At 42.8% G+C, this 127,206-nt stretch overlaps 1 protein-coding gene across 2 annotated transcripts; it reads left to right on the forward strand.

The window, feature by feature from the left end:
- Nucleotides 1–213: 213 nt before the first annotated feature.
- PTPRJ (protein tyrosine phosphatase receptor type J) lies at nucleotides 214–75,818 on the forward strand. Of its 2 annotated transcripts, XM_074884591.1 has the most exons (25): nucleotides 214–342; nucleotides 49,218–49,236; nucleotides 50,186–50,353; nucleotides 51,111–51,377; nucleotides 51,904–52,170; nucleotides 53,804–54,070; nucleotides 54,685–54,951; nucleotides 56,092–56,358; nucleotides 57,563–57,829; nucleotides 58,746–59,012; nucleotides 60,764–61,051; nucleotides 61,306–61,440; nucleotides 64,036–64,246; nucleotides 64,393–64,511; nucleotides 65,091–65,178; nucleotides 66,241–66,282; nucleotides 67,124–67,132; nucleotides 67,223–67,310; nucleotides 68,444–68,534; nucleotides 69,389–69,462; nucleotides 69,616–69,750; nucleotides 70,162–70,281; nucleotides 71,061–71,221; nucleotides 71,714–71,849; nucleotides 72,570–75,818. In XM_074884591.1, the coding sequence occupies exons 1-25, from the start codon at nucleotides 283–285 to the stop codon at nucleotides 72,726–72,728; spliced, it is 3,972 nt and encodes a 1,323-aa protein (XP_074740692.1). In that variant the 5' UTR covers nucleotides 214–282; the 3' UTR covers nucleotides 72,729–75,818. The 2 variants fall into 2 exon arrangements, with proteins under 2 accessions (XP_074740692.1, XP_074740693.1); XM_074884592.1 differs by lacking the exon at nucleotides 67,124–67,132.
- The last annotated feature ends 51,388 nt before the right edge of the window (nucleotides 75,819–127,206 follow it).

Here is a 127,206-nt window from a genome sequence, read left to right on the forward strand (position 1 = left end):
GGCTCGGCCTAGCCTGGCCCGGCCCTCCCCTCCCGCGGGCGGCTGCCCCGCTCGCCTTCCCCCCCCCGCGCAGGGCTTCCCCCGCGGCGCCGCTGCCCGCCTTTCCCGTGAGGGAGCGCTAGAGGGAGCGGCGGGAGGGCGAGGCGCCGCCGCCGCCGCCTGTGAGGGCGGCGAAGGGGTGGGACGCCGGGCGGTGCGGGGCGCGCAGCCCGGCCATGTCTCCGGGGGAGGCGGCGTCGCGCTGAGCGGCCGTGCGCGCAGCGGGGAGCGCTCTCCGCCACCATGAGGCGGCTGCCGCTGCCCCTGCCCTGCCTGCTGCTGCTGCCGCTGCTGCCGGCCGAGGTGAGACCGCGGCGCGGGGGACGGCCCTGGGGGGTGGGGGGCGGCCGCTGGCAGCCGCACCTGCCCCCCCCCCCCCCCCCGCCGGGAGCTGCCCCGGCGGCCGCGCCCGCCGCTCCGCGGGGAGCCGTGCGGCCGGCGGGGCAGGTGTGCGGCCGCGGCTCGGGCTTTGTCCCGCAGCGGCTCCGCCGCTGCCGCCCGGGGAGGGAAGGGGAGGCTGGAGGGTGTGGGGGCAGCTCACCTGGGGCGGGCTGCCGGCGGGATCCCCGGGGCCGCGGCCTCCCTCAGCGCGCTCCGCTGGGGTCCGAGCCCCTCCCGGCCGCAGCGCGGGGGGCCGCCGCTGGCCGGCACCGGCGGGGATGCGGTGGGGTACGACCCGGTGGTTCAGCCGCGTGGCTCCTGTCGGGGCAGGAGGCTGCCCCGGCTGTTCTATGGCGCTGAAAGCTGCCTGAGGTAGAGCGGGGACGGTTCCCGTCTCCCCACCGAGTATTGTAGCCCGCCCTCGCCGTGTCGCTGCTGGTTAATCAGTAACACGTTATTTGCACATCGCCTGTGCTGGTGGTGCACATCTCCCACCGCCTTACAGCCTTCAGGAGCCGTGTGGAGTTTTCACGGGAAAATCCTGCCGTGGTGCGGGGAGTGGAGCCGGCGGTGCAGGGCGCAGGTGAACAGGAGGCCTCTGCCAGCACACCTGTGTTTCAGGCCTCCCTCAGTGCCTGAGTGCGTTGCAGGATGGTCTTCAGAGAACACCTTTCAGTGATGTAAATCAAAATCATCTGCCAGGTGACCCACTCATCTCATGCTGGCATAGAGCTTCACCCCGTGCCCCTCTCGGCTGATAGCTTCCTAATGTTCCTGTAGGAGCGCTTCGTGTCTGCTGCAAAGTCTAATGTTTTGGGGCTTGCTGAACTTTTGCTTCCAGATGTACCTGCTTGGACTCTTTGCCTCAACGGTTTCTGCTACAGAAGCATGAATGTGTGTTGGTACAGACAGGTACTCAGTGATCTGAGGTGACAGTTCTGCCTGGCCTATGTTTTGGTCCCACCCTGAGAGCTGCAAAGCAGAACTATACCACTGCTTAAGATTTTTAATTATTTTTTCCTTACCTTACATTGGCATCAGCTTGTGATTGCAGCCAATGGCTACTGTAAACCTTTGCTTCCTCCTCCTTTTGTGTGTCATTCAGTTTGGGGTACCTTGCAGTGTTCTGTCGTTCTGTATCTGCTGTTGTACGAAACCTAGGTTTAAAAATCTCTTCTGAATAAGAGCTAAGACTGACTTGGGAATCGAAGTACTCCAGTATTTTGAAACAGCTCAGGGCAGGCCTGGATTGTCCTTGGGTATAGCCTTGCAGGCTTACCCAGGCAACAGGAGCCTGATGTGGGCATGTGGCTTGTATTGACTGCTGTTCGTTGAAGCAGAGTAGCCTTTGTGCGAGGATCTGCCAGCCATGACATCTATTGTTTGTAGTTTTTCTTCTCAAGCAGGGTATGAAATCTTGTGACGTAATGATCTACTTGTCCTCTAAGTCTGGCTCTTAATTGGTGTCTATTATGATAGATAATAATAGCAAAAAATTGGACCCTCTCCTCACACGTAGTGGCGTTTATGTAATCATCGTCTTTGGGCCCAGCTGTGCCCCCTCCTGACTTCCTGTGGGACCCTTGAGTAGGTCCTGTCATCCCCTGATAGTGTCAGAGCTCCCATCAACGTGCTACAGGACACAGGTCAGATCTGCAGATTTTGGTATGGCTCATAATTTTAGGTGGGATCTCCCTGGCTCATGGTGTCACAGTCTGAAAATTAAGAAGACTACAATTTTTGGTAGTCTCAGTTATGACTTCAGGTGTACCTGTGAATATGAAGGCTGGTGCAAAGAAGTCTGTTCACCACACCTCTTAACTGATGCTGGTCAGCACCTTGCAGAGTTTTGAACATTAGGAGCACTTGATGGATCTACAGAGAGAGGTGGGGGGAAAGGCCCCTTAGGAGCTTTTTCTGTAGAGAAATAGGACATAAACTGAGTCCTTGCTGACAGTGTGATTCTGCAAATCATCCACTCATTTGAAATCACTAATTTCAGTGTGGCCACTTACGGCAGGTAGGGGCGATAAGTGTGTTGTGTTTATGTAGCCCATTAATGCCAGCAGTAAGGATGCAGAATAAAGCCTTGCTTGGAGGGAATGCTTGCTCTAAGCACAGTAGGTTTGTCAGTTCCAAGTAGTGTTCACGTGGTCTTGCCCTTTAAAAATCAGGATGGTCTCTGGCAGGAAACAGTTTTGCTCTTTGTGGTGGGTTCTTTGCACAGGTTAAGGCAGATGTCAGAGCTGGCCAGTGTCGTTGGTGGTGTAGCATGCGTGGACATAGCCTGGGGCTACCTGGTGAGGTATTTCGATGGTGTAAGAAGATGACAGCAGCTGGCAAGACTGTCAGGCATGTGGCATGAGCTGGCCTTCGTGCATTGCCAGTAAGAACCATTGCCCCTCGTATACAGTCTCCCTGCTGGCCCATGAGGGGAAAGGCAGTGAGTTGGGTGGAAGTGGCTCTCGGTTGGATCTGGCCTCCGCGTTGCCTTTCAGATGACTGTGGGGTTGGTAAGGGGACAGTGCTCCTAACACAGACAGCATTGTCGGCCCGGGCATAGGCAAGGGCTGGGAAGCATCGCGAGCTGTGGAACAGCTGTGTCATGGCAGCTCCTGGGTGGTGTGACAGGCATATGATCTTTCTGTGGTGTCTTTTACTCAAGGATAAGCATCTTTCTTGTTTTTAATGAATTAGAGCATAGTGCGCAAGGTTGGAGTTGTTAAAAAAACAAACCTTGCTGTGTATTTATGGGAGCTAGTGACTTGAGAATGGTCATATTAGTGATATGACAATATAACATCTACTACTCAAGAGCTTCAGTGTTGGTGTGCTTGTTTTGGTGCTTAGAGTTATAAATGCCTTTTATGTGGACCTAATAGCTTGTTCTTACAGCTTATTCCATGTACAAAACTCCTACTGATACGGTATGAGTCGATTATATAGGATTATGGCTTAATTACTGATCTGAATTTCTAACTGAGCAGTTTAAATGAAGCACCATGGTATCTAAAATGTGGGTTTGCCATGCGTGTATGTTGCACGACAGTTAATTTCTACTATATATTGGTCATTGTTAATCATCCTTGTTGATTCTTGTCTTGTACTCTATATTTTAGTTTGTGAAATTATTCTTGGTAATTTTCAGCATATGGAAGAAATAAGTTAAAAGGAAGTACCATTTAACAAAAATATTTTGTAAATACTTTGTGACACAGGTCTATATATTTAGAGCTCTTAAAAAGAATAAAGCTTGAGAAATGTGAGGCTCCCTTGCTGCTACTGTAAATATGCTTTTTGGGGTAAAACCTTTAATGACCACCATTAGGAACACAAGTATGGACATCACTGATCTGGAGACCCGAGCAGGCCTGGACTTAAGGCAGCGTAGGCCAGAAAGGGAAGCTGTGGCTGTGGACTGAGTTTGCTTGTGTCGGAGGAGCTTAGAAATGTCTCATCTGTCAGGACAAGTTATTTTTCTGCGATGGCTGACAGTTGATGCTGAAATGCAAAGGCTTTCATTTTTGTTTAAAACTACAACACAGGTTAATGTCACATGCTGCTTCATGTTCTCTACAAGAGCACACAACACGAAGACCTTCTGCAGTACTCAATAGGTGCTTTGTTTTCAATGTGGTATGGATGTGCATAGTGCTTCCTTAGCTGCATAGCCTGACTGCACATTGCAGCACACTCAGATGGTTTCCAGCACTTTGATTTTTAGTCTCCAGCCAGCAACACACAACAAAATATCTTCTTCTGCATGTTTGAGATCAGAATTCAGCCCCACAGTGGAAATGTTGTCTGTGCAAACAGCCATGCTATTATTAGTACTTCCTCAATTATGTGAGCTACATGCAAGTCTTTGTTGAGGATTTTCATGGCATGTAAATTTTTTTGGTTGGAGTTTCTAAATATGAGAGAGAGAAATTGCTACTGTTTTAAAATCTTTGCTTGCTTATTGTGTAGGGCATAATCCATATAATTTTAATTTACGCATTTCCTCCTTCCTACTAGAATTACAGTGTTTCATAGAGTGAGCATTTCAGCAATGTTAGAGAGTGGTTGGAGACTGGGAATTTGATGTTTGTAGGTATGAAGCCTGTCTCATGTCATTTATTTCGGTTTTTTGCTTGCAAGAAGATTCCCAGTATGAGCAAGGGAGAGAAAAAGCTTTTAAAACAGTCAATGGCTGCACATCTGGTTGTTAGCCTGATGTGACTGCTTTTAGTTGGACTCCAAAATTTGAATGTAAATAACACCTTGAACATAATGAAAGGTCTCTGGAAGTGTAGGAGGAGCTAGTTGAATTTTCTCTAGCAGAGAGGGCGTACTGCTATGTGGGAAGGGGAGAGTGAAAGAGAACCTTGCCTTAAATGGAGCCATCAGTAGGAAATTAACTTTCAGCAGGTGATGACTGTGCAGGGGAGGACTTTAATTGTGGAGAAAAAAGACAACCAAGTGTAGGTGAGCATGTGCTAATAGGAAACGTTAGAAAGCAACTTATGGGGAGAAAAGAGTAATCAGGCATGTGCAGGAAGAGAACAAAACAGATGCACTGCTCTGGAAGGCTGCATCAAGGCTTTTCTCTAAGTGCTTTCCAGCTGTTCCCAAATGTATCTGCACATAAACAGGCCTCCTGGGGCTATTAATCCAAAATTCCAGGAGAAAATCCAAGATTAAATGGGAAAGGTATTTCTGTAATCCAGCAAAGAATGGACACATACATGTGGTCCAGCCGGAGCTGGATTGATAAACTTGTGGCCTCATTTAGTTATCTTCTGTGCCATTCATGGGCGTTCAGTGGAAAAGGCAGGGCCACACAGAGTAATGTCCCTATCTTTCCATAAATGTTGCTGGTATCTGGCATGTCACTGAATGTAGTTAAGGTTATTTTCCTGCCATCACCAGGAAATTGGAAGAATCCCTTGGTATTAGAAACCACACAGTCCAACAGTCATTCTTCTCCCTCTGTGATTTATCTGAGACACCTAGGGCCACCTACGAAAGCCTCTTTCCCCACCTGTAGAAATGTAATGGGAGAAGAGGAAGCTGTGCTTTTAACTGTGTCTTAGAATAGAGGAAATTGCATCTACAGATACAAATGGAGGAAAGAATGATGTTGGCGTCTGCTGTGGTACCAGACCTGTGGGGTCTGTAACTGATCTTGGCTTTATGTGGTGCTTCAAGCTCAGTTGGTATGTGTGGGGAAGAGTGCTAAGGCCTGCGTTTGATGCAAGCCCTGCTTTGGGGAGGAGAAGGGACCACTGGAAGGATTACCTTTAAGCTCTTCTAGCCAATGCCTAGAAATCCCTTTTTGTCCAGTGCTGCACATGTGCTTGTTCTTGGTTTCCCCTTCCTATTCTTCTTGTACCTCCCATTTGTTTGGTACACTTCTGACTTTTCTCATTGTTTTGTATAGTTTTAGCCAAACTAAATGAGTAAAAGAAATATCTAGTATGTCATTGGTAAATTCCTAACACATGCAAAGTCTTTGTTGTGTACTGCATCTGAGGTTCTAGTTTAGGCTTTAGAATGTGGGGTTTTTTAAATGTTGGGTTGGGTGTTTTTTTATTGGAAAGACTTCATGGTTTCTTGGTTGATCGGTTTGGCTTTGTGGTGTGCAGGAGAATGCCATCTACATACTGTAGTACTGTTTTCTGTTTACTGTGCACCATGTGGGCCAGGGATTGAGTATAAGGAATAATTTGTGTGAATTTCACCCCTAATTCCACCACTGAAGGTAAGAAATTTCTGCTTCTGAGACTACAAAATCATAAAGACAAGACTTGAGCATCAAGCCTGCAGCTTTATTGTAAATTACGGTCTGTCTGTTGTAGCTTGGTAAGCAGATGCAGTCTTTTAGCATATCTGTGTTGGAGGCTGTGGGTGTTTGAGAAAGGGTGAGGGGCTCTGTGAGTGGGACTCTTCTGAGCCCGAAGGTGCTGGAGCCCTCTTTCCTATCACAGCCCAGGTGAGAGGAGGGACTTAAGTGCCTGGGAGCTTTTCCTTGTTCGGATTTTGTAGTTTGTATCTAAAACACAGCTGGCTCTGTGATTAGGTGCATTCTCAGATTAATTCCTCACTTCCTTTTGGCAATATTTTGATAGGGTTTTTTGTCTGCCAGCTTGTAAAGAGTTGGGTTGAACCTAGCCTGAATGGGAGTGCTCCCTAAAGAGGGGTTATTTGTGCAAACGGGCTTTGTAGGAGCCCAGTCTGTCCCTGGTCATTGGGTGATTGTAGCTTGACATGTTCTGATGGGTTTAAATGCATATTTAAAAGCTTCTGCTTTTACTAGTCCAGTGGGACTTTTCTTTTTAATAGAGTATATCAAGATGAATCATTCATGGTTTTAGGACATCTTGGTAGATGGGTGGTAAGAAAGGGGACTGTACGTACCTCTATGGAGACTCCTAGCCACAGTTATTATGTTGTCTTGCTCTGTTTGCTGATGGTTCATCTCTGAAGGGTGTTTTCTCACAGGAATGCTGGTGAGTTTTGTTTCTGCATTCCCCATCATGGTGGAGCTTAGACTGAGCTTTCTCGCATTATTTCCTCTTATGCACTTGTATTCTGTTAAGTTAGAACATTTTTAACAAGCTTCCTTGTTTATTTTCTTATATACACACATGAACAGGTCACTGCTGGCAAGTCTGTTTCTACATACCTGCTTTTGAGTCCTCACTTGTAAATTACAATTCCTACTAACTCTGTCCTGGAAATAAAGAGAGCGCCATGCAAAGGGCAGGTGGGTGCTTCAAGAGACAGAAGGGTGCTGCAAAGCAGGGGGCAACAGGCCATGGCCAGAGAAAGGTACAGCTTCGTTTTGGAGCAGGCCAGCCTACATATGCAGCAAAGCATGGGACCATCTGTCATATTACAGACTCTAAAACTTCCTGCTGCCTCCCTCTGGTGCTTGTTGTGCCTGAAGATAAATGGAGGTTGCTTGGTTTTGCTGCCTATCCTCGCCAGGGTTACCTCATGCCCAGAGCAGCTCACCTAACTGATTCCCAGAGCATTCCCTTGAAACTTTGAACTTAATTTTGCCAGATGTCATGATACGGAGGGGCAAAGGGGGAAAATAGTGAGAATTCATATAGTTAGCTTCACCTGGCCACAGCCTGTATCAGCTCAACAACAGATGACTTCTTAGTTACTGTCTGAATTCATAGTAAGAGGGATCACATCTTTGTCTTTATTTGTCTGAACTTGCTCTGCTGCTTGTCTTTGTTCAAGGTGGCCTATGTATTTTGAAGTGGAAAGGGCAGGGAGGATGCTAGAGTGGTAAATATTGTCCAGCTGAAAATAGAAGATGCCTTCACCACTAGTGACATTTGAAACACGAAGAATAGCCCTGATTGGAAGAGGGACCAATTTTCTGTGCTGGCAGGGATTTGGGGCAAGTGACCTCTTTCTGAGCCCAGAATGTAGCTTTGGCTGAGAAAGAGAAGGGCTTCCAGTGTTACCCCCTGGGACGCAGGTGAAAGAAACGCACGTTAGTAGTTTCACTGTAGCAGAAGGTAGTAGTGTGGAACCATCAAAAGAGATTGACTCAGCCTTGCCAGTGGTTTTATTACAATATTAGGCATGCCATGGTTTCAGTGTACTTTTTAAACATTAAAACGTGACTTGTTATGAAAACTAGTGTGAAGGGGAAAAATGGGTGCCTGTGGCTGGCATAAAATTTACATATGAAAAATCGTGTTGTGTTAATAAGGGAGTTTAGGATTTTCCTCCTTTGTGATCATGCTCTGTTGTTTTCTCTGATTCTGCAGGAACTTTATATACTTATAAATGCCTCAACCTGAGGGAGAAGTAAAATGAACAGTGATAAATGGGTAGGGTCCTTTTAGGTCATCAAATTTTGTTTTATTTAATTATTTTTCTCCAGTGAAAGAAGATATGGCAATTCTAATGTCTTGGTGCTACACATATTATAATCACCCATTTATAACCAAATTTGGATTTGGGGAGTTGACAGTTCATGGCTTTCCTGCTTTCTAAATTCTCATGTTCTTTCAGTCTCCTTGCAGGATTAGCCACCTCTAATACTAGGCTTGGAGTTCAATACCAATAAAAATGTACTTGTTCTGGTCAATTCCAATACTATTTTTTTGCAAAGCAGGCTTTGCCTGTTTAACTGAGGCCCTTGATGGTTTCATCTTCTGTGGATTTTTACTTTTTTTGTAAAGGAGAGAAATACAGTACGTGTAGTCACAGTTTCCTTCCCACAATCTTTATAAATGTATATCTTCAACAAAACTGAAAAAAAAAAAAAGCTTGCTTGTTGAAGTTAATTATCTTTGGTTCAGTTTGCATAATTCTTTGAGGGGAATTCACCTCTAGGTTCTAGTTCCGTGCAGCTGGGCGCCAGGGAGAAATAAGCAGCCCAGCTCTGAGGTCAGGATCTGGCCTTCTTAGCTGGCATACTGTTGATGCCACAGACACAGGGCTGGTATTTTAAACCCAGAGTTTTCAATAGATGTTACATCTGACAGCTGAAGAATGGAGACTGACATACTCTCACATGAGATAAAGGGGCAGCGTTAACATCTGCAGAATGAAAATACTTTCTTTTTCTTTTTTCAGTATCTCTCTGCAGTTCAAAACCCTATTTCTGGAAATATTTGTGATGGAAAAAGGGAAGATTTTTGTGAAAGCTTAGTTTGCATTTTTTTCTTAAAGTGACTAATAGACTATCCAGTTTTTCTTTCTAATGAACCTTGTACTACTTTTAAGACTCTTCTTGCAACCAACTGAAAAACGACACTTTATCGGTACTATTAAATTGAACGTGTTCACTTGAATGATCAATGATAAGTGAACTGTATTGCCACATCCATCTTAAAATAATTTAAACTATCTCTAAGTACATGCAAAGCATTGGTAGATATTAGTATTGTGAATGTGTTAACTGAAATCTAATTTTAAGACATAATTATGGGAAAGGACAAAGCTGTAAGATCTGGAATTAGATCTGTTGGCTCTTTGTCCTTTAATCTCCATAACAATGCAGGTAATTGTATGCATATAATAAATCTCAACAATACTCTCCTTTGTCCCTATTAAAGGAAAGAAAACTTTCCTTTGTCTGTAACTTATCAAGGAGTTGCATTTGGAGATGTTAAAATTTCTGGGAGATAGTTACAAATAAAAAATCAAGCCAGCTAACAGAAACAAAAAAAGAAATTTCTTATGTGTTGAATCCATTTGGAAACAGGCATCTTTTCCAGCTTAACAGTTACAGATGAATTATTGTTATAAAGTGTTTAGCTGTTTCTTCGTGAGATAAGACTTTAATGGCCAATGTCCTCCAGCACCATGTCAGTGCGTTTTTATCTCTTTGTTGTCTCTTTCTCCAGCTGTAATGATTTTTCATTATAGCTGAAAGGTAGTTGATTTAAAATATAAATGTCTTAACACAACGTGGGTTTTTTAATGTGGATTTGAGATTATGTAATGAAAGTGTAATTGCTTCTGTGCTTTTATTGTGTGTACCTTGTTTCTCTGTGACATTGTAATTTCTGATCTCTGCTATACACTTGTAGCAAAACATCCACATTAAAGGAGCTGATAATTAGCTCTATATATTCATGAAATTGAAAGCTTAAAATGCTTGAAAAAAGCAGCTATATCCTTAACTAACTTTATAATCATATAACCTTCTTTTTTTAAAAAAATAAATTAAAAATCCCCCCAACCAGACATTATATGCTTTTTATGATTAAAGCATATAATTAGTTTATTGTGCTCTGTATTAAGCTAACTTTCTTTTTCTTTCTTGTCTGCAATATTTTGCGAAGTACTGACACTGCTAGTGAGAGTGCTGAGCTCTAGCCAGCAGCAAATATTTGCAGGTGGATGCAATATCTGGAACAGCCTTAGGCAGTACTCATTTCCCAGTACTACAAGACAGACCTGCAGTATGTGGTTTAACTGGTATTGAACTATTGTCTTCTGACTCAGTCTTCATACTTTTAAATGTATCTGTTCAACTATTTCCTGGTTCAGTAGGCGCAGCATAACACTGCAGGAGGAGTGAGCAGAAGGCCAGAGCTGCTAAGTATTTACTGTAGAGCATACTTGTCCCTCTTCTCCACCCCTGTGATCTTCTGGTAACGGAGCCTAGTTCTCTTTGTTATGAAATTGGTTAGGACTTCATCTAAGAGGTGCAAATAAAATGGTTCTCTTCTAAATTTCTGATAGTTTGAGCAGCCTACAAAAAACTCCCCCACTTTTCTCCTTTTCATTCACTTGCACTGTTTTGTTTTATGACTTGCAGGAGGGGACTGCTGTTTCGCCAGCAGCGGTTCTGGGTGATTCACAGAGCAGCCCCTGCTGCATCCTAGCTAGCTGTACTGTTACCAGACAGAAGGTCATTTCTGATAACCTTCGCTGTGCCCTATAGGTTATGCTTACATGCAAAATTCTGTGCAGTGCATTTATTATTTGGCTTGTAAGCAGTGTGTGCAGTGATTCTTCCTATGAATAAGTTTAAGGCTATTCACGACAGCTGACACAGTTGCTTTTTTTGTTTTGTTTTCCAGCTCCTCTTTGAGGTAAGAAGGATAATAGATTGCAATGCCCAACTCTGCCAAATACCAGTTGCTGCAGCTGATGCCAGTCCCCTGCACTCCTGTTCCTGCAAATTGGCTACCCTAGTTGCTTCTGCTCTCTTCTGAATAGGTTTTTTTTTTTTTTTTGGGGGGGGGGGGGGCGGGGGGAAGGGATGTGAAAAAGACAACGGATATCTCTTATGCAGATGTTTATTCAGAGTAATTGCTACATGCGGTATTTGTCACTACTGTCTTCAGATTGCATCAAAGTTCATTCCAGCTATGTTAATCTGAGACTTGCAGTGAAAACTGTTCAGCTGAACATTTTGTCTCCTCCTGTAGAAATGTGTGGAAAAAATAGGAGATAAGATACTGCCAAACTTTGGTTTCCCTTTTGAGCAAAGGCTTTTTACTTTTTGCTATCCTGAAGTCAGATGTTTGCTGCTCCATCTTCCACGGAGTCTGTAGGACTGAAATCCTGCTAGAGTTTTGAAGATTAAGTTAATGACTGAGAAGTTTTAGGACTTGCGGTAGGTTCTGCTGTCAGGATTTGTCTGAGGACGCAGAAGTTGCTCACCTACTGCCCCTCATATCTTCTCTTCACGCTTTCCTCCCCCTTGTTGCACTAGTTGTGTTTTGTGACCTGGAGATTGTAAATGCCATGGGACATTGTACATTTGTACATGAGTAGTACTAAGGAATCTTGATGGGGTTAGGACCTCTGGCAATGACTTCAAAAAAGAAATCTTTCTTAGTTGCCAGGTGCATGTAGGAAGTCAACATAGTGCCCTACCACATCTGTCTCCACCAGGATTCACTTCTTACAAGCTGTGTCAAAAATGAGAGCTGGAGGAGAAAAAAAGCTTCCCTTGCACAACTTCCTGTATTTTGTGAATACAGTATTCCTTTTTGGTCATGAATGGGTTATAAATCAGACAAAAGCTGGGTTGTGGGGTCTCGCCCCTTTCTTCTTTAAGTGAATTGGCTAATTCTTGGCACATTTGTAGATAGGAAAGGCATTCCTTACATCAGGCACAGATGGGGAAGAGTTTCTTGTGCTGTGAGATAGACATTCACCTCTAGACACAGGGCAGCCTGTGGTAAACCACTCAAGTGCTCAGGAAAAGAGGTTAGGAGCGTGACTGAGGCAGTACAAAACCTTGGCAGGCATTTAGTGGGACAGCAAATTTCATCCTGGATGCTCAGTGTGTCATGGAGCACGTCTGAGTTGTGAAACAGCTACTTAGAGCAAGTGGGGGCAGCAAGAGGGGTAGGGAGCAAACTGTACCTCTGACCCTGTGAAGGGATGGTACGTGGCTGTGCAGATTCTGTTGAGAAAGCAGGGCTAAAGATAACACCTGTTACATTGAAACAGTGTGAAAATCAGTATGCTAGTAAATGTCTGCTTGTAAATGGCTACCGTCAGGCTCCAAACTGTGTGTATTGTACATAACTGAAACAAATGCAGTTGTTGCTTTTGATTGTGCAGCAAATGCTTCTTTTTGCTGAGGAAGAAAACCCACAATTTGTTTCTGACTGTCCCATAGTTCAGTGTCTGGTCTTGTGGACAGTCTGTGGTTTGTATGTATTGGGTGCTGTTTGAAGGACTCTAATTTGAGATGTTCCTATCATTCTTTAATGCAATGAAGGGAGCTAAATGAGAACTGTGTGTGGATACAGCTGAGGAAGACATGGAAAAGCAAGTGTATGAGAGACTGAGTGTGGGGTGTAAGCACTCTTTCATCATGTCCATCTCTATGAAGCCAAAAACAAAGACAAGTTTCTAAAGAAAAGGAAGTAGGTTGTTGGGGAGGGTGATGAGTAAACACAGAATGTACATGAGGAGCAAGACTGCTGCAGCCTATGTAAGTTAACAGTGTGTATCAGCTGCTGAAGCAGTGCCCAAGTATGTGCTGTTTCATTACATAGAGTTGAACTGTATTCATCTCTGAAATAAAACTGACCAGTCTGCCGCCTCCTTTTTAATTAGATCCTGTTGGGATGAGACATCCCTTCCTGAAATGAGAGAAAGGTAAAATTCATCACCCACCCGCCCCAGACCTTTTGCACACTTGACAGCTGTGATAATATGACACTATGCCCTGTAATTTGGATACTCCTTAAAAGTGACAGAAGGCATTTCTAGACTGTTTGTGTTGAACTTGGAGGCTCTTGCTACATGAGGCTACCAGCTGTATGCTGCTTACAGTGAGGTGATGATAATTGGTGTCTGCTGGTGGTCAAAACCATGATCATCTGGGAGCGTAAGGAGGAGTGAGTCTATCTGATTTATCTGCTGCACTACACAGTAGCAAAGTCTCCAGTCTCTATGGTTACTGCTATTGAGGGGAGGATATGAAAGGTGTTATGGTTTGCTTATAGATATACTTCAGGGTATTGCTCCAAGCTCCCTAGCTAAGATTGGGGTTACCTTGCTTGTTGTTGCGAAAATGCATAGGAAGGCAGTCTCTGAAATACCTGAATGTGTGTTATTTTAAGCATGCACATGTGCAAACATACGGTCTGTATTTAGGGAACATTTCTACGGCTGCAAAATCCATCTCTGAAAAGCTAGGAAGTGTTGGAATTAAAGCTGCCCATTTGACTTTAATCTGCCTCTTTCTGAAGGGTGGAGGCAGGGCCCAGAGTACGCACTCTTGTTCCCCTCACCATGTTTAGCTGCCTTTGCTCAGTGCCAGCCCCCTCATCAGAGGGAGCTGTTGGAGAAGCTTCAGCTTGCCCAGATGCATTTTGCAAAGAAGATAAAGGGTGTCCCTGTGCAGCTCCCATGCAGCCTTGCCAAGAAGTGTGTTGCCCCTCTTTGAGTTTGGAGCAGCTTTCAAACTGAGGTGAGAGCCTGCCCAACTGGGTTGTGGGGCCATTGCAGCTGAGCGGGTGCCTGCTAAGGTGACCCACCAATAAGGTGACCCACTGGGTGCTCTGCTTGGGTCCTGTCCTGTAGGATCAACTTCCTGGCTTGACCTTGGACCTCCCTTATTACTACGCAGATGGCTGGTGATCCTAACCCTGGGCTGAGCCTGGGTACCATTCATTGCAGGGCCTGCCGTGCTTGGGTACCATGGCAGTGCACCCCTGGCTGGTAGAGCCTCCACCTCCTGCTATGCTATCCTGCTCAGCTCCCTGCTGCTCTTTCCTTGCCTTCCCATGCACCTTCCTTACATGTGTCTTTCACCTAATTTTTTGCTGTCTGCTTCTCCTTCCACATACAGGATGGTTAAGGTTGCTTACAGAGCATCTTTCAGTGCTTAGTTGTTCTCTGAGTAGCTTTATGCTGCATTCATTCCCCTCTGCTCCAGTTTGCAAAGGCTCCAGTAGGCACAAGTAAATTAGGACTTTTTTATTTTGATATCCCAAGTGTTTTTGATGTATGTAAGTTTTTCCCAGCAATAGCAAAGGCTACCTTAGTGAGGGGAGGACTGAAGGGGTCAGAGGAAGTCCATTTCTTGCCATAAGAAGGAAAAAAAAGTCACTGCGGTGTTTAGTAATGTTATGGCAACATGTTTTCTCTCATTCTCATTTTCTCAATGTTTTAAAGCATTTTGGCTGCAACATTTCATAATTAAGTTAAATATATTTAGCCAGATGCTGGCACGTAGTCTTAAAAAGTTCCCTCCAAATTGAAGCATTTGGGGTAAGTTATGAGCAAATGAAAAGGGGCCTTCTGTTAGGAAACCCTGGGCAATGTCACATTATACCCTGTGCTATTTAAGACTTCTCATTTAACTAGTTGCCCTTGATTTTCAGAGCATCAGTGGCCTTCTCCCGTACATACAAAGCTCTTCTTCCTACTTCTCCCTCTTGTCTTGCTGCAGGTGCTTGTGCCCAGCTGAGCCCTGCAGTTCTGGACGTATAGTGTGCAGGGACATCCTCAGGTTTAGCAGTCACTGTGGCAATCCTTTGGTGAAATCTCTGAGCACACCTGAGAGGGGCTGCCCAGGCAGAGCTGTGCCACCACCTAGTGTCACAACCTTTCCTCCCTAAATTCTTTCTTCTCTGGGACAAATAATCCTGTTATAAATAAAATATGTGAAAGCTCCACCCATTCTGTAAAATCTTTGAGTTTTCTTAATGCGAGTGTGGATGGTCTTGTAGCTATTGACTCATTTCTAAACCAAATGTATCCAGTTTTAAGTCTTCTCTGTATCTTCATAATTGCAATTTGTCAGTAATTTTGACTGCAAACCCTTCCCTAACGGCCCCATCTCTTGCACTGTTCCCTGTTGTTACTATTTTAGAAACGTGGCTGTTTTCATAGTTTAGCATTTTTGCCAATATGAAACTTCAGGGTATGATTTCTCTTTTAAAACATCTATTTCTAAAACTCAGTCCTGTTCTTTATACCTTTCTCTCTCCCCCTTTCCTTTTCTGCCCACACCTCAAGTCAAATTTTGGGTATGTGGGTGGAATGGGTTTTAGTAGTGTGAGGGAAACGGATAGTTACGTGCAGTGATGATGGGGAGGAATAAATGCCTGTGTAGTACAGTGCTAGAATAGTTTTTGTTGCAGAACTTGGATTGTAATTGCACATGGTATATGGTGCAGCTTCCACCCAAATTTTCTGTCATGCCTGTCTTCTTTTTTGCATATACATGTCACAGAATAGTTTGTTTTAATTCGTATTTAGTTTGCCTAGGAGGAGGAGGGTGTTTTAATTGAAAGCAAAAATTCCTGTGAACCATATGCCTCACTCTTCAGTCAGCTCTAATTAAATTTCTTTTTCCTCCCTGATTTCAAGTTGTTTCCCCTTTGTGTGCGTAAGTGAGAATTTATGTGAGAGATCCCCATCGTTGTTGTTATGTCATGGTCCTATTTTATGATCCCATAGTTCCCTCAGTGTTGATCAGACATGTTAGCAAAGGTTGTGATTACAAACACATCCTTTATACGGAGAGAGATTATGGTAGGTTAAATATTACTTCTGTAAGTCCTTCGGTCAGTATTTCAGAGTGATAATGAAGATCAATGCATTGAGCCCTCCGGGAAAGTTTCTGTTCATAAATGTGGAGAAGATGACATTGAGGGTCTGAGATAATGCAGTCAACTGATGACACACAGCTCGGACTTCCTGAATTTCAGTGCTGTTATCTAATTGCAAGAGGATCCTACTCTTGTTTTCTCTTTCTGCTAGAAAGTCATGTTTAATACTAGTCAGCTTTTGTATAACTGTAAGATAATAGGATACTTCAGTAACATTAGCCAGTTCAAGTATATACGCATGTGTGTATATATCTATGTGACTGTGTATACACACACGTGTGTCTGTATTTGTGAATATAGAACAGCAGAGAAGAAATGAGCCTTTAGTGAGAAATAATTTATTTTGGTATTTAGTTTTATTTATTTAGTATCAAGTATTGTTTGAAAGAGTCTAAAAGAAAAGGAACTGTGTGTTGAGATAAGCAGTAGGAGAATTAAAAAAAAAAGACATGTACTTGGCTTAAATGATGTCCAGGCTTACTGTGATATTTTCCAGGCACTAGTATTTTCCTTTTTTATTAAGATTACAAGCAGTTGATTTTCAAGTCTACAAAATAACAAAAAAGAACCACAATATTAATACAAGTAACTGTTCCTGAAATGTGCATTTGAGTGCATTGGTTTACTTGTCCTTTGTGTTTAAAGAGGAGACTTGTTATAGCGGGTTTTAACTTATATGGCTGATTAAGGAACCATTAGCTTGACAAATAACCATGTGATTAATTGCAGGGGAAAAAAAATGGTGAATCTAATAGAGGAGTGCTTGAATGCTTTCACCTTAGGCACTTAGAAGGAATTTTAGCAATAGAACATGCCAGTGTTATTTCAGTGGCTCTTCTGTTTCTGTTAAATTGGTCTGGGCAGGATGTCTTTTCAGAGGCATTTTGTGCACCCACATCTTTGTGATTGGTGGAAAAATCAAGGGCTTCTTCCAGCCCCAGCACCACTAGTGTTGATGTGGCTGCCTGGTAAACAGGGCTGGGGAACTGGTGGGGAAATTGTAGTGGTGTATATTTGCAAGTGTGGGTTTGACGTGGGTGTTTATGAGCTCAGCAGTCCCTTGCTAGGCTGGTGTGTATCCGGTCCAGATCCCTCTCTGGTGTCAAGTTGATGAGTCGCAAATATGTCCCTGTGTGGCGATGGAAGGATGGGATGAGTTGCCTGGAGTTCAGCACCAGCACTGACAATTTTCCTTGCCAAAGCGGAACCTGGTAGCTTGCTTTCCATCCAGCCCATCTGATGGGGAATTCGGGTTTCTCTAATACCCAGGCTCTGCTTGTTTAGGTCCCAGGGGCTACAGCTGGTTATGTGTTGGCTCAACAAGGTGTCATGTGCATTCTGGCATCCAGGAAACTTCTCTGAAGCTTTTGGTCACATATCTCTTTGCTTTGTTATCTGGATGATAGTGCTGTGAACTATCTGCAAGCAAATGGTTCCTGGAGAAAAGAGGGAATTAAAAAAACCAGGATGGGTTTTACGCTTGCAGTCAAGAACGTATTTTCATAGGAAAATACAATCTATGGAAATTTAAGTCACAGTCTGCTACGACATGGTAGAAAATGACTTATCTTGTACTGATAGAGCTCCAAGAGGTTGGTTACAAAGTCTGAATGTCTCCAGATACATAAATAATGTCATATTATGTTATCATGGTCTGGGCATATGTTGCCTTTAAATAGAAAAAATACATAATATTACTTATTTAAAAATCTGTCTTTTCAAAAGGCATGTGCCAAGAAGCAGTGTGCTGGGGAATAAGTTCAGTTGTAACCGGAGGGATTTTTTTTTTATTAGCAGAATTGTTTGTGAATGAGCAATGGAGACAGTGACCTACAGGGTTTACAAGATGTGGGAATCTGCCTGTCTAGCCAGCACTATAAATAAATGAGAGGCTTTTGAAAAATTTTTGTCAACTCAATATACATTATTTTGTTTCGGCAAGTCTCCTTTGCTTCACAAACTCTGTTCTGTGTGTGGTGCTATTTATAAACTGGGGTGGAGGAAGAGTCTTTGGGAGTGGGTGATTCACAGACACAAAATAGGGCGGTAAACAATGTTAACACTGTGGCATAATCTGATAAAATCAGAAACTTGGACAAAGAGTGCAACACTGTTCCTCACTGGGGCTGTTGTGTGGCAGCTTTTTCTCCCTTTCCGCTGACCTTCTCTGACTTGCCAAAAATGCCATCTAGTTTCGTTTTCACGGGCCCGACACTGAGTTAGTTGCCCAGGGTTAACCTAAGAGCAGTGCTACGGCTCGGTCTTCTGCAGGCAGACTCTCATGCCTGACCCATCTGAAGAGTGTGTGTCACTGCTGGTTTTGTGGGATGTGTCAGGGGAGCATCCGAGGGCTTCTTGGTAGCTCAGTGGCTGTCTCATCTGCTCCCTGGCCAGGGGTGGCTGAAGAGAGCTTGTGTTCACAGCCAAAGGTGGATTAATGCTCGTATCACAGGCTGGGAGTTGGAGTGATGAGTTAGGGATATGTGTTCCCTCCCGCTGTTCCTTTTGTGGGCTCTGGCAGAGGAAACGGGATGGAGGATTTAACAAAGTCTCCTGGAGCTTGCCTAAGACTACACTGAGGGACAGAGGGCAGAGCAGACAGGAGCTGTTTTAGTATACTGAAGGGGTATTTTTAGTGTGTGTCCTTCCTGTATAGGTAGAGGTGGCTTAGTTACCTCCAGGAGTAATAGATGTGCTTTCCTTGTACTAAATAAACCACTGACAAAGGCCAGGACTGAAAGAGGAGAAAGCAGAAGGATTATGAAGAGGAAGGATGTAATCGTTAGTGCTTCTATATGGCGTACTTGGAGATGTTATTTGAGCTGAACTTCGAGGCACAGCATACGCTATATGCGTGTACATTGTCTTCGAGGCCGTTAGAGTCTGTTGCAGAGGAAGTAATTTGTCAGGTTTGCCCAAGTACTACATTGCAGAGCTCATCCTAAAACTCGGGACTCATAAGCAGGCTAGTGTATCTACAGAGCCATGGTATGTCCCAGTATGTCCAGCAAATAATAATTGAGTCACGTAGGAGAGGAGTATATGGAGAGATGATGGAAAAGACTGCGGCACAGGAATTAAAGATGAAATTTGCCAGTGCTGGTGGGTGGGGATCCCAAAGTGCTTCCTCCTCAGAAGCCTGTTAGAACAAAATCAGAAATACAGTTCTGAGCATTCAATCCACAATGGAGATGAAAAGCACATAGAGTTTAAAAAAAACCAAAAAGGCAAGCCCAAACAAATAAAAATACACAGGCAAAAGTGTGCACCCATCATAGGCAGGAAAATCCTATCTTTTGCTTTCTCCTATTATGGGAGGGGTTATTGTTTCTTTTTCTAGTAAAAGAATCCTTTTTTAAAAATGTCTGTGGGAAAGGAGAATAGTCTGAATTGAGTCTTTGAGATGTTGTATTACAGAGAGTCACAGAAAATGTACTATGCAAATGACTATCTGCCTTATTAGATGCCTCAATAGAGTTCATTGTCTCAATATTGCTATTATTGGAGATGGATGGACACTACATGATTTTACCATCAAGCTGAAAAACTTCAGTGTTACAGTCTCATTGCTAGGGTAATAACAGTGCACTGACTTAAAGGAGAGAATTGAATTAAGGGGAGTGAAAGGTCCATTGCTCTGTCCATTTTAGTTTGTGTTTTGTAGACTGTGCATCATTTTAGGGGTCACAACAGGGAGGTTTGTGCTTCGTGGTCTTGGTTTTGTTCATCTTTCATTGCTAATAGAAAGAAAGCTCTTTTATGGGAAGAAATTCTCTAGCACCTGCTGTGATTTTGCTTGATTACAGTTGTAGGGATGCTGGCACTGTTAGACAGTGGCGATGCTGGCATTTTTCTCAGGTGGGTGCTGACCCTGTACCAGCTTGGTGTCCTCATGGAGGAGGAGCACCTTCTTTGCTCCCTGCTGTCAGGAGCTCATCACAGTACTGCTCTTCTGTTAGCTGGCTTCTTACCTGTGGGACTGCTCACGGAGTCTCCCCTGAGCTGTCACTAGAGCCGCACATACTGCCTAGGGCAAAATCTAAATCCTGAGAGGTGCTGAAGTCAAAATCTATCTAATGTCAAAGTCTATGCATTTTCATAGTCTCCCTTAAAGCTGCTTCTGAGGTCTTGCTTTGGATGTGGTGGGTTGCATTACAGCCAAGAATACTTACACAGGTCAGGTGCTTGAAACTACAGCTAACTGGTGTTTTGTGTGTTGAGGTTTTTTTTTCCAACCCAGCTTCTCAAGCAGGTGTGTCAGGAGCTTTGCCTGTGAAGTTGTTAGAATGAATGGTCAGCGATACCTGTTTCCTTAGGTTTTATTTTTCCTGAGCATCATTTGATGTATTGTGTTGTATCTGACTACCTTACAGAATGGAAATTTTCAGATAAAACTTTGGCTCAGGACCTGTGTGTTTGCTGTCTCTGTGGCTCCATGGTGATAGTAAGGTTCCATCGTTGAGTTTTCAGCTAGGGTTGGGCTATACTGCTCTTGTCCATGGAAGGATGCATCTCTCCCGAGCAATTTTGGTTCTTCTGAACCTACTGTTTGCTTCATTTGCTTCTTGGTGGAGAGGGGGAAACAACCCAGTTTCTGTCTCTCTTTTGTTGTTTGGTTAATATGTGTAGAAATTAATGAGTAACTAGAAGCAGCACAGGCAAATTAGAAAACAGTAACCTTACTCAGCATTTGCTTTTCTTCCTTGACTTTTCAGTTGTGGATGGGATGGGGAGGGACTATTACTCATTAAACAAGAGAAGTTCTCAACAGCCCCCACCATTTCCCCCCAGATAACCAACTGCCCCCCCTTAGTCCTTGAAAGTACCACCTGTCATGCAGTACTCTCTAATACATACCAAATATACAGAAATAAGATTATTTGGAATTTGGAGGCTTTGTTTTGTGTGCTTCATTGTTCCCCTAATTCTGCGACCTCTTCATGTGTCACCTAACACTTATTTCCAAGGACAGCCCAGCTGACCTCATGGCAGACAACCCTGATGTAAATGACAGTGAGAAGTCACTCGGCTGAAATCACAATTCTGTGATGTGAACTTAGGCACTGCCCTGTCCTTTCGTGTCTCCTCACCAGTGCTAACGGTGGGGCCAATGGCTCCTACCTCTCCTTCTTTTCACCAGAGCTGGATGTGTGCAATTGTAGAGCTGGCTAAATCTGCTCCCCAGTTTTCCTTACAAATATTTATGAAATAAAACCTGAGCTGCAGAGTAAGGCATACTCCACTCTGTCATTCAGCTTGGGGTATGTGCTCTAGCTTTCAGTAGTTCAGTGTTGCTTATGAATGGTTAGTAAACCTTCCTTCCTTTTGGATATATGAATATACACTCAGAAGTTCTTTATTTCACTTTTTCACTTCAGTTTTCCACCCCAGTCTTGAGAGGTTAGTTTAATACAAGTGTGTATATAGATATATGTATATAGACGAGGTAACTCTTGTCTTTGTGTTTTCACAGAAGTTTTGTATCCATCTCAGAACAGTTACAGTTTCTGGAGGGTTAAAAATTGCCACTTGGTGTGGTCTGGGAGTTCTTTTGGGGAAGGTTTAAGCAGTAATTTAGCCTAAAATCCTCTAGCACCTAATCCAGCAGACATTATGAAGTCATAAAGCAGCAGGTCTTCTGATTTTATTTTTTTATAATACTTTTCTACTGCTGTGACCCCTAACATGATGATTACTGAAGTTCTTTGAAAACCAAAACCAACGCCAAAACCTTCTTCTCCTTGAGCTTTTGGCAGCACCTTGGCCAAGTCAGTGTCACGTTTGCTCTGTGTATTCTAGTCATGCTGCATGTGTCAGGCATAAAACAGGGAAGGAAAAAGTACTGTAGGAAGCAGTAAAATATGTCTGGAAACCCAGAAGTCTTCGTAGATTATCAGGAATAAACACAGTAGTTGAAAATATTCTTAACTGATTAAAACAAGAAAAAAAGAATCTAATTAGTAGTGCAGATTTTAAGCTAAAATTCTGTTTATGCCAAGTTCTGTGAATGGAGGGCTGACTTGTATTTTCCCTCTATCGATGGAGAGAATTTAAGAATACGCTGGAAAAAAGATTATAGTAGTATGATTTGTTTGGCAAGTACAGCAACAGAAATTCTGTTTTTATTCTACTGCTCATCAGAGGCTCAGTGTACAAGGTAGTGTATTGTTTTGCATTGAGATTTCTGTCTAATCGTTAAATGCATATGTGGCATTTTGCGTTGCTTGAATATATTCTGTGATTGTACATAATGAGATTCTATTATATGCCAGAAGCACACTTAATACTGGTTCTGCCATTGCATTCATTTTGAACATAGCGACTTTTATGCAGCTTCTCTTTTTCTTGCATGACTTCGTATTTTTTCATTCATTTTTATTAAAATGATAGGGAAAATTTTCTCACTTAAAGCATCTTAGGCATCTTTGACTGGGTGTATACAGGTCAATTACCATTTTATAAAATGGCTCACAAAGCTGTGAAGAGCTCCAGCGTCATTATTTCTCCCGTCCTCTTTTTCTGACTCCCTCATTTGTCTCAGAAGGGCTTTAGTCATTTACTGTGTCCTTCCTCTTAGAATTTATATCTTATTTTCAGCATCACCACCTGCCCTGGGTGAAGTTTCCTCCCTTTCTAATGGAAGACTGGAGGTCTGGTTGTCTAGTGCAGTGAACCCTTACGTCTTTTGGTTGGTTGATGGGAAGTGGAATTGCAGCTTGTGACCACTTAGCTCTTCTGGCTTGTCACTTTCCTGTTCCCTTTCTATGCCAAAGGAAATGAGATTTTTTTTTTTTTTTTTTGGTGGTGCTGCTAGTTTTGCATTTCTGCATATCACTTAATTTTCTCTTTTTGCAAAGCTGGGTTTTCTTTACTTTTTAAGCTTGGTCCATTGAGTCTTAGCAGCTCTCTTGAGTCTCTTTACCAAAGCAGCAGCAGTTTGGAAATGACTTCTAAAACAGGCAAGGGTAAATTATCTCACTTTGTCATTTCTAAATTTTGGACCCTCCATGTGCACCAGAAAAGGTGAATTCCTTGTTTAGCCTTTGCTGGACCATGAAGTATTTATGTCCAGCAAATGCTGTAGATTATCTTTCAAAAATGTGTTGTGGGAAATAGAATTAATGTTTTCCTGTGGGGGGAAAAGGGGATATCCTTTGCAAATGCCAACTACCTGAAAGACCCTACTGTATTACTGTGGTTAGGTTGGAAGGACAATGGGCAGGAGCCAGTTTTGCCAGATGTGTGCACAGTTCTCAGTAGAACGCTGCTGCGGTTGGTGTTTCTAGGTGTTACTGAAGTGTAGATATATGCAATTTGCATGAACACATAAAATAAAGGGTGCTAAATTTCGTCTAGCTTTCTTCAAGTTCTGCTATTTCAAGCTGCTGTGTTTGTCTTCTCTGCTAATACTATTGTGCAGGGGAAGGAGGACAGTTTATTTAAAAACAAGTATTTCATAGCAGTTAATTTGTGCGGTATTTATAGCAATTACTTGAAAAACACATGGTACCTTTTCTGTTGTGGATAAAAACTGTGCTAAGCTCTACTAAGAAGTAGTGCAAGTTATTTAATGAAATATTTTGCATCATGTGGCTCCCAACTGGTTCATTCATTTCACTGGTGCTGGCTGAAAGATGATTTGTTCTTGCTCTGGGAGAATAATCCCTCTGCAAGTGCCTTGTGCCTCTCAGTAATGATAACAGTAAACTAATGTACCTGGACTAGTGAGTGCTTTTGAGAACAGTCTTTCTAAAAGCATATGTTCATGTCCAGAAATGTACACTGTTATGGCGAAAGGGCCTTGATCTGTGTGACTTCTAAAAAAAATCACTTGCCCCTTCTGCACCCTTCAGCTGGGTCACATAGGCAAAAGAAAGGTAAGGTCAGGCAGGCAGGGAATGAGTGGATTGTAGAAATGATGCTTTTGAGATTCCTGGTCAGTAAAGAATATACGTTCATTTTGTAGGCAACTGGTAGAGCTTTCACCCTACAGAAACAGGCAAATTATTCTGTTTACTTACTTTACCTCACTGAAATACTTGTCACCTCTGAAATATCTATTGATGGCGGAAGGTGAATATTTTCCTGCCTCATTTGCCATTGAGATGGATAAGCTCTAGATCTTTTCCTTTATGTTTGCAGGAGGGTTAGCCTTTACGAAACAGTTGAGCCAATCTAATGGCCATCTACTTCCCTGCTGTCATCCAGTGACGTGAGCTGCTCCCTTTCACTCTGCTGGCCCATGTCTGACCCCGTGTTGGGCTGGGTAAGATAGCTAAACTAGCAGAAAGCTATTCCCATCATTCTGGCAATGAAGTTCTCTGCCAAATTAGCTCCTTAAACAAATTCACTGTGCAGTCAGGTGAGTGACTGTGCCTCAGTTAAGGGCAGCCTGAGGAGAGCAGGCATGGCTTGCCCCTTTAAGCAACAACGAAAGTTGGGTAGGGTCAGCAACATTCTGTGATGGTGGTAGTAAAAGCTATATTCATCATATTTTAGTTTCTTATGCAGTGTTGTATCATCCATTTCCATAAACCTAGAATCAAATTCCAATTTCAGAGCTAAATGCCTGAACTATTTTAATAGAGCAAATCAAAGCCCAGCATGATGGTAATGGCAATATGCTGATGATCAATGAGTTTGTTTCAGACTTCAAATTTTTCCTTACACTGGCAAAGACTAGAAGCTCCTTCATGTGTAAAGGTCAGTTTTCCTTTTTAAAATAATTTCTGCACCTGTTTTTTGGAGGAAAAATAGAGACAATGTGGTGGCAATGTTGCACACCTCTAGCAGAAGCAAGTATTTCCTATCAGCTAAAAGAAAATGAACTGACCAGATTTTTCTGGAGACTGTCTGCTACTAGCCATCTGCTCTTTGAGAAAGCAAAGTATTAGTATATGCTTGTGCCTTGTTGAACCCGAGATTAGTGGTAAAGGTTAATTTCCTAATTGTTTAGAAATAACCATCTTTTAATAAAAATGTAGTGTAATCTGGACACTGTTGTCTTAACTTTTACCTTATTCCAATATTTATGCCACTTTTAACATCAGCTTGTCCCCACTAACTTGAGTGGAGTTATTGCTTGTTAATGCTATGTGAAGGCAAAACACTTACTTTGCTAAAGGTCTTGTGTAATTTTTCTGATACATTCAGAGGGTGCAGATGGGCTTTGTTATTTATTTCAGCATGAGCTGGAAAAAAGCCACACATTCAAGTACATCAAAATAGTTTGAATATTAGTATCTCAACACATTTTCTTTTGGGGTAGATACAGGTCATTATGCTAAAACTAATTAAGCTATGGAATCATTAGCATGAGGATGTGATAGATTCTCCAGTACTTGGCACTTTTAAATCAAGCTGTTTTTTCCTTGAACTGATAATTTAGCTAAACCGAAAGGCATAGATTTTGTTCAGAAAGCTTTGCTGAAGGAATTGAGCCATGGGCTTTAAGGCACGTGAAGGTCTGACTTGCATTGTTCCACCTATAATACTTGCAGTGAAGTATTTTGGTGATTTGCAACACAGTGTTGCAACCTTGTGCAGTGTACGTTTTTCTTCAGTTGACTTGTGCCTTGATTGCTTAGCAAAATTTTGAAGGACTGGGATCCTTCAGTATCTTCCTATGCACTTTCCATTCTTCTTGCTGTTAAAAATTGCAGACTGGTTACTTAGAGTTCACAGAGAGGTCAGAACATGGGAATCTACTGGCAAAATCTTTTTTCTTCCTCCTCCAGTTTACATTAGGGAATTAATTTTTGTTTCTTTGTTGTTTATTTTACCCAAAGGCTCTTATCTGTTTCCCCAAACACATTTTATTTCTTTTTAGGCTTAACACTCATGTTGTCTGAGACCTTTATTACACATCTTAACAAAAAAGGTGTTTTTTAGACTTTTCTTGTAGTCCTGCTGGCAAGGAATTATTGCTAGTTAGGAGACCAAGTTCAAAGCCTGTTAGTTTTTACCAGCTAGTAAAAGCTATGAAGCAGGCTGAAGTTCTCTCTCCAGCTCTGACAGTCTTAAGGTACTGTTGCCAGATGTTTTCACGAGTAAATGTTATGTCCATATGGGTCCCTTCCACCTTTCTTTTGTGTTTATCTGTACCTATGAACAAGGGCTCTGTGAAAATGCTGATGTGAAAATGGATAGAAATATTGTAAACGTCATTAAATGTGATTTTTTTGTACCTTTGGGTTTTTCTTTGTGGCAAGAGCATCCATTTGCAGCATGACACCAGTAACTTCTTGAACAAAAGTGGTAGGAAAAACCTGTCTTGGTTGGTGGGAGATGGTTAAAGAGGGATATTAGGTGAGGTGAGGGCTCTTTGTGGTGTAGTTTCCTCTCCCAGGCTGTTGTTGCAGGAGGCTCCTCAGCTGGGACTGGTGGTTGGAGTACCTTGGTCAGAGGGGCCAAGCAGAAGGGATTCTCCTAAGGCTAAGGATTTGAAAGGTCCTTTGACAAAACTTGCCCTGGTCATTTAAGATATTACCTGCTTTGTCTGGCAGGGGCTGAGTTGGTAGCTGAGCTTGGTAACGTTTCAAACTTCTACAGTGAAACTCGCCACTTCTCAGCTTGCCCACATTCTGCACCTCAAACAGTGGCAAGGGAGCAGAGCAGAGGTTTGTAGGGGGCACCATGTGGGTAGGCAGGAATTTGGACCTGGCTGACGGAGCATGAGGCTGTCTGCCACGACAGCGGTTGTAGGAGTGTTACATGTAACTAGGAGTGGGAGGCAAGCTTGCCCCTTGTTTGTCGTCTCCTACAGAGGAAAATGCTTGGTCCATTCACACAGAGCAGACCTCAAAATGCAGACTTTGTCCTTTAAAAAGGACCAAAAATAGTAATCACAGGTTGGAGTGGGAAGAAGAAAGCTAAACAGAAGTTCTTTTCTCCCATTGCCACTTGCCATCTCTTCCCACTTTAAGTGTCCAGCCAAAGCATTACTACTGAGCTGATGCAGAGAAGTACTATATACAGCTGTTCATAATATAAGCAAGCCTTTTTATATGTAGTTGGATGTAGATTACCTATTTTCATCTATTTGAGGTATTGTTGACCATATTTATTTGAGTTTCCACCTGCAAAAAAGTAATCAGAAGTAATCTGTGCCTCATTTCTTTTATGCTTATGAAAGAAAATGTAGAAAAAAAAAAAAAACAGCAAAAATCTCTCTTCTAAATATATGCAGACGGAATGTTTTGATACAGGGAAGTTTACACACAAATCTAATGATGAGGATCAGTTAGTCATACAAACGTTTGGATGTTTACCCAAAACCAGGGAAGCAAACAGCAAACACAGTTCCCAGCTCTGCTGCAGCTCTTTCCTTTATCAAACTCAACTCCTCTTCTTATTTGCTGTTGCCTTATGGTGCTTTGGGAAGAAAGAGATGGCTTGGCATTCCTTGGTGTATTTTGGCAATTCTTCTGCTAAAACTACTGGTGTTCCCCCCCCCTTTTTTTTTCTCCTCTGTCATTGCCCTTCTTAAATTCAAAATTATTTTTGAAGGCTGAACTACCATCCCAACTCTGCAGCAGAAACAATGAAAAAGGGCAAGAACGTGTCTAATGACCCATGAAAGCAATAATCCTGTTAGTTGGTTGGGAAAACAAGTCACATGTCTTTATTTTGAATGTCTGGGGTGATTCAGAAAGCATATGTGATAGGAGAGTCTGTCCAAACAGTTCTTACTGACCTCGTGTATGCATCAACCTGAGCAGCTGATCTGAAAAAATGATGGGGAGCTGCTATCAGATCCATTCTTCAAATATGGTGTCTGGGGGGTTGCAAGAAGTCCCCACAATGTGAAGTGATTAGCCTTCAACTTTTTCATTAACATGAAGTTTTTTTCTTCAGTGTGAAGGTTTTCCCAACGGTTGCGTGTTCAAGAAAGCTCTGCAAGCTCAGTAATAGTTTTACAACTGATGTTTTGCCTGTGTTTATCGCTGATCTCAGAGATTGTCAGGAAAAAACTGAAAATGTAAATGTGCTGTTCCTCATGTCATTAATTTCCATAACTTGTCAAGGTTTAAAGGCTTATTGATTTGTGGTTGCTGATTAGAGTGAACAAACAAGTTTTAAGTTGTTAAATTGTAAGGTCACAGCAATTAGTATACATCGATGTATTTTCAGAGGCTTTTTTAATATTTGCAAAGATAACAAGATTTGCCAGTTTCTGTACCAGCAGCGATAGAAGTCTTGCTTAAATAAACTGAAATAAAATACAATGAAGCCTTTAAAAACAAAGCATGGAAGGAAGGGGCAGCAATTTATTGGCTTATTGTGTTGATGACTGCTAAATACACAAGCACAAAGCAAGGGACTTGAGAGGGCTTAGCTCAGGGTGTAGTTCAAAGTCTTTTCATTCAAGTGTTATGGTGTCCTTAAGGAAAGTGAGTTCTTAGGTCTGGAGGCTGTCTTAGCGACCTTAGTGCTAAGATCCATGCTTTATCTGGTTAAACACTGTTGAAACTGAAAGCTGTTAAAATAGTACTAGGTGGTTTTAATGAAGGTTAACTGGAGTTACTTTGCATAAAGATCTCCATGGCTTCACAGTATCTGGCCACAGTCAGCAGGCCAGTTAAATATATTTTTTTACTTAACTCATATGCTGCTGTGCTTATTTTGAGTAATCGCTTCTTCCTGAAATATAACTGTAATATTTCTTCATGTAATTTTTCACATGTCATGCTTCTGTAAGCAAGTAGATGAGACATGTTCCTAAAAGCAGCTCAGTGGAGCTGTTAAGTGATTTCAAATTGCAGATCTTAAGTAGCTAATTAACAAAAAAAAAAAACATCAAAAAAACCCCAACAAAACCAGTGAAGCTGAGTGGAGTAACACTGGCAACTTGTCTTGCAATCTCTGCGAATCTAATGTACAAATTGCCAAGACACTCAGTAAGTTAGAAACCTGTTGCACTGTTTGTAGCAGCCTTACAAGAACTTTACACTCAGAGCTGTACAATAAATATGGCATCATTTTTAGCACAGGGAAAAGTTTTCCTTTCCATATAAGACTTCGCTGCTTTGTGTGCTCTGTTGTGTTTTGAATAGTATGTGTACTTTAAAGCTTAATCTGTTAAATGGCAGACATTAAAGGGGGGGGAAAAAAACCCCTCCAAATCTTTCATAGATTTCAAAATTGAAAATTATTTGATTTAGACTGTTGCGGAAAGCCACAAAATTAGCAGAGCAAATAAAAAGGAAACAGTGTTGACAGGTTCCTTTTCCTTACCATAATTATTAAAAATACTGGCTTGTAAAAAGGCCTGTGAGTAATGGTTATAAAACACAGCAAGAGAACCTTAACAGTGAAAGAAAATCTTGATCTGTCCTCTTGATTATGTGAAGCTGGTCAGGGACTGAATGGAAAACACTTCTACAATAAGCCTTAAATTATGAGGGAAGTGAGTTGTATTAAAGAATATAGAGCTTTTGAGGGAAGTGAGTTGTATTAAAGAATATAGAGCTTTTGAGGGAAGTGAGTTGTATTAAAGAATATAGAGCTTTTGGGAAGGGAAAAACACAAGCAATACTTGAGTGTGATTAAATCCAGTGTCCCAAAATTAGAGGCACTTTGTTCCTGGTGCAGTCTTCTACATGCAAGTGTTTCATTTTAACTATTGTAAAAAATTTTTGATTTTTTTTTTAAAGAATAAAAACATGTCTAACACTTTCATAATACTGTTGGCCAAAGCCTAGCTTCCTGCTGTGCCTGATTCTTTACTCAGTGCAACAGAAACTTCACTAATTCCCATCAGTTTGCTAAAAAATTGTCTGCCTGTGTGTGTTCAGCACTGCAGTTACTGCCTCCAGTCTCTTGGTTCTCAGCCATCATAAGGAGGATGAAATGTTTCAAATGTGTAATACTTCTAGCTGGTTTTTTTTTAATTATCATCTTCCTTTGCCCCTTGCTCAGAGGGGTAATGTATAGTCGAGGCCCACTGGATCAGGGTTGTTTTCAGGCAGGCTGTTACTTTAAGCCTTCTTATTTCTGCTGTCCAAAGCTGTAACCCTTGAAACCATAGGCTGTGTGATACTAGGCTATATACTGAAAGTAAGGATCAGAGGATGTCCTCTGCAGAGAGATTCCAGAACAGGCCAGTTTAAATGACTCCCACTCTTACTTGTCCCTGAGAAAATCAAACCTTCATGAAGTGCTGCTTTTGTTCCTGTAGCAGAAATGCTGCAGGGAGTTCTGGGGGAATTTTCAATCGTTTCTGAAGAAATATGTACAGTGAATGGTTTTGATGCCTAGTCCAGTACTATCATAGGTGTGTTTTTTCAAGGGACGATATTTGCAGTAGTGGGAGAGGCCAAATTGAGTGTACACTTCCAGATCTTCTTACGCTTGTTGAATCTTGCAGTTCAGCCCACTGGTCATCTTGTGAACATAAGTTAGGATTTAAGTCTCCTTTTACCTGTAAAAGGAACAGTGACTTTTAAAAAATGCACTTCTATCTGCTGAATCCAGGCCTGACATGGACTCGACTGTGTGGGAATCAAAGCCCCCCAGCCGGCCCCCCAGCCACCCTGCTCGTTGCTCTCTCCAGTTCAGAGCCGCTTCTGGCCAACTTCAAAGAATTTACTTCAAAGGTTTTCAGCAGACACAGAACAGCACAGGCTGAGGTGGTAGTTTCCAGCTTCGGCAGAGCTAGCAGAGTCTTGGCTTCTTGGGGAGTCCTGCGCTATTTTCCTGTCATTCAATCAATGCACAGCAAAATGCTAACTGCTTTTGTGGGGGGCATGGAGGCTGGCATTCACCCATCACTTAAACTGTGCAGCAAGAGGGGAACATGCTGGTGAAAGGTAGACATAGCCACCTCTGGCAGAACAAAGGAACTTGAAATTCAGCTATGGAGAGAAATTCCATATTCGTTCCCCATCTCTCCTCAACATAGGGATTGTCTTTAAAAAGAAGTGCAAGGTTTAATCCTGCCCTTAAGCGATTTTTGGTTTTTTTCCTTAGCAATCTTATTACAACTCATCTCATTCTTGTTAGTCCCACAAAGCTCTGGTTCCTCTTCTCAGCTTCCTGAGATCTTCTCGGCAACTTCCTATAACTATAATAACAGTGAGCTCCACAGAGATAGTGTGCATTGCCTGGAAGTTTGCTTTCTTTTTTATTTTGCAATGTGGTTCCTTCTGGGTGTCAAGTGTCTACTTGCACAAGGGGAGACTGCGGCTCCTGCTGACACAATTGCTCTGGAAACCTTGAGCAAGCTGGAGGCTGGGGCAGCCACCTACCTCTTGGGTTGGAGTGAACCCCTCTGCAGTGGGACGGGACCTCAGTCATGCAGAAAGATGTGCTCTGTGCATCTTCCTGCCTTGACATCCTGAAACTCTGTGTATGGGGTTTTTGGGGGGGGGGGGGGGGGGGGAACCCTCCCTTCCCCAAACACCAGTGTGTATGTCCTGTTAGTCACTGTTCTTGATTAAAAGCTGTCATGGATTCAGGAGGAGCCAAATAACAGTGGAGCTAGGAGAGCTGCTGAAAAGTCTCTGTCCATGAAAAATAAAATGGACGTTGGGGGGGAAGCACCTGGTGCAGCATTTTCGTGAGAGGTGCTTGGTGTCCTTCAGAAGTAGATACAGAAATATGTCAAGTGCAAGCCTTACTGCCTTCTCCACATCCCTGTGGTTTTTAATATTAATAGTTTCCTTTAAGACAGTGACCCTGAGATGGGGTGTGGTTTATACTACACACTTGCCAGGCTATTTATATTTTTAGAGCTTTGCTGGGGCTGGGGGAGAACTGTGGGAAAAAAATGCTAAAAGTTGTCATTTTTTCATCCCCGATTATTTTCAAGTAGCTCTTTGTGTATGGAGGAACGAGACATCCCAGTGCCTGCAAAAACTGGAGGTTTGCTGCTTGGACAGAACATTAATCTAGTATCAATAGCAGAAAGGATATTTCAAATACTGATTGTTTTTATTAAAACATCCATGCTTCTCTTATACAAGCAATAAACAGATATATATATATCTAAAATTTTTTTTTCCCCTCTTTGTGCAGTAGCTGTTACTAGAGTGGAAATTGGGAACCAGGACTCTGATCCTGATAAGCACTGAGTGTCCTTCCAGTTAGAGCTGTGAATGTCTGCAGCTCTCCACCCCAGCCTGGCATGTGCCACTGGCTGGGAGTTGTGCACTGGAAGACATTATCAGACAGGAACTTTTGATTCATTTGCGTGCACACACAAGAAGAAAAAAAAAAAAAAAAAAAACAACCAAGCAATTTTGGCTCCCATCGTATCACTGAGATCTTTCATTGTCTCGATCTTGTTTTTAGAAGTCTTGACGCTGACTGGTCATTGAAAAAGCTGTGCCGCAGGGTGGAGGCTTTCCTCTGCTTCTGCCTGGTCTCTTGTGCAAAGCGGCTGCTGATGCACCCGCTTGGGACTGGGAAATGAGGCTGGGGTCCTGCCAGCTTGGCCAGGTGTCAAAGTGGTGGGTGGGAAAAGCAGTTCACAGAAGCTGTTGTATGGGAGAAATGCAAAACTCTGCTCAACCTTAGCAGCTGGCCCCTTTTTTATCTTTACCTACTTACTTTTCATTGTCATCAGGGAGTGTAAATTTGCAGATCAATCATAAAGATGCAAGAGATGGGCAAGCTTGAGTAAATGGGGTAGCATTTTCAGCTGATTGCAAGTTTGTGTCCGAAGCCATAAAGCTGAAATCATCCAGTCTCTTGAGTAATCACTAACAGCATCCCTGCTGGTACATAATTGGGTATAATGCCTCATGAAAGCTGTGTGGATACTGAAAGAATAGTTTTGTGTATGAATGGCCACTTTCTAGGTAAGAAACTACACCTGCAACACAGTATTTTCTCTCTAGTAAAGATCTAATAAAAGGAGCTGTTTGGGCTTAATTCTGAGGCTGGGAATGCTGCAGTGAGAACATCCATTGGAATACAGATTCCCAAAACACCCCAGGCTGGAGAATCTTGCTTTGCTATGCATACATTGACTTGCCTTTACTGGTGTTAATCAGAGCGTTGCATTATGATCTCACTTCATAGAGTTGTCCTGCCCATGACTTTGATTATTTAGATGACTTTTGGGTTTATCTTCTTACTCTTTTTGCCTATAAACAAAACTGGCATTCAGACCCCTTCTTCCCCAGGATATTAATTTCAGTGAATGTATTATAATGTCTCTATCTGATATACAGGCTTGTTGAGTAGCATTTAGTCCCACCCTAAGTAATAGGAAATAATGAATAACGTTCTTACTATTGTGCTCCAACTGCTTTTGAATGAGGGGAATGTACTGAGTGGCCTTTGATAGAGGAACTTAACACTGTTCCCCAAATTACTGCTATTTAGTGGGATTACGCAGAAAGCTAAACAGAAAGGAAAAAGAACAATTTATGCCTGTGGTTTGTACTCTGCTGCCTCCCCACCCCGGTGTGCAAACAGATGCCTTTCCCCAGTGCTTCTTTTTAACATTTATTTATTGTTTTTCTGCTCTCAGGGCTGGTGGCCTCTAGGTGCTAATAAAATGTGAATGTGTCCCGGACTCGCCCTCTCCTAAATCCACGCAGTTCTGCAGTGGCCAGATTTTTCTGGTATAACATAAAAAGAAAAACAAAAGTCTAAAACTTTTTTTTTGCATTTGGTGGCATAGATATGGGAAAACAACTTCCCCCCCTGCCCCCAAAATTTTCAAGGGGAAAAAATTGTGGCAATTCAACAAAGTGTGGGAGTGAGGGGACAGGGGGAAGTCTTATAGAAACACAGAAAACCCCAGTTTGGGTAGTTAATTTGACGTGACGTCATAATTGAGTGGTTTAGCTTGGGCTTCTTGCCTGTGTGGTTTGTGTTTTTAAAACCAAGAGCCACAGGGGAAGGAGTTGGGGGAAGGCAGTGGGAGAGGAGAGCAGCCCATGTTTTTCCCCAGTGGCCTATCTCTGTGTGTCTTTCGTTGAAGCCCCACTCCTTCTCAGGGGTCTCCTTTGCAGTAGGAACGTGTTTCAAGCTCGGCAGTAATTAAGGGTAACTGGGCACACAGTAGAGGACAGGTCTAAGCCACACTGATGGCTCTTGGAGAGGGAGCTGTGGCCCTGCTCTGCACTTTCCCATCGCCTCTGTGGGCCAGTGAGTGGGTGGCCCTGCAGCCAGCTCAGCGTGCCCATCTGAAATGTGAACCTTCATAAAGAAGGATTAGTCTGTTGGCCGGGCAGTGAGGAGATTTCAACCTGAATCTACTGCGTGCCAGCTGAGTGCTGTAACCATTTGGCTATCAGGAACTACTTTCACCGTATTATGGCTGAATGTAGCCCTTTGTTGCTTTGGCTTTTATTCCCCAAGCTCAACATCTGAACGTTTTTGTCATGATCGCAATAGTTCATTTCGATCTCCTGCGTTGGTTTCAATGCAAGTCGGAGGGGGTTGTCCTCGGGTGAACCCTTCTGTAAGTTCAGCCCAAATTCATGAATAGTTTAGTCTTCCCTGAAACTGTGTTTTTTAATGAATAAATGATTCAGCAAGGGGGGGAAAAAAAGGTTCCATCCAGAAAAAGCAATATTAAAATCTGCTAGGCCTGTTTCTCTATTGTTATGTAGTCTTTGAGCTTGTCATGAGCAGTGTGGATCCAGTTCAGCCGATAAGGAAACCTGACTCCCTCAGACAAGTGAGGGCTTTTGGTTTGTTTTGTGGTTTTTTTTTTCATAAGCCTATAGCTTTAAAAAGAGAGCTTTGCACCAAAAGCTGTGGTACTGCAGTAGAAGGAACTAGCTCGCATGGTAACACAAACAAGATATCCAAGAGGCAACATAAACTCTCTATAATAATAGAGGAAACGATTACTCATTTTAAACTCATCCTTATTCAAAGCTGTTCTGGCTCTCAGGCGTCTGTTCAGTGTTTGAAATAAAGGAGGAAGCTCTGGTGCTTTATTGGAAAGGTTGTTTGTGCAGAAGATCAGCTTAGTTGGAAGATGATGTTTTGGTCTATTTTGGGTTGTGTAGCTGTGCAGGCACCATGTTTCTGCGGTGACTGAACCACCATTTGCACCCAGCTTTTCTGACAGTTGCTATAAATACTCTGGTGTGTTCTGTTGATGGAATTGCAATTACATTTATAGTAATGAAATTAATGAAAGAAACCTCACTGACTGCATATTATAGGTGCTAAGACTTGATAGGTACATGAAGTGTTCATATGACATGGGAGAAGTATGTGAAAGAACAATGTAAGAGCTTAAAATGTTATTGTCCTGATTTTTGGTGATGGGGAGGAATCTTCATACAGCATATACTGAAATGGGATAAGAGAGAGATCGGGAAAACTGGCAATATCTTTTGGGATGAAATTCTAGGTAAATCAGAATAAACAGTAGAAAGAATAAAATACTATCCCCTTCTTCAGCTGTTTCACTCTACAGTCTCCAGGGTGGGTAGTTTGAATGTAGGGTACAAAGGACGTTATTTGGATGTGACAGTTTCGATAAACCTGCAGTATAAATGCTTTGAGTGAGAGTTAACACCACCACAAGTGCAATTCATTTTCTTTTATTTAAATATGAAGTTAAACTGTGATAAGTCATATCATCTAAGTTCAGGTTTTGAAAAATTGGCTGGGAAATATTGAGTGGTAGATGTTAGATCAACAAATGTGGAAGTTGTTACCGGAGATTTTCCCAGTTAATTACTGGCTTTTATTGTAGTACTTGTGACTTCCAGTGCAGGATTATCCCTGGGCCTAATGACTGATTGTGCCATCTACTTCTGTCAGTATAAAGGTAATTCTTTTGTGTTCGGCTGCTTCTTGGGTTGTTTTTTGCTGGTGTTGGATTCCTGTCTCCAGAGTAGTAGTGTTTGAATGAAAGTAGGTAACTTCATGTTCTCACAGTCCATAATGAAACATGGTTGGTTGAAGTACAAGCAGTGCAAAAACTCTTTTCTATTTTTTTTTTTTACACCTACAAAACCCTACCTGCTTGCTTCTTATAGGATGCTTTAATCTTGAAATGTTTTCTATAAACATACCCCTGATTTTAGAGCTATCCAATGGTAAGACATTCTAGTTGATGGTTGATTTTTTTGGGTTCTTTTGGTTTATTTTTTGTTTGTTTGCTTGTTTTTTAAAAACCATGATATTGAGAAAGGGGTGATGCTATATCTTCCTTCATATGTGCAACAATGTTGTATATGATCAGAACTCATCTTTTTGGCAGCCTGCATCTGAACTCCCTGGGTAACAGTGCAGGGGCACACACTTGCTGGTCTCTCTTCCATTTTAAAACAAGAAGGAAACCCCCTAGTTATCCAAACACTTTTTTGTTTGTTTGGCTTACTTGTAAGGAATGTGCTTTGGTCAGTGTCTTTGAGAGACAGAGCAGGGGCTGGGCTCTAAATCTTAAAGTCTGGATTTAAAGTGGACTCAACACAGCCTTTGCAACATGCAGTTGCTCTTAGAAAAAGCATAGACATAAAACCTGCTGTATGGTGCAGGGGAGAAAGTGTTATAACAGTGGATTTTAAAAGGTTATGAGTCATGCAGACAGGATATATGAGTAGAAAAGAAAAGGAGAAAAAGTCTTTATAGAGATGTTCAGCCCTTAGGGGTTGTCTAGACATTTGCCTTCATGCCTTTTGGCATCTGGAGACTCATGTGTCCCAATACATGGTATTCCCTTGACAGAAAAAAGTCTGCGGGTACATTTCCATTTTCATAGCTTGAGTCAGGTGATGGATCAGGCATCTTTCTAAACTGGGGCCTTGTCTGCACCAGTATATTCAATCTAATGTGTTCCTCAATCATTTGAAAAGTCTTTCAGCTTTGCGCTGGGCAGTCTGGGTGCAGTGAACAGTGGTCTTTAGTTCGACTTGGCTTGGTATGCCTTCGGTCTCATTTGTATGGGTCTTCTTAGCTGAGTCTTTCATCTTGATAAAACTCTTCCCAGTTAGTGTCTGAAACGCAGCGTGGAGGTTCTGCCTTGCAGACAAGGGATAAAACCGTGCTGGATGTGGATCAAACCCTGCTGGCACCTCTTGCTGATAAGGCAAATTGGTCCAAAGTGCTTTTTCTTCTTAGTTTGTTTTCCACAGTTGAACTGCTGTAATGTAGTTGCTATAAGCAGTGATAAAGCAGTAACTCCTAGAGATGATGAGAGGCTGCCATAGCCAGTGAAGGATGCACACTACTTCTGTAATCACATTTATAAGTTTTACGTTCTTTATTCAAACCTGGTTTTCAGGTAGTTACGTTTGTGTTAGCATTATATAACTCTGTGACATTTTGACTGTCTCTGTAAAACACAGGAGAGGTGCAAAGGAATCCAGTTTGTGAATCACTCTTGGTTTAACCCTTACTGGAAGGTGAGGAAAGAGCATGAGGCCACTAAGGGAGCAGTTCAGGGAAGGCAGTGTGGAAGTCTGCACAACCACATCAATTAAAAGGTACAAGATAACAAGGTTTTAGCAGCTGGAATGCAATTAACTTCCTCTTCACTCTTATCTCTCTCCCCTACCTGCCCATTTCATGCAGGTGAACAGCCACGTGTCAATTACTTATGGCATCTGATACAAGACTTTGACTTCTGACTCAGCACCCTGGTTTCTCATGTATTTTTTTAATGTGCTAAACTTTAAAGACCTAAGAAGATCCCACCCAGCAGTGTGGTGCGGAGCACTTAAGGTTTGCATGACTGCTGTTTCATATTGCTGCTTTACAGGGGGTACTGCTGGCAAGCAGCAGTTTACAGATAGTTACAAATATGTATGTTATCCTCATAATCTGGGGGAAATCTGGCTATTACATGAGCAAATACAGTAAATGACAACATTCTGTGATGTGCACGTAAGATATGATGCAGGCATGGAGGACTTAGTTTTATCTTTGTCTTAATGCTAGTTTAATGTGACTTTAGTATTTGAGTGGGAAGATGAAGCTTTGCTCCATGTGTTCATGGTGAAATGCATCACAGTGAACTGAAGAGTTTCTCCTCTACCCTTCTCCTGCTCCAAACGTACAGACATACTTACGTGGGTTTTCTATTCAAAGCTTTGGTACTTGTCAGTCTTAAACATGCAGATGAGAAAGTTTAGAAGTATATTTTTAACACACCAATCAAAATCTCATTTGTGGCCTAGGTATTTCTCAGGCTGCTTTTCTTAGTTTCTCGCAGGCCTGGTTTCTCGTCTCTCACAATGTTTTAATGCAATACTTGAGCATTATTTTTCATAGCCTTACCTGTATTTTACTTTTTTTTTTAAAGCAAATAAATAATAGTAATGATTGTGCTCTAGCTGGTTTTGGGTATGTCCTTCTTTTCTCCCTGAAAACGATAGAGACGTTTATACTTTGCAATAGCTAAAGTATTAAAAATTAAACACTAAATGTCAGGCCAGAAACAAATGTCTCTGATATGGAAATGTTTTACTACCATTTGTTATTCTCTTGGTTGAAATGCTTTGCTGCCATTCATTGTAGGCATTGTTTCATCTTTTAACATGTGAAATCCATATAAACCTGTATGTATATAAATCTTGTCTTTCTAGACTTCCAAGGCATTTTGTGGTGCTGCAGGGAAACTGTTTCTACAGTTTAACTCCAGGTTAGAAAGCTTCTAGAGAAGTAGTGATATTTTTCAGTTTTCGTGTTTGTGGTTTGTTGAGGACACAGGAGCAAAAGAGAATACATCTAATGTTTCAAAGACATTGAACATATTATCTGCGTGAAATAAAATCAAATCTACTCTCGTGACTTTCAGTTTGAGTCAAAGAATAATTAATTTAAGGAACTATTTAGGTGTTGCTGAAGATGCAATAAGAATGAAGCAGAAGGATGAGGAGTTACAACTGATTCTAGTACCTGCTGCTCTTCTTTCTTCCTGCCATTTTGTATAGAAGTATTAAGAGAGGCTTGTCTAAAATACATTGAGGATATCTTGGGGACATCCTTAGACTTGAGTTTCTAATTGTCCCAAATACACTTTTTAAAAAATAATTTGACTAAATGGGTTAATAACATGGGAAAAACAGAGATACTGATGAAGCCCTTCCCTACCCCCAATCTCTTCTGCAGTGTTGGTGCCTGACTGGTATTAAAAAGGAGTAATATCTCACTTTTTTTGGCCACAGTTGAGGCAATAGTTGCTACTACAGACTCTGCCACAGTGAGATCCTGCCAAAGTGCCTGAAGGATGGTACTGCAGTTGTTGCTGCCCCTTTCTGGTTTTCCATTAGGAGTCGAATGTTGTGGAGGCCTGTATGACAGAATTATTCTTAATAGTGCACCACTACTTCTAATAAACCTTCAAAGTGCTTTTAAAATACTTTGCCTAGGCAATCTGTTAACAGAAGGCAGCCTGTATAAAATGTATATGTGTGCCTTCAGAAAACATAACTTTTATAGAAATTTTCTTTTTAAAATCTTGCGGTTTTAAAATTTGCAAGAACCATCGTCAAGTAGATGGTGAATTTCTGATCGAAATAATTGTACTCCATTGTTAAACTTGCTGTTAGTGGATATTAATTTAGTGGTAATACAACCAGTTTGGATGAAATTGGGTAAATTTAAGGAATGTTTGTCTTTCAATTAATTGCACTTTTTTTAAAGGTTATTTTCAGTAATCTTTTATGAAAACTTTGGATTTGTCTGTTAAGACCATGCAATGGAAGGCGGCATGCTTTTGTATTCTGGTGCTAGAGGTAACAGCAAATCTGTAATTGTATGGAAATAACAAAGGCTATGGGAAGCCATATCAGTGGTATTACTGCGCTAAGCAAGCGATGACCAAAATGTTGTAAAAATTGACTCCTAGTTTTAAAAGCTTCCTCTGTTTTTTTTTTCAAGCGATGTACAAGGCTAAGCAAACACTGCACAGTGATACAATATGCAATTTATTTGAAATGAACATGTTTTGTGACTCATAATAAATAATGTAACTCATCTTCCTATTAAATATAAGAGTTTGAAATGAGCTACTAGCTATTTGATGTGTGTCAGAGCTAAGCCAAACATGCAGATCAGCAGGAACTCCTTCATGTATCTTGGAAGGAGAAAGAAGACATGGATATTATTTTCCTAGAATAAAAAGTTTGCAGCTGGTCAGACTGTACTGTCAATTTGATCTCCAGTTCTGTCCCTGCATCATCCAGCCTTTTTCCACCATAACTTGTCCTCCCAGATGGCCATGAAGTTGACCTTTGATAAACATGTCTATTGACTGGTAAGTGAGAGAGAGCCCATGTTGTTGTCAGTGAATAACTTCTCATGCAGCCTCAATGTATTCATAGAGGCGAGTCTGGTGATGGCGGAGCCAATTCTCATTCCTGTTTCTATTCAGCTCTGTTCAAAGAGGAGGAAAAGCGAGACTCTACCAGAGCCCTAGATGAACTTACTGGAGCTGTACAATGAGATCTTTTGTTCCCTTCCAGGAGTACTACTACATGTTTTGAACGCTTACAGTCCATTTGTCTTTTGCTACAGTTTAAATTCATTAAAGGATTAAATGGGCTGACAGTTGCAGGCAAACCTCAAGGGTGTCCCCAAAGCCCCATGTTGCTGCATGTGAAAACAGCATATGGGAAAACATTGTTTAATCAAATTTTGTGATAATCTGATCCTTGTAGATCAGCCAGATCTCTGACTTATTTTAGAGTTGGAAAAGGTTTAGCACCACGTTTTCTGCTATGAGTCAATTTGCATTTGTTTTGATCAAATGCTACTTTGCTTTTAGGGCCCATCAAAAAATGCAGATTCAATACAGAGCAGCGCAGCTGAAGATGTGAGAAGTAGTAAATAAGTGCCATGAAGAAATTCTAAGGTCCAGCCAGTAATTTACTGTATAAAATTACTTCCTTCGTGACAGGTTTGTGATGCTTGAAGATGCGCTGAGCCTGCCTTAGCCAGCTCGGCATGGTGTCATTAGCTCCCACAGTCTGCATTTGAGCCGACATTTACATCTACATCCACACTTTATGCTCTAGCGTGATCATCCTTAGCCTTGTACTTTCCAGAATATGTCAGCTTTTATGGGAATTTAGGCATATTTCACTGCTGTTAGTCACTCGGGCTGAAGTTTGATGGTTTTATTGGGGCCTCTAGTGGTCTCAAGCCTGCATTACCAAACCAGAGCTGCTGTCTGGGGATGGTGGGGAAGGATTGCTTTCCTCCCTCCCTTTGGGTAGATTTACCCAGCTATAGGGCAAGAGCAGTGCCATACAGATAATTTATTTGGATTCTAGTGGAGCATTTTACGTGGAGTTAGAACTGAACGTGCTGAAGGAGCATAAATAAATGGTAATAAACAGTAACAGAGCGTGAAGGAGGAGATGAAGGTTAGCCTGAGAGGTCTCTGTCGGGCAGTGGTCACAGACTGTTTCTTCCAGCTGCACACCTCATTGCTTTTTAAATTAGGAAGTTTTCAGGACCCTGGTAAGGGCAAAAAGATAAACTGTCCTAAGAAAAGTATAGAAGTAGGGCAAGAAACAACAAGCCCTTCATATACCAGCATCAAGACTGCCACAAAAAAAAAAAAGGATTTTCTGTCTATGAAGACAGTTCTGAGCTCCGTGTGAGCAAGCTGAAGGCTTTCACAGGCCGTGGTTCCCCTGCCCCCAGACAGGGTGTCATAGATCAAGAATTTGGTCTTTACTTTCAATATAAATCATCTTTCTTGATGTTGTATTTGAACTTTTGTATAAGTTTTTAAATCCCTTTACAGCTAGTTTTACTTGGACAACTCTCAAACCAAATCCAGCTCAATGTTGTTCTCCTTGTAAAGGATCTTTTAACACTTTCCTGAGCAAAGACTGTGTAGAGTCAAAAGTGTCCAGCTCAGGCAAGTGAAATCTACTTGTGGTAAGAGAGAAACTTGAGAATCACAGTTGCTCTCAGCTAAGCAGATCTGAAATAGGGCCCTGTCAGGAAATGCCCCTCATTTTCATGACTGTGCTGCAAAGGCCAGGCGGCTGCTGGCTCTGGTGTAGGTTTTCCATGTTGCCTGGGTGGCCAACCCTGCTGATTTGGGGACAGTTAGCATTGTGTCATTGCCACAAGAGTATTTTTTTTTTCCCTTCTTTTTTTTTTTTTTTTTTTTTTCATTGTATCCTCCTTCTTCCAGGGTGTGCCTGAGTAATGACTCAGAGTGAAAAAATAGTGCTGTTAGGCTACAGGCAGGAATGTGCCTTGTTCACATAAAATAAAGGTTGATGCTTAGTTTTGAAAGAAAATGACTGGCAGTGTTAACTGAAAATTCTTATTAAAAGAGGAGGTTTTTTGATTCAGGCATTGCTCATTATACACCCAGCTGCAGTTCCACCGATGTCGGTATGATGTGCAGCTCAAGTAGGACAATTTGGGGTTTAGTAAGTAGTCGTTTTAAATATTACTCATTGCCATTGTCAAATAAGCACACTGTTCTCTTTGTAAACTCCTTCAGCAGGATCATCTCTGAAGAGACATTACATGTAGGACTTAGTGGGTTATGCAAGTAATTTAAACTCATTGAAACTTCTCAGCCTTTCTTTGGGATGAAGTTTTGTGGTTGTTTTCTCAGTTGGAAGATTGCAGGATGCTTGGAGGGGTGCTACTGAACTGTGAGGTTTGGGGGAAATGGAGAAGAACTACTGGGTTGCATGGAAAAGTTTTAGACTGATGTTTGATCTGGAAGCCATTGAAAAGAAGTCTGATGGTGCTTCCTATGGTCCGTGGTGAGCGAGCTATCAGTTGCGATGCAGTCGTGTTTGGTGTCTGGGCCTGTTGTCAGCCCATTTCCTACCAAAATCTGTGCTGCTTGGTCTTAGGTGTTTCTGTTGCTTGTTCGTTTTGTATATGCACAGGTAGGTGAATCACTTCCTTGTACAACACCACAGGAAAACTTCACTGAGAAATTTTTTCTTGAAGGTAGGACTGAGGAAAGAGAGACAGACTAATAGGTGCAGTTCAGATGAGATACATTCTGTGTTTTTCTCTTTATTTTGGATATGTTGCCCAGAAACTCCTGCTCCTAGGCTAGCCATCTGAGAAGCAGATACAGGTAAAACTTGGGGAAAAATCAGGAGAGGAAGAAAGAACTTTCTCCAGTATGTTTCACTATGAATTTTCATTTGGTGTCTCATCTTGGCTTTTCTACAAGGCTTTGTCTTCCACAACATTTTTAGTTCACTGGAGGTGCTGCACAAACCAGAATCTCCTCATCTGTTTTCATAAAAGCCAGTGGAAAAAATGATATTTGGTCCCTCTTAGGAGAAAAGCTTGCTTCAGGGAAGACAGAATTTAGAAATGTCAGGGGTAAAATATAAATACATGCAAAGTGGAAATAGTCTTTCCTCTTTCACATAACTACATAATAGCTCAAAATAGCCTGTGCAGAGTTGTGTATGGCTGTCAACTGCTTTAGGGTTTTGCGTAGCTTCCTCATACAATGTTGTGTCTTAAGAGTGTCCAGCCCTACCCGATTAATAACAAACATCAGCTCATGTTTGTTTTCTTCTGGGTTCTGGATCTCCATCTGGTCCAATGCACTCTCATTAGTGGAGCTGCTCATTTAGGGTTAAAAGAAGAGAAGACTCCGCAGATCTTGCAAAAACTTAGTGCACTACTTCCAAAATTAGAGCTTTTTTCCCCCAGTATAAACCCACTTAAACCAAACATTCTGTGAGATAGTGTTTTGTGGATGGGCTGTGAGTGCCTGCCTAAGATACCAGAGGGAAGACACGTGTTGCTGACACTTGCCACAGCATATTTTCATTTTTTTGTTGGAAGTGAATGTGTCATATTATTGAGATCATCTAGAGTTAATTTGAATACAAAACCCCTGTTGTGGATTACAGTTAAAATGAATTTAGCAGAGTAAATATACACTGGAAAAGGAAAAAAACCAAAACAAAACCCTAAATCCAGAAAGTAATCAATCTTAAATGAAACTATATAACATAATTAAGTGTTAGCTTCTGACTTAGCCTCCTGTTGACTGTTTCCTCCTTCATGTAGTAAGGACCTGATACAGGAGGGCTGAGCATTCACGAATGCTACTGAAATTGGTAACTGAACTGTTAGCATAGCTTGGAGCAAATCTATAGTACACAGGCTTAATCTACATTGTCTTTTTTCTTTTCATACAGTAAGCACAGGGGAAAACACTTGCTTTTCTTGGCTTGGCATATCTTTGATTGCGTATGAATTTCTATGCATTTTACAATAGTAGAATAGGAATTTGTGCTTAGAAGTTTGTCTACTTAAAATGCAGAAAAATGCTTTGCAATTGAAGACAGGACATTTTAGGAAGAAATTAGAAAATAGGGCAAAATATTACACGAGTATATTTAAGCTCATTTTCCAGTGTGATATTTCTTCACCCCAAAACCCAGAAATTTCCAAAGTAAGGCATGTTACTTGAACTAGGTTCATACATATTTAGGCATGTAGTTTTATGCCCCAGTTCAGGTGATCTCATTTTTCTTGCCTGGCACTGTAAGCATACAGACTTCATTAGTTTGGACATAACATGGAAAAGAATGACGTGAAACAGCCCTGAGATGGGTTTCAAGAGACAGAAACATTACATCTTTCCAAACCCCATCCTGACTTCGAGACTGTTATCTCTTTCAGGAAGGTGTCACTCCCTGCTGATTCAGACTTTACATTGCCAGTGAAGTGGGAAGGTGTCCCCAGCTGGAACAGCAGTCAATGCCTTACAAATCCTAGAAAATCAGCAAGTATTGGAAAGCTCTTATCAGTCTGTGGATGCAATACCTGGACAATCCCATTTCCATTATTGTGGGGCTTCCCAGTGATATTCCAGGGTTTAATTTTCACTTACTTTGTGTGACCTTGAATGAAACCTTTCTGTGGGAATGCTTTCTGAATACACCTATGATAAGTATGAAATATCAGAGGTGACAGAGCAGTCTGCAAGTGCCTGAGTTACTGCGTCTTTGCTGGTTAATGTTTGTCAGCTGTGTAGTGATGACTGATAACCGTCAGCAAAGCAAAGCCTGGAGTCTTAAAACCATCCTGATGGTTGCAGTGTGGTGGTTGCCCTGAAGCCCATAGTTATGAATGTGGGACAACTGTGGTAGGTGGGCATAGGAAAAATAAAAGGAGGCAAGACCAGGGTTACTGGGACAGTGATCTTAATTATGCTGTTGCTTTTGTGAAAGGGTATTGAGAAAGAATTTGGAGACCACTGTGATAGCCTAATGGTATTTTTGCGGAGCTCCTCCAAACCTGAGAGGATGGGTGGGTGGAGAAGACAAGATCTGAAGGTACACATATGAAAGATCGTTAGCTTTGAGAGGGGTGTGATTAATTTCCTGGTTTTTTGCATCTGAGTCACAAGGCACACACTGGTGAGCACACAAGAAACAGTAAGCAGCAGCCTCAAGTAGTGTTTTCAGAAAGGATTTGCGGCTAAGGGGTTTTTTTGGTTAGGATTTTTTGGTTTGCTCACTTTGACTGTTTAGCCAGCTTCTTATCCTTGTATTTACATGAACCAAACCACATTGTTTGTTTTGGAAACTGGAGCACCCCAGGCAGGTGGGCTGATGTCAATAAGGGCTTTCCCCTCAGTGCAGGAACCCTAACTTCATTAGAGGGCACAGTTTGGCAGCAGGGCCAAGCTGATCTAAAGTCTTGCAGCCAGCAGAAGGGGAGGGACTGCTGTATTCCCCGTGGCTGACCATCTCCTGTGGCTCCCCTGATGTATGTGTACAGCAGGCACATTTTAAATCCTGCTCCTGAAAATCTCTTCGTCTAAGTCTTATCAAATATCAGTGGAACCTGGGCTTCTGGGTCCCCTCGTATTTTTGAAGGTGTTTTCCTGCAGCACATCTTATTTCTTCCTCGGTAAGATTACCTGTGAGACTAATAATAATAAGTCCTCAATTAGGTGACCCACTGTATACCTGAGGGGGATGGAGCTGAATCCTGCATCTATTACACACCACCAACTCCTGGTCAGTAATAAACTGCACACATAAGGAGCGCCGGACAGACCTTGTGCGGGTGCAGATTAATTATTCGGCTCCTCTGGAGCGTACAGCCTTTGATCGGGCTCTAAGCATGGCTGTGTGACATATGAAAAGATTAATTTGTCATAGCTGATGACAGCGATGAGTTTGTGTATACACATCTCTCCTGTTGTTCAGTTGAAATGTTCGGTGTTCAGCGTTTTGCTGTCTTTTATTTTCTTGGGGAGAGATACTCCACCCCTACCCCAAGTTCGGGTTTTTTTGTTTAAAAAATACCCAACTCTATACATGAATAATACGGATTCGTGTTATTGAAAAGAAAAGCAAAGATAGCAGGGCTCCTGATACATTAGATGCGAACAGAAGGAGAATCAGGTGTTCAGTGCAAATATCCTCTGAAATAATAAACAAATGTTTTGTATAAATAGCATCTCATTAAGTAATAACATAAGGCCAAACGTTTCAGTTCATGGCTTATGTTGAAAAATACAGCACGGAATGACTGAGTCAGGCAGCCTGACGCTTGGGAATGGGATCATTTGTTTTGTGCGGTTTAGGGTTTCAGAAGGAGGCCTGCCTGCTGCTGACAGGATGGTGCTTTTTTTTGAATTTGGTTTGCACATAGGGTTCTGGAAAGTCAGAGGGGTATTGTGAGGGGGTATTGCCAAAGTGTGTGATAAACAAAAGCAAGTAAAGTGATGGGAAGCTGTTCATTCATCATGTGGCAGGAGTTATAGCATAACCTCCCTTTTGTTGTTTGAGCATCAATAACAAAACCTACGCGTGACAGTACAACCAAGTTTGTAGTGGCTTGGTAATAATTTGCTGTTGGATCAGATGGCTGTAGCTGGGGGTAAAACTGGAATCAACATGCTTCTTGTTTGAGCAAGCAGGGAAGAAACAGGGAGATGAGAAGCAAGGGTGCAGGGGACTTGGTAGTGGCATACCTGTTTCTCAGTCATACACTGTTGTTCCTGTTGCTCAGAAAGGATGCTGTGCCTCTGAACTCGAGGAGGGGAAGGAAACGAGAAACTTCATAATCTTAAGGCAGTTTTACAGAAGAGAAAGTAACTGAAGGACAGGTCGTGAATGATGTCAAGCTCTTCTGTCTGTGGGGCTGCAGAAATCACTGTGATTTACACAGTTCTGTGGCGTTTCTTGTTTTTGTTCTTTTTGCTATTTCCCTTTCTTATTAAACATTGCTTTAACATTGCCCTGCTTTTCATGGAATCTCACCTTTTGCTCATCATTCAGCAGCTGTTTCCACATAGCTTAGCACTTCTACCCTGAACACTGCACAGTAGTGTTTTCCTGCCTTAAGAGTGGCTTTTTCTTTTGTAGTTTATTCTTCCTTGGCCACTTCTTTGTGAAAGAATACAGAAGAACTCTTGACCTGAGTGCAGATGAATGTTTCCTCACTTCATAACAACCTTGCAGTTTGGCTGGGCTCTCAAATATTCAGAAAGGTTGAGAAGGAGCCTCACGCTTGTAGGTGGGACGTCTGCATCCCAAGTAATGTCCTGTGTGTGCTGAGTTCTCAGTAGGGCTGTGCTATAGAAGACCAGGTGTTGTTAGTTTTTTGATGCTTACAAGTGCTCTTTTGCCCAAACTCTTGCTGTGGCACCAAGACCATCACAGGCTGGAAGGGGGTCCCTCCACTTGAAGTTTGCTTCTGTTGCACTTCTTGTAAAGCTGGAGGGCTTGCTTCTAGTCAGCTGGCCTGCCTCATCTCTGTGGAGAGTGCTTTTTGTAGTCTCTCATATGGAGAACAAGATTTAACAGTATCTTCTGACTAATTTGGAGAGTGTGTCTGCTTGGGCCTGTGACTGTGATGCAGGGAGTTACTGCTGTGGGAGCTATTTGTGGCAGCAGCACCATGAGAGCTGGGCAGTGAGTGATTTGGGGTTCAAGCATTGCGTTGTGAAATAGCTGCTTCTTTTGAGTTAACTCATGGAATTGCAGAAACATCTGAGAAACTGTCTAAGAAAACGGTGGAAAAAGAAGATGAGACAATTTGAAGTGCTTTAGATAAACGTGTCAACCTCTGCAGTCAGCAGGCTTGGGTGCTTTGTGTGGGTAACGCACCATCTGACATAAAGCTAAGCTGGATTATCTAGGAGCAACACAGTGTAATGTCCAACCAAAAGACTAGCCCTGCTGCAGGTGGTGGTAGAGCCACCATGGTTGGATTCTGCCTCTTCCTGCACCCACCGTGATGCCAAAACCAGACCCAGAGGTGTGTGGGTAGAAACCTCCCAAGCCCGCAAGCCCCCTTCGCACAAGGTGCTGTGGATCTCCAGCCCCCCACTGGGGACCTGCCTGTCCCTGGGACACGGATCTCCGCGTGCTTGCGTTTGCCTTGTCACGTTTAGCTTTGCCAGGTGAATAGTTGTATTTAATCCTTGGTGCAATTGCTGAAGTAATCTGTTTGTTACATGACAAAAGTGGCTGCTGCAGTCGGTTGGTGTCAGCTGGATACCAGAGTCTCAGGAAATCACGGTTTGCCTCTCGAGCTCCTGCAGACCTCAGCCTGGGGCTTTTCACTCTTTTAGGAGCATTTTGTGATGCCACCTGGAGGGAGATGAAGAAAACAATTTACAGGCCAAATTGCACACTAACAGGAAGCGAAATGGCTTATCTGGAAGTAAAAACGTGAAGTTTAAACACTAAAAACATTTTCAAAGCAGAATTCTGGTGTGCTTATCAGTATTGCTAGCAGAGTAGTTTCAGGCTGCAGTTAAATGGCAACTGCTGGTACCTTACGGATATATACACATACATAAACTAGATTCCAGAATATATACCAAGTGCTTTGAACTGTGGCTGTGCTGAGTTTGTTTCAGAAAATGCAAAATATTCTTCTGTGAGAGATTATACAGCAATAGGATGAAAGGAAAAATCTTATGAATAAAAAAGACCTAATTCGCATCACCCATTTTTTGTGGGATGGTGTTGAAGGTGCTAACTAAAGTCTCTTTTGACTAAGATCTTGTAGGTTTTGGTTTTAAGTTCATATGTGTAAAAGAATCAGCATATGTTATGCAAGCTGGTTTTGTGACAAAATAAACTATTTTTTTAAAAAAAGTGGAAACTATCATTTTACCAGCATGTTTGGGTTTTTTTCTCTAATAGTTTGTATACTTTTGGTGTTATTTTTATGTCAGTAGATTTTTAGGTATCTCTTCTGCAGGTTGAAAAGTCTGGATTTTTTTAAACTGATTCCCCGTTCCATGTGTTATTTAAACCAATCCGTATTTTCCTTGAGCTTCTGGTAGTTTTAAAGTTTTAATTTCTATTATTTATTTTTGTTTTCCAGGTCAGATGTACGATTGCCTGTAAGTATCATTCTGTTGCTCACTTTTATTATTTTTTTTAAATATAGCCCTCATTATCTTAATAGCATTAAAAAATGTAAACTTGCTTATTTTAGTGACTGTAATTCCTGCAGTGCATTTAAGGATATTTAAAGATACAAATATGTACTCAGTTTGCAAAGTGTTCTGGTAAAATCAATTACAGATATAATACACTTAGAAAGATTGGAAAATATCCTTAAAGGCAATACAAACCAAACAAACCCCAAAACAAAAAAAAAGACACCTGACCTGATGCTTTAAGGATTTTCTGAAGTGAGCATAGTAACTGCTGTACTTGCCAAGATTACAAGTTTTCATGTGGCGGAAGTTTCCAAAAGTACTTGCAAATGAGTTCTACCTGAATTTCGAACATCAGACTTGCATGAGTCAGCCTTTAAATTTTAGGGCCTAAATCAACTCTCTCCACACTTTTGGCTGTGCTACATCAACTTAATTTTGTTTTCTGTAGGTATACGATGGCTCTTCCTTACTTATGGGAATATGAGAACTTTTTTGCTGATACACTGGGGGAAGAGACAAAATTGCTATGCCAGGTTAAGTAGAGCAGCTAGCTTCTCATGTATTCATGAGGAAAATACACACACAGAATGTGGCTGCAAGTTTGTTCAATTCTTTTCAAACAAAACTGCACTGAAAAAAAGCAGATCATGGTAGCTTTCATCCAAACAATGAGTAGAGTCAGTGAATGACCAAAATAATGTGGCAATCTCTTAATCTAATCCAAATCATGTCACAAAAATTAAAAGTGGTAAAACTAGGAAATGTGCAGTGACAGCTCTAGGAGAACAAACTGGGAAAACAGAATTGACTGTGGTTCTGTGCATGATATTTATAAATGACTATACTTTTGCAAATGGGAAACCCAGAAGTTTTGTGAAGGTACTTAGTGCTTTGTCTTCTCTTTCAGGCACTGAAGATTGCAGCTCAAAAAATGTAACTGTGGAAACAGGAACCAGTAGTAATGATAAATTATCAGTAAACTCTACAAGTGGGACCAAAACCTATGGAGGTGGAAGATGGACCAGGGATGTGTCACTGTCCGACCAGACAATAGGTGGTCAGAATAATGTAACACGTAAGTGATTTGGAATGTGGCTGGGATGTGAATCTTCAGGGTGTTTTGTGCTTTTATACTGTGCTAGCATTTTAAGTCTGAGCTCTAGTCCAGAGTGCAAAGAGCAGTGCAGGGGCGTGAATCCAACTGCTTTACTGGAGTAGCAAATGAGCCAAAGAAATGTATCTGCACAGCTGACTGGGAGTGCAGTTTAACACTGATTGGCATGTGGCCTTGGAATAGTTTTATGACTGTTAGACTTGGGCTCCCTCCCCTGTTTTTATAGCTTTTTAGATTTGTAAAGCTGCAACAATTCAAACATACTGTGACATACAGATTTGAAATATATACGTAACAGTACAGCTGAAGTACCTACCTAGTACAGAGGGTGCTGTATCATGTATGTAGAGGGGAGGCAAGTGAATCTTGCAGCGGGAAGAGCTTTTCTCTTTGGGAGAGCCAGTTTAGGAAAAAAAAAAACCAGGAGGTTGTGTGTTCCAGTCTTTCTCAGCACACTGCATGAAGCTGACAGCTGAGGCAGGATGGTAACCACTGCTGCACCTAGACAGTTTTACTCCTAAAGTAAAACTTGAGTTAGATTGCAGCGCTAGCAAGTGTGCCTTGCAACATACAAGGATGGCTTGATTATTTTCCCAGACTGATTACTGTTTTACAGAGACCTCTCATTTGGGTAGGGTGGGGACAAGAGTGCTTTATGTGTTTGTCAGCAAATATTCCTGCAGGTTAAAAGTTTGGGTTTTTTTCTTGCCTTTCACAGAGCCCATCCCAGTCCTTGATCTCAAGGCAGAATATGTTGGTATGACTTCTGTCAGTTTAACATGGGCGGTGAACGACACTGCTTCGAACTCCTACACGTACAGGATAGAGGTTGTGAGTGGTACCTCTGTTAAGAACCTGACATCCAATGTCACCAAAACTGAAATTACTGAGTTAATCCCTGGGACACTGTATAATTTCACATTATTTGCAGTAGCAAGTGATGATGAGACAGAAGGAGAAGGATCATCCATAAGCCTGTATACAAGTAAGTCACAGTTGCTTGCAGCCCTATTTCTGGTGGACTATTTTTCTGTGCAGCTCAGGGCTCTACCTACTTCTGGGAGGATTGTAATTCAGTACTATTGTGTATAGGCATGATGTTTTAGTCCTGAAGCCTGATCCGGGCTATATGCAAATGATGGGATGTTAGTGTGCAGCAGAAACATAGCCCTGATGGTTTTGTTTTCATTTTAATTATCTATCTTCCCCATCTTCCCCTCCATCCTCATCTCTTTCCACCTCTCTAGATTCCAAAGGGAGGCCCTGTGCTTCTGTTTTGGAGTGTCTAAGGGAGACGAATCCCACTCAGAATGACTTCTCTTCAGTTCTCCCTTAGCTGCTTGTTGACACAAAAGCCTCTGGGAGCATCTGGTGATGTTGTTGGGGTGCTCCTGCACTCTGAACAGTGAGTGAGGGGAAGAGTGAGGCAGTGGTGTGCCTGTGTTTCTTCTGTCCATGTATGTGAGCAGATATTCTTGCAGGTTGACAGATGGATGTCTTGTCTTTCACAGAACCCAGCCCAGTTCTTGATCTCGAGGCAGAATATGTTGGCATGACTTCTGTCAACCTAACATGGGTCGTGAACAACACTGCTTCCAGCTCCTACACGTACAGGATAGAGGTTGAGAGTGGGACCTCTGTTAGGAACCTGACGTCCAATGTCACCAAAGTCAAAATTACTGATTTAATCCCCGGAACCACGTACAAATTCACGGTATTTGCAGTAGCAGATGATGGTCGGACAGAAGGAGAAGGATCATCCATAAGCCTGTATACAGGTAAGTCACAGTTTCTTGCAGCCCTGTTCTGCTGTGTATCTCAGAGCTCTGCCTACCTACATGAGGGCTGAAATACAAAACTGCTATGTATAGATGTGGTATTTTAATCCTGGAGCCTAATCGGGGCTGTCTGCTAAGCATGGGGTCTTAAATGTGTGGAAGAAACGTGTCCCTGCTTTGGGAAAAAAAAAAAATCCACAGAAGTATAAACAGCCAAACAAAACCCACCTTCCTTCCCTTCCAATCCTCATCTCCTCATATGGGAGAACTTCTTGTTCACAGTGTGCTGGGTGAAGAACTGGCTGAAGGGCAGAGCTCCAAGGGTTACAGTGAATGGGGCTACATCTGCCTGGCGACCGGCCACCAGTGGTGTTCCTCAGGGCTCAATTCTAGGGCCAGTGCTGTTCAATATATTTATCAGTGATCTGGATGCAGGAGTTGAATGCACCATTAGCACGTTTGCTGATGACACCAACCTGGGAGGTGCTGTTGACTCTCTTGAGGGACAGGAGGCCTTGCAGAGGGTCTAGATAGATTGGAGCATTGGGCAATGGTCAGTGGCATGAAATGTAACAAGTCCAAATGCCAGATTCTGCACTTAGGACAGAGTAACGCCGGGCACAGTGTAACTTGGGAGAGGGTGGCTGGAGAGCAGCCCTGCAGGAAGGGATCTGGGGGTGCTGGTCAGCAGCAGGCTCACTGTGAGCCAGCAGTGTGCCCTGGCAGCCAGGAGGGCGAAGCACATCCTGGGGTGCATCCAACACAGCATGACCAGCTGGTCACAAGAGGTGACTGTCCCACTGTGTTCAGCATTGGTGTGGCCTCACCTTGAGTACCATGGGCAGTTCTGGGCCCCACAGTTTAAGGATGTGAAGGTCCTTGAATGTGTCCAGAGGAGGCCAGCAAAGCTGGTGACAGGGCTGGAAGGCATGTCCTGTGAGGAGCAGCTGAGGGCTTTGGGGTTGTCTAGGTCGCAGAAAGGGAGGCTGAGGGGCAACCTCATCATTCTCTACAGCTTCCTGAGAAGGGGATGTGGAGAGGAGGGTGCTGATCTCTTCTCCCTGGGATCCAGTGACAGGACACATGGGTAGGGTTCAAAACTGTGTGAGGGGAGATTTATTCTGGACATTAGGAAGCATTTCTTTACTGAGAGGGTGGTCAAACACTGGAACGGGCTTCCTAGAGAGGTGGTCGATGCCCCAAGCCTGTCAGTGTTTAAGAGGTATTTGGATAATGACCTCAATAGGTTTTAACTTGTAGTCAGCCCTGAAGTGATCAGGCAGTTGGACTTAGATGACTGTTGTAGGTCCCTTCCAACTGAAATATTCTAGTCTAGGCTATCTCTTTCCTGCTGACCTTTCTAGATTCCCAAGGGAAGCCCTGGGAGTTCTGTCAGAGTGATGGCCTGTGCTTCTGTTTTGGAGTGTCAAAGTCAAGATGACTTCAGTTCTCCCTTAGCTGCCCATTGACACAAAAGCCTCCGGGAGCATCTGGTGATGTTGTTGGGGTGCTCCTGCACTCTGAACAGTGAGTGAGGGGAAGAGTGAGGCAGTGGTGTGCCTGTGTTTCTTCTGTCCATGTATGTGAGCAGATGTTCTTGCAGGCTGACAGATGGATGTCTTGTCTTTCACAGAACCCAGCCCAGTTCTTGATCTCGAGGCAGAATATGTTGGCATGACTTCTGTCAACTTAACATGGGTGGTGAACAACACTGCTTCCAGCTCCTACACGTACAGGATAGAGGTTGAGAGTGGGACCTCTGTTAGGAACCTGACGTCCAATATCACCAAAGTTGAAATTACAGAGTTAATCCCTGGGACTATGTACAGATTCACGGTATTTGCAGTAGTGGCTGATGGTCGGACAGAAGGAGAAGGATCATCCATAAGCCTGTATACAGGTAAGTCACGGTTGCTCGCACACCTCTTCCTGGTGGTCTGTATTTTGCTGTGCAGCACAGGGCTCTGCCTGTCTGCCCAAAGGTGGAAATAGAATATAAGCCTTACCTGGCCTGTCTACTAAGAATGAGGTGTTAATACACAGAGGAAATATAGCCCCAATTTATTTTTTTTTAAATTTTTTTTTAAAAAAGCACCAATCCCCTCTAACCCCCCTGCCCCAAAAGAGAACGCCCCCAACAACAACAAAACCAAGAAACAACCAATCAACCAAAAAAAACCCCTTCCTTCACCACCATCATCCTCCCTTTCCTGCTCACCTCTCTATATTCCAAAGGGAGCCCTGGGAGCGCAGACGTAGTGCTGACCTGTGCTTCTGTTTTGGAGTGTCTAAGGGAGATGAATCCCACTCAGAATGACTTCTCTTCAGTTCTCCCTTAGCTGCCCATTGACACAAAAGCCTCCGGGAGCATCTGGTGATGTTGTTGGGGTGCTCCTGCACTCTGAACAGTGAGTGAGGGGAAGAGTGAGGCAGTGGTGTGCCTGTGTTTCTTCTGTCCATGTATGTGAGCAGATGTTCTTGCAGGTTGACAGATGGATGTCTTGTCTTTCACAGAGCCCAGCCCAGTTCTTGATCTCGAGGCAGAATATGTTGGCATGACTTCTGTCAACTTAACATGGGTGGTGAACAACACTGCTTCCAGCTCCTACACGTACAGGATAGAGGTTGAGAGTGGTACCTCTGTTAGGAACCTGACGTCCAATGTCACCGAAGTCGAAATTACTGATTTAATCCCTGGGACCATGTACAGATTCACGGTGTTTGCAATAGTGGCTGATGGTCAGATGGAAGGAGAAGGATCATCCATAAACCTGTATACAAGTAAGGAAGTGCTGCCTCTCAGTTTCAAGTAAACATACCATTTGTACCAAATTGCCCTGCTTTTTTTACCTTTGCTTCTAACTTTGTACTGTTTCTCGTTGTGATGCTTTGCTCCAGGTGTCTGTGAGCATGAATGCCAGGCAGTCTTTGTTAAAAGAGAAAAGGACTGAGATGTCTGTGTCTCTGTGTGTGCGTGTGTTGCCTGTTAAGCTGTTATTTCATCAGCTTGGCTGCTCAAGACTATGTAGAGATCCAGCTGCTACAACAACATGACTTTCTCTAGACTTGATGGCTGAACAGGCCCCCTGCAATGCTTTTGGGAGCAGGTTATCACAGCTCATACCAAAGGACATGGTGTTCAGGCATGTGGTTGCCAGGATCACAGAGGCTTTCTGTTCGTGAAGATTTTTTTGAGCTCTTTGCAGAGCCCCTGGCCTGGGGCTCCTGTGGCCTCTGACAGTGCCTAGGGCCACATTATGGAGTGTGATGCCATTTTTGTCAGCTTTGTGCCATGGCACCTTTTTCCAGATCAGAGACACAGATGGGAGGAGATCTTTCTTTTGTGTCTAGCTCAGGGGTGGAAAGGGAACAGGCAACATCCCTACAAAGCAATTAGAAGCACTGTGTCCTGGAGCTGCTACTGAGCAGATGAGTTTGTCTAAGCTGCCTGAGGTCAGTCTTGTCTGCCCAGTGTTAATGGTGGATCAGACTTGCAGACACAGCCCCCCAGAGCGGGTCAGCTGTTGGGCCTGCTCAAGGAGCCCATTTCCTTCTCCTGATGTTGAGGAGAGGCTGGACTGAAGGGGTCAGATTAAGACTTGCAGATGCCATTGAGTTAATGGACCAAGATCACCCTGCACTCTCCTTCCTTCTCTGATTTCCATCTGTTTCTCTGTCTGGAAACCCACTGTGGAAACAGATGATTTTAGCATGTGAAGGGAAATAAAGAGAACATTCCCCAGAACTCCTGTGGCCTTTCCAGAGGTGCCACAGCATGAATGTCTGAAACTGGACGTTGATACTGCAGAAGTGTTGCATGGCTACAAATAACGCTCATTCTGTGTGGAATAGGGAGACATGGCTGTGGCTCTCCTTTCTTTATTTCTCTGTCTTGACAGATTGTTGTCTTCGCTTTCACAGAACCCAGCCCAGTTCTTGATCTCAAAGCAGAATATGTTGGTGTGACTTCTGTCACCTTAACATGGGTGGTGAACAACACTGCTTCCAGCTCCTACACGTACAGGATAGAGGTTGTAAATGGTACTTCTATTAGGAACCTGACGTCCAGTGTCACCAAAATCGAAATTACAGAGTTAATCCCTGGGATGATGTACGATTTCACAGTATTTTCAGTAGCAGCTGATGGTCAGACAGAAGGAGAAGGGGCGTCCATAAGCCTGTATACAGGTAAGTCACAGATTCTTGCAGCCCTGTTTCTGGTGAACTGTATTTTCCGGTGCAGCACAGGGCTCTGCCTACCTGCCTGAGGATTGTAATTTAATACTGTTGTGGGCAGAGGTGATGATTTGATCCTGGAGATGGAGATGACCAATCTGCCAAGCATGAGATGTTAAAGTGCAGAAGAAGCGTTGCCCTGATAGAAAGCTGTTGGTGAAGTTTGTCCTCAAGGCTGGCAACGCAGAGAGGAGATTTTGCCCCAAGGACCTTTCTTTTCTAAATTTGGTAAAGGGGGTTGCGTTCATTTTCAGATTCTTGTTTTAAGGTGCTCCCACACAGAGCGTATTGTGGCAGGGGAACATTTGTGATCTGGGGGCCTGTGGCTGCCATTGGGCTGCCACAGGAGAGTGAGATTGAGGCAGTGCTAGTTCAGGAGAACTGCTTTGGCCATCCAGCACCTTGCTGTGTTGAGTATCAAAAGTCTTGCCACGTGGTGTTGGAGGGACCATTTTGGAGCTGGCCTGCAAGGCTGTAGCCCAGCCTGGTCATTCCACAGGGTGTATTTGAAAGAAAACAGATGCCTGTTCTTGTCATTTGTGTTGTCCTGAAACATACCTGCGTGTGTGCTCATACCTCTCCAGTCGATGCCCAGAAGTATCTCCTGTGCTGCCTGACTGCAATAGCTAGTTGCCCGGTTTTGAAGATGCACAGGGAATAGGGTGCTGGAGAGAGGGTTTTGGGAGATGTTCCCTCTGCTGTGGGAGTGAGTGCAGGGCATGAGGATTGAAGGAGGAGCAGGGTGCCTGGGTCATCACCTCTGTTCCTTTTCAGTGATGTTTGATCTTCCTCACTTTTTGCTGTGCAGAGATGCACCACCATTGTCTTTCCCCACCACTCTTCTCTCCTTCCTGCCCACCTCTCTGCATTGCCAGGGGAAACCATGGGAGTGATGGCACAGTGGTGAGCTGTGCTCCTGATTTTGAATGTGAAAGGAAGATGAATTTTACTTGAGATGCCTCTTTCTCATTTTTCTGTTACCCAGCCATTGATGCAAAAGTCTCCGGGAGCATCTGGTGATGTTGTTGGGGTGCTCCTGCACTCTGAACAGTGAGTGAGGGGAAGAGTGAGGCAGTGGTGTGCCTGTGTTTCTTCTGTCCATGTATGTGAGCAGATGTTCTTGCAGGCTGACAGATGGATGTCTTGTCTTTCACAGAGCCCAGCCCAGTTCTTGATCTCGAGGCAGAATACGTTGGTGTGACTTCTGTCAACTTAACATGGGTGGTGAACAACACTGCTTCCAGCTCCTACACGTACAGGATAGAGGTTGAGAGTGGGACCTCTGTTAGGAACCTGACGTCCCATGTCACCAAAGTTGAAATTACAGAGTTAATCCCTGGGACTATGTACAGATTCACGGTATTTGCAGTAGTGGCTGATGGTCGGACAGAAGGAGAAGGATCATCCATAAGCCTGTATACAAGTAAGTCATGGTTTCTCACACACCTCTTCCTGGTGGTCTGTATTTTGCTGTGCAGCACAGGGCTCTGCCTATCTGCCCAAGGGTGGAAATGCAGTACTGTTGCAGGCAGAAGTGCTGTGCTTTGCCTGCCTGCAGAGATGCTTGCGTGGAAGAGATATAGCCTTCTTTTTAAAAACAAAGTAAAACAAACCCCCTCAAAAACAGCAATTGGTGAAAGTGGTCACCAAGGCCTGTGACGCAGTGAAGGAACTCTTCCTGAGAACCTGCCTCCCTGGCCTGGGAATTGTATGGGCAGTTTTGCTGCCTTCACTTCTTGGAGGATGGGGGCCTCAGACCCTTATTTTAAAGGGCTCCCACACAGAGAGAGTGTGTTGTGCCCGGGGAACTTGTGTGATCTGGGAGCCTGTGGCTGCCATTGGGCTGCAGCAGGAGAGTGAGCTTTAGGCAGTGCTAGCTCAGGAGTAAGCTCAGGGCATGAAGGGTGGTGAATGAGCAGGGTCATCACCTCTGTTCCTCTTCCAGTGATACCTGATGTTCCTTACCTTTTGTTGTGCACAGATACACCACCATCTGCTTTCCCCACCTTCCACTGCAACCTTGTATCTTTCCTGACCACATCTCTGAATTCCCAAGCAAAATCCTGGGAGCACTGGCACAGCAGTAGTGACCTGTGCTTCTGTTTTGGAGTGTCTAAGGGAGATGAATCCCACTCAGAATGACTTCTCTTCGGTTCTCCCTTAGCTGCTCGTTGACACAAAAGCCTCCGGGAGCATCTGGTGATGTTGTTGGGGTGCTCCTGCACTCTGAACAGTGAGTGAGGGGAAGAGTGAGGCAGTGGTGTGCCTGTGTTTCTTCTGTCCATGTATGTGAGCAGATGTTCTTGCAGGTTGACAGATGGATGTCTTGTCTTTCACAGAGCCCAGCCCAGTTCTTGATCTCGAGGCAGAATATGTTGGCATGACTTCTGTCAACTTAACATGGGTGGTGAACAACACTGCTTCCAGCTCCTACACGTACAGGATAGAGGTTGAGAGTGGGACCTCTGTTAGGAACCTGACGTCCAATGTCACCGAAGTCGAAATTACTGATTTAATCCCTGGGACCATGTACAGTTTCACGGTATTTGCAGTAGTGGCTGATGGTCGGACAGAAGGAGAAGGATCATCCATAAGCCTGTATACAGGTAAGTCACGGTTGCTCGCACACCTCTTCCTGGTGGTCTGTATTTTGCTGTGCAGCACAGGGCTCTGCCTGTCTGCCCAAGGGTGGAAATAGAATATTGTTTCAGGCAGAATCACTGCACACGGCCTACCTGCAGTCACTAATGTTAAGGTGTGGAAGGGGGTTCTGTGAGGGGTTTTGTTAACTTCTCCTTGTGGATGAGGCCCTCAGGCCCTTATTTTGAAGGGCTTCCACGGGAGTGCACTGTGCCTGGGGAACTCCCCCCACTGGAGGGGCTCATGGCTGCTTGCTGGGCCATCAGCCACGCTGCTCTGCTCAGCTCATCAGCAAAGAGAAGAAGGGTCGAGGTAGTCTGGTGTTCCTCATGCTAGGCATTGTGACCATTTTTCCCCCTTGTGAATATGTGCTGCTGTGTCCTTTTGTTCGCTTTGTCCACTTGACTGAGGTGAGGTGAATCTACCCCAGAGCTTCTCAGTGGGGTTTCCAGAGGTGCCCCAGGATGAACCCATTAAGAGATCTCTGGTACTGTGAAAGTGCTGCTTGGCTACTTGTAATGCTCAGTCTGTCCAAAATGTGGAAGTGTGGCTGTGCCTCTGCTTTTTCTGTCTGTGTTTGTCAGCAAATACTTGTGAGCGTTGATGGAGTCTCATCTTGACTTTCACAGAGCCCAGCTCTGTTTTCCATATCCGGGTGGAGTATGCTGGTCTCTGATTTTTTTCCCATGGAGCACAGATGATACTTATAACTACACCTGCAGATTAGAGATCCAAAGTCATGGTTCCTCCTCTAGAAACCAGACATCCAGTGTCACCAGAGCTGTTAATATAGACATAAACCCTGGAGCCTTCTGTATTTTCATCGTATTTGTAGAAGTATCTGACAGTGTTACTGAAGGAAAATAAATATTTATGAAATGCAATAGAAATCAGTCCCAGTCACTCACAATCTTTTAACTAAATCTGTTTTTTTTCTGGTACACAATTCTACTTCTCCTTAGTTTCTTAAAATAATATCCCTTTTTAATAACAAAGTAACTTAATCCATGAGCCTTTTACCCCTGTATTTGGAAGTACTAAATACTTCCTTATCGAGAGAGGAAATAAATTTGCTGTGTGTTACAACTGTAGAAGTTAAAGGAGTTTTGGTCTTGAAGGCCAAGTTTTGTAAAACGTTTAGTTTAGAGGGAACTTTCTTCTCAGTGTTACTGCTACATCAGCTTTTAAAATATCTTTTTATAACTGGACGTAAGTTTGCAATTTCTGTATTGTGTGGTATAGAACTCTCACACTAGCTGACATGTTGTAGTTGCTGCTCTTAAGGATGGCTACTGCTGTGCTCTTAATGCACAGAGCTTATATTAGTTTTCTTACTTGTTGGCCACTAATTCACAGTTATACAGGGAGTTAGTGTCAATCTACATAGTACTCTAAAAATGTTCTTAGAGTAGTATGTTCAATTGCTGAACAGTATTTTGAAAACTTTGCTGATCTTGACAGACACTAAACCTAAATTTTCTCAGTAAACCTGTCTGCAGAGGAGTTAGCACAGAAGAGGTCTGTGTACTTAGTGTGCTAAATACTTCTCTTCCTCATAGGGTAGAAAGTCCTTGTAGGCTGTACCTTCGTCTTCTTAACAGTGGAAGGGAATACTGAAGTTTTACAAGCATTTATACGCAGAACTTACAAATAGACAGCTTTTTCTATTTACTATAATACTTGATTTCTTACTCCTCTTTTTTTTATTTTATTTCAGTTCCTGCCTTAGTGAATTCATTTCGGTGTGAACCAGTGGCCAAGCAGTCTTCCCTAATGCTGAAGTGGGAGTGCCCTTCTGGTAACAATTCTGGCTTCAAAATTAAAATAATTAATGATACATGGGAAAAAGAAGAACGGACTCCATCCTGCATGAGAGAAGGCTCAGAGGAAGTCTTCAGAACAGTGTCTTTAGATTATTTCAACACCTATACTGTTACTATTGCAACTCTTTCAAATAGTTCTGAAAGCCCTCCAGTGCAGAAAATATGTAATACGAGCATTACCGGTAAGCATTAAGGTTTGAGAATGAAAGATATTCATAGGACCAAAATATTGACTTCATGATGCAGCATACCAACCTCGATGTGCAGTACATTATCAGCCTACAGATTGTGAATAAAACACTACATTCATACAAAGTCTAATGTAATGCACAATAGATATGCAGTGTATGAACAACATTAGTATTACAGCATTTTCTTGTTTGGAAAACTTTTCTTTATCAGTCATTAAGGTACTAAAAACTATTTCTTTTTATAGACCCGCCTGCTCCAAGCAAAGCACCTTTAGTCAAAGCAGTCAGTCACAGCTCATTGTCTGTTGAATTCTCTGATTTTGAGTCAGTGAATGGACCATTAAAAGCCTATGCAGTAATGATCACAACAGAAGAACAAGGTAAGATGTTACAATATTATCTTGTAGCTGTGTGAAACAATTTATCAGATGACATTACCTTTCAAACTCTAAACAGGTACTAAATAGAGAAAAAGCTGACTCAGTACTTTCATCTTTCAGAAATCATGAAGCAAAAATACCTTGCTCGCTTAAAGTCAGATCACCCCTTTTCAGAAAGCCACTGTTTTCACTCAGCCTTTTCCAGCCTGACTTATACTTGTATATGTTTCGTATGTATTGCCACTGTGCTGTTGTCCTCTTGATTTGCCAGTGATTCCTGCCACAAGGTTGTGTAGTATCCTTTTTTTTTCCCCACAGAATAATTTTCAGAGCTACTAACACAAGCAGCTTTGGAATGTGGGATGGTTTTCCCCCTCCCGTATTAAGCTGGAAGATACCTGCAGTAATATCTTAAAAAAAAAAACCAACAGAATTTTCCTTCGGATTTCACTTAAAACACTTTAGCTGAGAGACATGGGGTGCTGGTGGAAGGCTTGAGTAGCATTGTCAGCATTACATTCTATGGGAGGTTGAACGCCACAGAAAGCTAGAGTGTGGTCTATCAAACTCACATCTTTAAAGCATCAAAACAGAGAGGTGTCTTTAATTGGTGAATGTCTACTGATAAATCATAAAATTAAGGAACCTTCCTTTGCAGTGTAAGTTCTCGTTGAACATCTTTTCATTTCTGCCAGTGCACTGGAGGAATAAAGCAGCTGATGGAAATAGTTTCCCCCAAGAGGGATTTGCCATTCATGCTTATCCTTTGTCTTAACACTGGAAACTCATCTTGCAGCAGTTTGACTGTAGATCTTTATTCTGGGTTTTCTATATAATATATGTCCAAGAAATGCCCGTATATGTATAGTACATCAGTGCAGAAAATCCCTATTTTTCACATGCCTACTCAGCTGCCCCAGAGTTGCTGATTTGAATGACAGTCTTGAAGGCAGCAACAGCTCTGCCTGTACCTTCAGCCAGTCCTGTTTGATGAGATTCAGTGTGGTCTTCTGTGTGGTTTTGATTGCAAGGTATTCAGGAGAGAGGACTTCCAAGATGTTATTGAGAGAAATAAGGAAGGAAGATTGCCTGTATTTATAATACAGAATCTGAGTGCTTTGATAGTAGCAGGAAACCATCCTTACAGCCAAGCATCGCTTCAGCTTTATAGTGTTGAAATAGCATTAATATGCTTGAGATGTGTTTCTCTGTCTTAAAACAGACATCATTACCTTTAGGATAGACAGAGAGGACTTTGTTCAGCTGTGTAAGCAATGGTGTCTAAGGCTGTTTGGCCTAGGGTGATAGGCAAGGCATCCATAAAGAGCTGCAGATACAACCTGGGATGTACATCCTTTTGGAATGGAAACTAGGGACCAGACAGGACATATAACGTGTCTTGGACAGTATTGAACACCTTTTTCTAGGCAACTGAGTTAATTGCAACCTCAACTGCTTTTAATGTAACCAAACTAGTGCTTTGCAAGAGCTGTCTTGCACCCTGTTCCTGCACAGTCACAGTTGCTGAGAGCTTTGCTGTTGGTGACAGTGAGCCACCAGCTCACTACTGGCAGATCAAACCTTGTCTACACAACTGTAAAAAACCTACTAGAGTTTTTCTAGCTTTTGGAGCTCGTGCAAGGCGAGTCCTTTTTAAAGGTGAATTCAATACTTTATCTGTTTTTGGAAGGAGCTCTTAGCTTTGTAAAGGCAGTCAGTAGAGAGCAATGTATGCAAACTTCAGCCAAATGAGCACCATTTTTCTTACCCCCACACCACTTTGAATATTTGCATCAGTTTGCTTGCTCTTGAGTTGTTGGACAACTGGTAATTTGAGCTTGTTTATTACCTCTTAGGTCATCACATGTGCCTCACTGTATAACCTGTCTCAAGTTTCTAGTGTTCATCTTCTAACAACAGAAACTGTAAAGTGGTGCTGTTCTGCAGATGGTGTCCTGTTGGTCACTGTTCAACTGCAGTAGCCCATTCTTCTTAGTCTTCTGTAAGAGAAACTGTTCTGATCACTGTTTTGTCCAATGCTTGTCTCTGTCAAGAAAAGGCAGAAATTAACTCTTTCATGTCTTAGGGTTTAGGTGTGAGACTTCTAAGACACAGCAAGGAGTTATAGGTCAGGATGAGTTTAGTGTCACCCTGAAAGAGGCTTGATGCTGCTTGAGTAGCACAATGTTACCAAGTACCAGTTGAGTTTTTCTACACTGTTTGCATTGTACTCTCTACATATGATAGTTGATAGAGTGTGTATGGAAATAACTGACTTGTCTAGTGAAGGTTGTCCACAAGGATACCAGAATCCACCACTAATGTACCTCTACAGAGAAGCTCCACTATACATGGTAGAAGTGAAACCAAAAGGACATCAAAACAAGTAACACTGGGAAGTAGGGAGGTAGTTCAGTAGATTGTGTTGTAGTAGAAGAGATTTCCGAAATTGTCTGTTGCACTCAGCCTGTCATTTCAGGCAGTATTTATGGAGTAATGACAACTGTGGTTAATGTGACCATCTCAGCCACTGTGCTCATTGATACAAAATCAGTGGATGATATATACCACATATATCCTTGTTTTTTCCTGAAGGTTGTGCATCTTTGAAGTCTAAATTGAACAACACATACAAAGATTTCAAGAAGACGAAGACAGTTACCTATGTAACATATGTCATAAAAACAGAGCAGGCAAAACCGCCTTCTTTTCATTCTCAGAATGGTACAAACATCGTTAATGTAGGCAAGGGAAACACAATGTATGGCTATGAAAATGGACCGCTGATTCCACTTCGTTCATACAGGTATTTATTTCAAGCCACTGTTTGATTTATTTTGCTGCAGTTGAAATCGAAAAGACCATCTAACAAAAAGATTACTGATCTTGCTTAAGACTGTTAAGGCCATGTAATGTACCTGATTTTTTCTTTCCCTTCTCCCTTACCAACAGGGCAAGTGTTGCAGGTTTCACTAATATAACCTTTACTGTGGCCAACATCATTGTGGGGGAAGATAGTTATGTATCATTTTCACCCTGTTCTGAGGCGGTTTTGCTACCCCAGGATCCAGGTATAGTTAATGTCAAATGTAGGACTGGTGGCCGGGCACATACACAGTGTGTGGAGATGCCTTAATTATGGCAAGTTTCATAACAGCAAAACACCAGTTGGTTTCTCAGCGATGGACTGTTTCTTTCTAGCTTTGCAGTGACACTGCTCTGTAAATTCAAACCTTCCTGGTTCTGTGGGTGACCTCTTCTTTCCATGTATGATTTCTCCTGTGGAAGTAAATGCTCTGCTGCCCATGGCATGCTAAAAGGGATTGGATGGCACAGTGAGACTTTGGTACAGAAACTAGGAGCAAAAACCAGCTGATGTTCTAACAGTTCTAGTAAATCAGAAATGAGTGTACTGAAGTGCAAATACTGGTCCTCTGATCCCATTTTTTATTAATTTATCATCCTTGGTTTATTATTCTTAATGAGCTTTCAATACTGGTACTACCAAAGGGCGCAGTAAAGAAAAGACATTTAGTAGTGTGTGGAGTGTGCTCTGTCACTTGTAAGGTTCTCTTGTAGCACGTTGATTGAGTTAGATGATTACCAAAGAGCTAAATCAGTAATGAGTAATACTTGTTGTCTTTTATCAGGTGTTATTGCTGGAGCTGTTATTGGATGCCTTTTAGCTATATTGGCTGTAGTCGCTATAGGGGGTTTCATATTCTGGAGAAGGAGAAGGTAATGTGTGTTCGTTGTTGTATTTGCTGTGATGAGGAACACCAGTATTTCACTTCTGTATCTTTCTCCTAAAAAGGTCTCTTCTTCTGTTTCATACACTTCTATCATGATGCTTTAAAATATATTCTATTAAAAATCTTGTTTGTATGTTACTGATTAGAGTTGATGTATCAAGCTAGTTAAATGACTTTGTTCAACTAATAGTTACAAACTAATGAGTTAAGATTTGTTTTGTTTAGCTCTTCTGAATTCATGCATGCTGATGAAGTAATTCAGTCAGAAGTAAGCAAACATCACAAATTACTGTGCTAAAAGACATGTGTAATTGTATCTTAGATGGTTTTATTTTAAATTATCCATTAATCACTTGATGGCCTGTCATATGAAACTTCCATTCTGGAGTTTCCAGAAGCTGATGAGTTGCCTGGGGTTTGAGCTGGTCTCTCAGTTTCCAATCCTTTCCAAATAATCTGGGATTTAAGAGTTTGCAAAGACTTTTTCATACTTCTGATCACATGGTACATCCTTTCTAAATAGTTAGCTGTAGGGCCCTTAGTCCAGTTTTCTTAGTTTCTGTGATTAACTGCTGTTATTTTTACAACTGTATCCGATAGCGGTGGACAATAATGAGAAGAGCTTCCTTTAAAGCCAGGAACAGTTACTTTCATTCAGCTACCGCTTTCGGTACCACTGACACATCACTGTTGAACACTTACTGTAGGGATTCTGGGAGTAGTAGCAATTCTCCTGAGATGTTAGCTAACGATGCAGATCCCTCCGATGTACTTCTTCCACCAAACTTACATGCTTTATGTTCAGGCATCATACTCTGGTTCCCACAAAAAGAAACAGTCTCATTGCACACCACCATTGAATGAAGGATGAGATATTTTATTCTTACTCCAGGTACAGGGTTTGCCTCAGGAGGGTTTTTTTTGCACAGAATGAGACTTTTAAAAGAAATTGTTCTGAACAGGCACAGGAAATAGCTGTCGTCAGAAATCTCATGTGCATTCCATTAAATTCTACTGTGAACCTATTGTGTTTTCTTTTGCCTTATAGGAAAGATAAAAGAAATACTGAAGTGTCCTTTTCTCCAATTAAGTAAGTCCATATCCTTTCACACATTGTTTTCTGAGCTCAAGTGATATTTGCAAAACTTACTCTGAACCCAGATACTTGTTTTCTGTGCAGTTTTGTATAGAATTTTGCAGTATTAATTCCTCATGGAATTTAAAGACTCCAGCCTGCAGACTAGAAATAATCATATTGATTGAGACTTCTAGAGCTGCCACAGGGATTTGAGTGCTTGCTTCATGAATTACTATTAGACACACAAATGCTCCACATAGTTCTGAAAAACAGGATGTTTGAGTGAAACGTAGGCTTCTGTGCATGTTGAGGAAACAATCCAAATTGTTGGTAAAGTGCACATAGGTAAAACTCTGCGCTGTGGCCTGAATTTTCCTTTGCTTTATGACTACTTTGTGCTGAGCCATTAATTCTGATAATGTTGAGACTGTAAAAGCTGGCCATGGAAGGGCAACCACAATATATTGGAAGTCACAGGCAGTGCAATTGAATCACATTATTGGTTCCTGTACCAATTTTTGTGCTGATGGAACGGCATGGCTGGAGCATCCCATGAAGACCTGTGTAGACTTTGGTAGTTGACATAAAATACACCAGGGAATGGGACCAGTCTGATGGGAGCACCGAAGCGACTGACTGACACCTTCTGTGATACTCTTCTCCTGAAGGATGCACTATTCTCTCCTTGGTTTAACAGATCAGTTAAATGCTGTGCTTGATATCCTGTCCCCTGTAAATGCAGTTTTGTAGCTGCTACTAACAGTCATGCTTTCATTCTTAGATTTACATAGTGAAAAATACAGCTGCATGTGTCTAATCAACCTTTTTTTCTTCCCCCCACCCTCCCCTGAAGAATCAAGAAGTAAGTAAAGCACACTTTCTAACACATTAACTGAATTTATGGTTTATTTACCTAATACCAGTTAACAATACATGCATTTTCTTATTTTAGATCAAAAATGATTAAAGTGGAGAACTTTGAGTCCTACTTTAAGAAGCAGCAAGCTGACTCCAACTGTGGTTTTGCTGAAGAGTATGAGGTATGTACCCTCAGTGGAGAGAGCTCATGACAAATATTTTTGGAAAGGCAAGTTAGCTTTCCTGTGGAGCATACGTGAGGCTTACTGAAGGGGAACAGAGGGGACCTTTATTATAGAGATTATTAAGCCACATGTATAGCCTTCCTTTCCCTGCTTCAGCTCCAAATTTAGTTGAAGTGCATGATAAACACTTTACATCCTGAACTATTATCTCTACCTGTGAGCTTATAGCATGGCCTGCTGGTCAGAGCTCTCACCAGACAGGATCTCCTGAGTCCTTGCCACAGTCACACTACAGTTAGCCTAGGGAAAGCTATTTAACTCCCCTGCACTTTGGTTTTTTCCTCGTTTTTGTTTTTCTACACAGCAAGACAGGTCTCTTGCTGAAATCACTGTTTTCTTTAGTGCGTAGGTGTGATTTGCAAACCACACCTGTGAATAGCTTGAAGGAGCAGTCAGAGAAACAGCAGTTATGATTTGCTTAGTGACCATAAATGTTTTTCTATGAAATGTGCTAAAGCTCAGTTATTATGGTGCAAAAGACAGGAATCAAGTGTCACTAAGGATTCTGTGTTGTCATGTCTGCTGTTAAAGAATCTCCTTTTTTTTTTTTTTTTTTCCCATCTTCTTGAAGCTATTAATTGACTTTCTTCTTCTTTCCAGATCAAATTCTGTCCCTTTGATTGTACTTTGCAGGCTGGTGCTCCGCCTTGCCTTCCTCTCTGATTTTGCTTCCTTCAGTCCTTTCATGATGTACTTGCTCCCTTTCTCCCTGTAATGTCCACAAAGTTTATGCAAAGTAGTTTGCTGCCTTGGGGTCAGAATGAGTGTGCTGTTGATGTCAGTGTCGTGTATTTCAGCAAAACTGTTCCTGGGCTTTTGAAGCCCACCTCTAGGTTTTAAACACACTACTATTCCAAAATTCTGTATTAATCCCTTCTTTATCAGATTTGCCACTGTCACCCTCCCACCCTGTAAAAAGAGTGGGTTTTGTCACCATTTATCCCAGTTGAACATGCCTACTTTTACAGCAAAGGCCAAGAGTGGTTGGAGCATTTGTCTGTTGCCATCATGTGTTTCTGTAAAATTCCTAAACCAGAACCAGGTGCTCATGAACCCTTTTTCTGTTGTAGGAACTCAAGTCTGCTGGTGTTCATCAGCCCAAATTTGCTGCTGAGCTCGCTGAGAATCGGGGAAAAAATAGATACAACAACGTCTTACCATGTGAGTTACTGTCTTTGGTTTTGCATCTTCTACTGGTTGAGTTTTCAGGTGAAAAACCTTGGATTTGGATTTAATAGTACCCAGAGGCTTCAAAGGGGCATTAATGTCATCAATTTTCAAAGGAATGAATTTGGGCTGCTGCTTTCCCAAAATCACTGTGTAAGCAAACCTAAAGAGTTTTCCCTCAAGGGTGTTTTCTAAAGTTCCCAAACTTTCCCTCAAGAAAGTTCCTTAAAGAACTTGCCCTTAAATAATTTTTAATTTTCCATTTGTGAGAAACTTGCAGTCAGTTTGAAAAAAACAGAGGTTAACAGTTAACTACGGACAGGTAGATGTGCAGAGCTGTGAGAACTGTTAAGACTCTGCTGCCAGCTTTGCAGAAGAATGACAAGCCTAAGCCCTGCCAGGCTGTCTGCGGGCACCCCAGCATAGCAGAGTGTAAGAAGGCATTGGAAGGTGAACAGTGACTGGTACTTAGGGATGCTTTGGAGGAAAAACATCAGCTGCAATGGCAGCAGGAGACAAATCACCTATTTTTCTCCAGCAATTAAAACTGTAGTAAATTTTGTGTTGGTTTAAAAATATATAAATATGCAAAACCAAACCATGTTTAAAAAAAAAAAAAAATCTGTGTTGAGTATTCTGAATCTTTATCCTGGCCACCCATTTTTCTGAAGGCTTTCATCATAAAAATTCTAAACTACTGCTATTTATGATTCCTAAAGTTATATTCTTATTCTTAAAATGCACATTGTTCTAAAACACCTTTTATTTAAAACTGTGCATTAGATAATACTATTTTGCTGAAAGGGTCTCGTTCTAAAATTCATGATTTTCCTTTTTTCTTTCTGCAGATGATATTTCTCGTGTTAAACTTTCAGATCAAAGCTCTGCAACTGATGATTATATTAATGCAAACTATATGCCTGTAAGTCACTTCATTAGTTGTAATGAAATGTAATGTGTATTTTTATGATGTAGACTTAACAGCTCGTGCTGATGTTTAAAATTAGCTTTTTATGTCTCATTGATGCACATATGTGTGTATCTACATATATTTATTTTGGTTTTTTGTTCTTAGGGCTATAACTCAAAGAAGGCATTTATTGCTGCACAGGGTCCTTTACCCAATACTATAGAAGACTTCTGGCGCATGATTTGGGAAAAGAATATCTACTCTATTGTTATGTTGACAAAATGTGTTGAACAAGCCCGGGTATGTTTTTATTAAAATTGAACTGTCTCTTGAAGATGGTTGGATCTCTTCTAATTTTGTTGTTACCCTAGTAGGTTGGAGACTGACTCCTTTCTTTTAACAACCATCCACTTACTGGAAGACTGTTTTCTAAATTAAATAAGCCAAATTTTTTTTTTTATTTTTTCCCATTCTGATATCTGCTGACTACCAGAATAGATTGTCTCAGGAGGGTTGTGGAATCGCTGTCTTTAAGGGTGGGTTCTTCTCCCTAAAGAATGGTTTTGGTGGAGCTTCTCCTGCCCTGGGATAGGCCATTGGGAAGGGTGACGTGCTTTGAAGCCCTGCTTCAGGTGGTGTGTTACTTAAAACTAACAGTCCATTGTTTCATTGCTGTGTGTAATGTGTGGAACCTTGTAACTCTCTTCTCAGACAAAATGTGAGCAATACTGGCCAGACAAACAATCCAAGAGCTATGGTGACATTATTGTGACAATGGTCTCAGAGGCTGTCCTTCCAGAATGGACAGTAAGGGACTTCACTGTAGAAAAGGTGCGTGCGTACCCCCTCGGTTGTTAGTGTGTAAATATCTACAGAAGTGGTGTATCATATCACTGTGACTTCACATGTCAAGCAACACTGGAATGACAGAATACAATAATTTCACTAAAACTTAATCAAATTCAGAGTTATCTGAGGGAAGAGGATAAGTGTGGCTTATTTTAACTTGAGGCTTTGAATGCATTCGTCTGCTTTCTGTGAAAAGTCTGATTTAAAACCTTTCACACTATTTACTGGCAACAAGACTCCTGTGATATTTATGTGTACGTGTTTGTTCAGGTGCTCTGGCTTCTCACAAGTGTTTTAATAATCTACCTAGAGGTAGGAATGAGTTGCCAGTAGGGCCCCTCCTGTGGCAGAAACGGATCTGCCAGCAAAACCCAGCCTGTTAATGGGAGTTACCAATTGCCCCTTCAGTGATCCTGCAGCTCGTGCTTCCCCGAGACTTGCACCAGAACTTGTGCTTATACAGATACTTGTAATATCTGCTAGCCTGAACAATTAGCCCCATCTCTGTCAGCAAATGTAATGCAGCAGAGATGATCTTGGAGTAAAGTGGAAAGTAAAAGGAAATTATTTCCAAATATTCTCTACCAGAGTGGAAGGAAGAGGGAACCTGAAATATCATTGATGAAATTACTGCACGGTTTCTAGCAGGCATCTTTAATGAAGCTGAGCTTTGTCCAGTACCTATGGCAGGAAGCCTTACTCTTGCTCGTCTGAAGCCGGTTTCCTTTTTTTTTTTTTTTTGTGTGTGTGTATTCCTCTAGTCCAACACACCAGAGAGCCACTCGGTGCGCCAGTTCCATTTCACCTCCTGGCCAGATCACGGAGTGCCGGAGACAACAGACCTTCTCATCAACTTTAGACACCTTGTTCATGAGTACAGCAGTCAGAATCCAATTGACTCTCCTACTCTGGTGCATTGCAGGTAGGAAGAACACGTTTGTGTTAGACACATTTTTATCTTGTGGTTTTTTTAAGAACAATTCTTTTTCAATGTGATTTTAAAAAAAAAAACTCTCTGCTTAAGAACATGGGCTGTTCACCCTGCCAAATTAAAACCTTTGCCCCATGCTTCAGAAACGTAGCAAAGCTATGTAGGTGGCAAAGTACACAATACAGAATTTCATGAGAATTAGACCATCTTTCTCTCCTAGCCTGGAAAACTTAGCTGAAAAAGTTGTGTCTTCAAGTGCTTTTATCTGTAATCTTGTGCAAGTGCCAGGCTGGGAAGCCCGGAAGCATGTCCTCCCTCCCTTTTGGTGATGGTGAGAACCACCCCTCTGGCCTGCAGAGACTTTGAATGCTGGTGCCACTGAAATAACAAAAGGCATCTTACTGGCTTCACTGGCGCTTCATCGGTCCCCGGTGAGGCGGTGGTTGAGAGAAGGCAGTAACTCTCTTCCCACTGTCATTGCAGTGCTGGTGTCGGCAGGACGGGGACGTTCATCGCCATTGACCGCCTGATTCAGCAGGTTGAAATGGAGAATACGGTGGATGTGTATGGAGTGGTGTACGATCTTCGCATGCACCGACCCTTGATGGTGCAAACTGAGGTAAGGCTGTCTTTCATCCAGCTGCATGTTTTTTCAAATGTGTGCGATAATCCAGGAAGGGTGGACTCAAGATGTAACTACAGAAAGGTAAGATATCAAGGAGCAATGTGAAATTGCTCTTTATATAACTTCCCTCCTTCCTGCCTCATCTACCACAACAGCAGTTGCAGCCAAGGGCTGTAGTACATCCATGCAGTCTCTTTACAGAGTGCTTCGAAGGTAGAACTGGCATTTGCAGCTGGAAAGAATCAAACTCTGAGAAGGATTTTTTTGCAGCTTGTTTTACCCCTATGAGTTTTATCCTTATAGCTGTGAGCCAGAATTATCTTGAGTCAAGTGGTCTCAGTGTGCAGCTTTTGTGTTCTGCAGGAGCACATGAGTCCCTGCTGAAATTATCACTTTGATCCAAAGAGGTGTGTTGGATTAACTCAAGCTGGTTTGAAAAAGGCTGTAAAATCTCCATCATGAGAGTCTTTTAAGAGGGTGTTAGGCATGACAATAAATTTGATCCTAGCGTTTTACGAGGGGTTGATCAGATCACATCATGAGGTCCTTTCCAGCCCTATTTTCTATGAACTATACATACAACTTCTAGAAAATACTCTGTGATAACATTCAGTGCGGTGCATCCAAGCCCCAAAACTTATATTCAGGAGCAGAATTACTTCCAAAATCAGGTATTTTCTAGAAATGTATCACCCTCTGTTTTTCTCCTATCAGGACCAGTACGTCTTCCTAAACCAGTGTGTTATGGATATTATTAGATCCCAGAAAGACAAGAAAACTGATCTTATTTACCAAAACATGACAGCAATGGCAATCTATGAAAATTTCACACCTGGGCCAGGCTTTGGGAAGGCCAATGGCTACCACGCGTAGCCTGGATGGAACACGGTGTCTCCAGGAGGTGTTACCTGCGCAGAGGAAAGGGAGATGTTCTACTCGTCCGGGGTTGTGTGCAGTGTCTCGTGTCTGGCTTCTCCAGGTCTGTCCGCATTCGAAGATGTAATCTACAGGAGGAAAAACACAATGCTGGCAGGAGCTGCAGATTGATATTAAAAAAAACCAAAACAACAAGCAAAACTATTTAAAGTTAACAGAGGAATCTTGCTTTTTCTTGGGAATTTAACAGTACTGATAGGTGAAATAGCATTTGCAGTATGAACGGTGAACTAGAATTTAAATATTAAAATAATAACACAAGCTTTTTATTACAATTTTATATGATTTCATTTACAGACACCAGGCTTGTGGGCTGTTTTAATATATTTAATTATAAGTTTCAGGAACATATTTTATCTACTGTATCTGGTTACTTAGCTAATAGATATGTGCCTCTGTGATTTTTTTTTTTTCCTGTGTTCCTTTTTATTTAAAAAAGGAGTACAAACAGCTCCTTCACGTGGACATTTATACTTGGAAATTGTGCCTTTTCTAGTTGCTACTCTAGAAAAAAAAAACAGCAGAGATTCTATTTTTGTACTGAAACTCTTAATGAGAACACAGATTTTTAAATAAGGCTTATGTCAAACTTAACTGTAGTTGCACTGTTGGCAGGACTCTCCAGAAGTTTGGAGGTGAGCTTTGTTTTTGCATTTCACCACAAATATCCCCTGCCTTAATGTTTCGGTGCCTCTGCTAGAGGAAAAAGGAGTGTGGTCTGTCACTCCAAGCTTTAACTATAGTAAAAAAAACCCGAGCAAGTGAATATGTGAACGTGTGTGCGGGGGTGTGTGTGGGTGTGTATGAAGGACAGAATAGCTCCTCCGTGTTCCTGGCTGATATTCCTGTTTTTATACAATTTATAGTGATTTATTTAAAGGTGCAATATATAATTTACTGAATAATGATCACTCTATTCTAATAGAGTTTTACTCAGGTTGGTGTCTTTTTATCATTGTTGTTGTTTTTCCTCAAATATATAAATCTGTGAAAATGTTGAAACTAAGGTTCCAAGTGTCCAAGCACTCCCAAACAGATTAACTGGCTTTACTGTTTCTACCAAAACAAATTGCACAAAATTCTGCTGTAAAGACCAATTTCTCAGTTGTTTCAGCCATTCAAAACTGAGACACATCTTACCTGCCTGCATCTCATTGATCTAATGTAATTGTTTTATAATTATTTGCAATAGACTGCTGCTGTGTTTTAACTGGTCCTTTTAAAAACAGAACAAGCAGAAAACCCCTAGTTGCTGATTTTACAGCAAGTCAAGGATTAGATTGGATTTATTTTTCTGGTACATAACTGTTAGACTTATGAAGGCATTACCAGTGAAGGACTTCCTAAGTAGCTGGGGGGTGTGTGTTTTTTTTGATCTTTCGATCATTGCACTGGTTGCATTGCAGAGGAGTATGAAGTTTATGAATAATGCTATAGAATAGCTATAAAGTGGTGAAAATCTTATGAAGGTTTAATAACCAGAGTCTCTGGAATTCTGCTGCTTTTTTTGTTTATTTTTTGGGGGGTTTTTTGTTTGTTTTAGCAGAGTTGTCAGAAGAAGCTACAGATACTAGGGGTATGTGTGGCATGACAGTGGAACCTGGCAACCTCACAGAATCCACTGTCAGCCGAAGGAAAATGTAGGAATTCCTGGTGCACAACTGTAACTTTACAGATATCCAGAGGAATTTTTTTACAACCTGGTGTGAAACTGGTGTGCTGTGTGTGAGCAAAACGGGAGGACAAACCACAGTGCACTTCAGCTTTTGGTTTTGTGGGGTTGTTATTTGTAGCAGCCACTTGTGGGTTTTTCAATATTTTTTTCTCTCTTTCTCTGAAATACTTTAAAAAATAAATTAAAAAAACCCCACAAGGTTAATGATCCTGCCCAGCTCCATCCAAACTGGCAGTCCACGTAGTAGATCTCTCACCCGGCATTCTTCCTAAGCTGCTGTCAGATGACAAACAAAGATAAACCACTTGGACCAAACAGAACCATTCCAAAGGAACTGGGAGGGAGGAGAGTCTGCCCCTCACAGGCATGTTATTTTTTTTCCTCTGTTAATCTATTAATTACTGCACATCTGTGCAGAGCACAGAGCCAGTATTCATTATTCCAGGTCTCCCAAGAACTTGCTGCCTTAGGGTGGAGAATGCTGTCTTGCTTCAGAAGGCCCTTGTTTTGTATAGCACAGAAGAGAGGGAGATGAATCTTCTACTCTAGATCATGTGTTTGCATTATATTGCAGCAGAACATCAGAAAACTAGCTAGAATGGCATGTGTTTCTGCTAACCACTGCCCACATACTCTTACAGAAAATAAACGTATCTGTCTCGTTGTTTTGATGTTGGAAGCAGGCGCCAAATTTTCACTTGTGTCATCATCTAACGAGTATTCATTTTTAATACAACTGTATACACGTCTTCCCAAAACTGACTCATTGTGAGAAAAGACCGAAGTTTGAAGTAAATGACCTGCTAATCCCAGGTATAGGTTGAAAAAGTTGGTAAGGCTTAAAATGTTGTAAACATAAAGTTGGCCGTAGTGCCGCTGTGAGTAGGTAGGACATGCCTCCTAGGATCTCTGCAGGAAGAGGAGGATTACAGGTAATGAATGCTCTACTACCTTATGGATCTCTCTTGGTCAAGATGACTTGAATTCCTGCAAAGATCTTTTTCCCTGCCTTCTGATGTTCTCTGTGTTATAATTGCCGAGATCTGTCTCTGGTCAGTGTTTTCTCTCACTGTAGCTTATCTAAATCTATCCCCTTTTCAGGCTGAAAGCTCCACAGTGTGGCAGTTGCATTTCTGTTCTACTCTTTTTTTTTTTTCCCATTTGGGGCCTGCTTAAGAAGGGAAAAGTTGATGTGTTTCAAGTAAGTGACTGTTGAATATCTTGAAATGATGTACAAATTTTATTGTTTTCATATTTGTTGTACAGAAAATTTCAGCACATGTCTGTTTTTAATGGTTTGATTTGTTTTTAAAGATATAAAAATAACAATTAAAAAGCATCATCCTAGAGCACTTTCTGTCTCGTATTTCCTTTCTTGGGGTTTTCTTTTCAGTTCCTTTTGAATAAAATTAATTTGCTAAAATACCCATTTCATTTAAAAGGGCTTTATAATGGATGAGGAAAGTGGGCTTCCATCCTCCAGGGTGGCACTGGAGTTGGATGTGTATTATGGTCACTGGGGCTCCCTGCGAGGGTGTTAATCTGTCATCGAGGCTTGCCTGGCAGGACCAGGGCCCGATGCTAATGTGTCCTGGCAGCTGGTGGTTTCTCCAAATGAAGAGCTTGGTACCAGATCAAGGAACAACAGCTTCATCCAAGGTCAATCAAAATATTTTCACTCACTGAAATTGCCTTGGGGGAGGACCAGCATTTCTAGGACTCATTTACTTTCAGAAAAACAGAAGTGAGGACTTTTTCATCTCTTGAAGGACATGTTCTGTTGTCAGGGGGGATGATAGAAGGGGGTGCTGCAGGAATATCTTAGTAATGTTGTAGCTGGCTTCTTGATTACAGATTGCCTGACTGTAGATGCATATGAAATTATGTCAGTTAAGTCCCCTTCTAAAATTCTTAGTTTCCATTCCTGGCTGCCATCTGAATCACTCCCAAGGAGGATCACATGCCTGGAGGGTGATACTGGCTCTCAGCAACTCTCCAATTCATCACGGGGTGCTGACACGTACTGTAAAAGCTTGTGATCCTCTGTGATAACTCTGCTGTGTTTTCCAAAACAACTGCATGGTGAGATGGGAAGAGCAAAGCATCATTGTCTTGTCATCTTCCCGTGGGAGCATGTGTCAGCCACACGATGGTTGTCTGAGGGCTCTTGGTGAGACTCGTGCTGCACAAGAGAAGTTGTGACAATGAACCTCCCGGTGTAGGACCTGCAGCAGGTGACCACCACTGCTAGGGGCAATCAGCCTCTGGGAGAGAGAATTTAGGAAGAAAATTTCTGCACTTTCTTTTTTCCTTAAATCATATAGGTTTGAAATATTAGAACTTCAGTAAAGCCAACTGTTCTGGCTGCCATTTGGAGTGCTAGTGTGTTCAGGTGGGTAGAGCTGAACCCCTACATCTGGAAATCATGTTCTGTACCTGGTCCTGTCACATATCAGTTTTACTGCCTTTGAGATTAAAGAGATGGAGTCAGAGAGGAAAGGACGTAACGTTTCTGTCCTGTTCTTTGCTCGATAAATGGGATGTAGTCAGAAATACTGCTGCCCTTGCATGCCCTTCCTGGCTGGGTGTTATCAGGCAGCAAATGGAGTTTGAAGATGAACAGATGTGGATGTTCTCATGGAAGAGGGTCAGAAATGGGAGCTTGGAAGTGAAAAACACCTGAAAACTTTGCACACTCTGCTTTTCTCAAGCAAAAAGAAAAGGCTTCTTAGCAATGGGAAAGATGCTAGGTCTTAACAGTTCCTCGGTGATCTCAGTAAAATTTAATTACAAAATGCAGATGCAATCACTTTTGTCCAGGGGGAGAATGAGAGGCAAGCAAAGATCAACAGTTTACTTTCTTCTGAGGTAGGTAGGTACAGTGTTCTCCCACTTCTCATGCCCACCAGAGAAGTCACTGTGCTTCCTTTTTCCAGTTAGTGTGGTGCTGCTTCAGGGAGTCCCTTTCAGCTCTTCACATAAGACCTCGTGTTGTTGAAACCTCTGGCTTTCGATGGTTCCATTTTCAGCACTTTGCAGAAATGTTCATGGACTTGGTGCCAAAGTGTCTCTCTCCAGTGTTGTGCTTCGTTCTATTCTCCTTCCTCTTGGTTTGGGCAAACTCTTTGCCCATGCCAGCCTCCTGCCTGCGAGGGAGGAGGAGGCAAACGAAGCGGAAATCCTGACCTGGAAGCACCAGGAGCAGCTGCTTCCTGCCTGCTCTACTGGCAGAAGGGAAGGAGCCGTTTGTCCACCTCCCAAGAGGGAAAAGCTGGGAGCCCCTCTCAGACTGTTTCTTCAATCTGAAGATTCAGGATCCAGGCTGGTGGTTCTTCATCCCTGTTACTTAGCAGAACTCCATTTATTCATTCAAGTTGCTTTTCCTGGGTTTATTTCATTTAAAATTAATAGACATCTCCTGACAACCAGCACAAAGCTAGCAACCTAGCCCCTCTCACTGAGAAAAGGCAGTCTAGTCTGATCCAAAGCGAGTTACTTTAACTCACATTTTACCTCTAACTTTCCAAGTGACCAGAGAAAAGCCAGATTCCTTGGAACGATGTTCTGGATGTAATGCTAGCGTTTCATGAACAACCCTAGTATATTAATAGTGCTTACACAAAGATTGCTAGGGACAGAGTGCTCTCTCCACACACCATGCTACGTCTCTGCCCTTGTTTCAGTGCAGGGCAGGATGGGCAAGAAGACACGTATCCTCTGTGAGAGATTGCTGGACTCGTTTGTGTTTGGTTTGGTTTTGCCTAGCAATTTTGTGCTGTGGTGCTTCCAGTGTTGGGAATGTACTATCAGAAGGAAAACAGGCTCTGTGATAAAGGCTGATCTAATGTCAGCTCTGACTAAGGTATGTATGTATGTATCTACCTAAAAGGCAACTGCTGTCTCTCCAGAAAGGAAATACAGCCTGTTCATTTCTGCTGTAAGCCTCCAGATGGCACATGATACCGCTGTTCTTTCCAGGGAAAGCTTTTCCTGCCAGGCTGCTCGCTTTTTCATTTCCTTCCCAGGCTCTGATAACCTCTCTCCACTTCATGTGCTGTTTCCCTTCCTTCTCCCCATGCTGCAGGTGCAAAGCCTGTCCCCTCCAGCCCAGCCTAACGTCCCCTCCGGCCCTGGCCCGCATCAGTGGTTAAGCCTAGGCCACCGTGCCTGCATAAGGCTGGCTGCCGGCTCCGCGGGGCCTAGGTACCTCCTGCTCATCTGTAGTCTTGTACACTCGATCTTTTTTCAGAAACTTAAGTTCAGCAATAGCCTGACAATGCCAAATAGTCCTTTGTTTCCTTGGAAAGTGCTCTTAAACTTGAGTCTTAATGATGCCTAGACATTTTCTGATGGTGCATGTAGTCCAAAGTGTAAGGGCTCTGGCTCGGACCAGCCTGGAGCTGGTTTTTCGGCGCTGTCGGCTGTGTGCTCATTTCCCAGCTTATCAGTCTGCTCCACAGATGTTTCCAGCAGCAACGGATTTATAGGATTGCTGAACACAGTGCAGATACATCAATAAAGACAGCAAACAATGGCGTGCTTGCTCATACTGCTCAATATGAATAACAGTTAAAAGGCTCTTTCAGTTAATGGATTTGTTTATGTGTGTGTGTGTAACACTAAACCGTGATTCTTCCATGCTGTTTTTTACATAGGTCCTTAGGGAAGTTTTAAATGCACCTTTTAAAGCATCCGGCAACATCTGCTGCGTTACTTTGGCTTCTTCCATCTCCAGCCTGAAATACAGCATGCAAAGCTCTAGTGATAGATCTATATATTTTTTACAAGCACAGCTATAATGGGGATGGGCGTGTGAGGGAGCTTCAGCAAATGCTCTAAGCTGCAAATGCATCTCCTGAAAGATGTATCTACAACTACCCAGCTGCTTACAAACCCCCTCTGCCTTTGAGCAAGGAATAAATCAAAACTAGAAATAACACTTCACATCCAAACTTCCCGTGCTCGTATATCAGCACTGGTCCCGTGGAAGCTCTGCTCCGAGCAGGGTTGGGCCGGGCTGAGCGGCTCTCGGCTGCTGCCCTGGCCTGAGCCACGCTCCCAGCGCTGAGGGTGACAGGCTGGCTTGGCACGTGCTGGAGGAAAGCCGAGCTCTGGAGGACAGTTACCAAAATACTGAGAAAAATTTCTGAATAATGAGGATCAATCAAACCTTTAAAACCTTTGTAATTTAATAATAAGCCTAAAGGTATTGTTTTTCCTCTGCATGATGATCTTTTAAAATGTGACTGAGATGCCAGCAAAATAGATTTCATAGTGGTAGCTGCAGCAAGACCATCAATATTTTCATTTGTCAAGCTCACTGCCAGCACGTTAGTACCAGTCATGTTATTCCTGTTAAGACGCTTGATGTTGCCACTTGGTATTTTGAAAATGATCTTTTTAGGGTTTTAGAAAGCATTGCCTTTAAAAAATGCCACCAAGCAAAGATTTGAACAGTCCTACAGTACCTGAAAATAATATTTCTGGGGAATTTCTTTCCGTTTTATTTTTTCACCATTTGGACATTTTTTTAAAACAATTTAAAGTAAAGATGAATGTTGACTGTTTCAATCAGGATTTGAGAGTATATTCCATTTTTGTTTCTCTAAAATGTGTTTTGTAGTCAAGGGGACTGAAATACTGAGAAATCCAAAGAAAACACTAGTTTCAGTCATAGGTGGAACATGACCTTATCTCTGCTCCCCTACCCTTGCAAGTCGGATGAGAAAGGGAATGGAGGCATACCCAGAACAAACAGCTTGCACAGGGGCCTTGGCAAACCGTGCTCACTTTTTTTTTTTGAGCAAAATTAAGCACCCAGATAGAAAATGGTGGGACAGAGAACAGGGAATGTGAATATATATGGATGCCAATCAGTAATATCCCTTTAAACTTTCTCCAGATGGTAACCTGAGCGGTCTAGAATTGAAAACAAATTACCCTAACACTGATAGCTCTCCTATAGGTCGATTTGGGTATTGAAATAGGTCAACACACAGAAGACATGTATTTTTGCTACAGTATTCTCTTATCTGATTTATAGATTTGAATTAGGGCCTAATTCTAAGCAGCTGTGGAAAGTACATGCTTTTTCCTGAAGAGCATTGCACTGAGCCATCCATCATGTGTATTTAGGTGCTCAACTTTCCATTTCACAGACAGAAGTTAGATTTTTCTTAAGTTTTTTTTTTTTTCCTCTTGCCAAGTTATTCCAGTGTGATGTAAGCACGCATGGCTGGGTAGGCTGAAATTTTACAAGTCAGTCTGATGTTATTACTGATGTTATTACTGAACCAGAGCCTTAAGGCGCTCTCAAAGTCACTGGCTTTTAATGATATTAAAGTATGTGGAAGTATTATTCTATAGAATATGGTCAATTGGTTCCAGATGAAACATTGTTGTAGTCGCAGTTTATTACAGAAAGTAATCAATATGTTGTAAGTGCTTTTACTAAGTAGAGCTAGAATCTATGTGAAAACACAACCACCAGCACCATGGTCTGCTGAGGCTGCGCTCTCTGTGCTCAGAGAAAACACAACACTGCGACTTTTCCTGGGATTGGATTTTCACTCTGTGAAGATTTCAACTTTCAAGGACTTTGCTATTAAGTTTATTTTGGAAAAAGCACAGTGGCTCCAGAGGAGTCAAGCTGGCTGCTTCCTGGGCTGGGGACAGAGCTGCTGAGGAGGGAAGGAGAGAGTTTGCAATCAGTGATACGACCAGAGGCAGGAGATAAATATAATCAGCAGCTGAGTGAGGCACAAGACAGCAGTGTGAGGAGCATGGTCACCCTAACAAGCAGCATTTGCAGTTATCTACCATTTTCTGGACTTCTTAGATACAAAATTTTTAGGAGACATCTGAAGGCAGTTTTGAAAAAAGTTCAGAAGTAGTTCCTTTCAGTGAAACAGGTGGAGTGGGAATAAAATCAGAAGATTTGTGGGCGATTCTGTGCCTGGACAATGAATGTTGGCATCATTAACAAAGACACAAAGTCATGTATGAAATACCCCAAAAGGGACCAGCAGAATGAATTGCCATCTTCTCCAGCACCTGCGTGGTGGGGCTGAATCGCTTTCCCAGGGGCTGGGGGCAGCAGAACACGCTCTTGCTGTACCAGAGCCAAGGGACTGTGGTGGGGAAAATCTGCATGTTTCGCTGCAGGTGTAAACTGCAAATGTTTGCAGAAGTGAGGCTGTGGTGCCTCTCTTCTTGCTTCACACAACAGACAAGGGGAAAAATAAAGCATTTCCACATAGTTAAATAATTCCATTGCAACGAATATAACGTCTTAATAACCTGGGACTGTACCAGAAACTAGCAGGCAAACAGCAGGGTGAGATTAGCGTGGAGTCTCTCATCAGCCTCCACAGGGAAGGCATCATGCTCCAAGCTGACAGTGGCCTTTTAACTTTGCTGGCATGTAAGGAAAATTCTTACATGCTAATAGTCAAATTATGATTTCCCATGATTGAAAGGCAGGAGCTGCTAAGCATAACGAAGTGAGTTTCCCCTGCTCACTAGGACATCTGCCAGTGCTGTGATCAAATCATGGCTTTCCTTGGCCCACAGTCAGGAGCAAACTGCATATTCTTGATCAAAAGCGCAGTCTGCTTGGGTGGAGATGGTTTAATTATTGGTGACAAATCTGACAAAAGTCCTTTGAAGTGACAGTCTCAGGATGGCTCAGTATTCGCATATGGGAGAATCGATTGACTAATTACAGCAATAAATAACCTCAGCAATGAAACTGAAACATAAGGGGGGGGGGGTCGGAGCTGAGCAAAGTCACAGGCAGCAGGGGTGAGGGTGCCTGGCTAGGGGGGCTTCCCGGTGCTAAAGGCTGTGGGTGGGGGAAGAGACACTTGGGGTAAACCGGTCATCTGAGGACGTGCCTGGCTTTTTTGTTCTGGTTCTTGCTATGCAAAAGCAGCTGAGGGGCCAGCCTAGGAAGTCGCAGTGGACAGAGCAGCATTTCACTGTGGTGCCTTGCAAAGGAGCTGCCAGGGCTCTGTCTCCCTGTCATGGGCCGGTCCCCAGGAACAGCCCAGGGCCCGCCGCGCCGAGCAGAGCCACAGCACAGGAAACCAGGAGATACAATAGTGCTGCAACAGATGGGAAAACCCAAAATAACTCGTTCAGTTAAATGAAATGCCAACTACTCCTAAGTAACTTCACAGCAAAGGCAGAAAGCGAACAGAAAACATGGTGGTGAGTAGGTCTTGCTGCACCTGGGCAAATCCCTCTGCCCTGGAAGCTGACTGGTTTAGTTGCAAGGAGGGGTCTGTGGGCAGCCTGCGTACACCTGCTGTCTCCAGTCCTCCCTGCTCTAAACCAAAACCAGGCAGGCATCCTGAATGCGGCCGCAGGCCTGCTGCCTGCTAACGGGTGTGGGGAGGACTCTTCAAAGGGCGGAAGTTGCAGCACCCAGATGGATTCCCCTTTGGCAGCAGATGAAAGCTGTGTGGTTTCAGAACAAAGAGCTGATTTTTTCACATAGGAAATTAAGAGATCAGCTGAGTAATGTTATGCAAGGTGGAAGGAAAGCCTTAAAAGTTAAAAAAAGCAAATTATACTTGATGCATTTGCTGGTGATGCTGACTGAGGCGTTCTGTGCTAACTAAAGTTGCAATAGAGTGGAGGTGAGGGCGCTGGGCCAGCAGAATGGTGGTGACAACAGATTTATACCTCTTCTACACTGCAGCACATCACTGTTACTAAAAGGAGGAGAAAGGGATTTTTTTTAACACAATTCTATCTGTGGCTGTTTGGAAATGGGGGCTGGAATAAAATGCAAGCAATAGTATCTAGTACTTAAATTACAGAAACCAGTAATAATTTCTTACTTTTCCTCTGTTTGGCTGTGCCTCTGGACTTGCATGCTGGGAACCTGACTCAGAAGGACCAGACTGGCATCAAAGGTTTTCTTCTAAGGAGCCTTTCTTCATGGCTCCCATGCATGATCTTGTTGAGCCCATACTTGAGTTAAAGCAAAATTCCTGTGGCACTGGCAGTTGAGAACAGCTTCTAAGATACTGCCTCACAGAGAAAGCTACTGTGCTGTATGTAATACCTTATTCCATGGGTTTAAACATGAGTGCCCTGAAAACAGTGGACTAAACACAGAGGTGGTACTACTATGAAAGCAAAGATGGATCTGCCAGCCTGAGGGTATGGACCTTGAGATGCAGAGATAAGGAGAAACTCGAGTGTGCTGGAGAGAGTGAAGCTCACAGGGAAATTGTCCATTTTGTGTTGCCCACAAAAACACATACAGTAAATCTAAAGAAGAATAAATAGTGGAGAGACAATCGTAAAGCTAACAGGAGAGAAAAGAACAAGTGCAAGGCTTGTAATTTGATAAATAATAATATGCAGTGGGTTGACCTCAGCTGGCTGGAGACCCCCACCCATCTGCTGTCTCACCCCACCTCCCCAACGGGATGGGGGAAAAAGTAAGATAAAAGAGCTCGTGGGCCAAAATAAAGACAGGCAGACTGCCTACCAATTACCATCATGGGCAAAATGGACACGGCTTGGGCCAATTAAAATAGGTTTGGATAGTGAGAAACAAAGACAAATTAAAACACACACACCTCCACAACTTTTTACCTCAGGCTCAACTTCGCTCCTTCCTTCCCAACTCCTCTGCCCGGGGAGGTGCAGGGGGATGGTGAGGGGGGCTGTTGCCAGCCATAACGGTCCCTCTCCGCCCTCCCTCCTCCTCACACCGTCCCAGGCGGGGGGAGCGGCGATCCCTGCTCCGGCAGTCCGAGCTCCCCCTGCCCCTCCTCTCCCTCCGGCTGGCTGCTGGCAGGGATGTTCCTCACTCCTGGCTGCCCCTGGGCCTTTTCTGGAAACGTCTGTCCAGAGGCGCCACCGGCTTCATGGACAGGCTGGGCGGTGCCCTGTGGGGGGGAACCGGCTGGAACCGGCTGCCCCCTCTCCTCACAGCGGCCGCCCCACAGCTTTGCTGTTGCCAGCACACGCGCACCAACACCCGGCGTGGACCTTCTCCTTGCCACCAAGCTGCCATTAGGTCCAGGCTCCTTGTCCGACCTGGCCGCCACATCCAATCTACCCCGGTCCCTCCATTGCTCAGGAGAGGAGAGGACAGGCATAGCCGTGCAGCTGTCACACAGCCCTGAGGCGGTGCCCGGCCCTTGTGTCACCTGGCAGGTAGGTCTCCCTTCTTCAGATATGTCCCTCCAAATAGAAATGAAGATGTCGCTGAGAGATACAGAGAGTCCATCCCAGGTGAGAGTGCCCTCAGGGCCCTCCGGGGCTGGTGTCAGGCCGGGGTGGGCAGGAGGGGGTGGATGTGGAGGCGGCTCCTCAGGGCCTCCCGCCACTTTGGGGGCTGAGGGGAGGTTGTTTCACACTTCGCATCGGGGTTTCTGGGGCACGCGTTGGTGGCTGCACCACACTTTTTGGGGGTACACCGGGCTCTCCCCAGCCCACAGCACCTGCTCGAGGGGCTGGAGGGTTGTTAAGGAGCCTGCAGGGAGACTGACATTTCCAAGCATCAGCCTCCTGGTCTAACACAGTGCTCCTACGCCTTCCCGAGGTCTGAACCAACCCAGTCAGTAAACAGGCAGGATTTTGGTTTCTCTGGCAGAAGTTAGCAATGCCCAGAGCTGGGCCAGGCTGCAGGCTCACACCTGAGAGCTGGTGGTGATGAAGGGCTTGAGTTGATGAATCATGCTGATTGATGCTTGTGCAAGTGGAAGGGGAAAGGGGGTGAGGGTGGAGGGATTCATGAATAATTAAACACTGAGATGGAGCAACATACATAATGCATGATAAATTAGTCCAAGTGCAGCAGAGGAAGCACGGGTAAAGTTTGTTTCAAAAAGCATAAAATGGGATGTGACAAGGTATTTATGCCAGAACAGCTGTTTGCTAAAATTTTTCATTTATTTATACAGATTTCCTCCCCCTCGCAGTTAGAGGTTCTGCCTAGAGTGGGACAAAAATTGGCAACTGAGCTGGAAAATAAATCTGGTCCCTGCTGGGTCCCAGTCCAGCACGCTCCCCACCTGGGAGATCTCCCGCTTAGTACTAGACTTTCCTACTTGATTAGCTGATGCAATATTTCCCGTGCTGAGAGTGGGCTGGGTCATTTGGGCTGCAGTTTGATTGCAGTTAAGGTGGGTAGGGTAATGCTCGTAATTCCATGGAAACAGAGAGGCCCGTGTTGACTCACTCTAGCCTTTTCTGATCCCAGTTTCCCCAAATGTCTCTTCCTTCCAAACTGTATTTGCTGTTATAACATAAATTATTTATATTTTAAGAGGTTACAGTCATTACAGATGGTAACGAGGCTGCCAACCAGAGGGCATCGACTCTATACTGCAGTGTCAAACTGATTTAACGAGGGGGTGATGTAAATAGAAACCCAGTCCCCTCCTTTTTTTAAACAAACCTGGCAGGTCTGTTTGAATTCGGTGTTCCTGTAAATAACACTAAAGGCCAAAAGCTGCATTATTAGACTTGAAAAATTGCTTCATCTGAATCAAAGTGAGTCTGAGCAACATGGTTTTTTTTTTTTTCCCCACACTTTAAATCACTTAAGGTCTCCTTTCCTGTGTTAATGAATAAGCTAGATATTTGTCATGCTAGATCACAGGACACCAGAAAGTGTTTATTCCAGATAGCTGGTACAGCTACTTTGACACACAAAAAGCCCACCTTTGACAGAGCTGGCTTCATCCCTTTTACTCATCATGGGCTGCAAGTGGAGTAGGATTGGGTGAAGCCACCAGGAGCTGAGCACTGAGCCTTCCCTACCAGCCCTGCACCCTTCACACGAGGGCTTGCCAAAACACCAGTCCTTTGATCTTGTCTCCTTCCAAGCTCTGCCCGCTCCAAACAAGCCTTCCCCTTGAAGCAAGGGCCACTGGATGACATGCCTGCTAACCCACCTGCTCCAGGAGAGGGTCTCTTACTTTTCACAGGTGTAAACAATACACACATAAATAATTTTCTGTTACTCTCTGCAGGCTGCGTTTTTCTACTCTAGGACTGATGCATGCTTTCTGGTGCATACTGGAGTTCTTTGCCTGGGATCGCACTTGGATTTCTTCATGTTTCTGGAGTTCACAGATTAGTACCTTCAAGCAGGGACTGCTTAGACTTGAGGGGGAGGAAAAATAGTCTGATTTTTTCTTATACATGGTCTTCCATCATTCCTTGTTAGAAAGGGTAAAACTATGGAAAGTGACACTGTCCCGCTGTCACCTGTGCCCAAAGTAGGTGTGAAGGCTTGAATATAAAACAGCTGTCCCCACAAAATCAGTATGTTCTCTTTAAACATTGAAGTCATCTGTATATATGAAAATGTAAGTATTAAAAAAAATGCAAATACTGAACCCATAAAATATGCAAACCCAGAAGACTGCTGTTAAAAGGCTGAGACTGCACAGCCCCCTCACTGAGGACACACAGTTCCAGCTGAATATTCGGGTGCTGGAAGGGATGGGCAAGAGGGAAGCAGCTTTTGATCTTGTGTTACTGGGAAGCCCAATGCAGTTTTAACAGCCTTAGCTGTAACTACAAAGATGTGCTTCAGCTCCTTGAAGTGTCATAGGCTTCCTGCACGCTGCCGGGCTCTCCCAGTAGCAAGAAACTACTTTTCCAGAAGTAATGCCTTACTTCACAAAGCCATGTGAAGGACAAATGCACAAAGGAGAATAAAAATGTGCTATGGCTAGGCAAAGCACAAGCATGCTATGGAAACTCCTCAGTGAGCAGATTCAGCAGGTGAGCAGCATTCTGCTTTTTTCTTTTTTTTTGGGGGGGTATGATTTTTTTCCCCTTCAGCTGTTGTAATGACTCACTGATTTGCGTGGCCACTCATGTAATGGTTTTGGAAAAGCTTTGAGCACAGGATTGTGATGATGAAATGCTCTGTCAGCTGTCTCTAATTCAATTAGATTTTTTTTCTTTTTCTCCCTTCTTCCTTCTAGTGCCTTAATCTAGATGGGCCTTACCACTTTAAAAGTAAAGTGGGACACAGGGATGTGAGAAAGAAAAGGAAAATTTCTGAACTCCCTGCCCTGTTCCAAATTAATTAGAGCCAAAACCACCTCAAATATGTGTAGAAAGCAGCTTAGAAAATGCTTTCCATTACTGCATTTAAACACTGAAACTAAAGTTTATGGTGAATGATAAACCAAATCCTGCATTAGCAGCTCTCTGTGCAGTCTGACCACACTCCAAATACATAAGAGGAGAAAATATAAGTATTTACTGGTTTCTGTGCACAGCTTGCAGAATGAATCAACCCAATGCTTGCCAGTGGGATGGGATACCAGCATAGCTGCCTGGCTGACCGATTTTTCTTTTATCAGCTGTATGAAAATTAAGCCTGGAGGCAGGCTGCTGTGGTAGCCTGCTTGGTGTCCCCCTCTTTTGTATGCCACTGGTGTGGGCCCTGGGCTGCTGCTGGCTTTGTGCTCTCCTACTCACTAAGGTAGGGGGGGGTCCTCACTTGCTTGTCATGTTTCCCTTAGTTTCCTTAAGATGACTGCTTCCAGTACATCTATGTCCTGCTCCTCTTTGCAGCCATGACACTGTTTTGCTAAGCTACTACTTGACAAGCCTCCTTCCACAGCACCAAGACCCACTTGGAGGAGCACCCAACATGTAATTGTGTTCAGGGTGGTGTGTGTGCTCCCTGCCCGGCACTGCCATTGAACAGGCAATGTGACAGTGTACAGTGGCTTCAGATGAAACCCCACGTTTTCCAAAGATAGCAGAAGATCCCCAGCTGGAAGAAAAGCCTGTGTGAATTGGCGTGGGTCTATGCCAATTTACATCAAAGGAAAATCCAGATCATAAATGCTTGCACATGCAGCTTTCTAAGATCAGAGTACAAAGTCCAGGCTGTTGAATTCAGTTAGGCTGAGCCCCTGTGCTGTGTGATTTTAGCATACTGTGGCTTTTTAGCCTCTTTTCCAGCTCCTCCAGTGTAACACAGCCTTCAGAGCTCTGGGGGTTACATCTTTGGCTTGTGGTGCTCCAGAGGGCAGTAGTATCAGCATGTAAAGAGAGCAGAGGTAGCGCTGTCTCACATAAATAAGTGAAAATACATCCATATAAAACTAGGAGATTAAAGGCAATGGCACATGAAAGGGAAAAGTTGTCATTATTAATGACAGTCTTGCTGACCCTCTTCTAATACAACTCTTTTTCCTCACTATTTGCTTTTTCATTAAGAAACCCCTCCCTTTTCAAGGTGTGGTGTAGCTTTTTGCAAAGTCTTAACTTTCCGAGGGGTTGTCTGCACTACAGGCAACTTTGTCCTCTAGTACATGTACGTGAGGGTAAGTAATGTTACTGGTGAAGATGGTATGGTATTTGCTTTTCACTTGTGTCAGGAGAGTGAAATAAATGTTGCTGAAAACATGGGCCTTGGCCTGGACTGCCCTCAGGTCTGGTGGCAAGTCAGCTTTGCAGATGAAGCACCTTGGTGCAGAACTTCTGTGGAAATAATTCCAAATAGTTTTTACCTCCTAGAAGTTAGGAGAAGTAAATGCCAACAAGGGAGCAACACCATGTGCAGACACCGCCTGTGCTTTTTCTCTATTAGGATTTCATAGCAAAATGGGTTATCTGCTGTCAAAGTACACATTTTCAGACTGGCGACATATAGGCCTGGTCTTCCTCATAGTGGTAATTTACAAGTAAAGACCACTTAAGGCCTTTCCTGGCCTGCTAACATGCGTAACTGCAACAAATGCCTTGTCATCTTTAGGATTTACTGCAGGTTAGCTAACACATACTAAGACTGACTTTTTTTGGTCTTCCTAGCAAAGGCAAGACCTAAGGTTTCCTGCATGTCCCCGGATGTCAGCCAGCTCCGACTGCACCTCTGTGGAGTCTTGTGGCACGCTGGGATATGTTGCTGCTGCCGTAGGACTGTCAGAGTGAAATCAAGGGTTCTTCCGAACGACAGTGAAGTCCAGGATGAACGCGTGGGTCTGAGGGCAGGATGGCTTCACACTGCCACTGCAGCAGGTCCAGCTCTGGAAGATAAAATAGAGGTAAGATTTCACTGGTCTCCACACTGCCCACCATGAGCAACGTCCCTGTTGCTATGTTGTTTGAGCAGTAATTCCCACCACCCTACAAAGCTAGGTCTGGTGTGGTACCCCTGCTAGCAGCATGAATTCGTGGCTCCGGATGTCGCTATATTGCTTCCCAGCACATGAGGCACCTGCTTAACTGATTTCTGTACCCTTGTCAGTGTTCAGAATAGCTGTGCATCTATTTTAGCCAGGCAAGTCAAGTGCAAGTTGTTTTTCATGCAGAATGACTGTGTACAGCAGCACAAGCAGGGGGAAGCTGGATTTTTGGAGAGCAGACCCTTAGTATGGGGCAATATGCTCGCCCGCAATCTGATGCTGATTTTCTTCTTTATTGGCTGCTCCTGAGTCTGCAGCCGGAGGAACGGTCTCCTGTGGAACGGCAGCTTTAGACAATTTTATTGGCTGATGAATCTGATCTTGCCTGGCCACCTTCCAGAAACACTGACTTGCCCGAGATGAGAGTGAGAGGAAGGTTGCTCTGCCTGGGGCTGTAAAGCAATTGTTTTGAGACCAACGTAACACCCATGCCTTGCTGCACCGTAAGTATATAAAGATAGGTCCGTATACACACATATATATGCGTAAAGTGCTTTATAATATAATTGCTGACAATTAAATGTGCAGCTCCTGTGGACTGTGCCTCGTTTGCTGCTTAATTATGTGAAAATGTACTTGGTAAATTGCTTGCTGTCACAAAATGCTCAATTAACTGTTGCAATGATCTAAGTTGAAACACTGCATTTGTCTCCTCCTCTGATTATTTCCTGTGCTGCAAGACATTGATGTAAGCTTTCTGCCATGAGAGAACAAAATACAGCTGCAAGACGTTGATATTAAAATGTTTTCTTCGGCTTTATTCTTCTGCTAGTGGAAACTCAAAATGCTAGAGCTGCTTGCTAATATTTGCTCAAGTCTTCTAAAAATTGCTGATTAATCTTGCCCTTTCTTTTTTAAGGGCAACTTCTATGAAGTTTGATGCTATGGATTGTTTTGCAAGTTGTGCTTTGCAACAGAGCAAAAATAGGGCAGAGCTAAGGAAGGGAATGTTTTTAATGTAGCCCCCAAAGTGTGTGGTGCTCAAAGTGGCAGGATACTGCATTGCACCTACATCAGTTGCAGGCAACTCTCCAGATGAACATTTCTGGAAGAGCCTCCAAAACTATTGCTACCTAAGGAATTGATGGTTGACCCGCAGCACTAGGACAGATTAAGGAATGCATCTTTTTAGACTGCAGCAGCTCTATAATATTTAAAGATGCAGCTAATCCTGAGAGCGCAGCATACCTGCTGCTTCAGAAATGATACCAAATATTTTAAGTTTCACTCTAACAACCTGCAGTGCCCCTAATAGCCAGAGTGGAGTTGGAAACTATGACTTTTTGACAGCTTTGGGAAACAACCTTTTATCACTGTACTTGTTCAAAACACCTCTCTCCTAATGTTTCATCATTCTTTGTTAGGAGAGGTGGGGGAGGAAGTGGGATGGCAATGTTTTCTGCGTAACAGCCTCCCTCTGAGCTTAGTGCAGGGACAATATAGCATCCTCAGGGAGCATCCTCAGGGCTAAGACACAGTATTAATTTAAAGATAAGTAATATATAGTCCTCACACACTTCGTGAGCTAGAACTTAATGTTCTCTTGGGCTGTGCTTAGCACAACTGTATTGATAGCAACAGTGATTTTCTTCATTCTTCTTCTTGAGGGCCAAGGGGGAACCTGAGGAGCTTCATGATTTGCCTTGGCTGGCATAGCTTTGCAGTACCATACTGGCCTGGGATGCAATGGGTTCCTTAAGGAGCCAGAAATAGATGGCACGGTGCTGGCTATAGCCTCTTAAAATCACCTGTACCGCAGCTGCCTCTCCAAGCTGTGGTGGTGTTATGTTTAGAGAACTATGGGAAGAGGTCGGAGTAGGAGGGCCGAGTTTTGCAGGTGGAGGAGAGCCATGCACATTGATTTGCAGCTGTAGTTGTCAGGGTGTCCTCTTATGTCCAAGTGGGGAGGAGGGGAGGCCTCACTAGGTGCAATTCCTGACTGTATTTCAGCTGCAAGAGGAAATAACCTTGTTGAACTGGCTCCCGGGCCAGGTGGAATGGCAGTGTACGAAGTCGTGTAGCTCTGCTATCAGCTGCGGTTATGAGAATGAAATAGAACCTTACCTTAATGAGAAAGATGCAGCAAATGTGTTTCAGTATGAGTTTGGTGCAACTGTGCCAAGTAGTGTTGACAAACTTTGGTGCTGTGTCTTCTAAACATTCCATTTTGTTGGCCCTGTGAATAGTCTAAACTACCTTTTTGCTTTCTGCTGTGTTTCTGCACTACTCCTGCTCCTGTTCTTGCTGGCTGAGTCTTCTAAGGGAGCCACGGGAAGCTGACACTCACACTCACTGGATTTCAAACATCTGTTCTAGAAATTACAGGCACTGCCATTATATGGATGGTGAGGCAGTATCTGCAGAACAGAATTATCGAGTTTTATAGATGTGTTTGTTATTTCCTGGGATTTTGTTGTGGAATTTCAATTAGGGCTTCTTTCAGGTTCAGATTTAAGTTTAATACATGTGGAAAATAAACGTAGTATTGACATACCAGCTTGGCACCTGTTCACCCTCCTGGAAAAGTTTTTTCTATTAATGTCAGACATGTATCTGTGACTGTTGTAGTTCTAATACTGAAAAGGAAGGAAAAGGGGAGGAAACTGTGTGTGAAGATCTGAATTCCGCTAGTTTTAGGTTTAAATGAGAAGCGTTTGAAAGCAATCCATGGTAGAAATGGAGCTTTACCACTAAGCAGGATGCAATTTACTTGGCGGGGAATGCATGGTCCTCTTGATTTTCCAAAGGGCTCTTTGATACCCTGTTACTGGTGTGCTGCTGGTGTGTTTCTGCAATCGTGCAAAACCTAAATACAGGCTGATCATTCATTTTTTGAGCATTTGCAATCACTCTAGGTGCCACAACATTTAAAATGGTGGTGACTTTTGTCACTATCAAGCCAAAGGTAGAGGTGGCTTCACCTCGGGCACCTGTGGAATGAATATCCAAGGAGTGCTCCTTGCCCTGCGCTGTGCTGGTGGCCTCTGTGAGCAGTCCCCAGGAAGCGAGGGTGGCTCAGGGCCCGGTGGCAGGGCAGGGGAGGAGGACAGGTCGCATCAGGTGCATCGCCCTTTCCTGGCTTGCCCCACAGCTCGTAGGAGTGCGAAGGCCATGACTGCAGCCAGCCTCAAAACAGCATGGCAGATTTTTGCTGTTCTGCTGTCAGTCATCTGGTGTGGAGCTCTGCACTCCGGTTGCCTTCCTCAGCCTTGTAGATGTGCCAGGATCCTGATCTCTCATTTTTCTTGGAGTAGATAAAAGATAAGGGCATTTCTAGCTCTTTTGCCTTGAGGGGCGAAAATGGAGAAAAGTGGAAAAATCTCAGAAGAGGAGGCAACTAAAAATATCATAAGGCTTGTGATCTTTTTTAATGGTTATATTTGGCAATTCTGTAGAAATGGATGTGAGAGAAAACTCTGATTCTCAGACTTTTAAAAAAGCATTTCTTTGGAAATGTTTTGTTTTTAAATTAAGATGTGAGTGAAGAAAGTGGAAATACATTGATTTGTATTTTGTCAGTTTAAAATAGCTTTTACAATATATTAGTTTAGAATGTGGACTTGCAAATTACAAGTGTTTTAAAGTACTTGAAATTCAGAATGACACGTAAACTGACTGCAGTGATTTTATTTTTATCTTGGTTGGTTTTGTGTTAGTTTGGATGTGAATTTGTATTTCTGTATATGTATATAAACTTAATCCTGTTAACATGTATGTAAGCAGGAAGCTGGTAGGCAATGTGCTTACATATATATCAGCATATTATTGAGCCATAATATGGAATAGTTACTACCGATATCCATTTGTAAACCTGATGGTGCTGTGAATTCATGCTAGGAGTAGTAAGACAAGAAACCATTTATGATCTGTGATACAAATAGCCAGATCAACAATGGGATTGAAAACTGGAGTACTGTTCTTCAGTTTTAATTACAGGCCAGCAAATGGTGCATTCATTTTTCATTGTTAATAAATGGCCCATATGGCATCCTTTGATCACATGCTCTGCAGCTTCTGCAACAGTAAGGCACTTATTTTCAGGGAATACAGAACATAACATTTAATCTGGACTTTCTGAGCAGAAGATTGTCTTGAGTAAGAAAATGGACACTAGCAGGAGAAGGTACCTTAGGTAGCTCAGAATCTTTCAGTCTGAAGGCTTGGTGCATGTTGCGTGCACCTCAGCAGCAGGGTCAGCAACTTCCTCACATTCCAATTCAAGGGTTTTTCCCCATCAGCAAATTTAATTCTTTCACAGGATATGTGAGGATGGTTTTTCCATGGTGCACAATCCAGATTCCAGGATGCCTGGCATGCAGGGACAGATAAAAACTAACCAGAGAAGAGGGCTTTATTTAGAAAGCAATGCAAAGCAAAATTAGAATTTCTTTGTGTGTGAGAAATATACATCACAAAAAACAACCCCAACCCAACCTTTTCCCCCTTGCCCTCCCCCCACCACCCTGCACACCTCGGAATAAAGACAATTTATATACTTTTAATCACAGTATTTATCATACCTTTTAGAAACAAAACTGAAATCCATAGCCAGGACACCAGCTGGAGACATTCAGGACTATCTCCATGGAAATACCATCTTGGAAAGCAAAGCTTGCTGAAGTTTGCTCATTATTATCTTCAGAGCATTGCTGTCGGGGAGAAAACAGGAGCAAGGCGACAACTAGTCTCCCTGCTTTCTACACCCTCTGTCACAACAGATGGATGGGTGATAGGATCTCTCCAGAGCAGCTTGTGTCCTCCCTTACAGTAGCTCTTGTAGCCACTTTGATCTGAGTGGGCAGCCAGTGTTTGGGACCTTCCTGGGGTGTTTCTCCCAGAAAATTACACTGATTATACATGACTCATATCTTTAATGTAATCTTGTGTGTTTACAAAGCATGCATATATGTACGCTTCTGTTTCCCCAAACACAAGAGGTTTCCTCCCTCATAGATCCTTCCAGGGGCAAGGAGATGCAGGAAGGAAGCAGGGAGAAGGAGAGGGGGGAAAGCCTGTTGGTCTTGCTTGGGGAAAGCTTCTTTGGTAAGATAGCAACCTACGACCACCTGCTGCAACACTGTCAGCCTCCCAGAGTAGTTTGAGCTTCTGGTGTGACAGTAGCAAATGACCAAACTGCACAGACTCACCCATTGCTCCATGTAAGCAAAGATTTGTGTCCTCTTAACCTTTTGCAAATGATGGGTACAACAATGATAGTTTAAAACCCAAGGCAGATGGTGCATTTCCATACTAGGTATTATTTCATATGTGTGATGAAATGTGGCTAAGTGTGTCCAGATGGGCATTGCTCCTTTGATGAAGAAATCATTAAAATGTGGCAATTTGTGGCAATCTAGGCTAAAATAAGCTCTCACATGGAGCGTTAGTACAAGGCACAAAGTTGAAAAAATCGTTCTCCACATATGTAACTAAAGTGGGGGGAAAAACCTTTAAAAGATTGTGTAATCACTTAAGTTACTGCTTCATGGAACTCAAATATAAGGCACTGAAAACACTGTGAAAACAAGGAGTGTTGTGAACTTTCAGCCAATATATAAAATGCTTCCCCAACATAACTGATTTCTCCTTTCAGCTGACTTTCTAGGAAGGATTTTTAAGGAAAATGTTCTATCTGTTGTTACATGCCTATAATTTTCAGGTTAGACTACAGAGGGATTATATACTTGTTATTTTGGTTTCCCTTTAGAGAGTTCTGCAACGTTTCATAAATCCAGATGGCCGGTACAGGTTTTAGGGAATATGTAATTTGCCACGTGGAATATATGCTGGTCACTACCTCTGTTCTTGGAGGAGATGGCAGCTAACAAAAGTGATGTCTGACACGCTGTTTCAGACTGTGTGGAATGATCAGTCATCTCCTCAGGTTCCTGTAAATTGCTGTAGCTCAAGATCAGGGTAGAATATTTAAAGTTGTCAAAAGTAGTTTTAAAGCCACTGACTTCTAACTTTTAAAAGTGGTTTAGATAGGGGCTTATGCTGTTGAATCCTGTAATCACCTTTGAAATGTTTTTCTAGTCCATCTTCCTTGAGTGGATAGAAAGGTCTTTACTTACCAGAAGTAAGAAGTGCCTAACTTTGGGCACAAAGCATTGCTGATCATGAACTTGCTGAAATGTTATCTGCAAGGAGTAAAATTTGGAAGTGACTTGCTGAACTGATAAGATTGTCAGGGACAGTAATGGGTAAATGACTCAACCTTTGTAAAATAAATGATTACATTTGAAACTAAGCATGGGAGGAAAATGCACTTGTCTCAGGAAAGGCACAGTGAGTACTTGAATTATTCTTCCTTCTTCTAGAATCCATGAAAGAAACAGGAATTTCCTCAAGCAGTTCTATCACAGCAGATTAGGTTTTTATATTAAATGTTCCTGCCTGGACTGCAAACCAAACCTGATTCCTCTTGGCCTTATTTAATATGGTGGACATCAAAGTTTGATATGAAAAAGGAAACATTTAGTCAACTTTTTACCGCCCTTTTGTGGTACAAGGCTCCATCTGGGTGGAAGGACAAAGGTACAATACTTGAAAACATGACTGATTTCATAGAATCATAGAATACCAGGTTGGAAGGGGCCTCAGGGATCATCTGGTCCAACATTTCTGGCAAAAGCACAGTCTAGACAAGGTGGCCCAGCCCCCTGTCCGGCTGAATCTTAAAACTGTCCGATGCTGGCCAATCCACCACTTCTCTGGGGAAATTATTCCAGTGGCTGGTTGTTCTTACTGTGAAAAAATTTCCTCTTGTGTCCGATTGGAATCTCCCCAGGATTAACTTGTACCCCTTACCCCTTGTCTTTTCCATGTGACTGCTTGTGAAAAGGGAGTCTCCACCTTCTTTGTAGCCACGCTTTAAATACAGGAACATGGTGTTAGGTCTCCCCTAAGACTGCTCTTCTCAAGGCTGAACAAACCCAGTTCTCTCAGCCTTTCCTCACAGGCCAGGCTGCCCAGTCCCTTGATCACCTTTGTGGCCCTCCTCTGGACCCTCTCCAGCCTGGCCACATCTTTTTTGTGTAGTGGGGCCCAAAACTGAACACAGAATTCCAGGTGTGGCCTGACAAGTGCTGAGTAGAGTGGGGTAATGATGTCTGTCTCTGCTGGTGATGCAGCCCAGCATCCTGTTGGCTTCCTTTGCTGCTGCAGCACACTGGTCACTCAAGTTGAGCTGTTTGTCCACCAGGACCCCCAGGTCCCTTTTCACAGAGCTGTTCTCCAGCCAGGTAGATCCCAGTATCTGCTGCACTTCTGGATTACGTTTTCCCAGGTGCAAACTTGATTTGTGTTCAAGTTTATGGCATATGTGGACTCCAATATGTGGGCATCACACTTTTCATCAGAGTATCACAGAAGTGCCATGAAGAGCCTATAGGGATGGTGATTTCTGCATGAGAGTGAAGGTAACAAACTTGACCCAGTCTATATATAGACACCCACTGCAGCAACTTGCACCAACACAAGCTCTGAGTCGTGGGTAAGCCATGTTGCTATGTTGCAGCAGTTAGTCCCTACTTCCTACTGCAGTTAAGATGCCCTGGCTTCTAGGACGTTACTGCATCTGCATTAGGCATTTGCATCGTTGCAATGGCTGCATTTCAGGCTTTCCCCGAATGCTGCAGAAACGCACCAGCTGGTCCCAGGAAAAGTCTTGTCTGTATGAAGTTTTGATGGTTGGATTTCTGAAAAATAAAATTAAAAGGGAAGTAGCAGTCAGTAATCTGGGAGATGTCTTTCTATCCAGGCTTTATTAATGATCATTTCCTACTGTGGTTATTTACGTACATTTACTGAGCCCAGCAGAGCTATTTCCCTTGCTCTGGTTTTGTCTCATAAAATTCCAAAGTATAGAGCTGTCACTCATTCTTGCCAGGGAGGAAATGTTGGTGTGACGTAATTTAACTATAGGCAGGGTGGCTTAATTAACACTTACAGTTTGTCTTTAATAGGCAGGTTTAGAATATGCAGGGTTTTTTTGTAGTAACTTTCAATTTTTCTTTTATATCTTTCCTTTTCCACTGTAGCAGTGGAAAAAGAGCTCGTGCTCTTTAGCTGTCATATGACCATGCAGCTCCACGGAGGGACAGGGAAGGCTCTGTTCAAGAAAAGTCAGTGTATTTGGGGCAGGACTCAGCACATTAACTAGGAGCCTGTTTTTTAAAGGCTGATTTATGCCAACAGGGAGATCCTCATACAGTGTGAAGCAGTACTGCGCTGATCTCAACAGAGCTACTTTGTTTGGTGGGGGTTAAAAATCTGGTCCCAAGCATGTGTGATTCTCTGCTTATGCTGATGCAATTATCACCACTGCGCCTGGGGAAGGTTTTGCCTCTGCCTCCTCCTCCATTCTCTTTATGGCCTAGCAACCCTACAATGCACTGTTTATCCCCTTGTTGAAGGTTATCCTTGCTCATGTGGCAAACTGTGTTTGTGGTTGGGTGTTGCTACTTGTGAGAGCTTTGATGTCATGGGCTTGGGGGCAGTGAAAGCCCAGCCGCCCTGGCGTTGCTGCAGCCTTATGGCCTGCGACGGGGCCCCAGGACCTGGTTTGTCCAGCTTAGCCCATGCTGCCATCTCCCTTACTGCTCACTTGGTTTGCCTCCGCATACCAAGAGTGTGCTTTCCTCCCTGCAGCACGGCATATTGAGGAGGTAGGAGTTACTCTGAGATGTGCTTCCCTGCCAGCAGTGGCTCACTGTGCTATATTGAACTGGTTTGCTTCTTACATATGGCAGCAGGAAAAGCCCGTCCCCATGCTGCTGCTCCTGCTCAGTTTATCGTTTTAAAAGACATGGTCCATTTCACTAGCTCTCCATCTGTGTTTGTAGGTTAGACAAAAGTCCCTGTGGGTCAGCTTTACATCTTCAGCTGTAAATGTAGGTCAGCTGGCTGCCATGCGGTATGTTCCTTATCCTTAAAAGCACAGGTCCTCACATGCAACTTCACAGTACATTGCATTTGCTTGCCTTGTAAGAAAGCTCTTTTTGCTAGCGTAGCGAGTGGTTCAGCTGCTCTTGTGACATTAGCAGTCCTGCCAGCATGGTAGCAAAATATTTTTCAGTCTAGGTGTTGCAGATGTGTAATGAGAGCATTTTCTGCTGTTTTACTTGAGGGTTTTCCTGCCACTTTTTTGGAAAGGAGACACTGATCTCAGCCCTGTTAATGAACTTAATTATTATAGGGTGTGACAGTTGGTGCCTGTAAATTGAGTGCTTCAGCTTTTCTGCTATGCTCGTGGTTTGCCTCTTCTGATGCTAAACCTAAGATTTGTTCATTCCTGCATCCTAGAGAGCCCATCAGAGGTTTGAAGTCTAGATGTGAAAGAGATTCTCACGAGCTCACAAGGAACCAGTTGGGTTCAGTTACACTGCTGAAGGGCCTGCTGTTTCCTTCATAGCACACAGTTGGTTTACATATCCCTGCCTGCAAACTCTAATCTTAGATATGACACTTAATATGCTTTGAATTTTTTTTAGCCCAGTTTCCTAAGAAGTTGAGGCTTATGCAATCCTTATGCAAAAGGAGAAACCCCAAAAGGTTTCCCAAAAAAGACAGCACAAACCAGACAATGGGTTAATGAATTGAAAAATTTATTTTGAGTTAAGTTTCAGACAAAAGAAGGTGGGTGGTGTGGAGCTCCCTTTGTCTGTGGCTGCAAGGACCCTCCAGCTGCTTGTAGGATCATGGCAGTGTACAGACTGGGGCTCTGGATGACTGCCAGAGGTCCCTTCCAACCTCCACCATTCTGTGATTCTGTTGTCTGTGTTGTATTAACTTTTCAGCACAATTCAGCAGAGGGGTGCAGCTCTCAAAGGCAAACAAGTTATGACAAATGTCTGCACTGAGCAGAAGGCTGTAGCATGGATGGGACAGATGGGCGTCGTGATTGGCACAAGTATGCTTGGACTCACCAAGTGTTCATGGTCATCCAGAGCCCCTGGTTGGTTGGTGGATATAGAAAGGAGCAAGGGAATATACTGGAGGAGAGACAGATGGAAATACAAAACTATTAGGGGTCTGTGGGGAGATAAGGAGGTGGTGCATCAACGCACAGGATGTTTCTAGACTTGATTAGTTCTGCGGGTAGGACAACTTGTCTGCAGTATTTAGAGAGAAGGAGATGCAGATGTGGCTCCAGGAGCTAGCCAGGAAAGGAGCATGGTCCCTTTTGTGTATCTTACATTTGTCTTCAACAAAGCAAATTTGCAGAGACATCATCAGTATGGCCAGCAAAACAAACATAGTCTGTTTGTAATATAGTAATCCCTCTATTCAAATACAAGGTTTGAAACTTTCTTATGGCAGAATTGTCTTTTTAACAAATGGAAACTTCTCAAAAAAATGAAATTATTTTTCCCCCAAACTGGAATTTCTTAATAACTGAGACCTGTAATATTACTGTTTTATTGAAATTAATTTATTTGGATACCAGAAAGAGTAAAACAAATGCAGGAAAAACTAAGAAAAAGGTTTTTTTAAATGAAATGTCTTGCATTTTTTGAGAAAATATCACTGTATAGTAGATTATTGAGACTGCATGAGATGAAATCAAATCCCATTAAAAATTGCTTGGGTCCATTGCTTCAATAGCAGGATGCTACTTTATCCTGCTCGTGATTCTTCAATTCACTGCCTTTTTTTTTAATTTCTGTCTCCTCCTCCTTGAGCACAAAACAGAAATGCAAAACCCTATGTGGGAAACTGAAATCCCAAAATTCTACTGCAAATAGTCTGCTAAAGTGATGCCAATTTAATACATCATTTGCAGGGCCACTTCACTTAAAAGAAAAGAAACTCTTAAGGGCATCCTTAAGATCAGTCTGACCTGTTATCTCTGAGACAAGCTTTCCTTCTTGGAGGACACCCTCAAAAGACGACCATTAGCTAAACCTTTGAAAAAAGCAACCTCAGACTTTGGGGCAGAATCTTGCCTGGCACCATTTGGTGGGGTGCTGCCAAAGGCAGCTGAGTTCACCACCCAGCGGGTACCCATGGGCAGATATCGGTGACATTCGTTGATCACTTACAAAGACAAGTGCCATTCAGGCTTCATTCAACTGTAAGTAAATACATGGTGCTTGCAGAGAAGTTAGTTACCATTTTCCTGTGGAAGAGAATCAGGCAATTTGGAACTTTAACAATTTTCTTGCACAAAATTACAGGAGAATAAAATAGGGCTTCATAATGGAAATGATGTAGCATTAGACATGGATTGTCCCTTGCCTCCCCATAAGAAACAAAAGACATTTTTTATCTGACAACATATGTTAAAAACCTGTATTTTTTTCCTCATTTCCCTAACCATAAATAGCAAATCTTCAAGAGTAAATCTATGTATCTTAGCAGCCATTTCCATCTGGGAAAGGAAGCATTGCTGATCAGATGTTAGAGCACTGGCCCAAGAAAATGAGGGGGAAAGTCTGATCAAGGGCCAATTGCTGAGAATATATGACCAGTCTGGAGGTGTGACAGGCTGTCCAGCCTGCAGCGGAAGGCAGAGGCAACTTGGCCCTGGGTCCCCCATCAAAAAATCACTGGCAGGGTATGTTACAGTTTTCTGCTTTGACGCTCTTTGCTCTGCCAGCCAGGGATTTGCTCTTCCTCTGCCCTTCCCAGGATGCAGTTTGCCAAGTTCATCAGCTTCCTCTGGAAAAGGCATTTCTGGCCTGGCCATGTCTGGATGCAGAATAAGATTTATCTCAGCGTTGCCAGAGCTGGAATGACTGGAAACAGGTTTTTGCATCTCCAGGGAGAGTTCCATATCCTGACTGTGGCCCAGCCTGCATCAGATGGGCCACATCCCCAAAATCTCTGGGGTGAAGAGGGAAATGGCACCCCTCTGGAGAGAGGCTGACTGGTTTTGCACAAGGATCAGCCAGGTGCAACACCAAAGAGTTATGCAGTGGCTGTTCAGACCCTCCTGAGCAATGAGATGTCAGGGGGTTCTTGCCTTGAAAGGCTCTGCAGAGAAATATGCCTCTAAAAATGCTTGGCTGGAAACACATCTGCTGTTATAATCTACTAAAGAGGTGTGAACCAGACTTCATTAGGGGTTTTGGTGGGTCTGAGCAGATACAGGGCAGCAATCAGACTGTGACCTAACCAAATCTGTCTCCTTTACTCCTCCAGTAACTACCTGCAGTTGATTTGCTTTTGTTATAAGAGTCTATCTGGGCAGCAGTGAGGATGGGCAGGGAGCAAGAAGTTCAGTGAGCAGCAGAAATGGGGAGGAAAAGGCTCTTTCCAGTGGCTGCTATAACATTCTTGAACGGTGATGGGGAAGGTACCTGAGCTTTTATTGTTACTGCAAATGTGCATGTGGCAGGATTTGTGAGGGGGAAGGATTTGCCTGCTTTGCTGTCAGCTGAGGGTCAGGCTGCCAGCAGCAAATGCTAACAGTGGCTGTTTGAAATCAGACAGTGTCAAGGTTTGGAGGTGGAGGGAATGTGCTTCTAGAGCCAGGGCAGTGACCTGGAAGGAAGCAGCAAAAGCGCTGCCAACGCTGGCAGCAGATGACATGTGCGTCAGAGGCGGCACAAACAGAAGATGGTTGCTGGGCTGGGGCTGTCTGGCTGGGCTGGAGGTGGGCGCTGGAAGCAAACTCTGCATTTCAGTGGCCACATCTCTGTGCTATGAATGTAAGAGGAGGGGGAGGAGGGAGTCTGCTCCGGCATTCGAACCAGACAAGCTGAAGCATGGGGAGGGAAGTCAGGTGCAGCTGGTTTTTGGAGTCTTCTCACCAAAGACTGCCATTTGGGAAGGGCAGCGGTGCGTGGCTTGCGAGCTGCTGTCTTGCCTCCTGCCCGTGTGCCAGGAGGAGCTCGTTTCCCACGCCACCTGACTGCAGCCTGTGGATACCAGCAGCATGAGAGGATGCCCTGTAGGGACACCCCAACTGCTTCCCTGTGGCTTTTTCTAGGTACCAGAAGCAGCATAACTGCCTTAGCTCAGCCCAAAATCTGGGCTGTTAGCCTGCCTCGCAACGACACTAGTTCAGTTACGTGGGGAGCTGTATCCGGAGGCTGTGCTGCTGGCTGCACTTGACTTGCCCCGGCTGCCTCTGCCCAGCTCTGCATCCTGCTGCAGGGACCTCTTATCAGCGATGACAGCACGTCAGAGGCTCTGCTGCCTGGCAGGCAGCACTGGCAGTGGAGGAGAAGCAGATAAACATAATCTTTACATGAAAGAGGATAATCAGTTACTGGAACAATGTACCAGTGCTTGTTGTGGACTCTTCACCACTTACAGTTGCTAAATCAAGGTGATACATGTTTTTTAAAATTTAAAATGCATATGTATGAGTGAGTTCAGTGACATCTTCTGCCTTCTTCCAAACAGGAAGCCAGACTATGATCACAGTGATCTTTTCTGGCCTTATAAAAAGGACTCTATACATAATTTATAGAGTTATAATGAATATTAAAAGTATATTATTAATTTTCTCTTGAAACATGTCTACTCTTATGTCTGGATCCTTCTTCTGACACAGAAGTACATTTAATAACAAGTTAGTTCTTCATAGCTAGTTAATGTGACCTTCATTTATTCTGGCATAAAACAGCTAACATTTTTCTAAGTATTTCATAATCTCCTTGTAGAATTAAGTATGGAAAGCTGAAGGGAAGTCTCAGAGTCCAGAACTGCTGAAGAACTGAGGACCCAATGTGAAAAAAATGGCCTCCTTAATATTAGCAGAGTTGAGCATGACCAAGCATGAATTTCAATAAGATCAGGATTTATGAAATTAGGGGACTTTGAATATAGAGCCAAAATCCACTGAATGGACTGGAGGAGCTTCCCTGGAAAAAGTTTCACCATGTTTCAGGCCCATTAGGTCTCTTGCTTCTTTTCCATACATGTGCTCATTGCTTCCAGCTGTGGCAATCAGCAGAAACAGTTATTTTTAAAGATGATAGGCTGTATTTTGTTAGGATGTAACTATGTGTAGGCTACTAGTGATTTCAAGGAGGTAGCTCACCAGGGCTGCTCAGAGTAGAGTTGGACCTGGGGTTTCTGGCCCCTGGTGTGCCAGCTGCTGCTTTCCCAAATGCCTCAGCAGATGTGAGCTCAGGACAGGGCTCCACTTCGGAGGGGACTGACACTGGAAGCAGGGCTGCCCGTGGCGCCAGCACACCCTGCAAAAGGAGCAGCAAGGCCAAAGGCATCAAACTTTGGGAGCAGGCAAGGAACCTCAGGTTGGGAGCACGCTTCTGCATGGCCTTGGCTCTGCTGGATTTGTAGTCAAGGAAGTTTATAAACACCTTGTTCATGGTTAAATGTGTTGTCTTGTTAGTGACTGACTCATGGAAGAGGGGCCAGTTGTATCCCAAAATAAAATACCTTTATCAGGTGGTCTGAAAATTAAATTACTACTTTATGGTAGACTTTTTTCCAGTGGTTGTGAATTCCTTGGAGATGCTTTGCTTTATTAACAAGAGGAGTGTGTGCTCTGCCAGAAGCTGAGAAGAAATAGGTTACCGATTTCCGGAGGATAGGATTACAAAAGCCTTTGCATCCTCTAAGGTATAGTTTAAACCTTTTCTGCCTGGGCATTGCAGGTGCTATGCTTGCCAGGTTGGCTCCCGGCCTAAGAATGTTAAACTCCAGCTCTCAAACACTTATTTTTGCCTTGTGATTTCCTGGTGCGTCCACAGAGGGAACACACCACTCTTGTGCTCTGATATTGGTCCCAGTAAAGGTCCAAATATGCAAATTCAGGCCTATTGTAAGCTTTTTGCAAAAAGTCTTACAGACTCACTGAACTGAACTGTCAAGTGCTATAAACATGAGTTATTCTACTGAAATGATTTCCAATGACTTCGAGATTTATGCCAGACATAGATAAAGCCAGCTACGTAGTGAAGTAAATTCAGAGAAACGGAGCTCAGTTGTTTTTAATTTGAGAAACAGAGCCCTTCTCTTCTATCAAACAAAAGACAATGCACTCTTTAGCTGTTTCTGGACATGCCCAAAGGCACTAATATTTTTGGAGATTGATTTTGAGCTTCTTTTCGCCTCATATTCCCTCTACTTTGAAGAACGATGTACCCTTAGCTTTGAATTTTAAACATGCAACCCTCTTCTCTGGCCTCACACTAGAAATACTTCTATTAGATGGTATCTGGCAGTGTCATAGTTTACAAACTTCATTTTGGTAGCCTACAATCTCAATCCTAGCGTGACAGTGTGTGCTTCGTGGCCCTGTGCAGAGTCTGTGGAGGGAATGCAAGGATAGCTGGTCCCAATTCATAGCAATCCTGATATTGCAGATGAAATACTGGCTACTTGCAAGAGAAGACCCTGACAAGGAGGTTTTAGCACTGATTGTTCTCACTGCCTTCCCTTGGTCAGGATTGAGAGCTGGCTGTGGGGGAAGGTCCTAGAGCAGGTAGAATGGGGAAGAGGGAAACACTCTACTGTGACCCTCTTCAGGAATATCGGGGCAGTCATCTCTTCTCAGATTACTGTTTTAAAGACTGATTTTTGCTGTATCTGTGGGTCAACACTGGCATAAGAATTTCTTTGTGTTTTTTTCAGTGTGTTACTGGAAAAGCGAGCTTTATCTGTTCTCTGTGATTGTTTTTTTAGGGTGGCGAAGAAGTCTTTGGCATAAGAAGGACAATTTTCCAATTAAATACAAAGTCAGGTCATACACCTGGCTTCGCCACAGCTGGCTGTTGGTCTGTGCAGCAAGGTGCCAGGCAGTGCTGTCTAGTGTCTTGCTAGTAAAAAAAGGCAATCAAGCTGGTTTCTTAGTGCTCCCCTTTCGAGGAGTTGCTTTAAATGCCTTCAGTTAACCAAGGTTTTCTTGTCGAGATGTGAAATCTGATGAACCCCTACATAAAAGCCTTAAGATCCAGGATATAATGGTATCTTTTAGTGCGGTTTGTTGCAGACCAAATTAAATCACTGGAGGAAGCCCAGCTCTCTTTCTGATAGCACTCCCTTAAAGATAATGATCTTTACACTTGAATATAATGAACATAACATTCTCAATATTTTTGGCATTAACGTGAATGTTCTCCCATTGAAGTCAATCATGAAATGATCCTAATTTCAATGAAAACGAATCTAAAATCTAATGTCAGAAAAGCCTTCCAGGCAAATTTCAACTCTACAGTTATTTCACCTTGTCAGACTAGCTGAGAGACTTTTTTTATCTGACTTTAGTTAGACTCCTGGTTAGTAGGACTCTCCCAATAGTCAGTGGAGAGTGAGCATTTCCAGAGAGCAAATGATTGTACCTACCAGTGTTGCCCTTTTAAAATGGGATTAACTACACTGTGAAGATTTGAGTCACTGTGCGCTGGCTGGGGTGATTACACCATTGACTAGATGGCTATAGTTGCCTGTAGTTCACTCCAAATGTTTATTGTTTACTATATATGCTTAGGTACTTATAAAAATGGTTCAACTTAACCACTCTGTCTCTGTCAAAATGTGTGTATATATAATTGCAGTTCATACTAGTGGTGAATTTAATTTAAAAGAACTCAGATTACCCATTCTTTAAAAGTCTTCGTCTTGATCACCTTGATTGTGGCAAATTTTCTAGGCAATGAATGCAAGTAATACTAAACAGAAATACCAATTTCTGTTTACCTTTCCCTTACACCTTGCCTTCCCTACTCAGATATTTTTCTTCTCATTCTTTTTGTTTGCTTTCTCATCTACACTCCCAGAGAGCTGTAAGCTCTTGCAAGGCAGTGCAGGTTTACAGTTTAGTGAAATCATGTCTCGGACATGTTTGTTTCAAAGACCTGTACTGCAGTGTTGTGACTCTCCCTGGTGCTAGTGGGAGTCATGCACCTCAAGTCTTGCATGCCATTTTGAAAATATTGAAGCAGATTTAGTCTTTTAAGGCATATTGTACTTCCGTTGTTTCTTGGATGATTTCCATTTCTGAACAATGTGCTAATTTCTGTGCATTTAAACCACTTGCTGTGGAGAGCAGCAGAAAGAAGCAATTTCCTGTAGTTATTCTCTCATTTCCATTCTAGTCAGGGCTAGAAGTGGGTGAATCTTGTTCAGCAAAAAATGCAAATTGAAAATCAGCAAAACACTTTGCAGATTTGTGTTGATTTTGCAAATAATTCAGAGAAGAGAAAAAAAAAAAAGTTTTATCTCAATATACCCCAAATCTTCTTGAACAGTATATCCTTTCTTATCAGGCCTTATTAAGTTACCTCTAGAGCTGAGTAATTTTCTCTGGTCAGGGACAGTTGTTTTTCAGTCTTCTTTTCTATTCATCTGCTCTGCATGGGAGGCCCATTATGGCTTTGTTGAAAACTAAGGCTATATCTGCGTGATACAGCGTTGGGCTGCTCAAAGATAGCAAGCTCGTTCTGCACAGGGTACCCTGAGTGCCGGAGAAGTCATAGAGCTTGGTGAATGAGGTCAGTGTATCCTGTTTTTCAGCTGGGTTGGCAGAAAAGCTGCGTTGCTGGTATATGTTGCACTACAAGACAAATTGACTGTCTTCTGGCAAAAACGCAGCTCCCTGCCTCAGTACTCCTGTAGCCCTCGTAAAATAGCCCACATGACTCAGAAAGGCTCAAGCTTTGTCCTGGAGTGACTTCCACAAACAGGAAGCCAACCCTCAAAGACACACACTGATGTGCACACACCCATTGCTAATTTGAGCACAGTAAATAGCGTCCTGACACATCTGTTGGCTTTCTCTGCCACTCTTTCTGAAGGACAGAGGACTCCAGCGCAGGTTCAATGGACAGTGTTTCTAACAGGCAAATCAAATGCTTCAAGTCTGCAGAAAAACTAGTCGCATCCCCTTCTCAGTACTAAAATTTCTACATAATCCTGAATGAAAAAAAAATTACATGAATGTATAGGTCTGGAAATATATCTAGAGGTAGGCTCCAAGGGGAAAATTCTTTACAGTTATTTTTATTCTTATAATCAGATACCTGAGGAAGGAGGAAAATATCTCTGCGGGAGTATAAAGTGCTTACCAGCTAATGAAATGGAATCAGTATCAGGAATGTTAAGCGACTACATTATGTTCTCCATTAATTTGCTTTGCACTCATCTATCTTCAAGCCTCTTAAAAGAGCTGGTGATTGAAAAGATATATCTCTTGAAAAAGTGGAAGGATTTATTCTTGGAAAGTGTCTGTTGTTAACAGTTCCATGTGACAACCATCTAATTGTATCATTGGTAACACTGGGGTGTAATTTTTTTTTTTTTTTTTTAATCATTCCAAGGTTTAGTTACATTAGCTTCTGTTTGTGCTAGTCAGTCTCTTTGGGGCTGGAATAATATTCCCTCTCTAAAAAGCTCTTTCAGGGAGAAAAGGGCCATAGGGAAAGCTAGAGAGCTCTGTATTCTGGAGGGAGATTTATCTCAGTCCTAAGGCTGGCACAAAGCTTACAAATCTCCTAAACCTTCCTTTTAAGGCTTCCCAACAGGGCCCTGACTCTGAACGTTTCCAGGTGGGGGTTCCCTGTGCAGGGCTGTGTTTCACTGCATAGGGCATTCCTAGATGTGCCTAGAAGAGTCAGAAGGATTAACGTGCAAAAGTAGCACCTTCCCCATTTATTTGCTTGTTCTTTTTAATCTCATCCCCAAGTTTTTCTGGAAGTCGGGTATGATATCTCTAAACACGAGACAGCCAAAAATCACTATGAAGAAGCTGGCTTAAAGTGAGCTGTGACGATGACCATGGCAAACCTGGGGCCCAAGAGAAATGTCTGCTAAAGGTAAGAAAGGAACACAATTTACAGGTAGAGGGCATCATCTTAAACATTGTTCTCTTTTATTTCCAGCACCTGAGCAGCCCCCATGCTGACCCTATATTGGGCCCAGCCTTCAGCTGGTAACCAAGGGATGGGCTTTTTCTTCCACTTTGCTAAGTGAGCACTGAGCTCAGGGTGAGCGTTAGCCCCCCAAGGTGCCTTCCTAGTAAAGATGTCCTCCGGTGCACTGCAGGCTTCAGAGAGCAAAGCTTTCTCCAGACTTGGTGCTAGGCATTTTTGCAGTGTTTCTGATGGCTTGTCGCCTGTTTTTTTTTTATTCTATTTCCCTGCAGAGCTTTGTACTACACTATACAGCATCCAGAAAAGGTTAAGCACAGCATATTTTTCCCCTCTTGGGATGGGGAGACAGGCCAGCAGCCTGCAGGCAGTTTTCCTTAACATTTATTGAAACTTTTCAGCTTCAACAGCTCCACATGTGCCTGTGCTGAACCAGAAGTGCCAAACTAATTTTTCACAGGTGGATAAATGAGGTGCCTGAGTGTTTGCACATGTGCACAATTTATTGCAACTTGCACTGTAACGTATTAACTTGAGCCATAGTCCCTTGTCCCGTGCAAGAAAGTGAGGTAGAATAAATGAGTGTAAAGCACTCCTGAGAGAGATTTATTCTAGCTAGCTGGAGATCAAGTAGTGCTGAAGCAGACTTTATGCTGCAGGGCAGTACAAGCCTGTCCAAGACCAAGAGTATGTAAGTACTGAGTGATTATTTCAAAGATTTTACTGTGTGAAAGGTTACAGCTCCTGGGAAGAGGCAGGCTTTCCATCTGCACTCTTAGTCATACCTATCAAGATTTTCTTCCCTAGAGTGAAGGGTGTGATAAAACTGAGGGATATTTTCCTGTGTCAGTGGTGTTTTGAATTGGTTTAGTGCATAAATGCATTAGCGGTGGCTCCTATTAACCAAGATAGTTGCACATGCTGAGTTTCATCAAGGCTTAATGACAAACGCCATGGGCTAATCACTATCTTGTTTCTGTTAATTGTAAACAATTAATGTTTTGCACTATTACCTGCTTGCGCACACCACCCAGGCTCACTAAGGTGTGTGCATCCTCCTCGCCCACATCATGCTCTCACTTTTCTTCATCTCTTGTGGCTGTTTTTCTCCCACACTTCTGCTCCTGCACTTTGGTCCCAGGCCCTCCTGTGGCCGCCTGCAGTGGGGACACACACCCGTGGGAAACAGCTGTTTGCTGCTCTGGGAGGTCTTGCCAGTGTGTTTGTGCTGGGCTAATTAACGCTAAGCGCCTCCATGGTGTTTAGTCTAGTACAGAGAACAAAACAGGAGGTCCTTCCCAGAGCATTTTGACAGTGAGATGTGGAAGTGCATGCAAGGGGATTTGAAGAGATTGTGGTCAACATGGGTCTTCAGCCAGTGTGGCGTCAGCCAGATGTGTGAAGCTGGCATTGATTCTAAAATAATTTAGGCCTGAGGTGCTTATGCTAGACTTTTATTTGGCTTTTAAATTCCCATTATCCTGAATATGGGAAGGGTTTCAGTGTGTTGGTCAGTTTGTTGGTTTTTTTTTCCCCTGTAAAAAATTCAAAGAGAATTTTCTGATTCGGAAAATCAGAAGTTGACTCCCTTGACTGAAGAATGACAAAAGGAAAACAAGGTGAAGATACCTAACAGTGGGGTGCTAAGAAACTTTCTGGCATGCTGACACTGTCAGCATCCATTAGAAACTAGCTCTGAAACAAGTTGTGGATCTTCTTATGTTCTTATGTAAGTACAGGGCAATTTAAACATCGACTGATTATCTATTCTGTTATCCATGATGTTGGTATGAATTAGCGTGCTATTTTTTGTAGTAGATAAAAGAAGTGAAATTGTCTGGTTTTTTTTTTTAATGTGGATTTCTTAGATGTTGCTCCGGTTCCTGTAAGTTCCAGAAGTTGGTGTGATATTCCTCACTGAAATATTAAGGCATAACCCGCCTCATAACAGGGTGTTGTCTAACCTCAGCTTCACTTCAATGAGAGTGAAACACATGTTGAACTATTTTGCTGAATTGTGATATTTATGATTTAGACATGCAACATCCGTTTTGATGTTTTACAGCAATAAGAGTCTAGTAAGTAATAAGAATCTGGTCAGCCTGAATAACTCTCAGCAATTACCAGCTGCTGCACTTAGCCGTGCATTCAGTTCATGTAATTCTTTAAGTATCTTTTGATGTTATGCACAAAGGTTACTGCATTTTAGCTTTCGTCCCAAGAATTTGGGCTGTATTTTGGCCTCTGACTCCTGCAGAGTTGTTGTCAGCTGGTGGGAACCAGAGTAGGAAATGGCTGAAAAGACAAATTCTTTTTGTCATAACATAGCACAGTGCAATTTCTTGGTAAAAGATAACACCATTTGTTTTAACAGCTCACTGGCAGTAGCAATCTACCTTACACCTTGCAGTATGATTTTGACCTCTTACACCTCTTTTATACTAGTGTAGTTTTAAGAGTCTTAGCAGACTTTTGATTTAGGCATAAATGCAGCAATGTGATTAAACACACACTGGTTTCAATCAGGATGAAGCCTGTACTTCAAGCTGCTGCTGAAGACTTTTCCACTGATTTACACAAGGGGAAAATTGTGCCCAAAAATACATATGAAATAAGACAGGTATCTGTTTCTTTTGAGATACCATATCCTATCTCCTCCTCTTTTTCCCATTTCTCTGTACTAAAAGACTATCTTTTTTTGGATTTCCAAAGACTTGATGATGGTGTTTTCTGCAGCTATGCTGATGTCCCCAGATTTATGCCAGTAAATCTAATCCATATGCTTTCCATCTTTCCTTAGCAGTCTCACTAGACCTACAGTAGCTGTTAAAGGAGTTTTGCTGCTAAAACTTCTATTTAGCTTTTCCTTTTTTGTTCCGTCTTTTGGAAAGATTGGTGTCTGCAGCAACTGTTAAGCTTTAAATCTTTGGATTTCTTCATCCTCATAATTAGTGATGATGGGGCACTTACTGCTGTCACAGAGCCTCTGCAGGATATACCAAGCCTGCCTGAGCTCACCGAACTCTCTGCCCACCCCTTTGTGAGTGCAGCCACATCCTCTGCTCCAAAGACCTGGAGTAACAAGGGGAGGCTAAAGCTTTTGATCTTTCACAGCACACTCTGGTATTGGAGCACTTTACCTGTTTTCCAAAGCACAGGGACTGACCTAGTGTGGGCAGACAGGGAGATCTGCTTAGCTGTGGCTAACTGGTGTCATACTAGATGGTATTTCCAGCCTGTTCCTGCCTAACACTCTGTTTCTAGGATCACTGTTCTGCAGTCCCCGTTGCTGTTAGTGGGAAGAGGCCCTCTTGCTGGCAGTTGCAGTAGAGCACCTGAACAAAGCCCAGGGAACAATTTTTTTGTTCATTTCCAGACGTGGTGCTTTGCTGAGGATTTGTCTGACTTAGTGGCTACTCCAGGCTAGTAAATAATGCCTTATTGTAGGGTATGGGAAGTCTTTCCCCATGCCAGGTCAGCTTACAGTCTCTCACAATCTACAATTGTGGAGAAAAAAAAGATAACATTTGCCCAGAAGTCACTGGACTGCTGCAATCAGGACAATTCATCCTCCCCTTATCTTGGAGTTTATTAAAAACACACTGCCCTTCCTGTTGAGCAGTGATAGTCAATGGTAAATATTAACCCAAAAGGTATAAATCCATAACAGGCCCTCTGGCACACTGCTTGATACATCACGCTCAGTGCGGCTGTAATTCTACCCGAAGTTTTGGTGCTTTGCTGCCATGCCCTTGAGCTACTCATTAATATCTGTGCAAAGAGCGCCTAAAATATGAGCACACCAGAACACGCATTGATAGCCAAATGACGTGCGCCAGTAGCACACGCTTCCCTGGGCCCTGAATGAGTGTAGGCAGCTCAGCCAGCTTTGTCTGGTCACGCTTTTTGTCTTCCCAAGGCCGACGCGTCCCTGCAGGCGGGGCAGAGAGGCACATTGCACCCTGGGCAGCCTGTGCAATATGCTCAGGAGAGAGGCTGCAACGTCTTTAGTACATTTACAGTGGGGGACAGAAGCGTGCGGGTGTACCGGACAGCAGGAAGGGGATCCCTTCTAAGTCATTTGCAAAAAGAAAGCATAACCTGCTTTTGAGGGTGGAGATACCAAAGTGCATGCCAAGAGGCTCTGAAGTTGGAGCACAGTGGACTGGGAAGGTGCTCCCCAGCCCTTTCTCTGGATCACTAACCCATAGCTGTGCAGCTCCTGGTGAACCAGTGCTTCCATCCAGGGGGATGAAGCGGGATGCAGCCAATGGCAAAGATTGCTAGTAAAAGAGCTCTAAAAAGAAAATGTGCAGAGTTATTGAGGACAGCTGAGAGCAATTTTTAAAGAGGTCAAACGTGAATCTTAAATGTTTTGCCTTGGAAACCTTCTACTCTCATGAGTAGAAACAACCCAGTGTGTTGGGGCCTCAGTTTGGGTCTGGCTGCCTCAATACCATGAGTGAAGAACAATGAGAAGATCCTGTCTCTTTAAAGTAGAAAAGTTAAAAAATATTCTTGCTAAGCATTCTTGTTATCACAGAGGTTTACAATTTATGTGGTATTTGTCTTTTAACCCTGAAAACATGAGTGACAGCAAACTATGTTCAGATGTGCAGATAAACTCTGATATACTGAAAGAACCCAATACTCAAGAAGAGCTCTCTGTGGCTTCCAATATATAATCTTGCCTAATAAAAAAAAAAATCAGTCTTGTGCCCAGAATATGTATTTGGGGATTTATAGGAAGGAGATAAGACTCTAGTTTGAAAGGAAAGCAGGAACGTTTTCACAGGCAATGTTTTCTTCAGCATCCAAACCAAGAGCCGCAGCAAGAGGACGACTCCCAGACCTGGCCCCATCTATTTAGCAAAAACTCATCTGCTTAGGACCCAGACACTAACTGATGCCGATTGAAACAATTTACTTATTCAGTGGAGAACACACACATGCAACCCTACCCCTTGGGACTAGACACTCAGATCTTCAGGTGTCCAGGACAGAAACACATGGAGATCTGTACTTCGCCACTCTGGAACCACAGGGAGAGCACAGACATGCAGGGAGTTCACTCCTTTATTTTCAACTTTGTGGCGGTGTACTTAGCAGCTCTTAATGCTTAGGCAAAGAGCTCAGACTTCGGCCACTGCAGAGGAGAAATGAAGGGAACCAATAATGCAGCTATTCCTCAGTCCTCTTTTCTTTCTAAGCTATGCATGTGTTAGCATCCCTCCAACAGAAGGATATGGATTGTTAATGCACCAGTCCAGAGGAGACCTGAGTGACAGCTTTCTGCTTCGATTACAGACCACATTGTTTATGTTGCATACTGCCAACCTTGTCTGTGGCTCTTGTCTGTGCAGTGCTCTCCATTTACAAGAAGGAAGTTCTCCAGGCTCCAGTGTGTCTTGCTAGATACACCTCCTTTACAAGGCAACCCTACCGCTTCAGGAAAATGCATGCTGATGAAAGCAGTCAACGTTGGGCCAGCACACAGAAAGAGTTACGCAGAGTAGCTTAACTTGTTGACACGCTAGAGCAGATCACACTCATGTAATTGCTAGTGCTGACCCTCTGCCTTTGGCCGTGGAGCACAGGATCTGTGTCAGCATTGCAGTACTGCCGGCTGCCCTGGGTGGAGAGGATGCCCTTCTGGCTCACCTTTTGCTCAGGTCAGATGAAAATAGGCTGTGTGTCAAACTTGAAGAGCATCACAGATTTTTAAATCATTCTTTTCACCCACTGTGTGTTCTCTTTGCAAAACAGTAGCTGCACAAGACATGAAGAACTGTTGCCCAAGGTGCTTGTTTTGACATTAAGAAGTTACAGATTAATAAATTAATAAGCAGGCCAGGGACAGGCAAACTGAAAATGCCAAAAAGTACCAGATAGCTCATTGGTGGAGCACAGTGCGATCAGAGGTAAATTTATTTGAGATGGAGTATGCACATAGGAAAATCAGATATTTCTACTTGTCTGAGTGGCAGTAAATCTGCACAATATCACCGAAGTCTGGGGTTGTACGTGCATGAATGCTCAAGATCAGACCTCTTTGCTAAACGTGCTCTCTCTCTCAGCTAAGCTCCAGCCTATTCGGTCAGTTAATACCCTGCCTGGCATTGCCTGCTCATCTTCCCAGCACGGTCCCCTGAGAGTGAATTAAGAGGTGTCTTTCCCCCTGCGACTGGGGGAACCTCCCTGCATGCCCCTGTGCTCTGCGACTGGGGTTGCATGGGAGTGGGAATTGCAGTCCAGCCCTTTACAGTGCTTCAGCCACAGTGAAATGCAAGTGGTGTCCCCTGGCATCACACCACAGCTGCATCTAAAACGTGCCCTCAAACAAAGATGAGATCACTCTCACTAAGAATAAATATTTTAATATAAATTTCTACCTTCATCTTTACTGCTCTTACAGGGAGGATCTAGCTGTTCAAGTGTGACTTTTTTCCCCCAGTTAGCAACTTCAGGAAATCAAAATACGTGTTGGGAGAAGTGAATGCTTACAGATTCGTGGCCATCTGGGACTCATCTCCTGCCCAGTCTCCAGAGAGATCGCACTTTTCAGGGTGCTGCATACAGGCAGCTGCAGTGTACTTGGGTAGTGTTTCTTGTGTGCTCAACCATTTCTTGGGAACTAGCTTCCAAATATCTCACTTGACTCCTACACGTAGGTAAAAACAGCTGCAGAAAACCTAAGATTGGCTAGGTCTATTTTCATCCCAGAAGGTGTCACTGAAGAGCCAGGAAAGGTGGAGGTTTAGTAATAGTCTTAACTGGAGTCTTAACTGCAGTCTCGTGAAGTGGAGCCTGGAGAAGGTTAAAAGCAATTTGGAGCCAGAGATCCCTGTGGCTACCTGGGATCTGGAGTTTTTTGCATCAGAGAATGAATACACTGAGATTTGCAATGCTGTGTTGTTCCTCAGCTAAGTCATCTTATGGTCTGTAACAAAACGGTATTATTTTTGGGAGCTGATGGGAAGAGGTTAATGAGTTTAGAAATGTTTTTTTTGTAACATACCTTTAAAGGAATATGTTTACCTTCTTGCTCTTCACTTCATGCCTGTTGTGTCAACATTACATTATAAAGCACAACCATCATGCTTTTTTGCAAAGTCTAGGTCTTTAGGCCTATTAAGGATGGGAGGAAGAGCTGGGACTTTCTGTCTGATTGTTGTGATTTATTATGCATTATCGATAGACACAGAACTAGCACAGATTTGGCAATGATGTAAGAGGCCTCCAGGAGCTTGCAATGTGAATTCAACCAAGGATGACAATGAGCTTGCAACGTGAATTCAACCAAGGACAACAATTTACACATTGCAAGCTGGGTGTCCTCCTCTCCATTTGGAAATGGTAGTTTGAGTTACTGTTTTAATAGTCTTTTCTCCAATTGTAAGTGTCTTACGAGACTTGGTCTGATACATAAAGCAGAGACATTTAGGGTACCTGCCTCCATGATGGGTATTGGAAAGAAATTCATCATTAATGTAGCCAGAATAGAAAACCCTCTCAAAAGGATATTTACTACTCTGCTTTAATCCAGTCTCTTAACTACTGAAGACCAGGCTGTGGTCTGATATGGGGGTAAGATTATCCTACCCCAGCCTACTGCAGGTTGTTATTTCCTTCCCCAGAAACATCTGCTACTGTCTGAGGCAGGATAATGGACTAGATTATTGCATCCATGTTGCCATTCCTCTGTTTTAAAGAGAGTAATTGGAGGGTCTTAAAAAAAAAAAAAAAGAGGTTTAGTTGGTATGTTGAGCTATATAACTGGTAGATACCTAGGTAGTTCTCTGCTCTTCAGGGTGCTGATGCTGCAGATCTCGTCCTTTTCACTCAGTGCCCAATAGCATGCCCTCAGCTGAGTTGGTTTATCTTGCCTACAGTTTAATACACCACAGCTTTTTCACATGTTAGCTCTCTGAGGTAAAGAACAAAGGAGGGAGACTCTTAAGTTTTTCCCTGACTGACAGAGCTATGCCAGGTTCATTGCTCCAAAGGACTTGCAAGGTCTGAAGGAAAGAATATAAAAAATAGCCCCAAATTCTCTAAAAAGTGTCATCTTATTTGATAGAAGCCACTCAAAATTTCATTTAAGTGAAAATTCCAATACTTTTCCTAACCTTCTCAGCATCAGTTGAATCATACTGTGGCTGCTAGTACATTTAATGGCAGAAATAGCATAAACTCATAGGAATGTATAAGAAAAACTGTTATTGTTGTTTCAATAAAAAGAAAATAAGCTGGAAAAAAACATTTTTAACAACATAATAGAGTCTACACAGTGACATTCTTCTAAAAAGATAGGTGGTCGCACTGAGGCAGTCCAGCAGACGAGAGTTGCAAGTCTCAGTGGTGGAATTTTGCCATTTAATCTTTCCTCCAGCAGATTAGCATGGAGATTATGTAGCCTCTGTGCATTGTTATCCACAGAAATAAAACCTATAAGAGTTTGTTCACCCGTACTCCCCACTTTATTTATCCATTTTTTATTTCAGCCACTAATCTGCTAAGGATTTCAGCCTTTAGCTTAGGGTTATCAGAATGGCATTGTGAGTGGATAACATCTGTTTCAGCTTTCATCCATCTAGAACACAAGCATTAATCACTAGAAATGGAGTGTGAAATGGAAAGAAGAGTTAAATGCACATTTGATTCTGAATGCTCTCAGAGAAAATGTCTTTTGGGATCTGACCAGAGGGAGAGCTTTGCAGTGCTATAGCTGCGGTTGCCAGTGCAGCTTGCTTATCTGACAGAAATTCTGCTGCTTTCAGTTTGTTTTAAAGACACAACAAAACCTCGTCCTGTCTATTTTAAAAAAAATGTTAACGACTAACCCCAAAACAGTGTATCTGTTTAGTTCAATTTGGTTGTGATTATCAGAGTGTGTAGAAAAATAAAGGTTGTCTTTCCAGGCTTTCTGTGCCTTGGTCACTATCTCCAGCCCTGAGCCATTGCGGCCTCGTGCTGCGAATGGGTAGCTGTGGCCAGGCTCTCCTGGTGGAGCGAAGAAAATCTAGCAAGGACTAGGAACAATCTTGGACCAGGATACAATGGGCTGACTTAATAGGCCTTTTACATCCAGAGTTTCTAGATTTTCACACGTCGTAGCAAGATGTGGTGAGGAACTGTGTTGTTTTTTTTTTTTTTACTGGTCTGGCACGCCTCATGGTAGCTGAATTTTTAAGCCACTTGAAGAGCAATCACCAGCCCTGCTTTTATGGAAGCCAATTAGGCATGAGATACCATGAGTCTACTTAATTTTCCCTCCAAATTCACTTGCTATTGTATATTTAAATCTTTTTTAGTGAACTTCATTTATCTCTAGTTTGCCCTTCCACTGCACTTTCTCCTTTTGTCTGGTAAAGATTTGCCTTCCTAGCTAGAAACATGAGTCTCAAAAAGCACCACTGTTGGAAGGAATGTATAGTCAGTAAATCAATGTTTATGTGTTGTCAGCAAAACAGCTACTGCAGAGAGCTGTCCTGTTTCTTCAAGGAAGTTTGTTAAGGGCCGTAAGATTTACACCTGTAAGCAAATTTTTGCAGAGTTAAGACCCACACTTTGAGTGGTTAGTTGGGCTTGTGGCTGACTGTATGTACTCTGACAATTGCATGGGGAATTTTTACAGCACAATGGGCTGAATTTGCTCCATTTTGTGAGGATTTATGCATACCAGGTACCCTCTCTGCATTGGAGAACATGTTGGGTGTTGCGGTGGCTCTGGAAAGCCGGAGGTGGATGACAGCTATATTCAGACCTAGCTGGTGGTATGTGTTTTGTATGTATGCCCTTCGGCAGAGATGATTTCCAGCTTTGCTTCTTACATCACAAGATGCTCAGAAAACTGGCAGTAATTATTCTCTGAAACCCTCAGAGAAGGCTTCTCACAGAATTCCTCCAAAACCACAGAATATAATTCATCCAGAGCAGTTAATATTACCTACTTCTGTCATTTTAAACCTCTTTTTTCATCAACAGTTAACTGAGTTCGTCAAGGTGTAATTTCTATGCAGTGCAATAAATTCAGCAGATTACTTGTCCCTGTTTCCTTCATCACTTCTCCCCCTTGTCATACTTTGAGATAAACTGTTCGCAGAATCTTAAGCTCTAGAAGTCCCTGAAGAAAGTCATTGCAGCTCATTAAAAATACCCCAACAACCTTTGCCCACCCATCAGGTCAGTGCTACACCTCTGGGGGAACACTAGAAGTGCCCTGTTTCCAGAGCCTAAGAGGGGTGTCTCTCTGGGAACAAGAGAGAACTGTTAACGGGAGTATTATTTTTCTAGCATTTGAAAGCTGAGCCCACCTCTAACCTCTTCCACAAAAATTACTTCATTTGGTGCCCCCCCCCCCCCCCCCCCCCCCCGACTTCCTTTCAGTTTTATTGTAGGCAGACTTACTGTCTTATGCATACCAGCAGCCAAGCTCTGTATTCTTCAAGCTTTGTGTTCTGGGCAGGCCCATGTCCTTTGGTCCTTTGATTTTCCTGTGTGCTTTGTTGAAAAGTGAAATAGTTAATGTTTACTGGCATTACAGTTCCAATACTTGTTAGCTGAGTTGGCATCCCTTCAAGTGAAGGTGAATATCATGCAGCAGAGCAATCAGTTCAGTCTCTCTTCAGACTCGGCTTATCAACATGGGATAGTTACAATAGAAAGGGAAAGAGAGAGACTTTGAACCTCTGTAATTAAACCAGCAGTAGTTCCCAGGAGGACACTTTGTGTCTAAAATCAAGGCCTGCCCTTTTAACTTTGTATTGCTGCATGAATTCTTTAAGCTATCCTGACAAAATCTAGTCTTCACCTAAAATCAGAATGTCCGCTCTGGTCTAACACGAACCATTTAATTAGATCAGTATAATCAGGAAAAAAAATCTGCATAGACAAGCTCACAGTTATCTATTTATATTCACTTTGTGTTTAGAAAGGTCCCTTCCCATTTTAACAGAACAGAATTTCCTTTTACAAGTGAGCTGAGAGTCTGCCAAGCAACTGCCAGACATTGAATCCTTTGTTTTTTCTGGAGCTGATGCCATTTACCTGTGCTTCGAGTAAGAACTGAGAGTCTGCTCCTTCCCCAGACATCGTTTTCCTACCTTTCCACCCCCAGCCTACCTTTACGAAGCATACTGCTCCCATGATAACCAAGCTTTTCTTCTTCTTAAAAAAAGAGAGGAGAGGGGGAAGAGAGATTATTGCCAGTTCTTGGCCTTATGCTGTTAGGGTTATGTTATTTAGGGTATATCTTACTGGCCTTATAAAAAAGGCACAGAAAGACCTTTATTAGGTTTTTTTCCTAGGCAGGCAACAGCCTAAACACAGAAATAGAGACACTGTCTCTGACTGATTTGTCTCTTCTCTAAAGGTAACTTTTCTTCTTTGCAAGTCCTTTTAGTTTTGGAAAATAGTATCTTCTATTCTGAAAACTCATTGGTACTTTTAGAAACTCCTCGGGATTTTTAAGGGAAAATCTAATGAACCCACAGGAAAGCAACAGTGAAGAACAAGTCGGTGACTGTATCTCCCTGCAAGTGATAAAGTGCAATACTGAACTGCAATAAAATATTGTTATTTATATCAGAATAGGAGTAATTGCAGTTCTAGACATGATAGGTAAGACATTCACTGATGTCAAGAGTTTAAAATGTAAGTAAACAAAGTCTGTGGGAAAGTCTCCATCCTGCAGATGAAGAACTGTGAGCGAGTAAAAGGTTTGCACAGAGAAATTTAGTAGCAGAGCCAGAACTGGGACCCAGTCTGATGAGGACGTTATTTTCCTCACCAGACCCTCCTTTCTTTCCTTTGGGCTTTATGCTTTGTACCAGCTTGCAGAATAGGCTTTTTGAAACTATTTAGTATTCATCACAGATGATAGCCTTGTAATTTTGTGAAAAGTAACATCTGTTCAGGGAGAAACTGTGTGTACATGTATAAGCAGGTTTCTAAGACACTTATTTTGAGAGAAAACAGTTTTGCTCGAATATCCCTAAAATTCACCAGCTTATTCAACATAATCTAGTGACCTAACCTCAGAGCAGTCTTCGCAGGCAAAGAAAAAGAAAACATACTGATCTCCAAATCCCCAGATGACATCAAATGGTTTTGCTTCATTACATATCTAGTCTGTTACGTTTTTGCTGCCTGATAAAAAGAATTTTCCACCATTGGCAAGTGGAATTTTTCAAAACCAGTCTACATGCTGGACTTCACTCTGTCTTTAACTTTAACCAGTAGAGTCTTGTATCCGTGTCACTGCTGATACAGGCCTCCTATGAGCTTTCTGACTGAGTCCAGAACTACTGAGTTTCATCTGGTTTCACTGGAAAGTTGACAGAGTTATGAGGAGCACAGAGTTTTGCTGCAGAACTACAAGTTGTCTGAGATGCTTGGCACAGCTCTGATGAAAATAGACTGAATTTAAGGTTTTAATATGACCCCACACTCAGGAAGCTTCATTTGGATTCTGTTCTGCTTAAAAAACTTCTTTTGCCAAGGGTTACTTAAGGTACTTTTGTGAAGTACTGCAAAGTTAGCTCTCCATATTCAAATGCATTTGTCTCCCCCCGAGATAAGCTAAAGAGAATATGTTATTCTACTCTTTAGTCTGCTCTCTCCTTTGTACTCCAGGATCTAATGGGAAGCAGGACAAGGATTAATTGTATGTAATAGAGTTCCAGAGGATCTCTTGTTCTGGGTAGCAAGAGATCACTGATGGTCTTGAACTCTGGTTTCATTCAAATATGCCTGATCAACATTACTCTTCCAGTCCTGTAATCATACAAATATAAATACAAGTAATAGCACTTTAACACATTTCATATATTTGTGTATTTATTACAATTTCTCGGTCTATGTAACCACAGATAGCATTTGTTGTTCAAAACTATGGTATGTTTTTCACTGACTGCCTTTTTAAAGACATCTGTTCTTAGAAGTTGGTCTTACTTTTAATCCCTGTATCTTTACCATGAGAGTTCAAAGTGGATGTCTGCTACATTTAACACGGTTCATCTTCAAAATAGTAGCATAAAACCACCATATGACAGTGTCTGATTGAAGAAAGCAGCCTTTGGCCCCACTGCAAGGCTTGCACCCAGTGGAGGCCTGGCTGGAATATGGGGTTGCGATGCTCCAGCTGTGGGTTCCACTTCCAGCAGTGCCCTGCCTGGGCTAGCTGCCCCACTTGCTACACAGCCATCCCCCCTAGATGTGAAGCAGGGATGAGTAGCCCAACCTCACTGCTGGATAGTAATTGAGGGAGTGTATGATAGAAGGGCTTAAGCAGTGTGCTCCAGGGCTTGTACAAACCTAGGGAGCTATTACCAGTCAGTAGATAAGGTGACATGTTATCCTAAAATCTGTCTCTTTGCATTCAGCAGTAGTTTTTTTCACCAGTATCTCTTTTTTTTCAGTCAGCAGCCTGCTCATATCTCAGATCTGTCACTCTTTTTTTAAATTTTTTTTTACAGACAGATCAGCAATGTGGTTTTGAGGTAAATCTCCAGATCGTCTTTATTTACTGCTCTTTAATTCACAGCCAGAGCAGTTTCGGAGTACATGCACCTGGATTCCCTTTCAGTGAAGTAGCATGGGAAGAGGTACTCTAGGAGCATACCTAATTCACTGTAGCTGCTGACGGATGCTGACTTGATGGGACCACACTAAAGCTAGTCCAAAGGCAGCTCTCTGAAATGCAAATAGTGTGGATGTTGCATCCTCACTACCAATTTCTCCACCCTACAGATCTGCTCCTGCTTGCTAATATAGCAATAGCATGAGAAAGCCACACACCACAGCAAGCCTGATTTCACTGTATGGCGGGATCAGGAGACATAATAAATGGCAGTGTAACAATAAAGTTCATCAGGGCTGAAAACAGCTAGGACATCAGTCATTTTATTTGCGTAATGATGGCGCAAATATCTCCAGTTCTCTGTGGTCACTATCATACTTCCCGAGCTATTGTTCCACTATTTCAAGACTCAGATAGTCGCTAAATCCGGCCATCCTCTGTGAGACTGACTTTGGGCTTGGACTTCAATAGCACAGATCTAATCAGTGACTCTGGGATCAAATCAGGTCCTCTGTGGCATAAGAGATGCACGTTTTGCTCTGGAACGAACCTTTCTGTGTTGCCTTTTTGGGCTGTAAGTCAGAGCATGGTCTTTGATAGTGTTAGATCTCTTCTGGGGAAACAGATTTTTTTTCTTCCAGGCTTCACTCTTCTGTGTTTTACTTCTACAATTGTAATTTGTGGCAAGAACACTGGACAGGTCTCCCTGTTTGAAGCAGAAGGAGTACAAAAATACTGGCATCCCTCTGAGCAGACAAACCAATAAGCCAGCTGCCCTTCAGCAGAACCAGAAAATAGTATTATACTTTCTCTTCCTGATCTCCTTCAAGCCCCTGTGGCAAGTGCAGGTGTCCTGTTCATGGGAGGCATCAGCAATAACAAAGAATCCTTATAATGAATTGCAACAGTCAAGGAGACTTTTTTGCTTGATCACGGATGGAGACAGAAGATGGATTTTGGAGAGCAGTGTAAGAAAGAAGCTGTGAGAGGTTCCATAATTTATCAGAGATGAGCTGGCTGCAAGAGCGAGTCAAGAGTCAGGCAAAATAAAAGGGGTCAAGTATGAGAGCAAACACATCCTGTAATGTTTGGAGGCAGTTGGAAGCTCAGGAATATGATACAGTGTTATTACAAAGCTACTAATAGATCAGATTTGTGACTCTCTAGCCTGACTTCCAGATCAATAGCATAACTTGGGTGTCAGGAACTAGAGTCAGTCATCTGTAAGTCAGAATGCCTCTCTCTGGAGAGAATGAAGTAATAAAGCAGAACTAAGCTGTGGCTTTGTCTGCCTAGATCCAGATCTATCTATGGACAGAGTATCAACCAGTCAATAAATAAATAGATACGTGTAGTGAGATTGGTACTGGCCTATACAAAGATCTGATCCGTGAGTCTGATAATCAATTATAGAGACATGTGTTTATGTTTCTTCTCACTGTAATATTTCCTGGATGACAACAGCACTCAGACCAGATTAAACTTTTTGGCATCTGATCCAAAGTTTATCTGGGGCAGAAAGAAAAATAAACTGAAAAAAACTGGCTGTTTATAAAGTTTGACTTCATATGGACATTTCGCATTAGCTATTGAGGAAATCTGTGATCATTCAGAAACATGTCAGCTGTCCATACTGATGTGGATGTTCCAATCTTATCCAGCCATGCAAAAAGTTCATTTATTTATATATTTGTAGGCATGTATGCATATATTTACATATACATGTATGTTTTAATTGTATCCTTCAAGGCTTTGTAACATCTAACTTGCTTTGCGATCAGCTTGAAATATGACCAAGAACAAGGGTTATTGGAATGTTTTTGAAAACCAAATTGGTTTTGTGTCATGTCTTATCAAGGGTTTTGAAATCTAGCCCAGATTTCACTGGACAGTTTGTCAGATCCTGGATATCTCGGCTGTTTCCAGCCTGCTGATAGCTGCAGAAGGAACCTTGCTCACCAGATCAGCTCAGCGTGTTGGGCTGCCCTCTGAGAGGAGACTTGCAGTTAGTTAGGAGCTAGGCCTGCGGGAGCAAACCAATGGTGACCAAACTCTTTGATCTGTTTTTCACACCAAAGCCATAATGGCAGCATTCAGCTTAATTTGCTGTCTTAGACACTTAGAGGAAAATAAAATAGGTTCATGGTGCTTGATCTGAACAACCTTCAGATGAGCAGTAAGAAATGAGGACCTTGGATAGTCACAATTAAACCTCATTTTACTCCATCCATAGCAAGACAAAGGTGTGTGGAAGAACAGGCTTACCTCCCTGCACAGACCTTAATCTAGGACTCCTGAAGGTGAGCGCCCTTGAGACAGAAGCTTATGTTTAATGAGGGTGCAGGGTAGGGAAGGTGAGATCTGCCCAGGAAGTCTTGTTTAATATAAGGTACCTAAGATGACAAAAGACCTCTCTGGGATGAGGTCTGGGTAGAATTAGTTGAAACGACATTGTGTTTAGACTCCTGAAAAACACCCTTGGGGTCAAGGTCGTAGAAAGCAGGGCACCATCCAAGCGTATGATAAGTCATATAGAGAAAATGAAGCGGGTAAGAACATCGATGATCTTTTACCTTGTTACTGGCAGGTCTTTAAAACTGCCTCCGAAGCCTCTGCTACAACCTATTGCTGGAGACGCTTTCCTGAAAGATAAACCTGCTTTTACAGGACCAACAGAGCTGTGAGTGGCTCATCAGCCCTTTGGAGGCTTAACCCACTGGGTGAAATTCCTAGCCAGGTAACCTCTCTGCTGTAACCGAAAGCCCAAATGTGGACATTTGAAAATCTTCTGACCACCATGTGTGGGTAAAGACCTTCAGATTGTTTTCTTCCTCCATCTTCTCTAGTACTGTTCCAGGCAGGGAGCGTGGCACTAACATGGCCAACATCCATCAATTCACAGAAATGTCTCCTAAGCTGAACTCAAGGCAGTCCGTAGGGACTAATGCAGGTAAAAAACAGCACAGCAAAAAAGGAGGTGAAATACAGAGCAGCAGGATCTAAACAAGATCTTAGAATTGTGTAATCTACCCATCTCAGCAGCAGACTGACAAGAAGGAGGACGGGAGCTGGCCTGTGTTACTGTATGGTGAATATATTAACCAGGAGAAAAGTTCTTGCTAGTGAAACACTCAAGAAAAATTACCTCTGGTAACAGAGGAAAAAAAACCCAGCCAGAAATACCATCTCAGCAGGGAACACACACTAACAGACAGGAGCTGCTAAAGTAAACAGAAGCGCAGTCTGCAGTATCAAAATATGGTGGCATTCTGCTCCTTTTGATGCTTGCCCACTGCCAGCTGCGAAGTCTTCACGGTGCTGCTTTCATGCTCTGCAGTGTGACGTGAAACTCTTTGCAAAGCTGATACTCCCTGTATCTGTTACCATGCAGCCTCCTTTGTAGAGCCCCAACTTTCAGCAGTCATCAGTCGCTGAAAATTTTCCTCCACCATTTGCCACAAGAGGACTCCAATCTTCAGTGGCTCCCAGGGAGATGTTTGTGGGTTTTTCTAACTTCCCCAGAGACACGTTCTAGCAAACTTGCAATTAGGAACCAGGTTTAGCAGCAGCCCTGTTTTTCAAAATGTAAAATGAGCGAACGTGTTTAGTTGTGGTCTTACTTTTTTGGAGCTCTAAACAGACAGACTCCTATTTGTTAACAAGAAACTCCTGCTCTATCTACCTATGGCATTCAATATTTTTGCTAAGAAACTTTGCACTGGAAAACGCATGCAGGTAAAAGCGATCTTTTTCTTAATCATTAATTGTATACAGCTCTGTTGAAGCTTATGGCTAACGATAAAGACCCGTGTTTAATAACTTCTTTTTTAACTCGTTTGTTTTAAAGCTTCCTGCTTCTTGTCTTGCTGTGTGTCATGAGCTTAAGGGCAAGTATCTTGCAATGCTAACAACCATTCATATGATGTCTGATTAATGTGGTTATGGCTGTAGAGACATTGTACTGATTATAATGATAGGAATATCATTGTTCCTCTCAATTTCCATTTTAATAGAGGCCAATAAATATATCTGATGGCTTTTATGGTATTTAATAACCTTTCTAGTCATAAATGGGAGCTTGTAGAACTGTTGTAGATACATTGTGAGATGTAGGAAAGCATAAAATGCAAGTCTTCTGGACACTGCAAAATGGGTATGTATTTGCATTTCACAAAGGTGGGGTATGGTCTCTGTTGGGGGGAAGAAGAGCTCAGCAGTTAGCAAAAGGTGAAGGATTTAGAAAGGAGGATGCAAGGCAAAGTGTTGCAGTCATTTCCTAGGGTAAACAGCAGGCTGCTGACCTGAAAGAACTGAGGCATCTGTCTGTTGCTGTAGCTCACCTCACTGTCTCCCTTTATCACAGTTTTTAAACAGCACTGATACTGTGTTGTTGCACGTCCAGGGTTGTCATAAAAAGGCATTAGATATTGTTTTTAAGTGCCCCGACTGTTAAGCTCTCTGGGTTTCATTATTGGATTGTGCGGACTGGAGTAACAGAACTGAATCACTCTGACTTCACTCTCCCAGCAGTACAATTACAGTTTATTGTGCTTTGCTGGTTTTGTTTTCCTTGCTTATGATAGAGTTCACACCAGTTTACAAGCCCTCTTAGGACAGAGTTGTATTGCTGTGGTGAGAAAGGTAAGTGTTTCATACACTGGCTAATGCCCAAAGAAAGTATCCCAGCTGCAGACCCCCTAAAAGGAAGGCTGGTGTCTTGCAAAGGAGAATTGAAGCCAGAAGGGGTCTCAGCCCTAACTGCCAGGTACATCCATCGGAGAGCTTTTGTCCAAGGGATATGTCATGTCTGGGAGACACTGGTGAATTAGCTGTAATTAGGGACCTCAGGTGGTGTTAGGACAGAAGCTGGTGCGCACAGCAAATGTCACCCAAATGCAGGGTGGGGGCATGAGCTCGGTACTCCACAGCCACCCCGTTAGGGTTTTACAGGCAGCTCAGGTGTATCTGCGTGAGCTGCAGACGACACAGGCCGGGTAATCCCAACCAGCACAGCCCGAGCAGACGGGTTGTCTTCTGAATGGCTGTTAACAGAACAGACGCTAGGGGGCTGTGGAAAAGAGTCTTTAAAAATACTAGCGTTTGCATGGTTCAGTTTCCCCACCTTTCTGTAGCGGATTTATAAGGTGGAGAATGGATCCAGGTCCTGTCTTTTGACAAACAG

Source organism: Strix uralensis, chromosome 15 (genome assembly GCF_047716275.1).
Source record: "Strix uralensis isolate ZFMK-TIS-50842 chromosome 15, bStrUra1, whole genome shotgun sequence".
In the NCBI taxonomy this organism is placed as follows: domain Eukaryota; kingdom Metazoa; phylum Chordata; class Aves; order Strigiformes; family Strigidae; genus Strix; species Strix uralensis.

What these genes read in the sequence shown, in the direction of transcription:
- PTPRJ (XM_074884591.1), top strand. Translation starts at nt 283, where the DNA reads ATGAGGCGGCTGCCGCTGCCCCTGCCCTGCCTGCTGCTGCTGCCGCTG. An exon ending in ATCCATAAGCCTGTATACAA is followed by an intron (nt 51,378 to 51,903) that starts GTAAGTCACAGT and finishes TGTCTTTCACAG; the next exon opens with AACCCAGCCCAGTTCTTGAT. An exon ending in ATCCATAAGCCTGTATACAG is followed by an intron (nt 59,013 to 60,763) that starts GTAAGTCACGGT and finishes ATTTTATTTCAG; the next exon opens with TTCCTGCCTTAGTGAATTCA.